We start from the raw sequence: 128,003 nt of genomic DNA on the forward strand, positions 1-128,003 counted from the left end.
AGAGCAACTTCCAGACTTTATGATTAAAGGTAAAGAAGAAAATGTGTATAAATTGAAAAAGGCTTCGTATGGCCTTAAACAAGCTCCAAGAGCTTGGTACAGTCGGTTGGATTTATATTTCCATAAAAATAATTTTAAAAAAAATAAAAGGTAACCCACTTTATACACCAAGGTAACAAGATCAAATATTCTTCTTGTGTGTATATGTTGATGATATTATTTATACTAGCTCATACAATATTCTTAAAAAGTAGTTCAAAAGTAAAATTGATGCAAGAATTTGAGATGACTGATTTGGGACTATTTTACTATTTTCTTGGTCTTCAAGTAAGGCAAACTAATGATGAAATTTTTGTATCACAAAAAAAGTATGCAATAGACCTGCTTAAGAAGTTCAACATAACAAATTCCAAATGATGCTCAACTCCCATGAATGCCTAGGAGAAATTGACAATGAATGATGGAACTATGAAGGAAAATGTGACTTATTTCAGAAGTATGATTGATAGATTGATGTATTTGACACATATCAGACCAGATATTATGTTCCCTGTGAGTTTGACATCTAGATTCATGCAACACCCAACCGTGCATCATTTGGGAGCAGCAAAATAAATACTTTGTTACATTAAAATCACATCTGATTATGGAATTTGGTTCAAACCCATTACTAACTTTAAATTGCTTGATTTTACTGATAGTGATTGGGCAGGTTCGGTGGATGATTGAAAAAGCACAAGCGGATTTGTGTTTAGACTTAGATCGGGAGTAGTATCATAGAGTTCAAAAAAATAAAGCTCCACAGCCTTATCTTCAGTCGAAGATGAATGCATTGTAGTATCTGCAACAACTTGTCAAGCTATTTGGATGAGGCGCATCCTTGAAGATTTGCGTCATGGCCAAGATCAAGCAACAAATTTTTTTTGTGATAACAAAGCCACTATTTCAATGACAAAAAATCCAGTATACCATGGCATAACAAAGCATATTGAACTCAAGCATCATTTCATTAAAGAGGTTGTGATACAACAAACAAGTGCTCAAACATTGTCCCACAAATGATCAAGTTGCAGATGGATTCACAAAAGCTCTTGTTCAAAAGTTTGTTAAGTTTAGGTTCTCATTAGGCGTGTTTGGGTTTTCACATCAATGGGGGAAATTGTAAGAGTGACGTAAAAATTGTGAATAGTAGTTTCAAAAGTAGTGGCTAAATTTTAGGAAGTGAAAGTATGATAGAAGTTAGAAAATGTGGTTTCCTTGTTTTATGGAAATAGGGTAGTGCTAGAAGTTATTAGACGTGGAGTTAGTGGTTCGGTTATTTCCTTTCTTATCTTTATAAATAGAGCAATGTATTTATTTTACGGTGTGAGAAATAAAAGGTTGTTACTTTTTTCAGTTTCAAAACTACAGTAGTATACGTGATATCAACTATGGTAATTAGTTGATTTTACTAACAATATGGCCATATCTTCAAATAAATTGCATAGACCACTAACTTTTATTGTCAGCATTTTGGGAAGGACCAAGACTTTTGTTTTTGCATATCACATGTGCCAGCCCTTGCATGCTCATGCGATTGGACATAAATTTGCTCATATGTTGATTTACTGTTTTACTATTAAACATTGTAACTCTTTTACAAATGCACAGAAGGGCTTCAACATCTAAACTTCCCTTCCTCCACAGAATGAAATCTTCTCATGAGTTTCCACTTATTCGACCCACGTACACCAGAAACCAGGCAGGAAACACGCAATGCTGCCTGTCAAACACTCCACAAATCCAAACAGGTATCCAATATTTTTTATGTCACCTAGCTTTGTTTGGGAGCCCCACCAACACTGCTAATGCTCCGCATGCTATTCTTTGCACCTGTCATGATGCTCGCATACTTCTCATTTGTGTTTGTTATGGACCTAGCTGGTGGTGCGGCCTTGCCCTTCTCAGCAGTTGGTGGCACAGCAGGAGGAGGAGCTGCCTTCCCATGCACTGCTGCTACTGTTGGTGTCACAGCAGGAGGTGCGGCTGCCTTCGCTTGAACTGCTGCCACTGTTGGTGGCACAGCAGGAGGTGCTGCCTTTCCTTTCTCTGTGGCCACTGTTGGCAGCACAATTGGTGGGGCTGGCCTTTGCTTTTCGGGTGCAGCCGGCACAGCAACATTGGCAGCAGGTGGGTTCACCTCCCTTGTGGTTGTCATTGTCGCAGATGGGAGGATGTGGATGCCCGCCTTCAGATGGTCATGTGGTCGCTCCTGCGTCGTCGCTGGCTCGGGAGGCTTGCTAGCCAACCTTTCCATCGCCGCGGCCGCAGCATTGGTTGCAGGAACTGTCTTATCTTGGTCACCTTTGGCGGTTGCAAAAGCCGAATCGGCTCTAGTTGGCAGAGCTTGTGTGTGGCCTTCTTCAGTAACAGGTGCATGGCTGCCAACAGTAAGGCGGGGACGACGGAAATGGAGGAAGGAAGGCCTGTTTACAAAAGCATTGTAGAGTTTCTCACACATGCCAAGAGGATGATGAGCTGTGGTGGCTTCTTTCTTCTCCATTGCAGCTCTCTTTCCCCTTGATTCTACTCAGGAGCTCAATGCTGTGGTTTTATATAGAGGTTCTACTTGGCGTTGTTTTTGAAGTTTCTTTTGCTTTGCTGGTGTGATAAATAAAGGGTTGCGTGGAAATGGAGCAAAAAGATCCCACCTTTTGACAGGGTAGTATATATATCCTGTCGATCTTAGCCGTCCAGCTCATGCATCTAGAAGGCTACAATCAGCCTACATGGTGAGAATGTGGATCAATGCTAGCCATTGATTGGACGACTAGGATCGAATGTAGGATGAAACCCATCCTATGTCAAATGATGCTCGAAAAAGCTATGCTACTTAGTTTTGTTTTATGGAAAGTGTTGGATCGTGCTTTGGTATCATATTCTCGTATATCTTTCTTTATGTACATGCGTTAACAAAACTTATTTTTGTTGAAACCACTTCTTATAATGTGAAAATGTATGGAATAAATTCTCATGAAAGTTATCTTTAACTTTTCTATTTTGAATTAGGGGATGTGTCCACCTATAGGTGCCATAAGCCACCGTCTTTCATGACAGTTCGGCATATTTATGAACATCAGATTGCATCAGTTCTATGTTTGACATACCAATTGTTGGATTACGCCAGATTCCCACCACTCTATATACATTTAATCTGGATTTACGAGCGTATCTAGGTCCAATTAGATTGTAGGTCTTATTTTCTAGGGGGGGTCCTAATCAGATTTGAGAAAGATCCAATTCAGTTTCATTGCTGCATATCAATTTAGATCCAATAAGCTAAGAAGAACCGGCTTGTCTTTGAGTATCTGATAACGCTTGATACATGCATATATGTTTCTTTCAAAAAAAAGAACAAAAAGATCCATGCATCTATATTGCACCAAGGCCCTAGGTTCAAACCAAGTAATTGTTTCTTAGCTCATCAGGGACGCCCATGGATGGACTCATGCCAACTAGGGGTTATAGGTAGTTTATAACAGTATACGCTCATTAAATATGTCACTGTTATATACATGCCTATAACGGCTACTTTAGATATAGGTGTGTTTATAATGCCGACATTATATGGCTGTTAATTATTATCATTAAAAAAACTTGTACGACAATATTTAATGGCCATATAATATCGCCGCTATTGATATATAACGGAGAGATATATGGTTGTTAATTATTGCTGTTAAAAAACCTTTACGGTAATATTTAACGGGCATATATTATCATCACTATTGATATATAACGGCGAGATAAAAAATGCCATTGTTATAGCCTTTCTCTATAACGGTGATATTTTTGTCTCCGTTATAGCCTAGTATTTTAAAAGGGCCCAACAAACCCTTTTTTTCTCTCTTCTTCTCTCTGTCTCTCTCTCTCTCTCTACGATCTCTCTAAATTCTCATCAAACCACCGCCTGTTGTCGTCGAAGTATAGGCTCATTCCTCTCTCTCTCTCTCTCTCTCTCTCTCTCTCTCTCTCTCTCTCTCTCTCTCTCTCTCTCTCTCTCTCTCTGCACTTTCGTCGGACCGCTATCGGAGTGCTTGCTTCCTCCTCCTTGTAAGGTACCTCTCTCTCTCTCTCTCAGCCTCCTCCTTCTCTTCTCTTCTCTTTCTTCTTCTTCTTCCTTCTCCTCTTTCCTCCTCTTCCCCTCGTTGCTTTTATCCTCTCATGCTTTGAAGGCCTCTATTTTCCCCTACTTTCATAACTTGAATTAGCCTTTGTTGATCCTCTCGGAGTTGTATTCTGGTTGGGCTTTGGAATTCATGACTGTCTATGGTGAAGAAAATCCATCTTCACCGGGTTGTTCTTCTTGAGGATTTTGAAGTTAATGGTGGCTTGATTATTGCCATGGGTGAATAGTTAAATTTAAAAACAAGTATTTTTGTTGTTGTGGAGGATGGATATTATATATAGTGCAGGATAACTACCTACACTTTGATTCATGCCGACCACAACCTATAGGGCTTTTGTAGGATTTTTTCATCTTTTTATTGAATCTTGTCGTACATATGCCTTCTATGTGATTGATTTTATAGGATTAGACTCTTGCATCGTTCAATTTTGACGCACAAGTAGGTTTTATGAGGTTTAAAATTTGATGGTGTGAAATTGTTACATATGTCATAAATATCTAAGTCTTAAAATTTTATATTTTTAATCAAAAAAACATGGTCCAAGTGATATTTTCTAGCAAATTGATCATGTCAAACGTATAGGAAGGGTTGAATTTGTGAAAAGCAACCTAGAAAGATCATGTTTGCTTGGTAGGTATGAAACGGAATAGGCAGCTACCCTCTACTATATATATTGAAAGAGTTATATAGAGAGAGAGAGGGAGAGAGAGAGAGATTTAAAGAGACAAATATCTCAAAGAATCAATCTTTCCTGTAGTTGTTGAATCTTTGTTTGATTGATCAATATGTGATCTTTGACATCATGATTTAAAGTGTGGACTATGATTGTTCCCTTGTGACTTACATTGTAAAGTTGTGTCTAGAGTCTATTTAGCTTTCGTTAAGTCTTATGTAAGCTGCCCAATTCAGGTTAATCAATACCCCGAAGGGGCAGCCCGTATACTTGAACTGTAAGAAGCCTATGAGCTAAATTGTGAATGAATTAAATGCATTGAGCTTTCTTTTGTTCACTCTCATTGTGATTGCTTCTTGTGATTGCAATTTTTCTCCCTACATTCTCTCTTTCTCTTTGATTACAAGCTTCCGTGACTGGCAAGCGAGCGATAACAAGACTTGTGGCGGTAAGGAAGGATCGTCGCATCGCGCTGGCCTATTGAAGAAAATAGGCCTGTGACAAGTGGTATCAAAGTCCATTCTTATGTTGGGGAAGGGACTCGATAGTCGGTATCGACAGACACGCCGATAGGCTATAATTTATGAGCAGGACATCGTGGTGCCCTATCAAAACTTGCGTAACACCAAAGGCAAGACAGTTGATGAAGCTGAGGAGATGGTTTCACCTCGGGGCTAAGAGCGGATGGCTGCAACTGTCAACAAGCTGATGAAAGATGTGACTTTGCACAAAGAAGTGATTTCACGCACAGTTGAATCATTCGGTGGACTGAATAATATAGTGGCAAGCCTGGAAGAGCTGATGATCTTACTGATGAAATAGGTCACTTCATTGATGACAACCGTGACTGACTTACAGACTGGAGTAGGGAAGTTTCAGTTAAAGAACCGCATATTGCAGTGGACAGTGACCCTAAATAGGGGAAATGGTGAGAGGTCATCAAGGATTGATGTGCCAAGACCAACAAAATTTAATGGTTCTCACGATAGCAAAGCCATTGTGAACTTCTTATTCTAAGTAGAAGACTACTTGAATATTTAGAATGTGACACTTGAAGATCTCAGGATCAAGGTTGTAGCAGCTCTACTGGATGGAGACGTTATCGCTTGGTGGAGGCAGAAGTGCAGTGACATGGAGAGAGGTCAATGTGTAATAGACACCTTTGACGACTTCAAAAAAGAGTTACACAACTACTTCATGCCGAGAAATGCATAAAGACAATCTTACAAGATGGTGTCAGATCTTAAACATACTGGTTTATTGCAAGACTATGTCAAAATATTTCATAAGCTTATTTTTGAGGTGCCTAACATGCCAAATGAGGACAAGCTCAACTGGTTCATTGTGGGACTTTAGCCATTGGCACAATCCAAAGTAGAAAAGAGCAACCCCAGTATTTTGAAAGATGCATACGTGACAGACGAGCGCTTAGCTAACACTAAACGCAAGCCCTTCACCCCATCAACCAAGGTAGGGAAGAAGCCTGACCATGGAGGCAAAAAGGATGAGCGACACGACAACAAAGGTGAGGCATCGATATCCCACCAATTTGATAAAAAAGAGAACTTTAAGAAGTTTAACAACAGCAATAAATGAGCAGTTGTTACTTGATGGTTTTATGACGATAGGCATATAGTCAGGCAGTGTCTAAAGTGTCTTATAAAGGACGATGGGTAAGCCAATGCAGTGATACTGAGACCATGCAACCAAGGATGGGGGTCATGTGATTGATTAACATAGTTAGAAGTTATGTAGCTAAAAACATGTAGGTCAGTAAGGAACTAATGTATCTAAAAATCATTACGAATGGAAAGTCTACTTCAACAATGGTAGACTCCAGGGCCACACACAATTTTGTCTCGCGGGAAGAGGCAAAGTGGTTGGGCTTAAAGCCCGAGCCAAAGTAGAGGACCATCAAAATGGTGAACTCTGAGGCCAAGTCCATCCTTGGTGAAGCAAGGGATATGGCTATCCAAATTGGGAATTAGGCCGGCGAGGCCAACTTCTCTGTAGTGCCCCTGGACGATTTGAAGATGATTTTGGGTATGGAGTTTTTGCGCAGCTAGAATATGATGATGCTGCCAAAGTTAAACTCATTAAAGATCATGGGGCTAAACCAGTCACATACAGTTCAGTGACTTACTCAGAAAGGCAAGACTTCAGTGCTATCGACATTAATGTAGTTGAAGAAAGGTGTCAAGCATGGAGAGCATACATTATTAGTTGCCATGCACGCAGAAGAAGGAATGGTGCAAGTAAAAATGTTGTTGATCCTAGCCCTAGTGTTGACAGAGTTTCGGAGGGTGGTTCCTCTGAAATTGCCAAAGCGTCTACCACCAAGATGCAAGGCCAACCATAAAATTGAGTTGACCCCGAGAGTGAAGCCTCTCGCAATGGTTTCATATCGTATGGGGCCAACTGCGCTGAAAGAGCTAGGCAGGCAACTAGACGAGATATTGGATGCAGGCATTGTTCATCCATCAAAGTCCTATTTCAGATGAAACATGATGGCTTCAAGCGGTTATGTGTGGACTACCATGCTCTAAACAAGGTCACGGTAAAAAACAAGTACATGCTGTCACTAATAGCGGACTTGTTCAATCAGTTGGGCAGTGGCCGAGTCTTTTCAAAGCTAGACTTGAAATCGGATTACTAGCATGTGAGAATTACAGATGGCGATGATCCAAAGACAACTTGTGTCACCCGCTATTGTGCTTACAAATTCTTAGTAATGTCATTCAGGTTGATGAATGCTACAGTCACGTTCATGACCCTAATGAATCAGATTTTCTACCCTTACTTAGACAAGTTCATAGTAGTATACTTGGACGACATCATGAACTATAGCAGCAATATGGAGGAATATGTCAGGTACTTACAAATAGTGTTTCAGGTGCTAAAGGTGAATGATCTTTGTGTTAAATGAGAGAAGTATTACTTCGGTCAGGAGGAGATCAGCTTCCTTGACCACGTTGTTGGGTGTGGGGTATTGCGCATGGATGGATAAAAGATAAGACCCATCCAAGAATGGGTTTTGTCAAGCAAAGTGCAAGAGTTGTAGTCATTCTTTAGTTTGGCGAATTACTATCGGCGATTCATTAAAGGTTACTCCCTCATTGTTGCGCCCCTCACTAACTTGTTAAAGAAGAATCGGGTATGACTCTGGACAGGAGCATGCCAAGATGCCTTCGGCAGCTTGAAAAAAGCCTTAGTGAGGGAGCCAATGTTGTGATTGCCTGATCACTCGAGACCCTTTGAGGTTCACGCAGATGCTTCAGACTTTGTCATTGGCAGAGTCATTATGCAAGATGGTCATCCAATCGCATATAAGAGTCGTAAGCTAAAGCACGTAGAGAGGCATTACATGATGCATGAACATGAGATGACAATCATCGTGTATTGCCTCAAGACTTGGCGGCACTACCTTTTGGGTGCCCAGTTCATCGTCAATACGGACAATGTTGCCACAAGCTATTTTCAGACACAGAAGAAGCTAACACCTAAGCAAGCTCGGTGGTTGATGTTTTTGGCTAAGTTTGACTTTGCCTCAGAGTACAAACTTGGGAACACCAATGTAGTTGCGGATGCCTTGGGCCGCGTGGGTGAACTGGCTATTGCACATGTAGAGCCTTTCAAAGGGTATTTGGAGGGCGCTTTGTTGAGCCACATCCGTGAAGGTACGCAGTAGGATCCAACGATGTAATACCTTATTTCTCTAGTGCAGGTAGGGAAGACTCAGAAATTTTGGCTACAGAATGGCCTCCTCATAATAAAAGAGAGACGCATCTTCGTGCCGCAGTGAGGAAGCCTCCGTCGAGAATTGCTTAAGGAGTGCCATGATATATTATGGGTCGGCCATCCTGGTCAGGAGTGGATCTTAGCACTCCTTGAGTGCCTCTACTATTGGCCGCATATGAGGGACGATGTGGAGGGTATGTGTGAACATGCCTCTTCTGCCAGTAAGATAAGGGGACCAATCAGAAGACTATCGGCCTCCTTGATCCTCTACCGATTCTAGAATGTCTTTAGGAAAGCATTTTCATGGACTTCATCATTAGTCTGCCGAAGGTAGATGGCATCAGCTCAATCCTAGTGGTGGTTGATCATTTCTCAAAGTATGATGCCTTCATCCCAGCTTCTAAGGAATGCCCTGCAGAGAAAACTACAGAGTTTTTTGTAAAGCATGTGGTGAAGCATTGGAGCATACCAAAGAGCATTATGAGTGATCACGATGCTTGCTTTATGGGCAAGTTCTGGTGTGAGGTATTTTGACTACTTGACTCTGATTTGTTGTTTTCAACAAGATTTCATCCGCAGACCAATGGATAGACATAGCGCATCAACAAGATACTTGAGCAGTACCTTAGACACTTTGTTAGTGCCAATCAGAAAAATTGGGTAAAGCTCTTTGACGTTGCACAATTCTGTTATAATCTAAAGAAGAGCGAGTCTTTAGGCCACAACCCGTTTAAAATAGCTACAGGGCAGTAGCCACTGACCCTGCACACTGTTGTCGCACAAGAAAAAAGAAGGTCATCCTTTGCCTATCAGTTTTTTTGAGACTGACACGAGTAGAATGAGTTGGCGAAGGCATTCCTACACAAGGTGGCAAAGAGAATAAAGAAGTGGATGGACAAGCAACATCAGCTCGCTGGGTTCCAAGTTGAGGACCAAGTGTTGGTGAAGCTTTATCCTGGTCGCACAGGCATCTTTCATAGGTGGCATTGTGGACTGATTAGAAAGTATGAAGGACCATTCACCATCACAAAGAAGGTTGGCAAACTGGAGTAAAAGCTGGAGTTGCCCCTAGATTTCAAGATGCACCTTGTGTTCCACGTGTGCATCCTCAAACAGTTTCATACAAATGACGAAGATTTGGAATGTAGAGTGCCACAATGCTCTCTCATCATATAGAGGGCCCCAGCAACACAACGGACGGAGAAGCACCTCAGTTAGATCCTTCGCCACAAGGTCAACTACTTGGGCAAAGCGAAGAAATACCTAGTGCAATGGGAGGAAATAGTGAAACCTACGTGGAAGCTAGCTTTTTGGATGAACAACCGCTACCTGGATGAAGTCAGGGCTTACCATGAAGCAGATGGTGCCGAGGACGGCACATGATTTGAAGGGGGGAGCATGTTCTTTTGTGACTTATATTGTAAAGTTTCATCTAGAGTCTATTTTGCTTTCGTTGAGTCTGATGTAAGCTGCTCAATTTAGGTTAATCAATATCCTGAAGGGGCAGTTCGTATACTTGAACTGTAAGAGGCCTACGTGCTAAATTGTGAATGCATTAAATGTGTTGAACTTTCTTTTGTTCACCCTCGTTGTGATTGCTTCATTGTGATTGCAATTTTTTCCCTCCATTCTTTCTTTCTCTCTTGCACTCTTATTATAAGCTTCTGCGACTGGCATGCGAGCGACAACAAGGCTTGCGGCGGTAAAGAATGATCATCGTGCCATGCTGGCCTATTGAAGGAAATAGGCCCGTGACACTGACCACTTAAGTCTCAACTCTAAACAATGATCAAATCAGTGAGGGTAGCACAATTTTGTTACTCCTATTAATTTACTACCTTTGCATTGACCGCTTGATGGTATATGTGTTAGTTAGCATGCACAAATGCTTTATTTGTTTACATGTGCTTTCCACTCAAGATGTTTGATAGTTGTCAGCATGTTTTCTTTTTGCTATTCTTTAGACCTCATTGAAACACTCAAAGCAAATTTTCTCATGCATACACGCATGAAAGCTAGTTCAGAATCATCCATTCATACATTACGCATTCATTCATTCACAATAAAATTTAAGGAAAAACACCATTCTTCATTTATTCAAGCATCCATGAGTCTTATCTAAAGAAAAATAGAACACGCATCATACATAAGTTGTAGGCAAACTTCCTTCCATAATATTAGATAATGCTTAGTAGCAACTGGATTCTTGCATCGAACAACGATGTCCATGTGCTCCCAAGATTCCATCACTATATCTAAGTCTGTTGCCCATAGATTTATCCCCACCATGGCCTCGTGAAAGCCCTCATCCAACAAATCATTGGAAGATAAACAACTTAATAATGTGGGTCGGCCAACCAAAGAGCATCACAATGAAGGTGGGCCTTGGTGAACACCTTCTCGTAGCATGAAGAACAGAAGTCCCATGTCATATCCTTTGACTCTATGTTCTTCAAGTAATGTCAACCAAACCATATGTTTCATTGGTTGTCGTTGCCAATGTACCCACTACAGTAAATTTGCATCCAATATTATGTGGAAAACTCTTCCTGACATCAAAAAAAAGATGTACACATAGAAACCAAATTTTAAGCAAAATTTTGCAACTCGAAAAGAGTGGGCATTGCCTATAAGCAAAAACACTCAATCCACAATATAAGCAAGCCAAAACTACCATGCTCAAAGAAAGATGTTTGCCTTAGTTGAACCACACTTTCAATAAATTCATATGTCTCAAGTCTATCGTCTTATTGCCATCTCCAAACAAAATCAAGAAAATTAATTTATCTATGTTCCTGCAATCTTTATGTTTCTGCAAATTTGAGACGCACTCAGCAACTGCGTTGAATGTGAGTCGTATCTAAGATAACACAGACAGATGATCTACATCTTGTGCAACAATGTTCAAGAAGCTACAATTTGACACGATCAAGAGTTCGCAAGTTGGTTTCTAAAGAATCACAAGGTTGCTTCTCCAGAATTTTGAATTTTCGTAAGAGGACCTAAGTGTGAATCACATTTATATCAAACTTGTGATGTGAATGGAATCAGATTTCATACACAATCTCACAGTGAAGACTGTAGTTCTTAGAATAGTTGGGTCATGGTTATGTGTGAAGGCAATGTAGAAGAGCCTGATATAGACTATCATGGTGTTTTAAAAGATATTATCGAATTTAAATATAAAAGACAAAATTGAGTGTATATGTTTAGATGTGGTTGATTTTATAATATGCACATACATGTGCCTGATGTTGACTATCACGGTGTTTTAAAAGATATTATCAATTTTAAATATAAAGGATAAAATTTGAGTGTATATGTTTAGATGTGATTGATTTTATAATAGGCACATACGCAAGGACGAATACTTTACATGTGTCAACATGTCTCACCCAACATACTAGGAAGATCCCTTTATTTTAACATCTCAAGTTATGCAAATATTTTATATTAGAGATCTTATAAAGAGCGAAATGCATATAGCACAGAAGATAATACCAAGAAATGTGTATAAGATTCTACCATCTTCATCTGAACAAAACAAAGAACATGATACTGAGGCGTATTAGGAGGAGGATTGAGAAAGGTTGCATTACCCGCCCTCCCAACACTATCAATCAAGAGCCTACATCGTTACACCAAGATGATTTGGAGGATGATTGATAAATATTTTGATGTATAATTTTGTGAAAGATAAAGGTTGCAACTGAATCCAATTATCATCACTACAATCATGATGGGTTTTATGTATCAGAAGCAAATCAAGCAATGAAATGATTCAGTAACTATCAAACCTAGTACGTCTTCATAGCTCAGAGATATCATACGTGGATAAGTTTCTTATTTTCTAATTTTATTTTATTTTATATAATATAGTGTTTATCATGATGTCTCTAATAAATTCATAATTTATTGTTTGCAGAATGAAATAGATGGACAAAAACCGATGGCGAGTGCATTCTATAAACTAGTCGATCATCTTCATATTTTCATAGCTATCATACGAGGGTAAGTTTCTTATTGTCTAACTTTTTTTATACAGTATAATGCTAAATATATTTAATCTAATAGATTCTTAATTTATTGTTTGCAGACTAAAATACATGGATAGAAATACTAGTATATGTTTATATTTGAATTGATGTTTGAATTGTATGCTTATATTTGAATGGATATATGTTTGAGGATCTTTGATGTGTATATTTGAATGGATGTATATATGTTTGATGATGTTTGGTCTTTATTAAATTTTACCATAATGATACATTGTAGTTGTGTGAAACTAATTATATATATATATATATAAACTAATTTTAAATACATATATTTATATATTTATTGAATTAAAGTTGATAGCATCTTGAATATGAAAATATATTTTGTTAATGTTATCTTTAAGCTTTTTCATATTTTCATGAAAGTGTAGAAAAAGGCGAAAGCATTATTGAAACCTCAATCATAATGTGATTAAAATATCTATAAACTATCAAACAGAATTCTCATACTGCTATCATCATTAATATTGTTATATATATATATATATTGTCAGGTTGTACTCATTCTTGAAGTGTGTTTGTTGCATGTTTGGTGAGGATGTAGGGGAGAGGGTTGGGGAAGATGTATGTTTATATTTGAATGTATGTTTGAAATTGAATATTTGGGGAGTTAGAGAGGATGAATGTTTGAGGAGGTTGGAGAAGTGCATGTTTATATTTGAATATATGTTTCAGGATTTATAAACACTAGTGTATGTTTATATTTGAATTGATAATGTTTATATTTGAATAGATGTATGTTTGAGGGAGTTGGAGATGATGGATGTTTAAAGAGGTTAGAGAATTATATGTTTATATTTGAATGCATGTTTTAGAATGTATAAATACTAGTGTATGTTTAGATTTGAATTGATGTTTGAAGTGTATGTATCTATTTGAATGGATGTATTTGATGGGGTTAGAGAGGATAAATGTTTGAGGAGGTTGGAGAAGTGTATGTTTATATTTGAATGTATGCTTAAGGATGTATAAACAATATTTTATATTTAAATGAATGTATGTTTGAAATGTATATTTTAATTGTATTTGTTGTTTTGTTTAATGTAATGTAAAAAAAAAAGAACTAAAAAACTATTTTTGTAGGTTTAAGGCCTATAATGGTGACATGCCTATGTTGTCGTTATCGATCATAACCCTACGTCACTATTACAACCTATAACGATGACTTAATTATCGTCGTCATAGCCTATAATGGAGACTTACTTCTCATAGTTATCGACTATACAACAAGTTAATTCTTTTCATTATAGGCTATAATGATGGCACATAAATGATGCCGTTATAGGGTGGGTCGCTGCTATTGGTGTTCTCAGTTTTGGTAAGATTCTTCGTCAATGTTGGGTAACACATTAACAGTGACCTATAAATATCGTCATTATTACTCAACTAAGGACAAAACTTGGCGATTGTTTTTTATTGCCGTTATAGACCTATAGCATCGATAAATAGGGCAATAGTAGCGAGAAAAGTAGCTGCTATTGACCCTCATCCTTGTAGTGAGAAGACCCAATTAAGACTCGAGTCCGGACTCAAAGGTCTGATTAATGGATGGATCTGGGTATAGTTTTTGAAATTTTATACCAAACTCGTGCCCGACCCGAGTTTTGATTAAGACCCACAATTTTTCAATGTAAAAATAATAAAAATTATTATTTTAGCGGATATGGACTGGGTCTAGCTCATGTAATTTTTATTGGGTTCGGGTATGGTTTATCTTATAGTAGACCCGATTAGACCCGGGTTTGAACCTTATACCATACTCAAAAATCTTGTCCAAGTCTGGTTCCACTTGGGTCCAAACCAAACCCGACCCGTTGACACCCCATATAGCTCCTTATGACCATAGAATGGAAGGTCAAGTCGAGATTGGGTAAGGAGGTTCAACTTTGGTGGACACCACTCATTTCACACACGACCTGTTTCTTTCGAAAAATGAAAGCCAAGAGTACTCGATGCCTAAGATATTAGAAAATAAGTTCCAAACATTTTTCATAAGGACTACAAATAGAGCTGGTACACCAGCCGAACCAACCGAACAGGACACCTTCGGGCTTGTCTTGTTTACCAGTTGACCAAGCTCATGACTCGGCTCATGCTTGTGTTTATTCATTACACTTTAAATTATATGTATTATGTCTTACGCAGAATAGTTCATATATTTTCCATGCATCTATATTACACATAAAACATACACATATTTTATTTATACAAGCTCACCCAAGCTGAGCCGAGCTAAATACCTTGTGTTCAGGTTTGACTTGTTTAAACTGAACGAGCTGCTTGTGGCTCTGCTCGGCAGTTATACGAACCGATCACAAATGTGTTTGTAGTGAGCCGAGCTGAGTCGCGAGCTGCTCAGTTCGTTCACCAGCCCTAACTACAAAGCATGTTTAGGACTTTTCCTTTTATATTGTTTAGAGGAACAAGTAAATTCATAAAACAACCAATCTTAACTATTTTTCATGAAAAGGTTCTAAGTTAGAGTTGATTTGCATGTACAACCAAATTTCCTTGTAAACCATCGCAACAATCCTATTAAAACAGGTTGGATAGGTAAAAACTCAGACACGGTTTTCATAACACCAGTCTTTTTCTATCTTTTCTATTCTAACAGAATGCCCTAAATAGAGACCTTAGTTTTCCTACATTCACACTACCACCTCTCCCATTCTCTCTATCACTCAGCTCTCCTCTTTTCTCTACTCCTCCCATGAATTTGCTCTCTCTCTCTCTCTCTCTCTCTCTCTCTCTCTCTCTCTCTCTCTCTCTCTCTCTCTCTCTCTCTCTCTCTCACACACACACACACACACATCCTCTACAAGATTCCTACTCCACTGTGCCCAGCTTATACAAGCTCTCTTCCTAGTGCTCTTCTTGTTGAGTTCAGATGCTTAATCGAGACTCCAGACTAGGATCTAATCCAAGCCGAGCCTATAGTCTAGTCTATAGTTGAACATAGGTCAACCTAACCATGTCAATAGGCTATTCAAAAGATGGTCCATGTCAAGCTGCTCAATTTCACCTAGTGCAGGGCGTGGACCGATGTTCGCAAGAAGGCAAAAGCTCGTTGTAATGTGTATTCATTGCACCAAAGACTTGATCATAAGTGGAATTATGGCCTGAAAGACAGCGTGCATAACGTGTGCTTCTGAGCACTGTTTCAAACTCAGTTGTCTTACCCATTGAGTGAATACTTTTCAACACCTGTGACATGGTTTAAACGTTTCAAGTAGCCGCTTGTTTCATTCTTTTTCTTCCTCTTCCTCAAGATAATATTACGAGAAAATTTTTGGTATCTTTCTTTTTCTCCAAGATAAACATAAGATGAGGTCAAATACGATAACAGCACTGGTTAGAGTTGGACAACCCTAACCGAAGGATCCAGGGTTCAATCCCATCGGAAGCTATCCCCCAGCTTGTCTATTTAAAAAACTAACAACCATATGAGAGAGAGTTTTTGTTCTTCTAATTCTTTAATTTAATTCTATATTTTTGGGTCCTAATGCCAACCTGGGCTAGCTAATGAATCAATGTCGTCTTACATTGCCTGATTTATGTTCGATATATTCCTCACTTCTATACATCGACATCCATCAAATATCTACTAATAGATGGAGTAAAATCAGCATTGTGGCTATGATGGAACAAGATTTCACACATTTTCAATTCTTCGGAAAGATGGTCATAGATTAAATTTGATAATACACTCCTAAAAGTTTTAAACAATACCCATCGATGGTGAAAGCGGAAAGCATTAGCATTTGCTATATTAAAATTTTATGGTAGAATAGTATTGTGATGAAAGGTCGTTACAATGAATTCTGATATTTTGAATTTAGCATTTATTAGTTCACAGTTCACGAATTAATGAACATGAACTCCTATCGGAAATTCATGCAGGCGAGCATGAACATGGCGAACGTGTAGTGTGTGCATCACGGCAACTGCATTGTCTTCATAGCTAACCCTGCTCTAGTGGTCCTCCTACGCTTGATCAACTCAACTGATCTCTCATTTAGGCTTGAAGCTTTGCGCATAGGACATCGAGGTTTCGAGCTCTTGGCAGACGCTTCTTTCTCATTTCCTCCCAACCTTGTTTGCCATGCTCTCTTGTCATCCTTCTCTTCAATCTTTGCTTCCATTACCTTGTCAGCGATCTCCGAGCTTGTGCCTTTCTCGCTCACACTATTGTGCAGGGTCAACCCGTTCCTAGTGGCCTCAGCTTGTGTCTGAATAACAGAAGGTGCTCCTGACTTTTCCAATTGCTTGGTTTGTGCATCTACCAGTCCTGAACTCAAGTCTGTGTCCCACCTTTCCTGAACTTCAATGCAAGAGCTGCTGATGACCTGATCTCTCGCATGTGGCTCAACTCTTTCCTCATTTTTGCTCTCCAAATCTTTGGTTGGTATTGCACCTGCCTCCCCTACATTCCCCTGCATGATATTGCCAGCAATCATGCCATCCTTACCACATGACCTCCCCTCTTTCACTTGAAGGGTCATAGAAGAAGCCTCCGCATGTAACACCAAGTATGGCTCATCTTCAATTTTAGAATGCAATTCGTTCTCAGACACCATATGTATCCCTTGTTCCACCATTATTTCATTCATGGGATCAGCATCACAAGCTGCAGCATTCTTGGTCAAACCCATTGCATTCCCTTCAAGACTTGGCAGGTCCAGAAAAGGATGCCGCAAGGATCTGAATGCCAAGTTATTGGAGAGAGCAATGAAGAACCTATGGCAAATGCCCAAAGGCTTGGAGTGATCATTCTTGCTTTCCATTTCTAGGGATAAAGGGTATGGGACAGACCTTTGCAATTTAGAATGAGAGACATTTAAGATGACACTGATTTACGATTCTTCCCCACAAGAGAAGTTAACATGGCAATCAAGAAAACAATGGAGCAAGAGACGAATGGCGTGAGGCCTAATTCCTTCTTTTATTGCCTTATAGGCTAAACAAACACCAAACCACGGTCAATGGCAACCTTCATATTCCTTGGCGTCGAACACATGCTTCCATGTGCACTTGGAGAACACCAAAAATGACAAAAAGTACCTAACTTCCATGCAAAGTATCAAATATATTATTAGATAACTAAAAAGTAAAAATATATATATACAAATGATAAGAACTTCCATGCAAAGTATCAAATATATTATTAGATAACTAAAAAGTAAAAAAAATATATACAAATGATAAGTTGAATGTAGCTGAGAGTAGAAAACCATTTAACATTTACAGAGGACAAAACTAGTCTACTTGAAAGTTTGACATGGAAGATCTGGACGACCAACTGTGCCTTGAGGGTCAATTTGTCACAGACCTCAATATTCAAGTTCTGGAACTGGAATCATGAGGCCATGTTGGGGGATGTCACTGAGGGTACTCACTTTACCACAAGTCTAGCAGTTTGCACAAAGAAATGATGTTGTTCCAGTGTATCTGCAACTTTCCAGATTCCCATGGTGAAAACTTTCACCTTCCATTTCATGATAGATGAATTCAGAAAGAAGTATCAACAGCATATGGCATCCTCATAAACCTATGAAAGAAAAGGGAAATTTACAACGATGTAAATCTGTACAACGAGCCCCTAAGTTGATAAATGGCCCATCTGAGACAACCACATGCTACAGCAGAGTGCAGGGATATTCGACCGGATTTGAAATATTCTCCACATTTGGCTTCAAGAGATTTGAACATTTTTTTGTCGCAAAAATTGTTCAATCCTTTCCCAAACATTGGTCCACTTTGGAAAGGATTATCTACCAAATTTTATTCTAAATCTAAATGCTTATTGAATATTATAGCAGAGAGTTAACATGTCCTTACTTTGATCACAACTCCAAACACAGGTCAGCTAAAACAGGGGCAGCTCGCCGCCTTGTTCTCTGGCTAACTTTCCACTTCTCAACTAGTACCTTCTTTATGTTGATGCAGCTGGAGACTACCGTAGCAACTCCTGCTGAGGTTATTGATGGACAGTAAACCATGTGACAGGACTCGAGCCCTGAACATCGCTTCACAAGGTAAGCTAAACCGATGTCAGTTACCCTTCTACAATGAGACAACACTATATCTTTGAGTAAGGGGCAGCCCTCGCCTAATGCAGCCAAAGCCATATCACCTACATTCTGCAATCGTAAACAATCAAATAAATTTTCCTTTTCCTTTTACAGTAAAATTGTTATGAGTAAAAAGATAAAACATGAATGCAGCACCTTCATGTCAATTGGATATATATATATATAGAGAGAGAGAGAGAGCATGCCTGGCATACGCTCACATCCAGGTACACCAGCTCAGGACAGCCCTTGGCAATTGCAGTAACTCCAACATCCCCAATTCGATGACATCCACTGACGTTTAAATACTGAAGTGAACATCCACGTCCAACAGCAATCAAAGCATCATCACCGATCCTGACAGAGAATATTACATTAAGGCAAAGCATATATTTCCCAGACAGAGATCCAAAATCACTTCACAAAAACCAGCAAAGCTTCAAAAGTTCATCCATAATAAGGAGTATATAGAAAACAGAAAACGGCACCATAAGGGGCACATACAGCAAAACTACTATATGCAGAAGTGACGGATCCTTTTTCACTATTCTGAAGCTCCAAACATGTCATACATGATCGATCTTAAACTTCTAGACAACAATATTAGAGTCACTTGATTGCAATCAACTTCCAATTCAGATCTAAAGGCAAAAAATGATCCCCCCTATACATGTAAGATAGGGAGAACTGCATGAATTGAGAAAACTATGAACCATTTTTTCTTAAACAATCTGCTACTTATACGGTATTTTCCTTTCCTTTAGCTTTCCTGTTTTCACAAATTTCTAAACATCCAACAGCTATGTAACATGGACACTTCTAAAAGGGTAATACACCTGTGTCAGTGCAACACTTGGACACGATTTTAGTAGTGTCGGATGAGGTCAATTGCATCACTGTCCATTTCTGTCCAAAACTGGACTCAGTTATGGCTAACCAAGTCCAGTTTCATATATATATATATATATATATATATATATATATATATATATATATATATATATATATATATATTAGAGACATAGAGTAATGTATAGGTTCCAAACCATTTATGTCCCAAAGCTCTTTAAAAAACCCACTTGCATGTGTTTTTTGCTTAATCCAAACCTATAGATGTGTTTATCATTACTTATTCACTAAGAACCATGCTTCAGATGAAATCAATTTAAAAAAAAAAATAGATAATAAAGTTTTTGGTATAATATAAACCGTTCATCTTTTTGTTGAGCTAAGAACACATTTAAAATGTATAAACTAATACATGTTTTCTACTAAATCAAGAATAGAGATCACATCTATAGGTTTAGATTCAGTAAAAACACGTGAATATGTTTTTTAAAGGAGTCTGGTCTGGAACTTACACATTACTCTCTCTCTCTCTCTCTCTCTCTCTCTCTCTCTCTCTCTCTCTCTCTCTATATATATATATATATATATATATATATATATATATATATATATATATATATATATATATATATAACTGAGCCTCAGAAAGGGGGGTCACAGGGGGAACCCAAGCCGAGTGAGGCCATTGCGAGCCCCGTAGGGCGAGTACAGGCAGCAAGCCAGGCATTCCCTCGTTCCTTCCCATTGGATCAGGTAAGAATCCAAGATCTATACCTATAACTATATGTCCACATGTAAAAAACAGGTGAAAACATTTTTGAGTGAGAGAAGATGAATTGAAAACATAAAAGAAGGCAGTAAGTAAAAAATAAGAGAGACAAAAGACGAGACACCTCCACAACCTCTCTCTCTCTCTCTCTCTCTCTCTCTCTCTCTCTCTCTCTCTCTCTCTCTCTCTCTCTCTCTCTCCTTTTTCTTATTCCACTGGCCCACTGCTGGAAGGGGCAACTGCTGACCTCAGTTAAAGCTAAGAAGGAAATAAAGAAGAAAACAAGGTGCTTTGGTCATCATCAGATTGGACCCCACCAGAAACCATACCATGCCATGTCAACATGGGTATGAGGGTTGTTGGACGTTCTCATGTGACATAGACGAACCCCTTGTACCGATGTCTTGCTTGCACTGGTACTTCGCTAACTTGGGAAGGAGTTTATCAGATTTCAAACTTGACAAAACCCTCTTTGTCCATTTTATGATCCAGTCAACGTAACACCAATACCAAGATCAAAACCAATGTTAACTATATATTTTTTATTAATTAATTTTTAGTTAATTGTGCATCTTTGACATGTTTTAGACTTTTTTTTGTATGGGTGGTACTCCCCGCTGGGCAGGGGGTACCTCCCAGCCAATGTGTGATCAGTGATGGGGGGGTTTTCTGTTGGACTATACAAAAAAAATTTGACAGTCTACAACTTGATATGTACAGCATTTACTCAAATTTATTATCACTGTGCATTTCTTTATGTGCATGTATATATATAGCCCTATGTCCATATCTGTTCTCTTAGAAGTTCCTACGTGGTACTCTATACCTCAGCTGTACTTACGTGACAGATAACAGGCACGCAATTGTCTGACTACACAGTCAGGTTGAAGAAAAGTTGCCATGATTTCAAGCTGCCACCTCCAAACTGTTGGTGCATAAACCTTTCTATTAACTCCTGCACTGACCCTTAACATTGTATGCCTATACCACAAGGACACTGCATTAATCCCATGACATATCCCCTAATAGGAAACTGCACAAGAACAAATTGCTCCACGTTCTCTTAGTCTTAACAAAAATAGTAATAATACTGCCTTTTGGGAAACCAACGCTCTTGCAGAAATGAAGAAAAAAAGGTAAGTTTTACACAATCCAGATGCAGCTCTCCAGACTAAGAAATTGAAAAAGTATTGACAAAAGAATAAAATTTCACCTGTCACAGAACCGGAGACTTAGATCTGTCAAAAGCTTGCAATTCTCACCAATTGCAATAATACCCTTGTCTCCTATCTGCATTAAAGAAAAGAAATGAAAAGAAAACTAGCATCAGAATTAACCCAAATTTTCCCAAGCGATGAAAGTAAAATAATCTCTTGCATACACATCATCAAGCCTCATTCCTATATGGTATTAAGTCATAAAAAAGACAACTGCTAAAATGATGCACCATCAGGTCCATTGCTCTCTTCTACAATTCCAGCTTCAGGGAGGCCGGAAACCAAGCAAAGGAGAAGGGAGTGTCTCATTTGCTACAAACTCAACATATTGAAGTGATCAGCAATATGCTAGTTTGCATTAAGAGTAGCATTAACCAAACCTGGGAAACTCATGCAGAACTTGCCTTCCGTAGCCCAAGGTTCCAATCAAAGGGCCACCTTGGCAATACATCCAAGGCATGCTGCACAATTTCCACCTTTTTCATAAGAAACCAAAGTTATCCAATTGAGTCTCCACAATTCTTAAAAAATAAAAACCTTATTTTAAACCCATGCTTATTTTCATAAACCCATTACTAATAATTGAGGGTAAAAAAAAGTAACTGCTGCCAGCTTCATCTATAAATTAAGGTGCCATTGAACTGCCATCACTTGTTCAAATAAAAGAACATTTTGAGGATAATGAAAATTAAAAAGACATCTAGGAAAATGATAGTCGGCTGCACATGTGGCTGCACCCTGTCAGGCGCCTTTGATGTAAGATGCAAAAAAACTTCAATGATCAGCTTCCTACTTGACATAATCAAGCCAGACCCTACAAGAGGAATGACTGACATACTGATTTTTGTTTTTTTTACACTTTGATCTTACCAACACATTCCTATCTCAACAAATCTCATATCCCCTATGCAACCCTAAAAATTCAAGCATTCCAATATTTTCCAGGGGAATTTTCTTAAAAGAACCAGAACACTTCAGATTTTCCCAAGTACGCTTTTTTTTACAAGGCTCTTAGAAGTGTTGAGTGGAGGCAAAGCACTACAGCCTCCATGATGGGAGGGGTAAGTATCAAAGTTTTGGATTGTAAGTATGATCAATGTTGTAAGTATCATACCGTATTGTACAATACGATACTATATGATACGTATTGTAACTATGGGCAAAATCGATATGATACACACTCGTATCGTGATACGAGTGTATCGTATCTGTATCAGGTGTATCGTATGATACAACCCTGTATCATATCATATCGTAAGATATACCTTCGACGCACTTTGAAAAGAGTCGAATCATATTTTTTATTTTTTGGGTTTTAAATACCTCTTGAGGGCCGACTTCCTCATTTGTGTAGAGGTCATTAGAGGGGTATCCTCGCACCCTAGGAGTTGTAGAGTTGTTTGAGGGCCAATCCGTTTGCAAGGGAGAGGGCTTTTGCGGTTTGCTCGAGTAAGAGTGCATTTCCACCATTTTTTCACTCAAGAAAGTGGGCTAAAATAAAGAATCTCTATTTTTTGCTTCTTATTGAGTTTCTTTTTTAAGATGGCATCAGACGATCCGGCTGGCAATGGGACACTCAAGTAGTGAGTGAAAACTGATTGAAAATCGAGTGCAACTATTGTTATGCTAGTGCAACTATTGTCATGCTATTGTTTCGGGAGAGTTGAAGCATCATTTAGTTGGGACACATTTCAATGTTGCAGCCTGCATGTCAAGGGATTTGACCGATGCCGTGAAATGGCAATGCCAGCAATTACTTATTGGTCTGAGATAAAAAAACACAAGAAAAAGAGATGTGTGAGGCAGGAATGGGATATGCGCAGTCCTAGGAGGATGTGTATAATGAAGACGAGCTCCCTACTTCTGATCCTATAGCATAGCATCAGAAATAAAAAGTTCTACAATGAAAGTGAAAGATGTGATTTGTACTAGTAGCATCGCAGGCACAAAAAAAAGGAAGAAAAAAAAAAGAGGAAGGAGTTCTTCGAGAGGAGGTAAAGCTAGAGGCTCTATGAGGAGTTTTTTCCCTCCTAGGACTGCCCCTAGGGCGCTACCCGACATTCATACTACTATGACTTCAAAATATTTAGTCGAGCAAGCGAATGTCGCAGTTGGTAGATGGTTCTATGATGTTTGTATTTCTTTCAATGCGGCAAATTATTTTTATTTTCAGGACATGACAGATACCATAACCAGTATCGGGCCTGGATATAAATGCCTTCATATCATGATTTGAGAGAAAAGTTTTAGATACTAATGTGAATAAAGTGAAGGCATATTGTGATGAGATGAGGCAGTCATAGAGAGAAACTGAGCATAGCATCATGACAGATCGGTAGACAGACAAAATGTCAAGGACCTTGATAAATTTTCTTACCTATTGCCCCAAAGGAACTATGTTTTTGAAGTCAATTGATCTGTCTAATATGCCCGAGACAGCAGATGTATCGGTCAGAGTATTTGATTAGGTTGTGGAAGAGGTTCAACATCAAAATATTATTCAATTTGTTACTGATAATGCAACAAATTATAAGGCAGCAGATAAAGAATTTATAGAAAATTATGAGTAACTCTTTTGGACCCCCGTAATAGAAAATTATGAGTAACTCTTTTGGACCCCCGTGTGCTACCCACTGCATAGACCTCATACTTGAGGACATCGGCAACATAGATGGGACAAAGTACATAGTTAATTACTGCTAAGAAATTACTAAATTTATTTATAATCATGCATGGATTTTGAACCTAATGAGAAAATACACTAGTAGTGTTGAGTTAATTCATAATGCAGTTACTGGATTTGCTCATAATTTTTTGACAGTGCAAAGTCTAGTAAAGAATAAAACTGCACTAAAAAAATGTTTTCATCATATGAGTGAAATGGATATCCCCATGCACAAAAAAGAAAGCCAAGAGAAATTATATATTATATATATTGTATTTAGAAGTGAATTTTGGGATTCATGTGTAAAGTTGTTGAGAATCACTATACCTTTGGTGAAGGTGCTTCGATTGGTTGACAGTGAAGACAAACCAGCTATAGGTTATCTCTATGAGGCCATGGATAAGAAAAAAGATATCATTAGAGATAATTTGCATGCCTATATGAAACATCTTCACGTTGCAACATATTTTTTAAATCTTGTATTTAGATACTCCCTTACCTTTAAAATGGACAGGAAAGTCAATAAGGGACTTTTGGATTGCATCAAAAGGTTAATCTCTAATTATGGCATTCAAGATCAAATTCATAAAAAAATGAAAATTCATGATAATACATTGAATGATATGGGGAGACATGTAGCAGTGCAAAACCGTGCCACGGTGCGTTCAAGTAATTTATTTTGTCTATTTCAATTTTAATTACATATTGTTATTTAGTTATGATGTTTTGCATAATTGCATCTGTTATTGTTTTATTGATTTTTTATTTTCTTGTTTTTTTTCAGTCATGTGGTAGAGGTGATAAGCAGGGAGTTAGTCATATCAAAGATATACTCAAAGCTAACTTTGATATGACAAATCTTGGTTTCTTATGGTATTTTCTTGGAATAGAAGTGGCTTACTCACCTCAAGGTTATTTGTTATCGCAGACTAATTATGCAGCAGAAATCATCGAACGGTCAAGACTCTCATATGAAAAACGAGTTGATACTCCAGAGATCATCAATGCAAAGATAAAGAAAGATGATGGAGAACCTTTGAAAGATCTAACTCCATATAGACAAATGATTAGAGCTTTGTCTTATCTCTCTATTACTCGTCCTGATATTTCTCATGTTATTTATTCTGCTAGTCAATTTCAGCATGCTCCCACTAAAGTACATATGAGTGTTGTAACAAGAATAATTAGATGTATTAAAATTTCTAATAATTATGGGTTATTTTTTTCATCATCTTCCTCGTTAGAAGTTATTGTATATTCTGATTCTGACTGGGGAGGAGATGTGAATGATAGACGCTCAACCACTAGTTCATGTGTTTTTGTAGGAAATTTTCTAATTTCATGGAGATACAAGAAGGGGCAGAAGGTGTCCCTTTCTTCCACTGAAGCAAAGTACCAAGACATGGTGACAACTACGTCTGAGTTAGTATGGTTGAGACCAGAGTTACCGAAAACGCCTAGCCTAATGGGGAAGTGTGCTTCCCCGAAGCGTGTTTCAAAAGCACGAAACGTGGCGCTTTCAGAATGCGTAGGAAAGCGCCAATTTTTTTGGGAAGTGTGCTTCCCATTTGTGAAGCACGCTTCCCATTTGTGAAGCACGCTTCCCATTTGTGAAGCACGCTTCCCCCTCGCTTCACCTGTGCTTCCCCCACGCTCCCCCCCCCCCCCCCCCCCCCGCCCCCCTTTTCATTTTTTCATTTTTATTTTAATTTTATTTATTTTTTTTCTCTTTTCTCGCTTCCGGTTTGCTTCCTAAGTCGCTTACGGTTTGCTTCTTAGGTCGCTTTCGAGACGATTCCTGATTCGCTTATAAGTCATCCCACGCTTCCTGATTCCTAAAATTTTGAAAGTGTCGTGTTTCCCGTATCGCTTCCCACTTCCTAGACTGGCAACCATGGTTGAGACAGCTATTAGAAGATTTGAGAGTTCGCATTGCAGAACCCTTGAGATTATGTTGTGACAACAAGAGCGCAGTATACATTGCAAGCAATCATACATTCCACGAAATGACCAAACACATTGAAATGGATTGTCACTACCCAAACTTAGGCCTCACAAATCCCTCCCTGGGGTTGGACCATGGGGGTGAGCAGGCCAAGAGTGTAACGCCCCAAAATTTCAACTTTCAAACCTTTCATAAAACAGGCAAGAGACTAAAAGAATCTCTTTATTTCAGAGTTGGTTTAAGAAATAAGCGGAAGCCCATCCTTTTGTTAATTTTAGAAAGGCAAGTTGACCACTTTGGGCACGTTAGCTGAAGAACCAAAACATACAACCCATGCTACTTGAAAAAGGCACTTTCATTAAAAGAAGGTTCCAAAAGTACAAAATTCGGATGTCCCAAGGAAAATCCATTACAAGACCCAAAAACATCAGGACGCGAGCTAAGAGCAGGAAGAAGAGAGTCTTGAAACCATCTTGCCATCGCGCCATCGCCCGTGAAGTGCCTATTCATCACCTGTACCCATAGACTGGGTTAGTTTCGCTAAAGAAACTAGTAGGTGCACAAGATAGACTACAAGGAAACTGAATTATGTACATTTCATTCAGTAGGTTACGCAGTTTAAAGTAGATAAGCAGTTAAACAGGTAAGCAATGCAAGCAGATAAATAGTGCAAACGCGTATGTAGTGCAAGCGAATCAGTAGTGCAAGCGAGTCAATAGTGCAAGCGAGTGCAAGCGAGTCCAAGTGAGTCAGTAGTGCAAGCGAGTGCAAGTGAGTCCAAGTGAGTCAGTAGTGCAAGCGAGTGCAAGTGAGTCTCACTACTCAACAACCAGTGTGAACAGACTTTATGTTTCGATATTACTGGCCCGCGGGTACGCGCAGGCAAAACGTAGAAACAACTGAGACTAGTTCGGGCGTCTGTTATTCTATGTATTTGAATAACCCGAAAAGCTAGTTGAGTCCGCTCCAGAGGGACGGCTTTAGCCGAGAGAGGATTCCCCGAAGGAGGCAGTGCCACGGATGCATCCAACTTCTGCAGAAGTTTTGAGCTAACTATTGTAGCCCCTTTCCCCTAACTCCAATGACTGGGGAGGCCGGATCATTGCCCGTAGGGTGGTTGTTAACAACCTGTCCATTGGAGTTTGTACCGTCCTGTCCTCTCCCTTGACAGACCACTTGAAACGAACAGGTACGTTAGGGGTTGCTTAACTAACGACCCACTCTATGCTGTAGTCTTTAAACCACTCAAGCATCTTGCCTGTGAAGGCGAATGTGAGGCCATTTATGTGATTTCAGCATTGTGCATTTCGCACTGTTCGTGGTCGCACGACCGTCTCATCCGATCATCGCAGTACTAGACGTGTCGTGCACGACTACAAGTACTCTAGGATGAAGGGGGTATAGCTCCTCAAAAGAAGCCTCAACAGGAGTGTTTCACAAGGATGTAAAGTTTATCAACTTTACTATATCCTTTGAAACAGCAGTACCTTGTGCCAACATTATGCCTGCGATTTTCTAGAACCTCATCCGCTATCGGGGTATCTACATGCCTCGCATGACTCGACACCGGCCTCGATAGACGGGATACATGTTTCTCAACAGAACCTCCAACTCGTCTGCAGGACTGCATACTTAAGGAGTCAGGATCCTTGCAAGGTATCCCCCTCCTTAGACGAGGATGTAACGCTAGCTCCCATCTCAACTCTCGTCGCAAGAGAGAGAGGTGAATGCCTGAGGATGCCTTTAAGGCATATGCAAAGAGCAAAAACCTGTGCGGCATCTGCAATAGCAAAGCAGTAATAATACATACAAAAACAAGAGCCTAGGCGCAAAGCGCGGCGACAAGGTAAAGGCGGTAAGCAGAAGTGCGACACTGAACCTCGCCACGATGCGTGACGGCACATACAAACCATAAGCAAGAATGCAACACGAGATCTCGACGTGATACACGATGGCAAGTATAGACTGACATAAGGTAAAGGGCAAGGATCGTGAAACCGCGTCCTTGAGTTAAGTGCATACTCGTATAAATATATATATATATATATATATATATATATATATATATATATTTATATATATATATATATTCATTTTATTGATCGTTTTTAGTTTAATTGAACTTAATTCAATTATCCAAGTCTTTCGTACAATCTTCCCCTACCTTGGAGGGTTACGAGCTTGCCGACGTCTGCGGACGTACACAATTGACGGCTCGGGTCGCGGAGCGCGAATGAGATCCGTCGTAGCTGCGAATATGCGATATTAACATGCAAGCCCAGACAAAGCAAAAGCAAGGCAAAGACTCAACTTCTCCAATACATAGAGTTGGGGCCAACGGTCCCAAATGACTCAAAACCAAAAAGGATGGGGCAGGGCCAAATGAGCCTTGCCGCCCAAAGAGGGATGTAGTCAATGTGAGCAGATGACTCACGTTCACTAGGAATTCCTCGCTGGAGATCAACAATTGTAATAATCTGTCCCCATTACGATGTAGCTTCCAAAGATTCCCCGGGTCTGTCGACCAAGGGTATAGGCTTGCGCACAAAAGGGGCAGGGGATCGGCCCCTACTGGCAAACAAAAAGGCAGGGGCCGATGGCCCCTGTTAGCAAACAGAAAGGCAGGGGCCAATGGCCCCTGCTGGCACACAAAAAGGCAAAGGCCGATGGCCCCTGCTGGCAAATGAAAGGCAGGGGCCTATGCCCCTGCTGACCAAAGAAAGGCAGGGGCCATAGGCCCCTGCTGGCAAACAAAAGGCAGGGGCCTATGCCCCTGCTGACGAAAGAAAGGCAGGGGCCATAGGCCCCTGCTGGCAAATGAAAGGCAGGGGCCTATGCCCCTGCTGACCAAAGAAAGGCAGGGGCCATAGGCCCCTGCTGGCAAACAAAAGGCAGGGGCCTATGCCCCTGCTGACGAAAGAAAGGCAGGGGCCATAGGCCCCTGCTGGCAAATGAAAGGCAGGGGCCGATGGCCCCCTGCTGGTGCAAAAGAAAGGCAGGGGCCATGGGCCCCTGCTGGCAAATGAAAGGCAGGGGCCGATGGCCCCTGCTGGCGCAACAAAAAGGGGCAGGGAGGAAGGGCTCGACCCCTCCCCTGCCGTAGCAGAGAGCAGGGAAGAGGGGCCCAGCCCCTCCCCTGCCGTACGGAAGTAGGGAGGGGGCTCCGCCCCTCGCCTGCCGTACGAAAGCAGGGAGGAGGCTCAGCCCTCCCCTCCCTGTGCAACGAAGAACCGAGGGGGGGGAGGAATGGGAGAGAGAGAGAGAGAGAGAGAGAGACGGAAAAAAAAAGGGAGAAGAAGAGGAGGGAGAACGTACCTGGTGGTCGGCGGCGGCGGCGGAGAGAGGTCGCAAATGGCGGCAGCAGACGAGCGAGGGAGAGTCGGGAGGCGGTGAGGGAGAAGAGACAGCGAGGGGGAGGGTTTCGTATTTGAAACCCCCCCTGCCTTATCTTTTTAAAGGCACGAGGGAGGCGGTGCCTCCATTGGGTCCGGGTCGGGTCCGGGTCCGGATCCGGATCCGACCCGAATCCTAACCATTTTTTTTTTTAACGGGTTGTTACAAAGAGTATGTGTGTGTGTGTGTGGAGAGAGTGTAATATCGGATGGCTTTCACGTCGAATGGCATTGGACGCACTGTGAAGCATTGGTTTTGCACAAAATCAACGCATTAGCGGCAGTCATGACCACCACTAATGCTTTGGGCAGAAAAAAGACTTTTAGTGGCTGTCATGGCTGCAGCTAAAAGTCCCTTTTACACAAAAAAGTGTCACTGCTAATCAATGCCCGATCATCAGAGGATAATGGTCTAATAACATTAGACGCTTTTATGTAGAATCATTATGTAGAACTTTTTAATTAAACATTTATTTTTTGGTATGCTAAACATTTTTTTTTGGTATTTTTAGAACGCCTGAACAATGGAGGATATGCTAAACCTATAATATCCTGAATATGTATTTTTGCCACAAATATGGATCTCAAATTGGATTTTTTCCCCGAATATGAATCTCAAATTGGATTTTTGCCCTGAATATGGATCTCTAATTGGATTTTGCCTCGAGTATGTATATTTTTACCCAAGCCACATTCGAATAATCGTAATAACTTGCTTTACTAAAAAATATTTTATAGCAACAAATAGAACACGAGAATTTGCATGGATTTTAAGTAATACGTCTGGTTGGATGTCAACAACAAAATCAGATACAAAAACTCCATAAGTAAATATCATTAGAATTACAAAGGCAACTTCAATTTGAGAACAGAAATAGAAACCAATAATGAATGCCTGTTTTTGTTTAACAACAGTATGAAACCTTCATCAGGTAGCACCCTCGGATCCATTTGCCTATAAAAAGTTTTAGGCCTTCACAAAGATTATACAAAAGTCATATGTTCATCAATGTAGAACGCAAATCACCAAAATCATGCAAAGATAGATAGTATATGGGTTTACAATATTTAACTGTCATGTAAGAATAGCGCAGTGATGATCTTTACTCGTGACTACCACCACGAAGAGCGAGCACAAGATGAAGAACAATATATATTGATAATTATATTTTTTTAAACCATGGTGTTTCAAAAAATTGATATTCTTCTTGATGGCATTAGTTTGTTCTTACCTCTTGTATTTCTTCCTGCTATGTCTCGTATCTAAGTGTTATTATATATAGACAAGAGATGTTTATTGATACTTTTGTGTGTTTGTTTATCCCATAAGTGGCATTGAGATTATACTCTTGTTCTAGTAGTTGATACACTTATTTTGAGTGTCATTATATGTAGACAAGATATGTTTATTCATACTTTTTAGTTGCATGATCAATGATATTTTAAAATTTGTTCCACGATTGATTGTCTTGCGTGTTTTTCATAAGTTTAATTAATGTTTTCTAAGCAATTGTTAATGAAGGATACATTATTTTTTTCTCGTGAGTTATTAGTGTGTATTTTCATTGTGTGTATTCTCATAGTCTAAGTCACACGGACTGGGCTAAAAGGTCGACGCACCCGCATCGACACGCCCCGACACGGGTGTGGCTTCGGACACGGGGCAGACACGATCAACTAAGTGTCAGACTCGGTCAACGCACTGGGGCTGAGTCCGTCCACATTTTGGACTCAGTCAACTTTAACCAAGTATATTTTTGTCTATTTATTAAAATTAATTTGGACTCGGGTCGGGTTCGGATGAGTATAAGTACTTTTTTTTTGTATTCAAAGTTTGAAGTTAGATACTAAGTTAGTCATATTTTGATGCAGTTGTGGACCATCCAAGTATTGGGATGTAAATCCAAAAGATTTTGACTTGGAAGGAGAACATGATTTGCATACTCTCAACATGGACTACCTCAATCATGTTTTTCCCTCTAATTCAGACGATGAAGCAGATTTATGATAAATTTTGTTGTTATCACACTCACAAGCTTCTTTGTGTTATATTTTGGTAAGTTTGTGTTGTTACTTCAATAGAATTATTTTTTTATTTTTGCTTTAAAATTTACAGTCTTATTATTGTTATATATATATATATAGTCGTGTCCCCGTGTCCAAAAAAATTGAAATTGCTCCGCACCCGTGTCGCACCTGTACTCGCACCCATGTGACATAGCTCATAGTCCATAAGTAACCACTATCATATTGATATCGCATTGTAGCCTTTGTGGCATTTCTTTGAGATATTGTGTTTCATTAGTTAGCTTTTTAAGAATGTGTTCTTGAAAGATTTTCATTGTTATCTCTTAAAATTGGTTCACAAGTAACCATTTTTAGTTGTATGTCTCATATTGCTTCTAAAATAAAATTGATCTATGTGTATTTGGCTTTTCTTAAATCGTTATTGAGTGATTGAAATCATTTTTTATCTTTTGCTGTGTAAAAATGATTTGTCATTTATACTCCCTTGCGAGTTATTTCTTCAGGGTATTAATAATGTTAAAAATCCATGTCTGTTATGCATTAATGTGCATTTTGTGATAGATATATGTGTGCATGATTTTCATGGATGATTAAAGTGATTAATGACTATCGTGTTTGAAATGAATGATTTTTCAAAATTAATGCTTACTTTAAATGATTTTGAAAAATATTAAAGTGACTTATTAAATATTCTCTATGTATTGTATGTTTGAGTGTTTGGCCATCCTCTCTCCATAATATATAACTAATATAGTTATCCTTTGAAATCTTCTTATGATATATATATTGTAGAGTTTGGATGTTTTGTTAGCTCTGTTTACAGGTTTTCATGAATTGATGATATTGAAGATCCTCTGGGTAATGGAACATATGATTGAATACCCTCTAAAGAAGCACCAAATGAAAGAACTTGATGAAGTCTATGGAGACATTTTATGTAATGGGTTTCTTCTTTTGTCAATTGCTCCTATCGAAAGACCAGATTCGAGCCATAGCACATGGTTTTATAAAATTCGTTCGTATATGGAAAAGGGGTAGTAGACCCCCGTCGATTTTTCATGCTTGAACCCTGATGGTGAGGTGGGGGTGCTAAGATGGATGTATTCTTTGGTGTGTGTATATATATATATATGTATGTATATACTATTATAATATACATCTTTATATATATATATATATTAGTCAACCTAGGTTGACTAAGGCTCCTCCTTCTCTCCTTTAAACTCTCTCTCTTCTCCCTTCTTGTGTCTATATATATGGATGGGTGGGTGGGTGCCTTTGTAAAGTGAGAGAGTGACGGGTAGTTTTTCGGGTTTTAAGTGTTTAAGTGTTTATAGTGAGGTTGTTTGTAATTTTACATTTTTTTATATTATTTGAATTTCATTTTTAATGAAATTATTTATTTTATAATTCTTGTGTTCCATTCTTACTTCTATGGTGAGTATGTATTCAAATACATTGTATTTTTTCTTCTTGGTATCCATTCTGGAGTGCATCGGGATTTATGCTATTTTCATGACAATATATACCTAAAATACAAAAAACATACAAACAAAGTACCGATAAGTATATCCAAGTATACCACGGTAAATACAACACAAAGATACATTTATCTTAACACCCCCCTCAAACTTACAGTGAGTAAGCGAAAGTTTACAAATACAAAAAGAAAAAACCCAAGTCTTCAAATGTCTTCGTTATCTGCCTTAATGGAAGGGCACATCAAAAACTTTCATAAAATCTTCAAGATTTCCGGCAATCATTTGCTCAAACTATCATCTCTTTAAGAACTTATAAATAGAGCAAGACAAATGCCCCAAACTATACAAAAGAATATATATCACAAAATATATTTTAAAAACAAAAAAAGATTTTAAAGTAAGAAAAATATTATAATAATAGTTAAATTTGTTTTTGACAACAAATAAATTAAAATAATGTGATCTATTGTGGAGAGAGGATGGTCTAGCACACCAGCAAAATAAGTATAGAAAATAAAGTGGGCACTATGTAGAAACAAACTAGACACATATTAAACATAATCAACAAAATATTTTAAAACAATTTTGGAAAAGTAGTAACTATTCAAGCAAGACATAATAGCTATTAACATAAATAAAAGGAGCATACCTCAAAGACAATTTTAAGAAATATAATTTAGACAATCATAATCACAAAATCAACATATTTTTCAAGAAAACATAAATAATGATCATAAGAAAATTTGACCACTAAAGTTCAAAAGACAAGCCCATGTTAGACATAAAATATCAAGAAGAGATAAACAATCATACATGAATAATATCCCAAAGGTTTAGATAAACACTTCAAATGAAGTTACATATCAATTATACTAAGCAAACACGACAACATGGATATAAAATGTAAAAACTCAAAAGAGCTCACAACAAAAGAATAATTAGTTAAATTCATTAAAAAATGCATACAACAATGTGTGCAAGATAACCAATATGAAACAAATCGAAATGCCCTCAATATATAAATTCAAAATGCAATTAAAGCATATTTAATGCACATAACAATATCAATATGAAATGTATACAAAGCATATTACAATGCATAATGTATGCTAATGAAATCTTGAAAAAATAACCATTTTCTATAAGAGGGCAGAAGAGCAGCGGAAAAGATTAGAAAATACATGAAGAGATTTTAGAAATATCACATATAACAATTTTTACCATTATAAGAAGAGACGACTTTTTGCAAGAAATCACCTCATTAACCTTCAACTCAACAACCTTGAAATTTGAGTCTATCATCACATAGGATGAGATCAAAACAAATATCAGCAATAACTATACCAGTGGCCATGCACCAGCAATACCGGTTATCTAAACTAACAATAAACACTAGCTACAATCACAAGAGGTGCACACACACCCACCTCACAAATGGTTGTAAAACTGTAAAACAAAACCATGAGCTACAACGGGTGCACATAACTCACCACACACATGGTTGTAAACTAATAAGATCCATTGCCCAAAGAAAAATCACTCAAATAAGATTGAAGAGTGGAAGAACAAGAGAGGTAAAAATATTGTAATGAAAACAAACTAGCAAAAAATAAGAAGATTTGAAAAACAATATTCAAATCAACGCAAGAGCAATAAATTTTGCAATATTATAAGATTTAATTCATAAGGACCGTCATGATTACAAGCAAATAACAGTTTAACCATCACGGATAAAGATCAAGGCAAGCATCCAATATAATAACAATAGTCAAATAAGCAAATGAGTGATACAACACATTCACAGATCCACAGATCAAACTGTCAGTTAGAGCCAAACCGAGTGCCAACACTACACTCATAAATAAATAAGCAATATGAACTAACAAAAAGAACGAGGTGCACACAACTCACTGCAACAAACATCTCTAGCTCCACAATACTGAAGTGCACATAACTCAGCTCGAAAAGGCCAATAGAAATGATGCAACAGGAAAAATACTATGATGGATTAAACCAAAACCAATAGGCAATAGAAAAACCTTGAAAATCTCTTTGCAAAGGATGAATCAAACAAGAATCGATTTGAAAATAAAAGTTTCAAATCAAGTCAAATAACAAGAGTTTGAATCCTCAAGGAACACAGTCCCAGAATGGGTGCAAGCACTAGAGTCACTAAGGGCCAACGAAAGAACACACAATTAAAAATAAGTATTTTTTAATAAAATTGAAAATGCACATAAAATGCATTCGGCTGGATACAATAGGCCATGCAAATACAAAAGAAACAAGATTTAAAATAAAATATTTTATTGATGTGAAATAAACACAAAAATATACAAGAAAATGTCAAAGAAATTTAGTAAATCCATGCAATAATTAGAGATGCAATCATATGACAAGATCATGACAGGTTAGAAGCATAATGATTAAATCCCCATGTGACCCAACAAACGATGTACAAACATGTAATATGATGTCCACCATAAAGGATGTAATGAAGTGAAGACCCAAGGAAGATCTGAGAGTACCAACACCACAAATCCAATGAGGGCAACATTCCACCAAATCAGCCACTATGGGCATAAACAAGAGGGCCACTATAGACACACACCAAGAGCATTCACAAGATAAAAATAATAGTTTATTGATGGCTGAAATGAACAAAGAATGCATCATAAATCTCATAGAAGAATTCAACACAGATTTCATAAAGATAAGTGCATAATTCTCATAAGAAACAAGTCATGCATGAAGAAAACATGCTTAAAAAACTCATGATATTATAAAGTCCACATGCATGAATAAACAAAATTGATGTGCATGCACAAACACAAATCTCATAAGATCATATGTTGGCAAATAAGGCCAATAAGGTACAATCATGTATACAAACCAATGTTGCGTCGTAGTGTATCATATCTATATCGGGTGTATCATACGATACACCCCTGTATCTTAGTGTATCATACGATACAGGGCATATCATAGGGTGTATCGTACGATACACTTCAAGCACACTTTAAAAGGGTCGAAACTTTTTTTTTACTTTGAGTTTTAAGGACTTTCCTAGGGCTAATTTCTCCATGTGTAGAGGCCATTAGAGGGAAACTCACGCACCCATAGGAGACTTAAGAGCATTTTGGGGTTCGATTCTTTCGCAAGGAAGAGGCATTTGTGGTTTTCTTCCGTAAAAGTGCATTTTCACTTAAAAGAAGTGAGATAAGGTAAAAATTCTCGTTTTTTGCTTCATTTATGTATGATTGAAGTTGAAGGAGGGTAAGTTCCTTTCTTTTTTTATGTTTTTAGAAGATATTACTTTAGTTTTAGTTTTTTACCTTTAATCTCATTTTTTGTGCCCTTAGAACTCAAAATTTGTCCCTAGGGTGTTATTGAGCATTGTTTTACATATTTGTAGTGATTAAATTTAGTAATACATGCTCTAGAAGGTTGATGGAGGGTGGAGGTCTTGGGAGGATGCCTCTCAAAGAATCCTACATTGAAATATTATATATCAATTGACTTAGAGATGTGTTTAAAAGGAATACTGAAGTGTAACTTTTGTGGTTTTGTAATGCATGGAGGATTGTATAGATTTAAATGTCATGTTGTGGGGCAAAGCAACTCCACCGTAAAATTATATACATTGCATTCCTATTGATATTCGTGTTGAGCTTTTTACTAGCATTATAAAAAATGATAAAAGAAAGGCATGAGTACGTGCAACATTTGAGAGAAAGAAATTATCAGAGGTGGTCCCTGATTCAGAAGATAAAGATGACCCAACATCATCTCAAGCCATTGAACAATGCAATAAAAGAAAGGACATCATTGAGCTAAAGTTCGATATTGAAGATGACTTTTATAAATAGATATGTTTTCGAACTCTAGCATGGCATTCTGTAACTTAAAAATGCAACTTTAACTTTTGTAATGAATTATGAAAACCTTTTAGCTTTTGAATGTATCGTTATTTTGTCTTAATCAATTGTATTTGTGGTGAATAGATGTGTTGTTGCACGACTAAATGTGTGGTTGTTAAATGTTTAATGAATATCTATGTTTAGTTAATCTTATTACATAAATATATTGTGTTCTTGCATTCTATGATTTTCTTGTTTTGGTTTTTCAATTTTTTTTAGATCTTTAAAGATTTTTTAGTGAAATTTATGATTTTTTACGATACACTACGATACTATAGGACATTATCTTATTTTGGGCCTGACCGATACGGGTTAACAATACACTACTCACAATCTTGATACAAACTCAATTTTTTAAGAAATACCAAAAGAAACAACCACATATAACCTCAATACTTCTCAAATACTCAAATAAAGCATCTAGATTTCTCACAAGAGCATATCAAGTAAAAGAGAGTTCAAACAAAAGTTAAGCAAGATCTCAAACAAGAAACATATACAAAAACAATTCCAAAGAGCTCAATCATGTGCTTATAATCAACCAAAATTTAAAGAAATTTTCAAAAAAGGTTAATAAATTTCTTAAAAACCCATAAACAAATGATTTCTCATAAAAAATGCATGAGATAGGAAACAAAAACAAAAACAAAAATAAAAATAAAAATAAATAAAGTTTTTAAAATACATACCGGATTAAGATTCCCTTGCCTCCAAGTCAAACCTTAATCAAAGATCCTACGTGAAGCACATACTCGACTAAGGATCCCGAATCCATCACTAAAAGCTAAATACCAAGATGATCATATCTTGGCACTTATACCATGTCACAAAGTGGCACATAATCCAAGAAGCAAGAAAATAAAATAAAAACTAAATCCTATGAAATCCCAAATGCCATAACAAAATGCATTTGGATACAAGCAACTAACAACTCATAAACAAGAGTAAGAACCAAGAAGTAAAAAATAAATATTTTTATTAATAAAAAATATACAAAGATAACATGCAGGCCTCACTACAAACACACTCAGACACACACCTAAACTACCCATTAATCTCTCACCTAAACACACACACACACACTCTTTATATAAGAGAGTGAGAGGGAGAAAGAGAGAGAGGACTAGCCTAATGGCTAGTTAGAGGGAGGTCCAACTGCTAGTTGGACCTCCTCCAACTAGCCGCATAGTCCTAACGGCTAGCTGGTCAAAACAGTTTGACCATAACAAAAATAAAAAACAAAATACAAAAAATAAATATTAGTCATTAAATAATGACTAAAAATAAAAACAAAAGTATAAATGACAATTCATATTCTACCCCTACAAGTATACTTTGAGTATACTTAATCTAAAGACTAAATACCTAATAGGTATACCAAAGATATACCTAAAGTACAAAAAGAATACAAAGAATAACAAATACAAAGGAAGTACCCATAAGTCTACCCAAGTATACCTTGGTAAATACAACACAAAGATACATTTATCTTAACAAGTTAGCCAAGAAGCGTTTGCTCGAAGAGAGAGAGAGAGAGACCTGATTCCAGTGGCTGTCCCACAGTCCTGCTGGCTGCTCAAAGATTAGCCGGTAACTTAGGGATAAGAGTAATCTTAGTCTCTTAGAAAAAGGAAAAAAGTGGCAGGGACAAACGGGCACCAATGCCCATCCCGCTTTTCTCTTTGTGCTTTTGTTTTAATAGTCAAATGAGGGGTTTGAGCACCCTCATTTGACTGCAACAGAAGCGCACACCTTGCATTGAAGGTGTGCACCACAGGTAGGGATGGCACTGGACCAGGGTGGGTGTGGGAGACATGGTCTCCATCCCCGCCCCGTCTCAAAATAGTGACCTCCATCCCTGGTCCATCCTCGAGACCGGGGAACTTTGGACCTCCACCCCCACCCCATCTCAAACTTACTGTCCCCATCTCCATCCATGTCCCGTCCCTATTTAGTATTAGGAATATATATATGAGTTATATGTATTTTATCAAATAACTAAGGGTATTTTAGACATTTTACTAATGGGGATCAGGGACAGGGACAGGGCAGGGCAGGGGAAAGTGTAAGTCCATCGCTGCACAGGTTTTTATTTTCACCTCCATCCCCGGTCTATTCTCCATTTCATGTCCTCCATCCCCACCCCAAACGGGGCAGGCGGGTTCAGACGGATCCCCGCTTTCCGCCCGTCCACTGCCACCTCTAACCTCAGGGCCAGGCATGCACTTCAGGGCCTGAGATGCATGGCTCAGAGGCCCCTACACTTCTTCCTTGTGCCTCAAGGCATGGGCCTAGACCCTAAGGCATACCCTTCACACCTTGAAGTGAAAGTACCTAACAATATTGTTTTTCCGTTAGTACAAAACTACTTACATAATACACAGTTTTTTGGTTGGCTATGTACATAGATGCTTTCTAATGAACAACCTACCCAGAGACCTTTTAATTTCTCGCTTTTTTCATGGATCTTTTGATATCATTCAGAAACTCAAATCAATAATTAAACTGCACCAGTGCACCAGAGATTTCAATACCTAGGGTTGATGGTGAACACCAAGTATAACTCCAATTTACTAGTTGATTCCCTTAACTTGAACTTACTTATCTAGATAATTATTGCATAAGCTGCATTTTTATGGCAGGGGAAACTCATGCCCTGATTGCTTTTTCTGCCGCTTTTTCTGCCACATTGGATGCACTTGTTTGAAAAGCCCTAGAGAAATGGAGTTCCCTGAAATCCACTGTTCCAGACAACTAGATCCATTAATAAGTTAGTTTTCCAATACAGATCAGAAGTTCCATATTCCATAACCACTTACAACTTAACTTTTTGCATCCTTTATCCTAGAAAAAGACTTAAACACGTATATATCTATGTTATTTTTTATCACTTACAGAAGTCAGTCTCTGCTCAAAAGCTATCAAACTTCAATGATTAATCCATCTCCCCATAGGGATCACATCTCTCAGAATGCTTCCTCCGCTCTGAAGAATGCGCACAATGTAGCCTCAAGTCTGTGTGTCCACCCAATCGGTTGATTTGTAGGCATACGCAAGAAATTTACAGATTAATACCTTCATAAGCTGAGTTGTGCCAACCAGTGAGGGTGTTAAAATGAGTTAATTGTGATTTTCATGTTGCACCCAAAGCATCCTTCAAATACAACTTAAGCTAAAATTATCAAGTCAATATGTATGCTAATTCATACTTCCAAAATACATCAAATCAACTTAACCAAGAAAATTCATAGATAAGTCTAATCAAGGCTAAAACAACAAATTCTACACATTCAAAACCAAAAATTAACGGCAATGATCAAAAGAGATGAAAACAAAGCAATGCAGCAAACACAACCTCATAACAACGTCGAACATGAAGTTTCTTCAAGTCCTTGCATCCCTGAGCAATATTGTATATTGCAGCATCCCCTATGCTTGAACAATCCACCAAATGTAGAGCTTGCAAGAGTGAACAGCCTCGCCCGACCTCAAGAAGTGCATCATCACCAATCCTTTGGCAGTACATTAGAACAAGTTCCGATAGTCCCCTACAATTTTATTACACAAACAATCAATGACAACCTGATTCTTACAAGCATTGAATATAGAGAAACATTTACTGGAGAATATAAGTCATTTCAAGTGAATTATATATGCACATGACTAGGGAACTATAATCTAGAAAAAAAATCTCGTTTATGATTTTCTTTAGTCAAGGTGAACAGTTTCGCTTAGGGGTTAAAACAGATTTGATACAGGCCAGTTCAAGCCCGACCTGGATCTAGTCCAAAATACACAAGTAGATCCAAACCGAATCTGGATCCAAACCAGATGCAATAAGTTAGGATTGAATTCAGATATGAAATATATATGGCAATTTAAAAACATGCCCATTACATGTAAAATTTGTAATTGGGTCAGATTTTGAACTGAAGCCAAATTAGATCTGACCGAAAGATCCGAATGCACTTCCGGATCTTACTTTAAGGATCTGAATCCAGAAATAACAAGTCAAATTCAGATCGAATATCTGACTATACCTGACCCATTTGCATACTAGTTTCGCTCCCACGTCATACATATCACAACTGCATTGCTTAGAAACCATCAACATTCAATTAAAGGTATTCATAGTGAAGGAATTAAGATGATTTTCAAATTTCAACCCTTCTTCACTAGTTTTGTTGTATGAAGGCCATGCTACAAAAAAACAAACCTTCAAATCACAATATACAGCAAACTCTACTTAGTCATGCTTGGTCAAAACCAAGGTTGCCAGACTAGGAAGCGGAAGCGGGAAAGGTTACGCGAAGCAGAAGCGAGAAGGGATGCATTTTAAAATGTATAGGAAGCGGGAAGTGAGGAATAAAAAAAGCAATACAAGAATTGCATAGGAATCGAAATGGAACACAAATAAAAACTAAAATAAAAGTGACTATTCTTAAATTTCATGATTTTTTAGTGTACAAATTAAATTTTCAACAAAATCTAAAAATGATGACTGTCAATTTAAAGAAAGCACAAGGAAGTGAGTGAGTGTGAGAGGAAGCACATAAAAAATATGAAAAGTAGAGTGAGAGAACATATAAGAAGAATATATGAAGTGTGTGAAAAGCATAGGAGAAGCGGTGAGAGAATCAAGATTCTCATCAAGTTTCGGAAGTGAGGAGTATCAGGCTTCCGAAGCGAGCTTCCCACCTATCTAAGAAGCTTCCGGTAACTCTGGTTAAAACACGACAATCTAGCTAGAAATCAAACTAAGAATTACATAGATATTGGTTGGGAAGTCAAATTAGGCCACCAACTCAGGATTGAACAATTGAAAATTCCAAAATGCATTGGAAATAGATGAAAGGCCGAAGTAGTATCAAATTTCCAACAGGCCTGATGATTCCAACATGGACAAAAAAATGAAATATTCCTAGAAAGGAAAAAATGGAAGACCAAGTCCAACAATGACAAAATCTATAGCTCAAAATCACATAATAAGAAACATCCAAGAAGAATAAGAAAAACAATATCAGTTCTTGTTCAAAAATTTCCCAAAGTGTGTGCAACTGTATAGTGCTAGAAGCTAAACCTTGTGAGAATATAAATGCCCCCCATATTTTATCAATGGAATTAAAAAAAAAAAAAAAGAGACAAAGAAAAGAACAAAATAATCTTGGCATATTTTATCATCTTTTTCTTTTTCAAAAAATTGCTAAGATTTTCTGAGAAAAACCAAAATTTTAAATTGCAACGAGAGATTACCTAACCCATAGTGTATACCCATGTACATATGTATAGGGTATGTGTGTTTGCATGCCCGAGCACGTGCATGCACTCAAGAGAGAGAGAGATACAATGAAACAAATGAGAGCAAGGGGCCAAATAATATCATGTCAGTGTTTTAACATCTCCATGCTAATGCCAGAGAACTACAACTGGTCGGAACAAAATAGATACCTGCAAGATCTACCAATAGCCTCAAGTCCAGAGGTTCCTATATTGTGGCAACCATTTACTTCAAGATGCGTAAGTTCTCTACATCCAGTGGCAATTGCAGCGAGACTTTTATCGCTCAAGAAATAGCAATCGCTCAAAGTGAGAACATTGAGTTTCTTACACCCACTCCCAATGGCAAAGAGGCTCCTGCAACATGCATGGTGTGGTAAATATCACTAAAGCATGATAAAGTACAACCCAGGATAGTGACAAACTATGCACATGCTTTATCAGCAAAGACCCATGAATAGCTTTTAGCCCAAGATGAACTAAAATATGTTAAACAGTCTTAGCATTACAAGCAGCAATTTGCAACCAACAGTAACCAAAGGATTTATTCAAGACAAGTAATCACAAATATCTCATAACAAACATAAATAGAACAAGAATCTGCAGAAAGGTGGCAGAGGGAAATGAGAGTAAAATTCAAAATGAAACTAGCTTGTTACAAAAGTGAGTTGAGAATGTGTGTAAGCTCGAACAACTAAAATGAAACACAAATGCCTAAAAAATGAAACATTCACTTAGACAACCTGATTATAATTGTGTGAAACTGCAATTTATAGTGAATCTCATTACACATGCTTTAATATGCAGAAAATTTTGAACAAACTGTTTTTATAACACAAATGACAGAATGATCTTTTCTCTGTTTTGATGATGGAGAACCTACCCCAGGGGATGCCATGGTCGGATGATCTGAATAAACCAATCTTAGTAGAATCCTGGTGTATTAATGTTTGCTAAAGTGATACCACTTATGTTATTAATGGTCCTGTGAAAAAGTATTTCAAGGAGGAGGAGTGATGATATTGCAAGGACAAGTAGTAGTAGCAGCAGGAGTAAAAGCAAGGTATTCTAGATGCAAAACCTTACTTGGTGGATCATTTGAGCTTCTGAGATGGCCACATAAATGAAGAAATAGTGTTCAGAAATAAGGTTATCACTATCCCTTCTAAGAGCAGATAGCGCTCAGAAACAGTGATCTATGCTTCCTCTAAAAATCAGCTGCAAGCAGGTGATCTATTAATCCAGCCATTCAAGTAGAACTATTTCAGAGAAAAAAGGGGGGATCTGCAAGAAGCGTAAAATAGCTAAATAGTCCACACACAATGACAAGGTGCCAACAGATGAAGTGCCATTTATTGATGATCCAGCTAACCATCCATGGAAATGTTTTGCTAAATCTGTAACCATGATGAAGAACATACGTGAATTAGGATACAGGCCATCTCAAGCAGTAGAGGCCTTAAGAAAATGACTGACAATATAAATAATGGGATCGAGGCAGGATCAAGGGAATTTAAAACCAGAGAGGATTTTACGATTGTTAAGCTTTCCCCGCTTTAATGGATGCAAAGAAATGCCAGAGCGATATATCACAAGGAATGTACCCTCAAAGCAGGCAAAAGAAATATTGAAGTGATCCTAGATCAGATGGTTTCCTGAAGTCAGGACCAGATGATCAGTCATCTGTACCAGAATTCCATCGCTCAATGGAAGATGAAAATAGGCTTCATAAGGGTGATGGAAAATCAATTTGGAGCCCCAGATCACAAAATTTCTGGCAACCACATTGAGAGGAAGTTGTTGCAGCAATTTGCCCTAAAGAGGGTAGTCTCAATCTTCAAGAACACAGGAAGTAAGAGAATATTAATACCTGTTAGCAATAGCAACTATAGGATGCTACAAGAGAAAAAGCACTTGGACTGTTTATCATACAGTAAGAGATGGTGCTCTCTCTCAAAAAAAAAAATTTGTTAGCAAAATTTATACCATAGTTACCAGAAGCACTCTTACTAAATGGGAATCGCAATTCCTAGGAAGTGGGAAGCAGGAAGCGGAAGCAGTCCAGAATCGTGCTTCCTGGCCATGGAAATCATGATTCCCAACGATGGGAATCCCGATTCCCATCTGATGGGGATCCTGATTCCCAGCCATGAGAATCGGGATTCCTATGTTTGGGAACTTTATTTTCTCTTATACATAGGAATTTTAATTCTTGGGTGCAGGATAAATCTTAAGTTGAGGGACTTACAATTCCTTATATGTAGTCTAATTCATAAAATTTAAGTAAACTATTTTGCATGTGCTAAATTCAAAAGTTTAAGGGCATAAGAAAGTAAACTTTTTCTAGGCATACACTTCTCTCGTGTAGATCATTTTAAAAGAAAGGATATTTATGTCTTTTTTCTGTCCTTTCAAAAGTAAGGATTTTCCATTTTAGATCGAAATTGGATATCATTTTATAGGTATGGAATTATATAACATTGTCTACCCTTAGCATACCTTTTTTATTAAGTATCATATAATGACTTGTCCCCAATTGTTTTGGGATGAAGGCGTAGTTGTTGTTGTTGTTGTATCATATAATGACTTATATTGTTAGACTTAGTTGAAGTTCCTTAGAATTGTAATATATGTGATTAGTTATGAATTAATTGCTGAACATATTTTTGTTGTTATTTCAATGTTTTGTATCCAAACTCCAAAACAAACTTATCAAGTTGTTTTTAAATGTCTTGTACTTCTATTGAATATATATTAGTGTGTTATTCTCTTAAATGATTTAGATATTTTTCTAATAAGATGGTGTAGTTGTTGATTGTAAACGCCATTCTCAATTATTTATTAATATACTTTTCTCCTCAAAAAAAATCATTTCTTAATGTTTTTTTTTCTTGCATCCATCATTGACGTAGGCTGGGTTTGACCGAAGCTCTATAAACCTTGTGTTGTGATTTGCTTGTTTTTTTTGCTTCCGCATCACTTTTCTTGATCTACTTATATCTGTCTATGTGAAAAGGGAAATAATTTTAAAACCCAATTCACCCCTCCCCCCCCCCCTCTTGTGTGTTTTTGCCATATCGGGACTCAACAATTGGTATCAAAACCTCACTTCTTCATTCAAGAAGTTTATTGTTCGAAGAAGTAGATCCATATGACAAACATTGTAGGAACTCCTCTTGGAGAAGGAGCTTCCTTTATCCAACTTCCTAGATTTGATGGAACGAATTACAACTATTGAAAATTAGAATGAGTATTTTCATTCAATCCATTGAGTATGAAGTATGGAAAGTGGTTGTGAAAGGTCATTTCATACCGAATGAAATTGATGAAAACAAATGAACATTAAAAAATTGACCTTAAACGCTAAAGCTATGAATTTGCTATTTTGTGCGCAACAAAATACTTCGATCTTTTCCAAAGTCTTGCAGTCCGAAGGTAACCACCATCGAAGAAGCTAAAGATCTCAACAAGCTATCCTTAGACGAATTGATAGGTTCACTCATTACTCATGAAATATCTTCAAAAAGAGAAAATAATGATGTAAAGTAAAGGAGAAAAAGACTTGCTTTAAAAGCAAAGTCATCAAATATGGATTCAAGTTCTAATGAAGAAAAAGCAAGTGAGAAAGAAGAGCTTACCATGATGACAAGGAATTTCAGAAACTTCTTTAGATATCAAAAGAGAGGTCAATCAAGTGGTAGGAGATTTTCAAAAAAATCATCTCCTCTAAAGGATCAACCAAAAGATAAAACCATTTGTTTTGAATGCAAGAAACCGAGGCACATTAGAATTGATTGCCCCTCATTGAAGAAGAATCTCCAAAGAAAGAGAAAAAAAAACAAGATTATGGTGGCAACTTGGAGTGATGAAGATGACTCTTCATCCGACAAAAGCGAACATGAAGTTGCAAATGTTTGTTACATGGCCAATCAAGATGACCACGATGAGGTATTTGATGGTGAACACTCTTCTTGTTCTTATAATGAACTTCTAGAGGTATTTGAAAAATTGTTAGATAATTTTGACAAAGTTCGAATTGAAAACAAAGGACTTGAGAAAAATATTAAGTATCTAACTAAAAGCATTGAATGTTTGCAAAGTGAAAAGGTTGTTTTACTAAATGAGAAAAATACTATTTGTATTAAAAATGAATGTTTGCAAAAGGAAATAAATGTTTTGATAAATCAGAAAAATGATGTTTATAGCAAGAATGATGTGCTTGAGAAAAAGAATGTTGATTTAAATAATTCCCTTGCTAAATTTGTTGGTAGTACCAAAATGCTAAATGTTATGCTTGGCTCACAAATAGGAGTTTTTAGAAAAGAAGGAATAGGATATCTTCCAAAAAACATTCCTTCCAAGATGCATTTTGTCAAAGCTAAATTATCAAGTACTTCATTTGCCACTTGCAATTTGTGTAGCAAGAAGGGTCATGTATACAATGCTTGTTGGTTTCAAAAGAATGGACAAAAGGTGAAAGCCAAGTAGATTCTCAAGGATCAACTAAGATTATGGAGTAACTCAAACGGACCCAAACAAATTTGGATACCAAAACTCTCTAAATGAACTTGTTCTTTTTGTAAGTATGTCTTAAAGCCAAGATTGATGATGATGTATGGATCTTGGATAGCAGATGCTCAAGACATATGACAAGAGACGAATCATATTTTCACTCTCATAATGCAAGATCGTGGATCGGTTGTCTATGAAGAGAATGGGAGAGGAAAGATCATTGGTATAGGCACCATTGGTAACAAAAGTTTTAAACTCATTGAAAATGTATGATGAATGGATGTTTTTCTTTTCATCTTATGCTTAAATGTTTCATATGAACTATATGATGGAATGTTATTGATGTCAGTATATCTTTTTCTTCCAAAAGATCAATTTTTTTTTGTATGCTTACATTATTTTAAATGATTGGATGAAATCCTTTTTTATGTTGTCAAAAAAGGAGGAGAAATGTATGTATATGGGGAAAAAATGAACATGTGTATATGTGAAGTGTAATGCAAAAATGTATGTATGGTGTATGCAAAAATATGCATTACAATGAATGAGAGAAACATATATACTTGTTGAGATTTGATAAAGTTCTGTTAAAAATATGGATGTTTGTTGAGATTTGATACAATTTTGTTAAAAATATGGATGTTATATGTATTATTATATACTTGAATGAAATATTGTTAACAATGTACTATATTTGAATTAAAGTGATGCAATATGAGCACAAATGTGAAAGTTAAAATTTGAAATGCCATATTTGAATCAAATTTGAACTCCGAAATGTTTGAACCATAAAAATTTGATTATGCATACTTTGTTTTTGCATTGATTTTGATATAGTTTTGTCATCATCAAAAAGGGAGAGATTGTTGAACTCCTACACTGATTTCGATGATAACAAAACTCTCTAAAGTACTAATGGTTAAACCTTAAGTGTGCAGGGATTTTAACTGACTTTAAGTGCAGGAAACATTCACATTTCAGTCCCAAAATTTTCTTCAAGAAGTGCCAAAAAGATCACACTTTGAAATGAGGTATTTAAGTAAAAATGCAAAGAGTTTACCGATTAAGTGTCGACCTCTGGAAAGCACATGTCAACCCGTGAAGAGCCCATAAACAAAGTTCAAAAGAGTGTCATATTGAAAGGCAAAATATGTCGACCCACATGAATGACATGTTGACTCTCGACAAACCGAATGTATGCCTGCTTGAACTGAGTTCAAAGCATCGACTCGTGAAGAAATCAAGAAGTATATACTCTCAGGATTGAAGTCTCGACATCCTTGAATGACTTGTCGACCTCTAGCAACCGAATGCTTGAATATCCATTAAGCAGAGGAGTGTCGACATTCGTGAAGCAAGTGTTGACCCCTTCAGTAATCAAAAGTGAAATGTCACCCCATAGATCTGAATGTCGACATTTGCTGAAGAAAAGAGCTTTGAACGAAGTTGAAAATATGAATGAAGTGTCGACCCGAATGATGACATGTTGACACTCGAGGAATATATGTTGACACATGAAGTGTCGACCCGAATGATGAATGTCAACATGTAAGAGCAACGGGCGATTCTAACGGTCATAAATCCGTTTAAAATTCTTGATTTGTGTGCCCAACGACTCTCCCAATGAATCGAGATCATTACCAAGTATTTATTGAAGAGGAAGAAGTAGAACTACTCCAACACTGTTTAATCTGTGGAAACAAATCAAATCATCAAGCTCTTCAAGATCAAAGCTCTCAAGTGTTCTAAAGCCTTCCAACATGTGATCTTCATCAATTTCTTAGCTTAGTGTTGAGATTATTTGGAGTTTTTCTGTATTGGGTTTCACTCACCCTTGCTTACAACTGTATTCACATTTGTATGGTGAAAAAGAATGATTATATTCAACCATTTGTATTTGTAATTATGGTGAGTCGGTAGAGCTCACGGTTGGGTTTCACAAGCAGTGTGAAACCGTTGTTATTGGTTTCTAGCACCATGAAGCTAAGGGATTTGGTTCCTAGCACCGTGAAGCTACGGGTATAGTGGATTGGGCAAGAGTTCAGGACGTAGGTTGGGTTTAGCCGAATCTCTATAAACCTTGTGTTGTGGTTTGCCTATTTCTTTTGCTTCCGCATCGCTTTCCTTGATTTACTTATATCCATCTATGTGAAAAGCAAAATAATTCCAAAAAATGTGAGTATATATGTCACATAAATACAAATAAATTCAAAATAAACTGAATATAATCTAATTATATATGTTATATCTAAAATATATATTATATACTGAAAATATAAAGTTATAAACTGAAAATATAAGTATAAATTATAAATTTAATAAAACTTGTATGTACGGAGGGTAAAATGGTGTGTCCGGGTGTCGGCGCGTGTCGACATGGGGATACGCATGTCGACACGGGTACGAAGGGCAAATGGAGTGTTCGATTACCATAGGTTGGATACGATTTGGCCATGCTTGACCCATTGTGTTAAACTCTTGAAGAGTGAGCCCAATTCTGGATCCAGATCCAACCTGATCTCATAGTGGACCCCTGGATACTGGATCTGCCAAAATTGGTTTAAGGTGTATAGATTTTGCATGTGGAAAAGTAAAAATGGGTTAGCCTAGACCTGTGCCCATCCATATTTGTTCTCAGTCTTCTGACAACAACCTGAATTCAGATATGTATTACTTGGATATGAGAATATTGGGTTGGATCTGGTTTGGACCTGGGTGGGAACTCCAACCAATTTGCATCACTACCTATTTGTGTGTGCTTATGGTCACAACCATTGTCTGGCACCTTAAAAATTAAAATGAAGACAAACAACAGACACTTCAAACACTACCATTGCCATGTACCTGTCAGTGAATTTTTGGAAGCTGTACAAAGCCAACAACTGCAATGATGAACAGCAGGCACCAACAGCTTGCAAGGTCTTGTCTGTAACATTTACACATTGGAGCCTCAAAGATTTCAAGGACGCACATCCTTGGGCTACGGCAACTACACCTTGGTCTCTGATATTTTCTGAATCCAAAGACAGGCTCTCAAGATTGGTGCAGTGGGAACCAATAGTTTCCAGTGAAATATCTGTTATTTTTGCACAAGTTGCCACACCGAGAACCTTCAATGACTTTCCAACACCAACAGCTAACTCAATCAAACCTTTATCAGTCAAACCCTCACAAAAGCGCAAGTTTAGATCTTCAAGTTTCTTACAGCATTGGCCTACAGCTGCAAGACCATGATCTCCTACATAGCAACCCTGAACATACAGAAGTGAGGAAGGTATAAGGAAAAACTTGCAAAAAACCTTGCAACTTTAGAAAGAAAATATAGACTAAGTCAAAGTTTTAGTCAATCTTTTGCTGAAAGGCAGCATAATGGCTTCTAGAAACTTTACCCATAAGATGAAACAATCATAAGTTGCCATGGATGTTAACCAATCAATTGCCCAGCATAAACTAAATATTTGAAGTATGTTATTTGAAGTTTCAGACACTACAACATAACAAAGCTTGGCAGTACTTTATGAATGCATCATCAACATAAAATGGTCACTGGAATAAAAAAATAACTTTCCAATCATTGTCACCAATATCGTCGATATTTTGAAAATATCACAATATTATCGCCATTTCAGCTAGCCCAATAATATTGGCAAAATATCACAATATTTTCAAAATATCGCAAAATGTAAGTATCGTGATATTATTATGATATTTTTTTAAGTTTTCTTGTTTTTATATATTTTAAGATCAGTTTTTCTATTTTTGGTTTCTTATGTATTTTAAAAACTTTTAAAACTTGTTTTTTTATATTTTTTGCAATAAAAATAACAGAAAACCTATTATTTTACTACCATTTTATTATTATTTATATTTTTTAATTTTTAAATCTTTCAAGATTTACCCATGAAAAATCACTTTTTGAAAATATTTCCGAGAAATTACCTTGAACGATACAGATGTATCCAATATAATATCCCAATGTTGTACGTATTGTATCATACCGTGCAGCACGATAAGTATCATTACTTTTGGGCAATATACACTTGTATTGCGATATGAGTGTGTATCGTACCCGTATTGGGTATATCATACGATACTACGATAAATCTTTGGCACACTTTAAAAAGGTCGAAAGTTATTTTTTCATTTTGGGTTTTAAATACCTTTTGAACGCCAACTTCTCTATTTGTCTAGAGGACATTAGAAGTGCATTTACACTGTTTTCACCCAAATAAATGGGTTAAGGTAAAAAAGTACATTTCCATCATTTTTTCACTATCGTGGTATAAAACTCATGAGTCATACTATGAAACTTTGGGAGAGGGTGATTGAGTTTAGGTTGAGGAAGGTTGTCATGATATCGGAGAATCAATTTGGTTTTATGCCTGGAAGATCAACTATGGAAGCTATACATCTTAGACAACTTATTGAGAGAAATAGAGAAAGAAACAAAGATTTACATATGGTTTTTATTGATTTGGAGAAGGCATATGATAGAGTACTTAGTGACGTTATCTGGTGGACAATGATGAAGAAAGGTGTTTCTCTCAAGTACATTAGTATAATTAAAGATATGTATGAAGGAGTAGTAACCAATGTCCGCACTTGTAGAGGGGTGACAACCAATTTTCCTATAACGGTTGGGTTACATCAAGGATATGCTTTAAGCCCTTTCCTATTTGCTATAGTGATGGATGAGCTTACGAGATCAATTCAAGAAAATGTGCCGTGGTGTATGCTGTTTGTTGATGATATTGTTTTGATTGATGAGTCTAGAGCTGGGGTTAATGCTAAGTTAGAATTATGGAGACAAACATTGGAAGCAAGAGGTTTTAAGTTGAGTAAGAGTAAGACAGAATACATGGAATGTCGGTTTAGTAAGCAACGAAGTAGTGATGGGAGTGTAGTGAAGCTTGGTGAGCAAGAAATATTGGTGGATGATTGTTTCAAATATTTGGGATCTATCATTTAAAAGTATGGAGATGTAAATCATAGGATAAAGGTTGGGTGGATGAAATGGAAGAGTGCAACTGCAGTGTTGTGCGATCGTAGAATGCCATTGTGGTTGAAGGGAAAGTTTTATAGGACAACTATTAGGCCCGCTTTACTATATGGTACGGAATGTTGGGTTGCCAAGAGACATCATATTCAAAAAATGAGTGTAGCTGAGATGCGTATGCTGAGATGGATGTGTGGAAATACAATAAAAGATAAGATTCGGAATGAGGAGATACGTAAGAAGGTAGGCATTGCACCCATTGAAAATAAGATGAGAGAGAATCGTTTACGGTGGTTTGGACATATTCGGCGAAGGCCTAATGATGCTCCAGTTAGAAGGATGGAGAAATGGGAAAATATATTAGTTAAAAGAGGTCGGGGTAGGCCTAGGAAGACATGGATGGAGGTGATAGGAAAGGATATGAATGCTTTAAACCTCACCGAGGACATGGCATTGGATAGAAATGATTGGAGGAGAAGGATTCATGTGGAAGACCCAGAATGATTTTCTTTTTTGGTTTATATCGCCGACCCCAATTGTTTTGGGATGAAAGCGTAGTTGTTGTTGTTGTTGTTGTTGTTGTGAGTAAAATTACAAAGCTACTCTCCAAAAAAAAATTGCCTCGGGGGCCGCTACTCCCTACAACCCCCGCCAACTTACCGTGAAGTTGGATCCACGAAAATTAAAGATTTATAAAAAGGTAGAAATCAAGCTCTACACTCCAACAAAGATGGCATAAGATTATCCAACATGGCAATGAGGCACTCAAGTAATGAGTGAAAACGAATTGAAAATCGAGTGCAACTATTACCATAATATTTTTGTTTATGTAATATTAAAGTACGAGTCTAGTGGTATGTTCTTAATTGCAAGATATTTAATATTTTGCCTTAAGACATAAATACTTCATATGCAATTTTATGGTTGTATTTTGTGCAATTCATCATTGTTTCATGTGATGTGATTTTTTTAGATTTTTTGCTAATTTTTCTATTTGTTTTTATTTTTTTATTTTTTTGAAATTTTTTATCAAAAATTTACTATACAATACGGTGTTACTTTGGGTCCGATCGATAAAGGTGATGATCCAGTATTTACAACCTTGTAATAGCCTACATACACACATTAGGTAATCTAGATTCCACATGGAAGAAATCCAAAAATTCAATAGTAAAAATAATGAGTTTAATCTATCAAAATTGATTGCATGATATACTTTTCAGAGAAAATGGTGTGCACATTAAGCAAGCTTCCAAATATGCCTAGCTATGTCCAACCGTAAAAAGCACAAATTTTGTGCACCATCATAGTAAATCTGCAATAATTCACTCAAAGAAACTAGGTTCTCAAATTGATTGTTGGAAGCTATGTCACAGGGACTCGGCAAAACAGATGCCGCACCCGCGTCGACGCAACGCGACGCGGGATCGCGTGCGGGTGCGGCACCGGGTGCGGTCAACACGACCCTGGGTGCGGTCAACGCACCCAAGGTCATTTTTGTCCACATTTTTGGGCGAAAAAAAAAAATTTCCCCCGATGAAAAGGAGGAGGATTAGGGCAAAAAAAAATTTGCCCTAATATCTCCTCTCTCTCCCCCTGAGCTCGAGCTCTCCCATCGCCGCCCCAGCTCTGCCGCCCCCAGCTCCGCCTCCCAGACTCCTCCTCTCGGCTCGCAGGTATGTCTCTCACTTTCTTGGGTCGGCTGGGGAGGGGCCGAGCACCCCCCCCCCCCTCTCTCTCGGTCTCTTGTTGGGTCGGCAGGGGAGGGGCTGAGCCTCCCCTGCTCCCTCGTTTTTCGGCACAGGAGGGGCCGAGCCCCTCTCCCATGTACCTCTTTTTTTTGGGTCGATTGGGTCAACAGGGGAGGGGCCGAGCCCCTCCCTTTTATGTTTTTCTTTTTTGGGTCGACAGGGGAGGGGCCGAGCCCCTCCCCCATCTGTTTTTTTTTTTTTTTGGGTCGACAGGGGAGGGGCCGGGCCCCTCCCCCATATTTTTTTTTCTTTGGGTCGACAGGGGAGGGGTCGAGCCCCTCCCCCATCTGTTTTTTTTTTGGGGGGGTCGACAGGGGAGGGGCCGAGCCCCTCCCCCATATGTTTTTTTCTTTGGGTCGACAAGGGAGGGGCCGAGCCCCTCCCCCATCTGTTTTTTTCTTTGGGTCGGCAGGAGAGGGGCCGAGCCCCTCCCCCATCTGTTTTTTTTTTTGAGTCGACAGGGGAGGGGCCGAGCCCCCCTCGCTCTCGCTCTCTTGTTGGGTTGGCAAGGGAGGGGCTGAGCCCCCCCTTCTCCCTGTGTTTTCGAATTGATTTGAAAATTGTAATATATTTTTTTTGTGTTTTCAGGATAAAAATGACGGATAAAGGGAAAGGACTTGCGTCATCCTCATCCCAACATGTGAGTTCTGCTGCTAGTTTTGCTGATAGTTGCAGTGGGATTGATGATGTGGGGCCACTATGGATACATGTAGATAAACTTGCAAAATCTGGAGAAGGAGGTGGTGGAAACAAAAGATTTCGATGCAAACTCTGCGAAAAAGATTTTGTTGAGTCTTACACAAGAGTGAAGGCTCATTTGTTGAAGATACCAGGACATGGCATTTCAGCTTGCAGAAAAGTTGATGAGGCAATGCGAAGGCAATACAAGAAGAATATGAGAAGAGAAAGGCAATGGCCGATTCTTCTGCACTCAGTGTGCCATTTGCAAGCCACCAAGAAGATGCTGAAAAAAAAAAGAAAAGCCAATCTAGGAGGTAGAGGAACGATACAAGCAGCATTCAATACATATGGAAGAGAAGAATTGGATAGAAAAGTTGGGAGGTATTTTTATTCTAGTTCACTCCCATTTAATGCGGCTAGAAATCCTTATTGGAAGGATTTAGTAACATCCTTGGCAAATTGTAATTTGAGTGGTTATGTGCCTCCAAGTTCAGAAAAAATACGAACCACACTTCTTGCAGAAGAGAGGGCAAACGTGGAGAGGTTGCTAGAAATTAAAAAATATTCATGGGAGCAAAATGGAGTTTCCATTGTGTCTGATGGATGGACAGATATTCAAAGGCGTCCATTAATCAATTTCATTGTTTGTTCGCTTAGTGGCCCAATATTCTTAAAAGCAGTTGATGCATCTGGGGAATATAAAAATGCAAAGTATTTGAAGGGATTGTTTATAGAAGTGATAAAAGAAGTGGGTGATCAGAAAGTGGTACAAATCATTACAGACAACGCTCCGGTTTGTAAAAGTGCAGCGTTGAGTTTGGAGAGTGAGTACCCTCATATTTTTTGGACTCCATGTGTAGCAACAGCTTAAATCTAACCCTAAAGAGCATATGCAACCCCAAAGAAGAAGAAAAATCACAAGCATATGCTTTATGTTCATGAATTGAAGATTTAGAAAGAAATGTCAAAAGCATTAGGAATTTTGTTGTTAACCACCATCGTGCTAATGCTATATTTAATAGGCATTCTGATTTGAAATTGTTGAAGGTCGCTGAAACACGTTTTGCGTCCATCATTGTGATGATGAAGAGGATTAAAAGAGTGAAGAATGCTTTGATTAACATGGTGACTGATGAAAATTGGACATTCTATCGTGTTGATGATGATATGAAGGCTCAAGAAATTAAGAAATTCATTCTTGATAATGAGTTTTGGGACAGAGTGGTATACTTCCTTCAATTTACGCAACCTATTTGGGAAATGTTAAGAGAAGTTGATAAGGATGAGCCCATGCTTCACAGAGTTTATGAAATGTGGGATAATATGATTGAAAAAATACAAGCTATAGTTTTCATGCATGAAGAAAAAAATCCTGCAATGGATGATTCAGATTTTTTTAATCATATTCATTCAATTTTAGTCAGAAGATGGGATAAGAGCAACACTCCTTTGCATTGCATGGCACATTCTCTTAATCCAAAATATTATGCAAATAAGTGGCGGGCTTGTGGTATTGGTCGTGTCCCTCCAAATTTAGACCCAGAGCTATCAAGACATAGAAATATGTGTATGACAAGACTTTTTCCAGAAGCATATCTTCTACATCAAGTCACACAAGAGTTTGGAAAATTTTCATCTTCGAGATTATATGCACTGGCATTATTCGCGAGAGAAGAAGATAATATAGATCCTATCACATGGTGGTCAACATTTGGATCAGAAACACCTCTTCTGCAACGTCTTGCATTAAGATTGCTATCGCAGCCTGCTACTTCATCTTGTTGTGAAAGAAATTGGAGCACATATTCTCAAATCCACAACATGAAGAGAAATAAACTCACCAGCAAGCGTGCAGAGGATTTAGTATATGTTCATTCAAATCTTCGATTACTTTCGCGAAGCAATGATGAATACAGGTACTAATTTGCTCTCTTAGTTATTTGATTATTTCTTAGTTTTCATTTAAATATACTTGTATTGTATTTATCATTTTCAAATTGGGTTTATAATGCAGACAAGGAACATCCAAATTTTGGGATATAAACCCAGAAGAGTGTGACTTCGAGGGAGAACATGAATTCAACGTAACAAACATGGATTTAGCTGAGCCCAGTATTCCTTCTAATGATGCATTTGATGATGAAGAAGAAAATTATTAGCATCCATTACTTCATCAGGATATACTTTGGTATGTAATTTAGTTCTTTTATGCAATACTTATTTGATTGATATTTAGGTCGATTTATGTAATTGCTTTACTTATTTGATTGATAATTTGATATTTAGGTTGATATACTGCATGCATGATGAATCATATTATGAGTTTATGATAATGTTTATTGTTAAATGTTAAACTGTTAAAACTTCAAAATTATATATATATATATATATATTTTTTTTTTTACATTTTTGTCCCTGCCGCACCCCCGCACCCGGGTTTTTTGGAAGTGCCGAATCCCCGCACCCGCACCCGCTCCCGCTCCCGCACCCGCACCCATGTGACATAGGTTGGAAGATACTCATGAAAAGAAAAATAGTGTGATCAAACATGATCCAGAGTTCAAATACCAAATCCATCCTCAATTTAATGCTCCTTACTACACATGAGAATAATCACATTTCACAGAATAGCTAGAAGATATTGCAATATTCCTTGCATATCTACCCACCCGATTTTCCTCTGAATTTGGGGGCAATTTTGTTAATTTTACCCTTTCGCTAAAACATTGTTCTAGCGAAACTCCACTTTCGCCAATGAAACTAAGAGCCTATACATTGAAATAGCAAAACTCAATTTAGTTGCAACAGAACTAATGAATCTTAGTTGTGAGACTTTTTTTTTTCTTTACAACTACTTTTCTTCCACTCCACCCCCATCATCACCACCACTTCTCCATTATCACCATCACCACCACCACCATTTTCATCGCCACCATTATCATCACCACCACCACCATCAATCACCATTTTCATCGCCACCACTACCACTGTCATTGCCATCATCACCGTTACCATTGCCACCATCACCATCACCATTGCCACCAAGGCCATCATCACCATTGGCATCATCTCCATCCACCATCACCATCATCCTCACCACTGCCGCTAGGTTTTGCTAGTCTTATAGCAACTAGGTTTCACAATTGAGTTTCACTAATCTATCGCAATTGAGTTTCATTATTCTATTGCAATTGAGTTTTGCTAAAACTGAATAAGTGAATCTCAATTTTGCTAAAATTGTTTAGCCTTTACAAGTTTTAGCAAAACTTCACTTTCGCTAGTAAAACTGAGATTCGCCTATACAGTTTTAGCAAAATTCAATTACAGTAAAATAGCAAACTCAATTATAAAATCTAGTTGTTATAGGACTAGTGAAACCTAGTGTGGTGATGTTGATGGTGGTGATGGTGATGGTAGATGAAGATGGTGGTGGTAACGATAATGGTGGATGGAGGTAGTGGTAATGGTGATAATGGTGATGGTGATGGTAATGGTAATGGCAATAGTGATGGTGGTGATGGTGGTGGTGGTAATGGTAATGACAATGGTAGTGGGTAGTGGTAATGGTGGTGATGAAAATGGTGATAGATGGATGGTAGTGGTGGTATTAGTGGTGATGGATGGTAGTGGTGGTATTAGTGGTGATGGCAATGGTGAAGAAGTGGTGGTAGTGATGATAGTAGTGGTGGTGATGGGGATGATGGGAGTGGAGTGGAAGAAAATTAGTTGAAAGAAAAAAGGTCTCACAACTAAGATTCATTAGTTATCTTGCAACTAAATAGAGTTCTGTTATTTCAATGCATAGGCAAATCTCTATTTCACGGGCAAAAGTGGAGTTTTGCTAGAACAGTGTTTTAGCAGAAGGAAAAAATCATCAAAAATGCCCCCAAATTCACGGTAAATCGAGTGGGTGGGTATGCGAGGAATATTGTAATATCTTCTAGCTATTCTATGAAGTATGATTATTCTCAAGAGTAATACCATCATTTTCCATTTATATTATTTAGACCTTAAGCAATCACTAATTTATTGAGGCACCAAATAAAACTTGGATTGCAAAACCAAATGGTTTGTGAAGGAAATATTAATCTAGAAGGCTTAACAACTATGTCACACTGGTGCGAGTGAGGGTGTGGCACTTTAAAAAAACTTGGGTTTGTGGTTGCAGGGAGGATATATATATTTCACTAAAGAGAAAGAATGAGAGTTTGGGTCTAGATCAAGTGTGGATCTATATTAGGATCCACACTTGATCCAGATTCACCTTTTTTAATAAAAAGGTGGGACACAAGCCTCTCTCTCTCTCTCTCTCTCTCTCTCTCTCTCTCTCTCTCTCTCTCTCTCTCTCTCTCTCTCTCTCTCTCTCCGTAATCCTCGCCCACCACCTCTCTCTCCTTCTTTCTCTCTTCATAACCCCCACCCTACATATCTCTCTCTCTTTTCATAACCCTCACCCATCGTCCCTATCTCCCTCTCCCATCGTAACCCTCACCCTACCTCACCCACCGCCTCTCTCCCTCTCTCTCTCTCTCTTCATAAACCTCACCCACACCGCCCCTCTCCCCCTCTTTTCTCTCTCTCTCTTCGTAGCCCCCACCTCTCCCCCTTTGTAACCCCACCATTCTCTCTCTCTCTCTCTCTCTCTCTCTCTCTCTCTCTCTCTCTCTCTCTCTCTCTTTGTGGGTAAGAGAAGAAGAAGAAGGTAAAGGTGGTACATGTACCTCTCTCTTTATCACTCTTCGTTACTCCTCTTTTTCTTACTTCTCTCTATCTCTCACTTCTTCTTCTACTACTTTTTTTAAGACATTGACCAAAATGGACTCGGTCAAAGTTGACTGAATCCATTTTGGACAAATATAAACTTGGATGTGGGTTGACCGTACCCGGTGCAGCATATTTTTGTATTAGCCGCACCGGGTGCCGCACCTGCACCAGTGTCGTGTAGCATCAACGCAGGTGCGGCGACCCTTTTGAAGAGTCTGTGTGACAGCTTAACAAGAATATCAAAAGGCTTTCGAACTCAACAGCATGCGGAAGACAAATGGATGAAGCACATCTGCAATTTCTCAAAAAAGGATGAATACTACAATTAATTTGTTAAACGTAACTAGAATTCCTTTGGTCCAAAAGGTGTTGTAGAACAGTAGAAGCTAACCTAATTGCTTCCGAATATAATAATCCACAGCTTATATCAACCTGCTAATTTTGGCTGCTGGTGGCAAGATATGGGAAAACTGCATTTACTAAATTTTATTATTGATATTGGTTATTTCAGATTGCTCAAATCAGCAACTTTATTATGAATTATTTTAAGTCGTATCCTATAAAAACTCTACAAACATCAACACATGTCACAGGTTGCTGTAAGTTTATGAAAAGTGAACAATCAGTCAGGTGAAAGCCAAAATATTTAATATTCTAATTTTCCTGAAATACAAACATATACTAAAATGTTTTGCATTACATGCAAACATTATCGAGCTTAAGTCATATTAATGGATATGGATAAATTTTGCAATATTTGTATTTTGGTCACCATAGTGTCGAACCAAAAATAGTAATTGCCAGAATGTGAAATTCTGTTTACAGACTCGCAAATGAAATTTCATCTTTGAAGCTTAGCCTCAAGGGAGACTATAACGTAAAGAAGATGAGAATATCCTTCAAGGCTGCTAAAGTTATCATACCATATGAAGCATGAACTGCAAACATGAAACCAAGCAAATAGGACATGGTTTTCTCTTGGTAGCTGGATTCGTGCAAGTAGGGTAAATTCCTACATCCAATCTATAATACAAGGTTTAGGAACAAATTCCCACCTGAGTGCATCTAAGCCTCTCTTCAAGAGCCTCGACTCTGAGGTGTGTTGCAGTTTCGTCAGTGCTCTCATGTTCTATGTTGTTTGGGAGATTGGTGTTTGCCAAAACACTGCATCACAAGAGCATGTTTTGGCAACTCCATCCTCAACACCACATTTTAGCAAAACCATATGTTGGCAACACATGGAAATGGTTTCCCATCCCAATGCAAGGCTCCCAAATAGGCCTAGATACAATGACATTGCAAGCTTGTGCATTTCACCTCGCAAAAAGAATGGACTATAAAAGATAACATGAAAAATATCTCTTTTGAGAGGTAAAATCACTAATCAAGTGCAAGAATGTGCAACAAAAGTAAAATAATATGGAAACAGATAGAGGAAATAAAAATATGCATGCTGCACAGTTATGACATGGGTAAAGATCACCAGGTATGTCCCCAATACCCTGGAAAATATCATGATATACAGATACTTTTAAGTTATATTATTAATATCAACAGCTTTTAGCGGTTTCTGATGTTATAGTGAATTTTTTTCAAGTTTAAATGAAATCCCGTTTCCTAATTCCTTATATTTCCAAATTCTTGACATTTCTCTGTTTGTTCTAATATATTACCTGCTCCTATTAACAGCTTCCTTTCTTTCTGAAACAGATGAAAGCTTGCCAAGATTTTCCAAAAAGCTACTTTTAGATTCTCCCAAAAAATTTGCTTTGCTAAGAAAATTGTTGACAGAGATATTGGTGACCATGGGTGTAACCAGTTCTTGCATAACTTACTGATATAAGCTTGACTGTGTTTGCAAAACACTCATTAATAAGCCCATGCATTTTTCTAAACTTTTAGAAGAGTTGACATTTTGAACACTATATAACCTAGTAACAAAAATTAAAACACATTAGTCTCTCGTATTGGAATTTCTTACAAGATTTCCTTCTTTTTATCTTCAGGTTTCATTAGAAAAGTTCCAGGAGTAGGAAGTAATAGGTAAAGAAATAGGAAACTGCAGTTTAACATTAGATACTACCTGAGTTCAGATTAAAAATAAAATATTGCAGTAATCAATAGGTAGGCCTGATGTTTGTCAACTATGTTCCAAAAGTGTAATATAATAGAATTAAGAAGGTATGGTATTAGGAATGCTCATCAATTAATGAAACCTCCAATTTGTCAACAAACTGATCTCGATCTATCAGCAATATAACATTGTACTTCACACATTAAGCAGATAACAAGCTAAGCAACAGAATTGTAGGCAGAAAATTTTTACTATGAAAGATAAATATCCTCAAGGGCATCTACATTGCAAAGAAATGCAACAATATTCTGGAAATGAGTGATATATGAAACATGTAATAACAAAGGATTTCTCAAGACCATAAAAGGAACAGAAATTTCAAGTGGTAAGAGGAAAGAACCTGCAAATCCAAAGCTTTTAGGTCTCTACAGTTCTCTGATATTGATTTCAGACCAGCACTTGTCACTGCAGAGCACCATATTAAACTTAGCTTTTCAAGATTTGGGCAACCTTTCCCAAGAGCTGCCAAGCCTGCATCAGATAAACTGCAAAGTTCAAGCTCGGACTCAGACCCACTGTTCTCTGCTGCATAACGAAGTTTTGAAGTGCGTACTTTGTTAGTGTTGCCTCGACCAATTTTCTGCACATGAAAGTCTATGTCATGCAACAATATAATGCAAAATAGAACTGAAAATAGTGTGATCAGTAAGAGAGCCTTACTCTCAAAGTTATGGTGATATTTGTGCTATAAATTTATGATCTACCATTATGAAGAATTTCTCATGGTATTAATCAATATATTGGAAATTTGAATACTCACAAAATTATAGCAACATTTTCACAAGAAATTCAATTTTTCAGCTTTCCAGCTTTTTCCTCTGTTCCTTCAAAAAATAGCCAGGACTTTCGTGGTTTCTTCCCAAGAAAAACAATCAGCAAAATCCTAATATATGTGTGTGCGTGCATGGGGGCATGCGTGAATACATGCTCTGTGTGTATGAGCACAAACATGTGTGCTATCAAAACCACAATTTGGTTTAACATTGTTTCACTGAAGCTCTAACTCTCAAAAAAGCACATTTAATCATATAAACACACTCTTCAGATTGAGGACCCATATTGCTCGATTCTTCTCATTTTGGAACCATGATTACAGGATGTCAGTTCTAACGTCATAGGCTATGACCAAAGAAGTGAATCTGCAACTACAAGCGCCCAATCCACCCATCATGAGAAACCCATGAATTGGTCATACTGCAACAAATTTGTTCAATTGACGCTCCAGCATTTTAAAATGCATATCACTCAATTCTTGATTCATAGAACAATGACTCCCCGGAAGCTGGGTTAGAGTCTTAATTCTCGGCCAAAGAAGAGAATCTGCACCCACTTAGCAAATCTCCAAGTCCCAAATCCACCATAACCCAAAATTCAAGAAATGGTCTAACTGAAACTTGTTCAATCAACGTGCAGATTACCGCACTGATCTTCTGAAAGTGTGTAAAACCTACGTTTTTTATCCCATATTCAGAGGCAATCTAATCAAATAAATGTTTAAAACATAAGTTCTCATACTACACATAATGTAATGCTTTTCAATTAACGTCATAAATCACTAAAGAACGTGCAGCAATACCATAAATATTGAAGTTTCCGGGTCCATTCATTTCCATCCAAACCAATAGTTTAATGAAAAAATATCGACAACTGATAATTGGTGAATACTCAATTCCATTGGATTTTCGTCACACAAAAAAGTAACCACATCATTGATTAAATCAAAATTTCCTTCACTATTGCTCCTAATTACGTTTTCGCAAATGAAATGTGATCCGAAAGGACAAAAGGAGAGGTTAAAAGCACCCAAATCGCAAGGAATCCAGGCCGAGAATTACAGATTTAAAATGACGGCCTCCGCCACGGACGCGGTGGCTCCGGAGGGGGAATCCTGTCTGAAACTGGAGGGAAACCGGCAGCCTCTCATCAATGTACACATTTCTCAGATCAACGAACCGCTTCACCAGGACGGACGTGCAGGTGTCGGGGCTCCCGGACGCGCCTATCCGAATCGTGACACGCGTCTCGTTCTCGAGCCTGTGCCACCGCTTGCAGACGAGCGAGCAAGCGTCGCGGTGGGATTTCTGGCCGTCGAGGTGCCGGAAGATCTCGACGATAAGCTCGTCGGGGATGATGGTGTTTATCAGATCGTGACCCCTCATTCTCCTCCAATTCCCACACTCACAGAGAGAGAGGGAGAGAGAGCACGTCAATTCTTGATCTTCTTGGATTTCTGCTAAATAGGGCGCGAAATTTGGGAGGGAGAGGAAGAGGGCCTCGGCGATGAAAGGAGAGAGAGAGAGAGAGAGGAAGACTTCTATTTTATTGTGTGAAGCAAATCATGTCGTTTTTTTTTTTTATGTACACGATGACGCCCAAGTGAGTGTTTGTTGTTGTGCCTGTATTCCGCTGCCAACGCGTCGGGCACCCGACCCATCAGGGTATACCCGAACCCGCCCAAACAATTTGTCGGGTTCGGATTTTGCTAGGTCACCAAAATGAAATCTCAAACCCGGATTTTTACAATTTCATAAATTTATTATTAATAAAATTACATGTAATATGGCAATGGACCGAGGCGGGTGCAGGGGCAAGGTCTCCATCCCTGCCCCGTCTCAAAATATTGCCCTCCACCCACAATCCATCCTCATAGCAGGAAAAACTTTGGACCTCCACTCCGGCCCGATCTCGTTTTTGCCCTAGGTAGTTTAATAAACATTGAAATTTTGAACTTATTTCAAAACATATATATATATGAATAAAAGATTGAATATTTTATATATTAAGTTGGTTGAACATTGAAATTTTGAAACATAATATATATATATATATATATATATATATATATATATATATATATATATATATATATATATTAGTCATTTTATTAACGGAGATCGGGGCAGGGCAGGAAAAACCATAAGTCCATCCCCACACAGGTTTTGACTTTCACCTGCATCCCTAGTCCATTTCACGTTCCATAACCTCCATTTCTACTCCCAAATGGGACGGGTTGGGACGTATACCCATTTCTTCCTAGGTCCACTACCATCCCTTACACTCAGGTCAGGTACCCCAAAAAAAAAGTGGGGTTGGGTCAGGTATCCAGCAAAACTCATAACCTAAACCCCATCAGCATATTGCTCCGGTCAGCACTTTTATGCTCATACCTAAGAATTCGGGTTCAGGTCAGGTCGGGTACCTGATACAAAGCTAACCCATTGACAGCCCCTATCGAGACTCTGTATGGCCCGGTATCTAACTAGTCAGGTCCAGTAGAACTTGAGTTAGGTTTTGATGCATAGTGTCTAATTAGTAAAACTGGTCAAGGTTGGATGACTCGACTAGCATATTGAATCGGATCTGATAGATAATCCAAATCCGAATACATATGAAATGTATCCAAGCTAGTCGGATCCAGATACCATTTTACCTTTTCCATCTGACTTGTCATCTAAATCCAAATCCAATTAGACAATATTCTATCAGGCCGAATTCAATGATGCCTACATCCGAACCGACTCCAGTCCATTTACATACCTACTTCTAGATTGATTAGCTGAACGGTAGCATTGAAGCAATGTGACAAATATCATGACATTTTGGAATGCAAAATGACAGCAGCCAAAATCCCAGGAGAAGTTGAGCATTTTTTATACTTCTTGCTTTTTTATCAAAAAAAATAAAGGAAAAATATATTTGTAAGAAGAAATAACAATAGAACATATTAAAAATAAATTCACCCATTAGTTTTTTATAAAAAAAAATCGTTAAAAATGTAAATATCATGATAAAATTATGACATTCACATTTTTAATGATATTGTAAAAATATCATATATAGTACGTTGGACTGCATCATGTTTTTATGATATGTACAAAATATCTATGATATTTGTCACGCTGCTCTAGAATACCTTATCAATGGACACCTAATAATATATTTTTTTAGATAGTCCAAGGGAAGTTTTGGGATGAAGGCGTAGTAGTTGTTGTTGTTGTAGATAGTCCAAGGGAAAAAAAAAATCACCCACCGCGCACATTGGTTGATCTCCGGTTGGTAAAACCCTTGAGGTCCCCCCTGCCCACCAGCGAGTACACCTAGCTTCGACCTTTCGGCAAAAGACGCCACCCGTGGGTTTTGAACTTGTGGCGTCCCATCAACAAAGTCTTTGTGGGCTACATTTTATTGTAAGATATTTGAATTATATTTTAACACTTTTTTTATGCCCTTGACGAGAAATGAGTCACTTAATGATATTGTAAAAATTAGTGTCTAAATGTAGTTTTGAAAAGAGATCTGGCTAATATTAGGAGTGTAAACAGTCCAGATTCGGGTTGGATGTGACCAATATCAGATCCGATTAATCGTGTTTTGTTTAAATGAATTCGGATTCAAACTCAAACTCGGATGGTGAAAGCTCATACCAAATCTACTTTTTTACATATAATTGGATTCGAATATCTATCAGATATGGATATCTGTCAGAATCGGTAGCAAAAAATCAAAACCATATCCACATCCGATTATAATTGGACATAATTTCAGCTTACCAAATCTGACTGAATGAAGTCATATTTGATCAGATATTGGATAAAATTCGATCTGATTGGCATTCCTAATAGATATTTTACGTTGTCTGGATCTTGTTATCTAAACCCAGATCTGGACCTAAAACTGCTTAAAGACTGGAACCGGGTACCAGCAAGTCAAAGTCCAATCTGTGTCTGCGTCACTGGATCTGATGTAAATCCAAATCATTGAGACCCCCAATCTTGTCTAATGTGACTAATTTCACAATATATCTGAAAATATGGATTTTTCTCAGCTGTTTTAAACGGTCAAAATACCAAGATATTTTCAATTTCATTTTAAAAATTTGTGTGATTTTATCGCGATGCATACGTCCTTATCAGCAATCCCTCGGGAATGGTATTTTTCATTTGTATGTTTTTGTTCTTTGTGTTTTGCAGTTTCTCATTATTTACATTCTTATCAGCAATATCTCGGAATAAAAATGGCTCTTATATTTTTGGCATATTTTTCCCTTGTTTGCCGGCATTTCTTATTTTTTCAAAATATGTTCATTTTGATGATAAAAATGCAATATTTTTGCTTAATTTCTCATGAGAGATTAACTGCTGTTTAGTTGTCATTTCATTCAACACTAAAGCCTTGCCATTATTCATTCAAATCTATAAAAGCTTTTGAATTTATTTCTTAAAATCAAGGATAGTATCACAATAGGGCTGGTACTTGAAGTGTTCAAGCTAGGCCCATTCTTTTGGTGAGCCAAGCCTAGTTCAAATTGGCTTGTTTATAAAAATGTATATGTAAAACATATTTGAAATATATTTCTTACAAAAAATGAGTGTCCTTTATAGCAAATTTGATGCATTTTTTCAAATGCCCCACTAATTTTGAAATTCGCCTCATGTCCAATTTTATGGGTTCCTAACTTTTTAAAGACCTTTTTACCCTTTGCATGTGCAAACCTCACGAATTTTGCATCCTAAATACATGAATTTTTTTATACATCTGCAGAACAACCTTTGTTCTTAGATCTATATCTCAATCATTCGATATTGAAAACCCACATTTTTATAGCCGTCGAAAAGTTGAGACGCATATCTCAAACTTTTCTATTTTGTGTCAAAAACGAAAATCCCTCTAAGTTTCTTGTTTCTAAGATCCAAAATCGGAACAGAAAATTGTTTTGCAGACTATTACAGTTGAACAGTCTGTATTCTAGGAAGTGTTTCTCCCCAATCGTTTATCAAATCGATGTGATATCGATGGCATTGAAAAGCTAACGTCTTGATTTTTTTCTATTATTTTTTTGGATTCTAGGCATAGGTAGATGAAAAATAGCATAGAATCACTGAGATAGGTGAAGTTATGCATGTTCATTACCTATTTTATAAACGTTCTCGGGGTTATATCTCAATACTCGTATGTTATTTTTTAGTGAATAAAATATCGTTGGAAAGATATTTTTGTCAAGAATCTTTGTTTTTTTTATATTTTTCTGTATTCCTTCATTTTTTAGGTAAAAAATGAGTGACAAGATGAAGCACCATTGACGATGTGTGTTTCGCCAAAAATAGTTGTCGAAAAGTTTTTCAATAGATAAAGAGATTTGGGGACCATAAGAAACCCTAGGTTATGTGAAAATATCTTTGGGTTGCGCAAAAAAAGATTTTAAGAAATAAAACATTGCATTTAGTGTCATGATTTTCATACTATAGTACCACGATTTTCATAAGTAGTGTTGCAGTTTTTTAAAATTTTGCAATCAACAAAGCAAAACTCATGACAAAATTTGAAGGTAGTGTCACGATTTTTGTACTATAATACCATGATTTTTGCAAGTAGTGTCTTGATTTTCAAAAAATTTGTAGCCAACAATGTGAAACCCTTGACGAAATTTGCAGGTAGTGTTATAATTTTCATACTATATTACTATGATTTTCGCATATGAAAAGGAATTCTACATCTATAGTACAAAAACTGTGACACTACTTGCAAATTTTGTCAAGAGTTTTGTGTTGATGGTTGCAAAATTCCTAAAAAGTTTGCGAAATTTATGAATTTTAGCATGCAGCGATGCAAAATTCCTTTTTAGATGCAAAAATCATGGTAGTATAGTACAAAAATCATGACATTGCTTGCAAATTTCATCAAGAGTTTTGTGCTATTGGTTGCCAAATTCTTGAAAAGTTTAAAGAATTCCTTAAAGGTTTGTGGAATTCATGAAGCTTCGCATGCGATAATCCGAAATTCCTTTTCAAATGGGAAAATCAAGATACTATTGTACAAAAATTGTGACACTACTTGCAAATTTTGTCAAGAGTTTCACATTGTTAGTTGTGAAATTCTTGAAAATCATGATACTACTTATGAAAATCATAGTACTATATTACAAAAATCACGACACTAAATGTGACATTTTGTTTTTTAAGACCTTTTCTCTGAAGCTGATGGTTATTTTCGCATAACCTAGAGTTTCTTATAGTCCCAAAATCTCTTCCTTCCCTAGCCAAATTTTTGATGAAGCACACGTTGGCTGCACTTAATCGACAACACTTCATCGGTGACACTTCATTTGCCATTGATTTTTGACATAAAAATGAAGGAATAAAGAAAAACTGAAATTTTAGACAAAAATATTTTTCCAATGATATTTTATTTATTGAAAAATGACAAATGGGCGCTGAGATATAACTCCGAGAATGTTCCTAAACAAGAGATGAACAGGCACAGTAACGACTGTCCTGATAATTCTATTCTATTTTCTAGCCACCTTATCCAAAAATATGGGAAAACGGAAAAAATAGACGTTAAAATCTGATGAATGGTTGGGAAGAAACGCTTTATGAAACATATATTGTTCGGTTATAACAATGTAGAATAGTTTTCTGTTATTGGATCTTAGAAACGAGAATCTTAGAGGGGTTTTCGGTTTTAACTCAAAACATGAAAGTTCGAAATTTGTGTCTCAGCTTTCCAACGATTATGAAAATGTGGGTTTTTTATGTCGGATGGATAAGATATAGATCTAAGAACATAGGTTGTTCGGCATATTTATGAGGAAATTTATGTATTTGGGGATGTGAAATTCGTGAGGTTCGCACATGCAAAGGGTAAAAAGGTCCAAAAAAATTTAAGAACCTGTGAAATTAGATATCGAGCATATTTCAAAATTTGTGAAGCATTTTTTAAAACATGTACTACAATACGATCATTTTTTGTATTTCTTATTACCTAATGAGCATATACAAGTCGAGTTGAGCTGAGCCAAGCCGAGAGTAGCGATTCTTCATATTTAGCTTGTCGAGTCTATTTTGCGAGTTTAAATGAGTTACAAGCCAAGTTGCTCGCTTGTTTCTCAGTCCTATTCACATAATATGAGTTATCAACAAAGAGCAAAAAATTGATTATTTACTACAAGCATGCAGATATTTGGAATGCATTAGCAAAAGAAAGCAATTAGATATGGTGAAAAAGTTTGAGTAGATTTTTTTCATCATTTCCTTTTACCTGTTTTGCATATTATGCAGCATTGCCAATAGGTCGGATTTGTGATGGATGGTGGTTTATCCAAACCAGCACAAATAACAGTCAACCGGGTTTGGATATATAAAATATTTGATCAGTCGGGTTGTATGGAATGTTAGATCCTAAAGCCAACTCACGTGTTATAACCCCAAAGGGGTTTGGCGTAGTGGGAGGGGACCTAAGCCACTGGGCAGGTGGTCTAGATTCAATTCTCATGGGCGTCACCCCTTGGGCAACTTATATTTGTTAGAATGATTGCAGTTAGATGTATCACATAGCAACTTATATTTGTTAGAATGATTGCAGTTAGATGTATCACATATATTGCAAAAGTGGTTTGATGGCATGTTCTATTATAAAGTAACTCTGTCATAGCTTAAATCACTTGACCTTCCTCCTCTTTTTTTTCTTTCATTAAGGTCCAAAGGGATATTGGGGACTTGGTTGATGTTAGGTATAGTTGTGCAATATCAGTGAGAAGAGCAAGAGTTAGGTTCATCTTCTGATTGTGAAAGCAACTTATCTTTTAGTTGTTAATAGAACTTCTCTTTTTGTTCAGCATGTACTTGCAGTTCTTTTGTAATATGAACAACTTGGCTTTCATTTGGGTGTGATCCCCTGACCTGCTTTTGCATGTATGACTGTTACTATTATTTGTCTCCATCTTACCTAATTGTTAAAGACGCTTCTTGGATGATATGCCACTAGGAATATCTGATATTTTCAATTTCATGGTAGAGAGAAGGATCTATCTTTGATCTTATATTAGACACTCTTAATGGGTAATCATGATTTTTAAGTGCTGAGATTTATCAACAAGCCATCAACTATATGCTAGGCAAATGCCAAATGTGTAGGTAAGGTTATTAAAAAGAAACCTAGGCATTGAGATTGGATGTTGCAATTTTTTTTCTTAAAAATGTATAATCGTTATTTGTTTCTTTAATTTTTAATTTTCATTTTTGCACATCTTTTAGAACTTTTTGTTGACAATTAAGCATTAATTTGAGTTTTAAGGTGACGTGATTGATTAAAAGTTGGATGGGAACTCCCCACCACAGTCTTACTTTATATGTGTATTGGTGTATATGCAAGTACTTATTGGATTACTATATATTATCTTTGTGTTTTTTTATCTTTCTACACTTGAATATTTATTATGTAATATTTTATAATTACATATTTTATTATTTTCTTTTTCCTAATTTTGTAATTTTATTTTGTTATTAGATACAAAGACGTGGGGACATGAAGATCTTTTTTGGATAGCATCATCCCTTTTAAATGCCACCTAGAAATGGAGTGTCTCTCACCTCACGTTCTAGCATCCATTAGAGATAAAGCTAATGAGGTGATTAGTGCACTAATTGCCCCAGATTATGAAGAAGAACAAGGAAATAATAAAGGTCTACCGACATAAGTGACACAAGAACAACAATTGCCGAAAGATGGCATACACATAGGACCATGAAGAATTAATTGTCCTGAATATTGAGGACCAAAACGAATTAATTGTCCCAAGATAAAGAGGAAGTAATTGTCATAGATTGTGAAGAAGAAGAAGAATAAGAAAATAATGAAGGTCGACCAGCACAAGCGGCTTGAAAAGATGATAGGTAGTGAGGTAAACAGACAGAGATTTAGATAATAGCTATGAAAAAATTGTATTAGTAATCTAGCATTAGTTACTAGTTTTAGGTTTAGGGTGATGATGCCATGAATTCATAGATGAACTTTATATATTTAAATAAAAGTTGTGTACTTTATTTTTTATCTTTTTGTTCATGACGACTAGATGTAAATTTGCACTTTTTTATTCTATTGAAATAAAATTTTACGATGCTATACAAATTCAATATGTGATACAAAATTATCACATCAATTCTCGCCAGTGATATACATTCTTGTCTGCATCTCTAAGATGTTGTGCATAGTTAAAGTCAACACATGTTTACTACTACCTCAAATGATACTACCTACAATTGCTTAGACTTACAACTCACTATCATACTTTAATTATTTTTAATATTTTCAAAAAAATTATGAATACATTTGATGGCAAACATGAGTTGGATTAATAAAAGAAGGTATTGTCTTTGATCAGTAAAATATTATAATAATAATTGTGCTTATATTAAAGAAACTTAACAAACTGATACATATTTTTTCTTTCATAGGTCAAGCTTATGAGATTATATACAAACAATATATGATTTTATTCAATTTGCATAGAGTAAGAACATGATAGACAATAGGAAGATCAGACTCACATGCATAAGTGTAATAATTACTTGTATCAAACTGTAAAAGATGCTATAGATTACATGATATGTGATGGATTCTCCTCAAATTGCACTCATTCGTATTATCATGAAGAGCCTATGTAAGGGACATGTGCCTCAAACATGTCTTTATCTTTAAATGCTTGATATGTTTTCTTTAAGTTTGAGTTTGGGTTGCTTTATCAGACTTTAGCGAGTCTGACTCTGTTTTATGGGGGACAAGTAGTGCAGGTAAAGTATGATGAGTAGTTGGAGTGAAGGACTAGTCGTGCTACATCATCGAGGGTCCACTCTTACCTTACGATCTTGGTAGACATGATCTTTTTGTTTTAAGTATTTGATCATGTAGAGACTGAACTATTGTTTTTATACTCTGATTTGAAATAAAATGAAAACTCTTCATATTTCAGTCTTATATTGTACGTGGTTTGAAATATGTGTATTCCGTACATTTTGATTTGATTGTTATCTTTAGTGTAACCCCGCCCAAAGTCTTAACTGTTTTTTAAAATCATTTTTGCATTATAAGATATGATTTACTTATACTTATAAAAAAAAATTTGTCTCAAAATTTTAATATTTGAACAATAATTAAGATTAAAATTTTCGGGGCGTTACAGGGCATGAGACAGGGGGCACCACCTATGTCTCAGTCGTTGGCGACCAGAAGGGTCGCCTATACTGCCGTCGTGGGAAGAGAGCAGACATGGAGATATGGTGACACTCCTACCACTATCGTTTATAATCAGGTGGTTGTCGGCATTGTTTGGCTTAAAGGAGAGAGAAGACAGAGGAATGCATCCCTCTATCACGGGTTGTAACACGGACCCAGACCAACTCGGTTCGGTTTGGGTCATGACCAACTCGGTTTGGGTCGGAGTGTGACCCAGACTAGGTCTCGTGGGTCTGCACTAGACCAACTCGATATGGGTGTGGCCCAGATTGAATATGTCAGGGAAAAGAAAAACTGAGACAGGATCATCTAGGTTTTCCTATCATGAACCAAACCTAGATAGAATGGGTCTGGGTCCAGTTATCTTGAGAGATCCCAGGTCTAGTTGGATTTGGGTCCAAAAACAAAATCCAGGCTGGATTGGGTTTGGATTTTGTTGGTACCAAAACAAGGACTTTGCCGGTTGGGTTAGGTTGTAGCATATGGGGACCGAATTGGCTCTGATCTGGTTTGTATTAAACTGGATCTGGATCTAGTTTGCTAGAAAAGGGTTTTGTAACTGAATCCTTTTAGGATCAGTATAGACCAAACACAGACCAAGTTGGGTCTAGATAAGATTCAATAAATTAGAGAATGAGTAAGAATGAGCAAAAAATGGGTTAGACCCACTTGGGCTGGGTCAAGCTCTATTCACATATATATATTAGATGAGTGAGCCTTGGGACAACCAAACTTGGGTTTAATCAGTCAAGTATGGACTGAGCTTAGGCTGAGACCTGTTTTGACATTGATTGGGTTAGGTTAGTAAAAGACCAAATTACCCTTGTGGTATATGGTCAATATGCAATTGGTAAAAGTCATAACTTCGCACCCCAAACTCGAAATCGGGCAAGGTTTGGTGTGTTGGATTCAGGATGCAGAGATGTATCTGTATGTCATATTTTCATGACCAAGCACACAATAAAAAAATATGAGTATCGACATACCATTATTGGGGATAGTTTGGTAATTTTATAAAAATATGAGAAATGTTTGTTCAACAATTATGTGAGTCTTTATGTACTGAATAGATCTTAATACTAATACGAGAGACTCGACTGTAAGTTAGAGTACAACACTTGCATTCGAGGTAACAAATATTATAAGCATGTTTAGTTAATAATACATAATCTGTTTGTTATTTATACGAGTTAGCTTACATGAAATCATGTATATTTTTTAACATAGTTGTACCTTGTATATGATGTAGTTGCATATAGAATGAATACATGTGAGTTAGCTGTAATGCCAAGAATAATTTCATGTATTTATGAGTTTTAATATAATTTACATGTTAAAGAGATATTGTATTTTAGACAAAAATACATACAAAGAATGTAAAACTACATGCATGAGAATAAAATTGGGTATTTGAGTAAAGTTCTTCGAGTCTCTTCTTACAGTTAGGTTACTGAAAGTTTAAGTTATCTTAGCATGCTAGACTTAACCCCATAAATTCTGGAAGAGGCAACAGATATAAAGGGTTACCTGATGGCCATCCGAGTGAGAGACATCATAAGCATGGACCACCAATGATTTATTGATGTAGAGACACTAAATCAATATAGAGACACTGTCGGCATACTTAAATTTATTGTGAATATCAAAACCCTAGGAAGAACTTAAGAAACTCAGTTAAGTTATAGAGAAAATAATGAACTTGAGGTAGTTCATGTGAGAAAGTAATGTGTTACATAGAGCATCCTAGAGATTATGTTTCATACAACGATTGTGACTCTATGTAGATCGGGATGTAGCATGAACCACGAACCTTGGAGAGTAGATATAGCTTTCTAGTCTGACTCTCTAGCTAGCTATCATCGATTCCTTTTTCACTGTAGTACCTTATAATTCTCGTTGTAGAATTTGGGTATTTACATGGGTTTCTACACCCATAGTAGGCTATTACCAGTATAGTCAGTCTAGAGAAAATAATCAATATTGAGTAAGTGCTAACTTATGGGTATTGAGAGAATTAATGAGAAAATTACAAGAGACAAACATAGGTGTTGTGTGATGTAAAACTAAACTATGAATAGGGGCTTAGAGCCCACTACAATTGTAAGACAATGTCCTTAGCTGCTTATAAATATTTTTACTAAGTTATAGACTCACTCCCTTTTAATAAATACAACTGTAAGTTCCAGGTGATCGACTAGACCCGTTGTTTTAGCAGGTGTCCATAGATGACTAGATAGAGATGGGACTTTTTATTTATGTTTTTATTTTATTGAACTCTTGATATGTATGATTGATGTAGCCTATGAGGGTTTTTTTATTATGAAACTATGATATTGTTTTAAGAAAAAAAATTATGCCATGGTTCCACTATAGTTACTTTAAATTCTTCTTTCTAAGAAATAATATCTACAAACCTAGACTTAGAGGTCTAGGATCAGGTTGTTACAAATTGGTATCAAAGCCTTGGCATAAAAGCTACATCATTCATAAGAGTTTAATAAAATACTAAGACTCTATTAGATATGAAACCTATTGACTAGGCTTATTCTATTGTTAGGAATGAAAAATCAAAACAAAAGTAATGTGCCTAACCAACTGGACAGTATTGCCACTCTGGTGATGACAATAGCGCTGGCTATAATGGATGTCATGATCAGTTGGAATTCACCGAAACTACCTTCCACAGAGAGAGGGCAATCTCATCCCAATATTCTTGGAGTTCAACATTATCATCGTCAAGGTCCGCAAGCGATCTAAGGCGGAGCAGTCAGAGACGAGATGCCAACTTAGAGAAGAGGAGCATGTAGAACACATGCTCGTTCTATAGTTCCACCAAGCGGTAGAAGATCCATGGTCAATGCACGAGGACACTATATGTCTCGTACAAGTTACAGAACTGCCATGGAGGTACCAAGTCGAGTTGGGTCAGCAACTTCCAATAGAGAAGGTGGTCTTGTAATGTCTAGGGTGTCGACATACCAGAGGAGCTCATGAGGCTATCAAGGAGATAAAGAACCTTCCTACACTCCAAGATCACCCTCCTACACTGCTAAAAATAAATAAGTATAGTTGGTTCATGGAGTAGGCTTCTAGGTATGAGTTCTGGGACAAAAGAACAAAGAAAAAGCCAAGATCGAGCAACCAAAGCATGCTTGAGACCTCTTAAAGAAAGTCTCAATATGGTGGTTGTTACCATCAAAAGTACAATTTGATATACTTCATGACAAATATGCCACATTTGGTACCTCTTCGTTGCCTTGGTCGTGCTTGACCATTGGATCAATTCTAAATGGCATGTCAGGTGGAATGCTGACATATACTTCGAGGATGAAAACATCTATGTTTTCTTCAATGATGATGATGGCATCTTCTATGTAAACTTTGATGATGATGGTCATATATTGTATCTAAGTTAAACCATTGGTCATGATGTATTGTAACTGTAAAGCGATGGAGTATCTAAGCCAAACTATCTGTGGTTTCTTTCATGATGATGTTTTAACTTCTATGATGATGGTCATGTATTGTATCTAAGCCAAACCATTGGTCACAATGTATCTATGAAATGTTTGTGTTTATAAATCGCACAGATGAACTACGATATTTGTTGCAACATCTATATCTCACAACTAGCTTTGATCAATACATGCTACTTGGATCTGCAAGCACAAGTTGGCATGTTACATAATGACTTTAAAGTACAAGTCAGAAACGAGTTGTCCTATTGTGATTTACGCAATGACTGATAAAAGGTGAAAAAGAGAAAGAAAAAACAAATCGACACGATGTTTATTGGTAAAGTACAAATTGAGCTAACTTGATAAATACAAATCAACTTACAACCGCATCGATTTAAGTTGTATACTATAACAATATTTTAGTAACAAAGGCAAATTGTTGTGGCAGACATAAACATTATTGCGTAAATCACGATATTTGTTGTGACATCTATATCACACAAACATATCGATATCGTTGTCGTGGTAACTTCATAAATACAAATCGACGTCCTAATAATTATTTGTTGATATTCTATAATTCTTTGTTGTAATTCTATAATTCTTTTCTGTAGCGTGACATTCTGTAAGTGTATAAATCTATTTTATAAGTATAGCACACAAATGCCACTGAACAAATTATTGTGTACTATGAAAATTACGAGGTCTTCCTATCATGATTTACACAATGATTGATAAACGACTGAAATGATTTGCACAAACATTGATAAAAGGATGAAATAATTTATACGTATAAGGACTATGTGCTATCGCGATTTGCTTGATACCGATTGGCTTGCAACCATTACTATAAGACATTGCGATTTGTTTTTTTATAGAAGGCATTCTATCACGATCGAACCAAATCCGTTTGAATATCCTATTACGATTTCGTCATTATGAACGATATGTCCTATAGTGATTTGCTTTTACAAACTGTGTCTATGTGAACGATATGTCCTATAGCGATTTACACAATGACTAATTCATAAAAGGCAGAAAAGAAAAATAATAAACAAATCGATATGACATTTTTTAATTTATTTTCTATAGCGATTTGCAAATGAAATGACATTTTTTAATTAATGCGCAATGTAATTTATTTGTTTATACAATTATATACTTTGCGCACAATTTTTGAAAAGGAGCAGTATGTGAAACAATGTTTCCTTTATAAATGAATACAATTATATACTTTGCGCGCAATTTTTTAAAAGGAGCAGTATGTGAAATGATGTTTCCTTTATAAATGAATGCAATTATATACTTTGCGCATGATTTTTGAAAAGGAGTAGTATGTGAAACGATGTTTCCTTTATAAATGAATGACACGTCGCACAAGTTCAGGAGGTTGTTGCTTCGCTTTGCTTCGTAAGTAAGGAACGAATGAACCAATGTTTCCTTTATAAACGACGTGTTCATGGGTTGAACATATAATCTGCATCGCTACATGAACAACGATGGCGAGGAAGGAGACTTCGACAACTACATGGCCAGTGACGGTGAATTAGGCGTATATTTTCTAAACTGCATTACAAGTTTCTTCAAAATTTGTCTCTTTTCATCATCGATATGTTTCTACAAGCAGAGAAGATGGAATCGCACGATTATAGCATATTTGTCATTGTTATATTATGCATAAACTTTGATATACTTCACGACAAATATGACACAGTCGTGGTCCCCTTATTTGTTTTAGATTGAGCACATATATGGCTTCACATGTGTTCATGCCTGCGGGCTAGTGCAAAAAGCTTCGAGGCAGAGCTGACAAAGCTGCATAAGGTATGGATCCCAGTAGGCAGAGAAGATGGAGCCCGCACGACTATAGCATATTTCTCATCGGTGATGGACAACTTGGATAATGTATTATTTTTTTAAAAAGCTTTAAACACTAGTGCCATTGAACAAATCGTTGTAATGTCTGACCTTCGTAAATGAAAACCGTAAAAGCGATTAGCGTTGTGCATTGTAGAAATCATAATTTGCTTTTACGGTCTTGCTATTGCGATTTACATAATAATTGATAAAAGGTTGAAACAATTTGTACGTATAAAGGCTACGTGCTATCACAATTTGATTTTACGGGCTATGTATATGTCAACAATATTTCCTATCGCGATTTACAAAATGACTGCTTCAATGGTACAAATTGACGTCCCATTTAGAATTAGTAAAGTACAAATTGATGTAACACTAATGCCTGGACAATGTATTCTTTTTTTTTAAAAGATTAGGGTTTTAGTCCTGGACAATGTATTATTTTTTTAATAAGTGTAAAACACTAGTGCCACTAAACAAATCATTGTAATGTTTGGCCTTTGTAAATGAAAATCGAAAAAGCGATTAGCGTTGTACACAGTGGAAATCATAATTTGCTTTTACAGTTTTCCTATCGCAATTTACACAATGATTGATTAAAGGTTGAAATGATTTGTACGTATGAAGGCTATGTGCTATTGTGATTTGCTTGACACAGATTGACTTGCAACCAATTATAATTCATTATGTCACGTAACATTCTATGATTATGTAATTCTTTCTATAACAGTTCGCGAATTGTTTTTCATAGAGGAGTAAATGTGGTTGTAAATAATGTCGATTTATATTTAAGAAGCTACCGCGTCAACGATATATCTTTGTTTGTCATTGTGAACGATATCGATATATAATATCGCGATTTACTTATACCGATTTGCAACTGTTACTAAAATATTATTTATGTGCAAAACGTAAATCGGTATCATGCTGTAAATCAAGTCAAATTTACCTCAATTTTTTTCGTTGAATTTCATGTCGATTTGTATTTATGGGTTTAGGTGGGGGAGTGATTGGATTAGGTTTTACAACGATGTGTATATTTGAAGGCTAGATGAGACAACGATTTGTCCGTGTACTTTTATCGCGATTTATACTCATGCACATTGAGATTTTCATCCAGTTGTGACCGACATAGACGTCATTGTGTATATCACAATAGGAAACTACATGGTATAATGATTTATATACCAAATAAATCACCGTAGAGGCGATTCACTAATGGTATAATAATTAAGCTATAACGATTTAACAACGATCATGCACATAAAGTAAATGTAACAACTTTTTGCTTTTACAGAACAACTTTTTGCCCAATGATTCAACTACAGTATATGTATAACGATTTGTATATGTTAAGGCTAGATGAGACAACAATTTTTACTAATTGTATACGCACTTAACAACGATGATTTACCTACGGTATCAAAATTGTAGCTCTATAGGCTAGATGAGATAACGATTTATACATGTGAAGGATACATATTACAACGATTTATACATGTGAAGGATACATTATTAATCAGAATTCACACGTGATTCATGTGTTTTATAGCTCACTTTTGAATTGATATGATCATGTCATGAAACAAAACAATACAAGACATTACATTAAGTTTCACAAGAAATACAAGCATTCTCCCAACATTGATTACATACCAAAAGACTTGTAAAACTGAAGCTATCGTTCCAGAAAAACTGATCGGGAGGATTGAAGGTTATAATGTTGCAGTGCACGCCTGTAGGGTATTGTTGCATGTTGAAAATTACACAAGTTAGATATTGATAAGTTGCACGTAATGCAATTTACATGAGAAGCAATATAATGTATTACATACATGTTCATGCAAATGACTTGATTCCTTTTACTTAGAGGTTGGTTGTTTCTTAGACCTTTTCTTGCCAACCAATTCTAGTGCACCCTTTGTCCTCCGATGACTACGATTAGAGGCAGGTTTCCTTTTGATACCCTTCGCTAGGTGAATTTTTTCTTCATAATCTACAACATTGACTCCTGACTTGTTGAAGATGATGTTTATGCTTCAACACAACTTCTCATGCGGGTCAAGAGAAGAATGATTTTCACCTCCATTGTTTGCTCCCATTTTCTTGGATTGGTCTTCATGAGCTATAACAGACTAATTGTGAATTAACTGCACATTTTCAAGTAACTCCCTTGACACTTTTCTCATGCATACATAGGCTTTTTCATTTTTCGATACAAAATCTGCAACATGCATAAGTGACTTACATAGTTGTTGGTAACGGGAGGCTATGTAGCACTTCTCATCAACACCAGATTAACTGATATTATCTGTATCCAGCAGTTCAATCTTTACTTGTCCCATTCATCTTTGCATTAAATATGACTCAGGTATTTCTTGTATCTTCTCTTGATTAAGTGCCTTTAATGCATGATGACATAAAATACCTTTGAATTCATACATTTTGCACGTACATTCAACTGTTTTGTTATCAACATTGTACCTAACATGTGCTTCTTGCATTTTCGGATGCTCTTTGCCCTCCCATACAATATGGTATTTGTGCATATTCTAGATTTGCATGTGTCCTTCTATGTTGCAATTCATGACCTGTATAACATCATTCTTAATCCATTCAAATACAGTTAGTGTATACAGATTTGCATGTCACATTAATATTTTCATGCCCAAAGTTACAGACCGTGTATTGAAGTATTTCACATATTGTTCAAGCTCATTCTGTCTAAGACCGTCTAAAAATAATTCATATTGTTCCATGAAGCCAAACATTGTTAAATGAATACATGGTTTTCTTCAGTGTGACATGCATAGATTCAACTATTTGTGTACTTATCATACCTGCACAAAAATATTGTCTTCCATATGCCAATGCCCACTTCTCTTTGTCTGCATATAAATTTTCTAACCACACACAGTCTTCAAGGTCGTACATCTGAATCATTTCCTCCCAATTAGACATAAAGGTGACCTCGTCTACGCTCTCAAGTACGCACCTTATAAACTTTTTGTCAAACTATGTCTTCTGATTAAATGTGTTTTATGTTCTTTATTGCATTTTGAAAGATATGCCACAAACATAGGCGATTATGTGCATCTAGCCATATATGAGACATTGCAGCCGCAATTGCGTGATCACCATCTGTAAGTACAACTTCAGGTTGCTTTCCATTCATTGCCTGTGTAAATACTCTGAACAACCAGTCAAAACTTTCCTTGGTCTGGTCATACAAAAAAACACTGCCTAATATACAACTCTGTGAGTGATGGTTCACTCCAATAAACTGCGTAAATGGCTATTGTTCAATATTAATCTTCATTATCATATAAAAAATAAACACATCATTGAAGCATTCATAATCTACTCTTAACTTTGAATCTGCCCAAAACATATTCACAGCATATCCATCTTCATCCAGTTGCATTACACTAAAGAAACCAAGGTCAATACTTGATTTCTTCTGTAAGTAATCAACCAAAGAACATATTTCTCCATTCTTTATGTTATATGTTCTCTTCCTTCTCAAGTGATTTCTTAGATCCATAGGTGTGAATGACACATTCTCGCGATCACCATCTATGCGTGCACATAAATTGTATGTCTTCCTTGGTGCAATGCCGACGCTATCAACTATTTCAGCAATTGCAGCATGCAATTTAGTTATTTTATGATGTGACCTTAACATAGGAGTCATTAATAAAACTGCTAAATCATGGTTATGATCACTGATTAAAGTACGAACTACATATTTTTCATTCGGAAGTTTTCTTAACACCATTCTTGCTGGACATCTTGAATCTGGCTTACTCCTTGTTGGATTTTCACTTAACTTCTTTCAACCTTCCTTAGAACAAACATATGTCTTTCTTACCACGACACTTTGTACATTTTTTTACCAGGAATACCTTCTAACACTGAAGCCAAGTTTTATGGCATAATCATTATAAAATTTATATGCAGCTTTCTCATTATTAAACTGCATTCCTTCTACGAGAACATAGTCAAGTATACTATCATGTACATTCCTAGTGCCTGCACATTTATCAAGTGTACTGTCATGATCGTCTACCTCATTATCGAATTGCATTTCTTCTACTGAAACATTCAAGTCAAGAGTGAATTCAATGCCTGCACCCTTCTTATCATGTGCATCATTAGTGCACATATTCACTTTTTCTGGTGCGTCATTAGTACATATGTTCACTTCTCCATAACTTTTCAATGATTGAGATAGATCATCTTCACTGCAACCAGATGATAAGCTCACTACTGTCATAAGCAAGATATCAATTTGCATTAGCTAGCGCATACATTTACTACGATTTAATCAAGATGAAACGATTAAATGAATCACAATATAAAAGCAACAATGATTTGTTATTTGCTTATACTATGCATCGAGTTGTTATTTTCCATGCCAATAAAAGAAATGATTTGTCGTATATGTGTGTTAACGATAGCGATTCACGTGACAACGATTTAATTATATCTACGACGCTATGAAGCGATTTTAATAGAAATCGCTAAATGAGCAGTGATTTGAATACGAAAATTGCTACCGCAAGAGCGCAATAATGTATTTCTGCACGCACATGTTTTAAAACTCTGTACAAATATCTTACAAATCGATACAAGAAAACACATGATATCTTACAAATCGATATATATATTGCATAATATATTATAAATCGATACGACAATTCAGCATAATAGCTTACAAATCGACACTATAAAATATATAATATCTTACAAATCGATATACATATCGTAAAATATATTACAAATCGATACAAAAATTCAGTATAATAGCTTACAAATCGATATTAACAAACAAAACAATATCTCACAAATCAGTAGTATGTTATTACAACTGCGATTTGCGATACATTAAATATACTGAGTGAATGAATGATACCGGATGGGGTAGAGGCCCTTCCTCGCATATGTAAACAAGCATTTTTGTCAACAGGTCTCAGCGCCTTACAAATATCTTTAATTTTTCAATCGTCGAAAAGACAAGATCCACCTACAATAACAAAACAACGCCTTAATGGCACTCACGACGATATACGTTCTTCAATAATAGCATAATGACATGAAAAGGTACTCACGATGCCTTAATGACATTTGTTGGAATGTTTGTGCGTCATTGCTTTTTTTCATACTGCCTAACAAAAATGAAGAAAAAGAGAAGACTGTAAAAAGAGATGGCCGATAAATGCCCCTATGACGCCCACCAATGATCGAACCAGTCGATTGATTTATAGTTATCTCCACGAAGTAGGAACGAACCCGAAAATGTTTTGTAACACAAGACAAGAACGAGAAGGCGACAATGTGTTGTAACACAAGCTAAAAACCAAGGCAAGAACCTGAACTCGAGACGCGACAAAGGATGCTCCAACAACAACAGATGATGATAAAAAGCGCATCGGCAAAGGAAGCTCCTGTTACAACAGATGATGCAAACAGAATGTTTAGATTTTGAAAATTTAACATCATCATCGACTTTTTGGATGAAAGATATTTTTATCCTACTCTTGAACCGTTGTTTTTCTTTTTTGATAAAGGATATTTTTGTTCTTTTCTGGTACCATCATTTTATCGCAAAAATGCCGGGAAAAAGTACTTTGAGTCTTTGCAACTGCACCAGACTCTAATGCTAAGTAATGCCGTACGTGGCCCTCGTTAGGACCCGAACACGCACTGTAGCAAACAGAGCTTCTTCGGGGAGAACACGCAACACCCTCCCGGGCTGTCTATATCCAGGGACGTGCAGATGATTATTGACAATCCGAAGGGCAGAAAGTGTCATTTTCGGTGGCGTTATATACACGAGTCTGTAGGTTGCAACCGTAGAGAAGAAAAATGGAAGTCATGTAGAGAGAGAGAGAGAGAGAGAGAGAGAGAGAGACGATGTCGTTCTCGTTCTTCAAGCCGTCGAGGCCCAAATCGCCGTCAGAGCTCGTGAGATCGATCAGAGAAACCCTCGTCGCACTCGATGCCAAGACCGTCGCGGACGTCCGAGCCCTCGAAAAGGTCCCTTCTTTGTATCGTTTACCCCCTGCAAAATGGAAATTGTTTTCTTCCGTTTCTTTTGATGTTGGTACCCGTAATTCCGTGCCAAATCGATCTTTTTGATCCATGGGGGCTCACTTAGATTAAAGGATTGATGTTGGTATATTGATTCCTTCCCATTTGGGCATGTATAATGAAGATTTTTCTTTTTCATATTGCCTTTTTTAATGTTTATATTGGGCAGTTGGAGCAATCTTGTTCTGTGTAGTGTATCTTTGAATTGGTCCTTGAACAATATGCGCTAGTGTAGTTTAGTTGAACTTCTTGTTGATGAGTTGATGTTCTATTCGACAAACCGATTTGCATTTTGTGCATTGCCGTGTTCTTATGCGTTATTGCAAAACTTTTTTTCCAATTTTAATCGATGTTTTATGAAATTTGTAAAATGCTTGTTCTGAGAGGCATGTTTTTGTACTAATTTATATCGAATAACTTTGTGTCGATTGCTTCGTTTGTTCGTGTATAGTTTTATCTCCATACAGATCTATATGGATCCCTCTGTTGATGAAATTGAGCCGCGCTAACGTTAAATGAGTTGGTACTGTTAATATTTGTGAACTTGACTGTTGTTACATGCATTTTGTGCTATCCAAGGGTGCTGCATTCAGCTGTCCATGAGTGACACAAATGCATTTTGTGACAACTGCAGACAAATTTTCCATTAGTTGATCTTCATTATTTTGCCTTCTGTTTTTGTTTGATCGGGAGATGAATCAAATCCAAGTTGCCTATCTTAACAAGTCGAGTTGTTACAGCATAAGTTATTTGCTGTTTTTTAACAATTTATTTGGATTCTCACTTATTCATAATCAATTTCTATATTGGCTTCTGCATCTTTTCATTGGCAAGTTTTTAATAAGGTTAGTTACATGAAGTCTATTATCTTACTAGAGCACGAATTCACTGGAATAAGGGGTTAGGACATTCTCTGTTTTGTTTTTCGTTCAGCTGTTTTGATCAGCAAGACAGTCAAAATTTTACCCTTAACGCAAAAGGGTAAGTACCTATGTTTTATTTTTATTCATAGAAAGGGTGGTTCATTTGAATGTATGCATAATTTTTTTTTGGCAACTTATAAAAAGGTTAGTTATCTATTTTCCTTTTAACAATGCTTTCAGTAGATTTGGATCAATTACATGAGCTGTTATTCTGTAATGGTGTAGCAGTGCAATTCAATAACTTGGCACTGTTATTGGCCATGAAGATTTTAATATCCTGCTGCAACTCATTTCAACAGGTTCTCGAAGATGTTGAAAAGAACCTTGTTGCGATGAGACAAATGCTTTTGGGGGATGGAGAAGTTGAACCAAATACTGATCAGGTTTCCCAACTAGCTAATGAAATATGCAGTGAGGGTGTTCTTGATCTTTTTGTGCACAAGTTGCCTATTCTTGGGTGGGAAGTACGTTCCTTATTTTCCTTTCTACTAGATATATATAGTTATCCTCCTGCTTGTATTTGGGACATAAAAAGGATCACTCTGCCTCTACAATAGGCAAGAAAGGATTTGGTGCATTGCTGGGGCATTTTGCTTAAGCAAACGATTGGATCTAGCTGTTGCTGTGTGACATATATTGAGAATCATCCAGAGCTTCTAGACTCCCTTGTGGTGTGGTATGTCTTCGTTCTGCCTCGCTAGATAGTATTTTTGGTTGTTTTGCTCAATATGTTCTAGTTGAATTTCAAGATCATTGAGGATGTTCTCCTATGTCTACCTTCAATTCATTGACTTATTTTTGCCATTACATGGAATTTTTTCTTGTCATTTATCTAGGTGCAGAAATTAATTTACTAGATACTTTACCAATGTAGGAGTTTTACATGAGAAACCATGTAATTTGGGTGCTCAATTATTATATCTCCTTTATGGTCTAGATTTTACTCTTAATCATTATCAAATGTAGCTGTGGATCCCGTGTCACACAAGCTATCATGTGTTCTCAAATTGGAATACACTAGCTTATGGAACTTCTAAGAATTTCATGCATCTTTTCATAGTGAAACATTAGGGAGATGTTTGTATTGGAGGGTACCACTCCCGGTGCATAAAAAAGCATGCAATAATCTCCAGGTAGTACCTTCTGATGCAACTTTTCTTGAAGGTATTTTTAAGAGAGTTTTTTCGATAAAAACTATCAGTGCAAACCGTGCATCAAATCTTACATTAACCGGTTCACACTAGTGGTGAAGTCCGGGTCAAACTCAGGGAATGGGTTTAGAACTTTGTACTCCACACAGAATAATTTTTATTGCCTTAAACAAAATATAAACAAAACGTACTACCTTATTATAATTGTTCGAGCAGAAATAAAATTATTACAACTCAATTAATAAATGGTCTGAGGTCCTAAAAAAATAAAAATAAAAATAAGCCTCTGTTCTCTCGCGATCTAGCTTCCGTTATCCACACGCGCACGACCCTCGTTGTCGCATTCCAATCAACAAGCTTGTACCCACCTACAAAACTCAAAATCAAAACAAACGAAACAACTAGACTACCTAATCTAGTTAAAGTTAGTTACATGAAATAACAATTAAATCTAAATATATCTAATTCTAAAGAAAGGCAAACTCTAGACTAAAGAATTGTTTTCACACACGGGTTGTTGACGCATGAGTTCCAAAACCTTTTTTCTTTTTGTATTTCAATATATAGCAAACCGTGGGCTACTTTGCCAAACAAAAATTCATTGAAGCACTAATCTAAAAAAAAAAAAACTAACTAAAGGAAAAGAGTTAGCACACAGAAATCAAATTGAGCCATGCCTTTTTTTTCAAATCCGATCAGCAGATCGGTCATATAAACAAAAGGCTCAAGTTGGACTAGGCAGTCGGCAGACAAGGGTCATGTTGGCCTGGTCTGGTGACTGATCGGTGTGGGCTACTGCTCGGCTAGCAGATCAGACGTGATCAGGGCAGGATCAACTTGCTGTCCCGCTGGCTGACAGCAGGTTGGATGCCGATCAGATCTGCAGATAGATCTGATATGGCCTGTGCTGGCCGACCAGATCGTTAAATATGGTTGGTGAACGATGGCAGACCTGTCAAGTTCAACAAGGTCAATTGGCCCAGATCTTGCCTGGTATTATAAAGAGATTTTTGCAGATCGGGGCCTGGTCAGCCGTGCTGACAGGCTTGATCAGGGTTTGATCAGGCGTTTTGGCTGAATTAGAGCTAGCAGTCGACCACTAATCTGCTGCAGATCGACTTTAAAAATATAAATCCAGGCTGGGCTGCGGCTGACAGCAAATCTGCCTGGTCGGTATGGGGCTAGCCGAGTCTGACCAGATCTTGATCTGGTCAGATTATGCTGGCCGAAAGTAGGCTGATCTAATCAGAAATAATCAGAAATAGATTTTTTGTATTTTCTTTTTCAATAAGTGAAAAAAAACTTAACTTTCAAGCAGAAAATAATTTAATTGAAAAGAAACTAACTTATGCAGCAACCTACGCTAAATAAAAATTTAAAGAGAAGGGGGAGAAGAAGCTTATCTCGGATTTGCCTCCGACGGATTGGGGAGAACAAAGCGGACTTCCCTCCTCGATCGCACACGTCACACACCTCCAAATGCAATAAAGAAAAAAGAAGAAGAAGAAGAAGAAGAGGAAGAAGAAGAAAGGAGAAGAAAGGAGAAGAAAGAGGAGAGAGAGAGAGAGGCTAGAGGGGGGCGTGCGTTTCTATGAGGGAAATACCCCCCCCCCCCCTCTAACTCTAAAACTCTTTTTTATAAAGTTAAGTTAGGGTTAAGAGGCTGTTTTAGAATTTTTTCTAAAAGAGTGTTTTAATTTTCAAGAATTTCACAAAACCTCCTCTTTTAAAAAGTAATTTCTGAAAACCTGTTAAAGAAAACTAAAAAAAAAACACAAGGGTACAAACTTGTTTATTTTTTTCTTTAATTGAGATCAAATGCAACCCTGCAGGACAATGCACAAACATCAGCTAAACACAGTCTGTTAATGCTAATTTTGCACAATATCATGCATACAAACTGTATAAAATCATGAATAAATTATGCATGATCACCCTCCATCAGACTTTGTTTCCGCTGAATAAAGGAGTGAAACATGGAAAACAAGTAGTGGGTGAAGTCTTTTCATCAGGAAGAGGAGTTCTTTTGTTTGTTTGCACCACAAATCCATGTTGTGGGCCCACAGAAAATGATCTCTTTACCATGGTAAAGTGCCTTTTTCTGTGACACAAACAGGCCCTAGGCCTATGTCCATCTGTGTGTGTTTTCACTATTCTGCATGCATGCACACATCAATTGCTATATTTGTGATGCTATAGATTTTATAAGTGATGTGCTGAATACTATTGATGAATTCCTTTATTTTCTTTATCTTTCCTGATAGTTATGGCAACAAAGAGATCTCCTTGAATTGTGGGAATATGTTAAGGGAGTGCATCAAATATCCAACACTTGCTAAGTGAGTTTAGCAAACTATTTTTTGTGTTTCTTCATAATAATTTCCAAGGGATGGCACTTTCTGTTTGCTTGAGGGTCCTTTTCCAGATGCAGTTTGCTCCCCTTTCTTCAGGTTTATCATTTTTTCTAGCATTTGAGTGTGTGAATATGTAGTGTATTTACAGATATTTATTGGAGACAACAAGCTTTGAGTTGTTTTTCAAATATGTGGAGCTCCCAAACTTTGACATAGCATCAGATGCTTTTGCAACCTTTAAGGTTTGTTCTATCATGCCTATAGTATTAGTCCTCATGCATAAAGATCTTAATTAGCTTTTTTAATAGCCATTTTAATGGAGTTTGTCATCTCACAACTTCTTATTTCTATAATCTCTATATCATGAAAGATACGTTTTGGCAGGATCTGCTTACCAAGCATGAACTCGTGGCCTCTACATATCTAAGTTCCCATTACGAACAGGTTAGATAAATATTCCCTTTTTGTACATATGGATTATTCTGCTTCTGTCTTGTGTGCTTGTGCATTAGTTGGGAACTGCAATAATCTCCAGGTAGTATACACTTTTCATAGGTATGGTTCATATTGTGTTAATAGATACGTCAATAACGTTCTAATTAAAGGTGATATTTTTCTAGTTCTTTGAGCTCTATGAAAAACTTTTGACATCAACAAATTATGTGACACGAAGGCAGTCATTGAAGGTTGGTATCTACATTCTCTTTGTAAGCTCCTTCCATTTTGTTATTTGCTTTTGAAGATCATTTCTTGTTGGTATAAATTTTAGGTTTCATCTAATAAGAGCATCAATTATTTGTAGCTTCTTTCGGAATTTCTTCTGGAGGCCCCAAATTCACAAATCATGGTGCAATATATTTCAGAAGTTAAAAATTTAAAGATCATGATGAATCTCCTGAAGGTGGCATACGTTTTGTTTCATATTATGATTTAAGTGCCCTGTTAATTATCTGAGTGCTGAACATACCTAATCATAGACATGTTTTATGGCCACAATATTTGTCAAAAATTGTTTCTTCTAAGTGTTTTTGTTTTCTTTGTTTCACACAGTAACTTGTGCATAATATCATCATACTGAAACTTATAACTTGTGCAGGATACTAGCAAAAACATCCGGATATCGGCTTTCCACATTTTTAAGGTGTGATCCTTTAAATATATATTTTAGTGCATTCAAGTGTTCGTGCATTGTTATGTTTGGATCTCCTTCACAAGTTTGTATCTAGGAATCAGGAATGTATAATCATAATAACACACTCTATGAGTCTATACACACTGCTTTGACATTTGTGATGTACAGTTTTGCTCTTGCAACAACTTCTCTTCAGTGTTCCAATGATTTTTTTGCTGCTAAATATAATTCCTGCAGTTTAAGCTCGAAGTTCCTACCCCAAACTTCCAAACTTTGTTTTTGTTTTTGTTTTTGTCATCTTAAAAGCATCTGTCCATGCGAAGTTTTAACATGTAATGTACTGAAATGTGGATGGAGCTAGATCTCATATTTTAACAGGATATGAATGATGGACTTTTTTGTTCCTGCTCTTATCTGAAATATTCTACTACATTTGACATATCTACTCCATCTTTTTCATTATGTATTTAAAACTTTGATACGATTGTCAGTTTTCATGCTGCCCAAAGATTGTTAATAACTGAAGGATGAAGTCAAAATCATGAGAGGATGGACAAGAGCCAGATGATCTGACCCTGGGCCCTTTTATCATCTCTGCATGAGTGATATATCCATCAAACTGGATCTGCTGCCCTCTGCTACTGTTGTTCTTTATTCCTTGTGCATATTCTTCCTAGTAATTGTTAACAGGTTATGTTTGCTTTGCGTTTCAGGTTTTTGTTGCCAATCCAAATAAACCAGCGGATATAGTTGCAGTTCTTGTGAAAAACCATGAAGGATTGGTAATGCTACTTCGCAATCTTCCGTTCAGCAAAGGTTCTGCTCTCCCTCTTCTATTATCATTAGGTGTCTTAATTGGGGGTCAAATGAGATCAGTGTGTGGTTAGGTACTTAGGTTGAATACCATAAGCAGGGGGTTATTGGGTTATAATACCAGGTGTCTTCATTTGATTCAAGAATTTGATAATATCCCATTTCAATTAGCTAGTTTCAGTTAGGAAAACAAAATCCAGCACCAAATTGTCACATGTAAGCTAGTGGAAATCCGTGTGTGGTTAGGTCGCGAATACCATAAGCAGGTAGTTATTGGGTTCTAATACCAGGTGTCTTCATTTGATTCAAGAATTTGATAATATCCCATTTCAATTAGCTAGTTTCAGTTAGGAAAACAAAATCCAGCACCAAATTGTCACATGTAAGCTAGTGTGGTTCTCATGCCAAAGTCTGCTGAATTTTGATTCACACTTAACCACTTTTCTCTCTTCTATCTCATTCTGAATTTCAGTTTTGCTTCCACAATTTCTTGGAATGCAGATGATGAAGAGTTTGAAGAGGAGAAAGATATCCTCATTAAGGAAATTGAAGGACTTGTATCCCTTGCAGGAGCTTGTTAGTTAGTGGGCCCGTGCATGTTTTACCTTGGCTTCTCTAAATCAATTGCAGTTGTAATTTCAAAAACTATATATAGAGATGGTAATTATAATTCTTGGAACTTGTGAGGTTCATAACCTTTTATATTTTTTTCGATAGGAAAAGCTAGGATTGGCTCCCTACCTTTATTCACCAAAAAATAGGATATACAGGATATGCAGCATTACAAACTTACAGAAACACAAACTCTAAACTCAAAATGAGCCACACTCAGATTCAATGTCCCATGGCTCTTGCCTTGGTCCCCAAGTTCTTGCTCCTTACCCCTGAATCTTTGACAGGAGGATCTCACCTGTTTCCAGAGCTGGGTCTGCTTCCCTAAAGGTGATCCTCCCGGACTGGTTGCAACCACTCCTCCCCCGACCTCAATCTGTGCCTTCCCTCTGACAGCCCCCTCTAGTAGTTGCGCCATCTAGCGTTGTTTGTAGTGAAAATCGGCTTACAAGCCATCCTCCTCCGTGACTCAGCAAGAGTTCAGAATGGTAATCACCCGGTGGTCCTACTCTCCTCTGGTGTAACCTACTCCTGCACCTTTGAAGGCCCCTTACTCCTAATGCAGTAGGCTTATCTCTGTTTAGAACCCCACAATAGCCTCTGCAATCTGCAACTCTATTTCGCCCGTACTAAGGTGTCACCACGGTTCAGCACTAATACCCGGTCCTTGTCCAAGGCTTGATCTGGTCCGTCAGCCCTGGCAATTTAAGGAATTTCTCTGCACATGACCAGACCTCTCTGCGCATTGATTGAAGCGCCATGATTTCATCCTTATGGCACTTTCTGTTCCTCATAAGCAAAATCGTCATAATAACAATATGAAAAACTTGCTTCTAGTAGGTAGTAAGCCACGGCTGGGAACACTGACGAGAGAACCACCAAGTTAGCTCCTCTGCATGGGTATCTTCTCTTCAGGAACATATTAACAATATATATCCAAATGTTGGCACCAACTTTTTTTTTAAAGGCAAGCTGGGGTTAGAGGGACCCCTACCAGTTATACAACTATACCATTGGGTTTTGAACCTGCAACCTCCCAACACAAGGTGACTTGCACTGGCTGCTCTTACCAGACAAGCGGAGCCCGCCTCCACCTCTCCTCCCCCCCCCCCCCCCCCCCCCTAAATGTTGGCAGCTCTGCATGGGTATCTTCTCTTCAGGAACATATTAACAATATATATCCAAATGTTGGCACCAACTTTTTTTTTAAAGGCAAGCTGGGGTTAGAGGGACCCCTACCAGTTATACAACTATACCATTGGGTTTTGAACCTGCAACCTCCCAACACAAGGTGACTTGCACTGGCTGCTCTTACCAGACAAGCGGAGCCCGCCTCCACCTCTCCTCCCCCCCCCCCCCCCTAAATGTTGGCAGCTCTGTGACAATTATTGTTAGATTTATAAAAAAACTCGCCTATATATCATGAGAAATTGCTAGAAAGTTTAAAACAGTAATTTCTGGCGAGATTTTCAAACCGGGACAAATATAGCGATATTTATATTTTTAAAAGATTTATTGTGAAAACCCCCAAGATTTTTATTTTTAAATTGACATTTTTAACTTTGGTCTGATAGCCTCCAATTCATTTATGAGAGAACACCTTTTTGGATATTTCCGAATGATGATTTGTATCATTGTCTCAATCTAGATCAAACTTCATCGAGCATGTTGACCACATTTTCCATAGGGCATCCTACAACTTTCATGCTCCACCCTTATTGGATGATTCTAGAGCATTCCTCATGGGGTAGCCCACATCTGATAGAATAAAAAAGGTTTTGGTCCTGAAGTGTTAGAACCTCCCCTGTTGGCCTGAAAAAGGATGGGATTATGATCTGAACTTGTGCGAGTCACTATCTGCAGTGAGTTGCTACTTCTCCAGACTTGAACCCAACTTCGATTGACAAAGCATCTATCAATGTGGCTTTGGACATTGTCCTGTAGATTCCACTGGTTGTTGTACGTGAAACTCTTATGGGGGTCTGAGATTTCCTCCAGACTACATCTGGCTACAAAAGCATTTAAGACAATATTAGACTGGATCAAAGGGGACATACCTGTCTTCTCTGTAGGGAGTCGGACTGCATTGAAGTCTCCCAAGACCACTATCGGTGTATAAAGTGGCAATAAGACAACCGTTAGTCGGGTTGTACCCTCCCAAGATAATCAAATTACAGAAAATTACAGAAAGAAAGCACACCAAACATATTTGGTTCAAGGGCTGTAGAGTGGCTCTAAGACAACAATTACGAGGGCCGCGCCAACGGTTGGGCCAACAGGGATTAACACAAAGATAATATTCATTAAAGATCAAGATAATCAAATTACATAAAGCACACCAAACATGTTTGGTTCAAGGGTTGTGGCCCTTGGGTTGAAAGGGCACTTCTCCATTAGACATGTCCCAATCTAACCTCCTTTCAGGTACAAGAAGCTTATTAAGATCCAGATTTGGAACACATGCAACTATGCAAGTGCATAGATTCACTGTGAATTCCGAAATACAGAAAATTCAAGGATAAAAGCACAAGGCTGTGATCAAAGAATCTATTTGTGGCAATTTTCTGAAACGCACCCCACAAACCCCGGCTCCTCCCTTCTACAAGTGCACATCTGATCTAACAATTATATAAAGATGGTAGCCTACTCACATGGTTAAGACGATGAGTGGTTTTCCGTCCTCTTGTAAACATTTGATGATCTGTGTTAGCTCCTATGGTAAGCCAAAAGGAGCACTTTCTAGTGGGCAATGGGCTAGTACCTGGGATTTTGTTGAAGAACAAGGGGCCGCGGATACAAATCCACTTGGAACGGTCTCACCACTTAGCAGGTTTCCCTGAAAAACGAACAAGTTTGAGATATAATACTTCTACAGTTGTGAATTCAGTGGTCAAACCATGGTTACCAAGAAGCGTGGGAAGCGCTGCGTGAAGTGTAAGAATGGATGTGATTGTTAAAAGAGTAGCATGAAGCGTGAATAGGAATTTGGAAGCTACTGTGGAACCATGTGAAAAGCAAAAAAAAAAAAAAAGTGAAGGAAATGAGAGAGCTAAAAAAATTAAATAATAACATGAAAAGACACAAAAAGTAAGGGAAACCAAGTGGGAAGTGAGGAAGATGTCGACATGAACCCGAATGTAAAAAACAAGAACACTTACCAGTAACCGTCATAGTGAAAATACACGAAAGGAGCGTTGACACGGGTGCTCGGCATTCTCTTCAGCCTATCGATGCTCACAATGAGCCTAGGGTGTCAAGTCAATGATGAGCAGGACCCTGAACCCAATAAGAAAAAGAGAGCACCTTGGTTGCAATCATCAAGCAACCCTTCACATTCACTTAACCTCCTCCCCACTAATGCCTTCATTAAGAGTGCTTTGTGTCAAATCGGGTTACTCATGGTTAGACCCGATCTAAAATGTAACATTCTCTCACTTGAACTATTGACACAGAAAGACACATAATCAAGGTTCTTTACCGTCATCTCGATTCAATTTTCATGTGGGTCCTCATGCTATCTGATATCACAAGAATGAAATCATATGAGTCATGAAGATTAACATCTCTATATGAAATGTCATATTTTTATGCACTACAATATTATTCATTTACAGTGCTTTAGCATGTTAAGATTACTTTTATAAATAAGTTGGTCTCTAACCCATTCTATTGGTCATTTAATATTGTTATTCTGTTATTCTCTCTACCCAAATGAAAGATTTTTTATACAAAATCAACAATACATAAAATCATAGAGAATCAATTTAGCTTCACGGATGTGATCATATATAACCATGATGTATTGTCATACATCAAAAGAAAACAAACAGACTCATCCCTTTTATATATTAAAAATATAATCTCGGTGTTAGCCATTTAGTAAGGGGATCTATAATCATTTTTTTCGTACCGATTGTATCAATACACACTAAATGATTCTCAGTCCTTTCTTTAACAACAAAGTATTTTAACTTCATGTGTCGATATGAGGTTGAACTCTTGTTGTTATTCGATGACACAACAATTTCATTATCATAAAATCTTTAGTAATCTCTTAATAAAGTCCACAATCCCAAGATCCATAATAAAGTTTCTTATCCAAATGACCTGAGATAAAGTCTCGTATAAAGCAATAAATTTTGTCTTCATGGTATGAGTTGCAGTTGTAGGCTATTTTTCGCTTCTCTATGAGATGACACCACCTGTCAGTAGGAAGATATATCCAGTAGTAGACTTTCTACTATCGAGACATCCTCCTAAGTTCACATCAGAGTACCCAATAACCTCTAAGTGGTCAACCTTTCTCTATGTCAACATATAGACATTCGTTCCTTACAAAGTGCATGACCTTCTTTGTTGCCTTCCAGTGCGCAATGTCTAGATTAGACTGATATCTACCAAGCATTTTCATAGCAAATGCAATATCTGGTTGTATGCAAGATTGCGCATATTGCAAACTTCCAATCGTCAAAGCATACAAGACAATTTCTATCTCAGCCTTTTCATTATCATTCTGAGGACAGTCCATTAAGTACAATTTATCTCCTTTCACTATAGGTGCTGATCCAGGAGAACAATTCTCCATCTCATATCTTTTAAAAACCTTAATGATATATGACTTCTGAGAGAGGCCAAGGACACCCTTAGTTCTATCACAACGAATCTCAATCTCAAGGACATATGCAGCCTCATTCATGTCCTTCATGTCAAAATGAGAGAAAAAATTTCTTTTGTCTTATGTAGCATACTTAAATCGTTAGTTGTAAGAAGAATATCATCAACATATAAAACCAGAATTATGAACTTACTCCCACTAGCTTTAAGGTATACGCATTGATCAACAATATTTTCAATGAATTCAAAGTTCAAAATCACATGATTAAACTTTTTATACCACTGGCAGAAGGCTTGTTTAAGTCTATAGATTGATTTCTTTAATTTATAAACTAAATTATTCGAGTTATTTACATTGAAACTAGGAGGTTGTTGCATATGTACCTCATCTTCCAGATCTTCATTCAGAAAAGTCATTTTCACATATATTTGATGTAACTCTGAATCAAAATGAGCCACAAGGGTCATGATTATCCTCAATGATTTCTTAGTTGATATAGGAGAAAAAATCTCATTATAATCAATGCCCTCCATTTTTTTAAAACCCATTGCAATGAGCCTAGCCTTGCATCTCTACACTTGTCCTTTGGAGTTTGTCTTGGTCTTAAAGATTCACTTGCAACCAATAAGTCTTACTCCATCAGGTAGAGGTACAAGATCTTACACTTAGTTCTTTGCCATAAAGTCAAGTTTTTCCTTCATGACATTGATTCAATGTGCCAATTTTTCACTTTTAATGGTTTCTATAAAAGGTAAAAAATTCATTATCAATGTCTATGAAATCATCGAGCTCTTGCAAATATACCACATAATCTGGATGGATAACAGATTTCCTGGTCCTCATAGACCTTCACACAGGTACTAATGGCGGTTCAAAATGAACCTCTGCCTTATGTTGTTGTTTTATATCCTCATCAAGAACTTGTTTTACTTGGGATTGATATTCATTGATCGAATTTTCTCTAGCATTATCCAAAGGTATAATGATAAAAAACACTGAGCTATTATCCTTCGTAGGTATGAAACCTGAATCCTGCAATTTCTCAAATTCAAAACTTTAAGATGCATATATCCAAATAAAAGTATTTTCAAGAAATCTTGCTTTATATGTTTTACTATCTGTGGTATATGTGATAAACAATAAAACCTAAAGCTCTTTGATCTTTCTACACAACTAATAAAAAAATCACTAGCCATCTTAAGATCACAAGCTTTTATATATAGGTTATACAATTAGTTTCAGTTAGACATCCCCATATGCACATATATGACAGAAAATGTTCTACTAGTCCATAGCTCATAAGGATTCTTTTGGACAACCTTCGTAGGAATCTTATTCAATATGTACATTGTTGTCTTAAGAGCTCCACCCCACAAGGTCAAGGAAAGGTTTGAGTGATTCAACATCGCTCGAATCATTTTCTTAAGTGTACGGTTTCTTCTTTCAACTACACCATTCTGGTAAGTACTATAAGACATGGTGTATTGAGGTACAATATCTTTTACTTTTAGAAACTATGCTAATGACCTTTTATTTTGTCTTATCTCAATGAAATAACCATAATATTCACCACCTCTATCAGACCTAACAATTTTAATAACTTCACCGGTCTATTTCTTTACTTTCTTCTTGAAGTCCATAAAAACCTGAAAGACTTTAGATTTTTAAATAATAAGTAGATATACATATACTGTGAGTAATCATCTATAAAGGTGACAATATTTTTTACCCATATAATACTGAGAAAAATGCCCGCAAACATCCGTATGCACAGTCTCCAATTTTTCATCACTTCGTTTTGACATCTTTCTTATATGTGTTGGACTGCTTAACCTATATGCAGTTAACATATGGTTTAGTATCTGTGAAATTAATGGATACAAGAATTTCTTCTTTCACAAGTTTTTGGATTCTCTCTGTCGAGATATGTTCTAACCTTCGATGACAAAGTAAATAGGATTGATCATCCTTTACGCCACATTTATTGACAATCATTGTGTTCTCAATGGAGTACAAATTTTGAATTTAGAATTTGATTTTCAAACGGTACAAATCATCACACACATGCAAAACCTACAAGAATAAAAATTTTAACAACAATAAACTTGAAGTTTTCAAATTTAAAAACAAGACCAAACTTATCAAGTTTTGAAATAAAAATGAGGCTTCGACTATAGGATGAAACATAAAATGTATCAACCAAATCCAAAATAAATCATGACTCCAACACAACTCTGCAGGTCCCAACATTCTTGGCATGCAAACACATCTTATTTTCTAAGAAGATGCTTCTTTCATGCTCTTTTGGTTTTCTTTTGTTCAGAAATGTCTGCAAAGAGTTGATAATGTGTACTGTGATACCAGAATCAATTCACAAACTATGCAATGAAATATGAATTAAATTGCACTCATGATAAACAAATGACTAATTAGCTCTATTCTCAAATCATTTTTTATGCATCAAGCAGTCCACCTTTTTATGTCCCTTCTTCTTGCAGAAGAAATACTTTATAGAAGGATCTTCTGCCTGGGATTTGGCTTTCGTCTGAGAGTTGAAACTCTCCTTAAAGGTTTTCTTCGTATTCTTCTTCTTGAATAAACCATTCTTTGCCCTCGGCCTGCATGTGTGTGCTCGACACCTTCTCATCCTTCAATCTTTCTTCATCTTCAACACACTTGGTCAAGAGGTCATTGAAAGATCACTTATCATTATATATGTCGTAAGAGTTTTTGAAATGTTTGTATTCAATAGGCAACGAGGTAAAAATCAGATGGACTAGAAAGGAGTTTGAAATGACAAAATTCATGTCATTCAATTAAGATGCAATGTTTTTCATTTTCAAGATGTGTGATTGGGTGTAACTATCATGAGAATATTTCATAAACATCAACTTGGACATCAATATACTACCACTAGCTTTATTAGAACTGACGAATTGAGCCTCAATGGCTCCAAGAAATTCCTTCACTGTCTTATAGTGAGAGATGATGCCTTGAATGTTCTTAGACATTATTAAATGCAAAAGCAATATGCTAAGTCTATTCGAGCACTTTCACTTCTCAGAGGTAGCATTTTTTTTGTTGTACTCTGCCCTATAAGAGAAGAAGGTTAATCAATTCTAAGAGCCAAATCTAAGTCCATGTAACCCAAAGTGAATAACACTATTTCTTTTCAATCAAAAAAATTGGATTCATTTAATATGGGGATGTTACTAGAACCGCCAATAATCAAATAACCTGGTACTGCAAGAAACGAAATGAAAAGACCTTATAATTGCTTAAACGATACTCATGTTGAAAAGGTAAAAACAAAAACCCTTTATTATTCACATTTTCTGAGACAAACATAATTGAGTTATTATCATTCTACTTTGGTGGAAACGATAATACTCATAGTTGCTTTGTCTCCTCAATTCATAAGAAATTGACTTTAATTAGTGAAACTAGTAGATCATATAACCAGAGGCAATACAACATTGTACCTTTGGGTATGAACATGCTTCATGGGTTGGTATACACATCTACTATTACACTATGTGTGAATTTAAAATACAATGACTTACCTTTATGTAGAATCATTGTTTTGTAAAGTCACACAATCATAATATCAAATCATAACATGGTCCAAAGAATCCTCAATCAACCTAAGTTAGATCACTTTGGTAATTGCATGAGTCAGTTAATTGAGATCTTTTACTACAAACATATTCGTATTATATAGCACACCCATGCACACATGATAATGCATGTATATTCATGACAAAATATGTACTATATCATCAAAAACATAAATTCATGCTTAAACTTATATACATAAATAAAATTTTGATAAAAACACATCATATATGTCATGAATTTAGTCATAATTCATGTTTAAATATCATGCATAACTTAAATAACATAAAATGCATGCATGAGACATGAAAAGTCATGCTTCCATGATAATAAACATCTGTAAAGCATGAGAAAATGATAAAATCATGCTCTTACAGGTAATACCCAGGGTCCCCATGTTGGAACCAGTCAAAAAGTATTTTGAACCGGCCTAAAATGGTCCCAAACCAGTGAACCATGGCCTAGAACTGGTCTCAGAATAGTTGAACTAGTCTGAAACATATACAAAAGCCTATAAACCCCTAAAACCAAATGAGAAAATCCTTGTTCCTTTATAGATTTATGAAAACATGGTTAGGGATCGCAGTGGGGCGGGGCGGGGCGGGGCGGGGGACAAGGTCTCCACCCCGCCCCGCCTCAAGATTTTATCCTCCTCCCCCGCCTCCATCCCCGGCGGGGAATGGATTTTATCCTCCATCCCCGCCTTCATCCCCGTTTCATGTCCTCCATCCCTGGTTCAAACGGGGAAGAGGCGGGGCGGGGCGGGGTGAAAAAAAGTGCACGTCCATCCCCGCCTCCACCCCCGGACGAGGATGGATTTTAACCTTCGTCCCTGCCTCCATCCCCGTTTCATGCCCTTCATCCCTGGTCCAAACGGGGCGAGGCGGGGCCCCGCTTTCCCCCAGTCCACTGCCATCCCTAAACATGGTCTCTATATTTAGGAACCATTGAAAAACCAATAGGAATCAGTCAAAAAGGACCCTGAACTGGTCATAAAACACCCCGTATTGATCACAGAACTGGTTCAGTCATCCTTTAAAGGGTTTAAATAGTACATGGATCCTATTTTGGACCTGATCTAATCCAGTCTGAATACAAATCTTGTTTCAATGGATCCTAGGTCGGATCCCACAGTCTGGATCTAGACCTGGTCATAAAATGGGCCCCAGGTTGGATCCCACGATCCAGACCCAGTTCGGATAAAAAACTAGATCACGAGTTGGATCTTATGATCCAAACTTGATCTGGATCCAAACCCAATCCAAATAGGATTTGAATTGGATCCAAATCCTTGACCCGATCGAGATCCAGACTCGATCTAAAAAGGATCCGGGTCGAATCTGGATCCTGAGTTAGATCAAGATCGGGTCAGACCCAGACTTGGAACCCCAAACGGGTCTAGGTTTGAATCGGGTCTCTCAGATCGGGTTCAAACGCAATCCACCCGATTCTTAATGGATTCGGGTCTCGATCGAGTTCACTTAAAGATGGGCGCAGACCCAATCCACCAAGAACCGAGGATCTGGGTTCGGATCAAGCTAGCCCTTGGGTCGAGCGCAGACCCAATCCACCTAAAAATGAGGATCAAGGTTCAGATGGAGCCAGCCCCCGGGTAGGGTTCCACTGTAGATTGCTATAGTGGAACCCGATGACATTTAATTTTCTGGGAAACCGAACTTTGATTTCTCAAACCTTGCCCCCTCTCCTATTTCGTCTTCCATATGCGATCACTGGTCGTCGTCGTCAGCTACAGTGGCAACCCAATGTTGATGTAAACTGAAATGTAAAAGACAAAAACACATACCGATAATGAGTTGTGGAGCCTGATTCAGAGTTTTTACCCTTGCAGTAAGGGGGGGGGGTCCGGGGGCTCCCCCCCTGACGCGGGTCCCACTGGACATGGGTCCCCCGATTTGTTTAGGTTTAGGGCTATCGCCCATGCCTTGTATAAATTCTTTCTTTTCTTTCTCCCTTGTATCTATCGAGAAACAACAATAAATTTTTTTTCTCTGTGTGGACATGGTTTTTTACTCCCTCGCAGATTTGAGGGGAGGTTTTTCCACGTAAATCTGTGTGTTTTTGTTGTGTTTTGTTTCCTTCGGTTGTTTCTTTCTCATGCTTTTTGTAATATCTGGTATCAAAGCGAGGTTCAAATTTCTTTTCTTATAAGAAACACTCGTCGACAGTAGAGCATGATTTTTTATCGTTCTGTGGCTTTTATTCGAAGTGGTTTGTGAGTATGTGAATATTGACCATACTGCAATCTCACAAAAATAGAGAGAAATTCATCAAAGCAAGAATGGAAGAGGAAAAGATAAAGATCGATCGGTTCAACGACAAAGATTTCAGTTTCTGAAAGATATAGATCGAGGATTTGCTGTATTAGCCTCTATCGGGAAAGAAACCCGAAACAATGAGGAAAGATGAATGAGAGTTGTTGGATCGGCAAGCCCTAGCTGTGATTCACCTCACACTGTCTCACAATATTGCGTTTAACATTGCAAATGAGAGAACGACGACAGGTTTGATGGCAACCCTATCAAACATGTACGAGAAACCATCTACCTCTAACAAAGTGTATTTGATGCGGCGACTGTTCAATATGAAGATGACTGAGGGTGATTCTATGACCGATCATATCAATGAGTTCAACACCATCACGAGCCAGTTGAGTTCGGTGAGCATCAATTTTGATGATGAGGTAAAAGCCCTCATTCTACTCTCCTCTTTACCCAAGAGTTGGGGTGCGACGGTAACTGGGATAAGCAGTTCATCTGGCCAGAAGAAGTTGAAACTTTTGGAAATCTGAGATATGATTCTCAGTGAGGATATTCAAAGAAAGGAGTCGGAAGAATCCTCAGGCGCTGCTTTGAGTTTCGAAGGAAGATGGAGGAACTTCCAACGGGGCCAGAGTTCAAACCGTGGCAAGTCAAGGTCGAAGGAGAGTAGTAAGTTGAGACCTCATGGTGACCTTGTATGTTGAAACTGCGATAAGACGGGTCATCTAAAGCGGGATTGCAAAGCCCCTAAGAAGAAGAAGAACCAGGACAACGATCAGTCCGTGAATGCGATGGTTGAAGAAACTACATGTTTTGAAGACGCTCTGGTCTTCAACGTGGACAGTCTGATTGAGTCATGGATCCTAAACTCAGATGCCTCTTTCCACTCCAATATGTGCAAAGAGTTTATGCACAATTTTGTGGCCGAAAAGCTCAGTAAGGTTTATCTAGCCGATGATGAGCAGTTAGATATCATGAGGAGGGGGTGACATACATATTAGGATTGCTAGTGGGTCCAAATGAACATTGCATAATGTTCGTTATATACCCTGCCTAAAGAGAAATCTGATTTCAATAGGTTAGTTAGATAGTGTCGGGTATAAAACGGTATTTGAACATGGTTCCTGAAAAATTGTGAAAGGAATCTTGGTTAATACACAAGGAAGAAAATTGGGGACCCTGTACATGACTGATAACAACTAAGATATTGTTGCTTCGGTAAGATTGGAAGCATATGCTAAGTTATGACATTGTAGACTCGGGCACATGAGTGAGAAAGGGATGAAGGTGTTAGCATCAAAGTGACTACTGTCATATTTGAAGTCAGTACACACTGGTTTCTGTAAGGATTGCGTGTTAGGCAAATAAAAATAGTTCAGTTTCTCGAAGATCGGAAGAGAACCGAAGGCAGCGAAATTGGAGTTGGTGCACACTGATGTTTGGGAACCAGGCCCTGTTTGTTCCCTTGAAGGCTCATGATACTATGTGACCTTCATTGATGATTCTACCAGAAAGATATGGGTTTATTTTTTGAAGAATAAATATGATGTTTTTGCCACTTTTAAGAAGTAGAAAATAGAGGTAGAAAATGAGATCGGGCTGAAAGTGAAGGGCCTATAGTCTGACAATGGAGGGGAGTATGACAGTGCAAAGTTTAAAGCATTTTGTGCGAAGAACAGAATTATAACGAGTCGTATTGTTCTGAATTGACCACAACAGAATAGAGTTGTTGAGAGGATAAATAGAACTCTCAACGAGCATGCAAGGAGCATGAGACTGCACGCGGGTTTGCCCTAGGCATTCTGGGCAGATGCTATCAATACTACAACCTACCTGATCAACCGAGGTCCCTCAGTCCCGTTGGATCTGAAACAGCCAAAAGAAGAATGGATGGAGAAGAAGGTAAATCTATCTCATTTAAGAATTTTCGGTTGTGTTTCTTATGTACACATTGATTCTGAGAATAGGGATAAGCTAGATGCTAAGACTCGAAAATGTTATTTCATTGAATATGGTTCTAATTACTTTGGTTATCATTTCTAGGATGAACAAAACTGAAAAGTAATAAGAACTAATGATGTAACCTTTAATGAGAATGTGTTTTACAAAGATAGGTCCAGTGTAGAATCAGAGGGGACATGAAAACATGGAGATATGATGAGAGAGATTGACTTAAAGAAAATCTCAATAAATACCACTATTGAGAATTCTGAGATAGTCGAGGTAGACTCTAACACAAAACCAGCCACTCCTGCACCTGAGTTGAGGAGATCTGTTAGAGTACCTAAACCTTTGATTCAGTATTCTTCATCTTTACACTATTTACTATTGACTGACTCTGGAAAGTCAGAATATTTTTCTGAGGCAATGCAGGTGAAAGATTTGGTCAAGTGGGAGTTAGCAATGCAAGATGAAATGAAGTCTGTGCAAAAGAATGAGACTTGGGTGCTAACCAAATTATCGAAGAAGAAGAAAACATTGCTAAACAAATGTGTGTACAGAGTGAAAGATGAGCCTGATAGCAGCAAGATGTACATTGAAAGATTGGTAGTCAAGAGATTCTTACAATAGGAGGGGATTGACTACACTTAGATATTCTCTCACGTGGTTAACTTGACTACCATCAGGACAATTCTTGGTATTGTGGTTGCAGAAAACTTGTACCTAGCGCAGTTGGATGTGAAAACTACTTTTTCTCTATGAGGACTTGGAGGAGGAAATCTATATGGTGCAACCGGAAGGGTTTAAGGCTCTGAAGAAAAAAGACTTGGTGTGCAAACTAAAGAAGAGTTTATATGGCCTAAAACAAGCCCCTAGGCAATGGTATAAGAAGTTTGACACCTTCATGTGTAACTATGGGTTCACCAGATCCGAGTTGGACCATTGTTGTTACTACAAGAACTTTGGTGAGTCTTACATTATTTTGCTTTTGTATATAGATGTTGTGCTTGTTGCAGGTTATAGCATGCAGAAAATAAACATACTTAAGCGACAATTGTCAAAAGCATTTGAGATGAAGGACTTGAGCCGAACAAACCAGATTCTTAGGATACAGATCACTCGAGATAGAGAGAAGGAAACTCTAAACCTATCACAGAAAATATATTAAAAAGGTGTTGGAAAGGTTTAGAGTTCAAGATGCAAAGCCTAGAAGCACCCCGCTGGGAAGTCACTTCAAACTCTCGAAGAAGCAGTCACCAAAGACAGACGAGGAGCGAGAGAAAATTGCTAAGGTCCCATATGCCTCAGTCGTTGGCAGTCTCATGTATGTCATGGTGTGTACCAGACCAGACATTGCTCATGCAGTGGGAGTTGTGAGCCGTTATATGGTGGATCCCAGACCAGAGCATTAGAGACCAGAGCATTGGGAAGTTGTGAAGTAGCTATTGAGATATTTGAAGGGAACATTAGGTATGACACTTTGTTTCAGTGGAAAAAGTGCAAACTTGCAAGGTTTTGTAGATGCAGACCTTAGTGGAGACATGGACTGACAGAATAGCACTTCTGGATATGTGTTTACGTTTGGTAACACCACGATCAACTGGATGTCAAGACTTTAGAAATGTGTTGCCCTCTCAACCACAGAAGCTGAATATATTGTTATTTTCGAGGTCGGAAAAGAGATGGTGTGGTTGAAGAATTTTTTGAAGGGGATTGACAAAGAACAAGACATAAGTGTTCTCTTCAGTGACAGTCAGAGTGCTTTGTGCCTTGCAAAGAATCCAATATTTCATTCAAGGACAAAGCACATTCAATTAAAGTATCATTACATTTGAGAGATGATAAATGATGGGACATTGTCATTAGAGAAGATCCTTGGTGCCAAGAATCCAACAGACATGTTGACAAAGGGTGTGACCACTAAGAAACTGAGGTTGTGTATTGCCTTAGTTGGACTCCTTCATTGAGCATGAGGGAGGGTTGTCGTTCCAGAGATGCATAGAAGAGTTAGGGAAGACAAGATAGATGTATGAACCTTTTTTTGTATCAGTCTCCAAGTGGGAGATTGATGAGTTGTGGAGTCTGATTCAGAGTTTTTGTCCTTGAAATAAGAGGGGGGGGGGGTCCCTCCCGACGCAGATCTCCCAAATTTTTTTTTTGGGCTTATGTTTGAGATCCAGTGTCTTATGGATCATACCCGATTTGTTTAAGTTTAGGGTTGTCGCCCTTGCCTTGTATAAATTCTTTCTTTTCTTTCTCACTTGTATCTGTCGAGAAAGAGTAATAAAGTTTTTTCCTTTGGGCGACCATGTTTTTTTACTCCCTCTCGAATTTGAGGGAAGGTTTTTTCACATAAATCTGTGTTTTCTTGCCGTGTTTTGTTTCCTTCGGTTGTTTCTTGCTCGCGGTTTTCGTAACAACAACCGGTAGTCGTTATAGTGCAAATGGGCAAAATGAGTGTTGACGCGGGTGCTCAATATCCTCCTCAGCCTATCGACGCTCATGATGAGCCTAGGCCGTCAAGTGGATGGTGAGCATGACCCTGAACCTAATGAGAAAAAGAGAGCACCTTGGTTGCATTCATCAAGCAATTATGCTTCAATTTATAGTGGGAGAAGAGTGGGGAGTTGCATGCATTCATGTATGTGAACCCTTCACATGCCATATTGAAGGTAAACCCTTCACATTCATGTAACCCCTAACCAAGTCACTCATGGTTGGACCTGATCCGAAATGTTCAACAACAGAAATAAGTGCAAAACTAAAGGGATCCAAGAGAGAAGCAATATGAGAAGCTAGTTGGGCTGGCCTCATTTTTCCATTTTTTTTCTTTTTCTTTTGAGTTTTGTCACCCAAACACCTTATAATCCAGGTTTCTGGCAAACCATGTTTTGCCAAAAACCTGGTTCTGAGCTGGTTTTGCTTCCGGTCATCCAAACAGGTCCTTACTGTGAAATGTACGTCAGCATATTTATATTTTTATGTTTGTGAAAAGATTAACTAACGCCTATGTTATTTGTCCCTAAAATGGTAGGCTTGGGCTTCATAATTTATAAGAATTTGGTGATTTAATGTTGATGGCAATAACCCTTAAATCAACAGTATTATTAAATGTTGGAAGTTCCATCAGTGCAGTCAAATAATGAAGCATCCCCTACCTATCGGCAGCATATATTGGGTATCCTTGTGAGAATTTAAAAGTGCGGTAGCCGCTCCAATATAATGACAAAAAGATACCATGCCCCATGTTTTAATCTACCATAGAAGTCATAGTCAGACTCATGTTCTTTAAACATGAAATCCCAAAGCAGTGGACTTGTTTGGATAGGCACAAACCCAACTAGTAGAGCACAGTTGATTCAGAATCGAGTTGGGCTTGGTCTGGGAGTGTGGCATATCCAAACCCGTTTAGAGTATCTCATATTGGATGTAAATTTATTTTTGTTCTGAATGAAGTTTTCTATATGGGATTCAGATATTCTCGAGCTTCAATTACATTTGCACAAGAAACTAGTAACTAGACCATGCCACTTAACTACATGGCTCTAGTTGGGTCTGCCAAATGGCCTCAGACCCAGCAAATGATCCACATGGACTGGATTCTTGCTCCAAACAAGAAAAAACAAAAACCGATGTTGGATTTTCTCTGACAGGAAAAATCTTGTGATAAATTAGAAATTCTGTTTTGTAAATAAGTTTGGTAGGATAAATGCATAGTATTATGGCTTGGTCAATAGACGTATATCGACTTGGGATCAAAACCATCTAAGTGCCAAAAAGGTCAAAGCCTAGCCAAACTAAACTAAACTGAATGGAGCTAAATCGGGTTCGAGTTTGGGTCTAGGTTCGAATATAAATTTGAATTTGAATTTGAATATGAAACTACAAACTGCAAACTCAAACCCAAATCCAAATATAAATATATATTGTTTGTGATCTAAGATCAAAGGTTTGTTCAAGTCCAAAATGTAATGTTATTGAGGGCCATGCCCTCTAAGGCACCACCTACTTATATAAGGACAAATAAAGTTCCTACAACTTTCAATATGGGACTAAACTTTTATAGGAAACCCTACACCCACATACATAGAAAATATTTAAAAAATATAATGCAAACTTAGGTAGTTTTGAGCCAAAATTCAACAATCTACCACGTGGATCAAAACTATGAGAAAAAGACTTAAGAGGTTGTTCACGAAGATTTAGTGCATAGGCGAAGATATATTTTGGTTTTGAACCCCTATGTTAGTGTTACTTAGTCTTGGTCAGTCTGGGACCTCAATAATGTTAGCTTCGAATTGATAATCCTAATTGACCTTCCAGACACTCTAACACACACTTTCATTTCAGGTTGTTATAGTGTTTATACCAATATATCGAAGCTGCATATTAAGGGTCATATGTTGTACCCTAATTTCATAAGTGCCTTAAAGATAAAGTTCAAGTCCCATAGAAGGCGACCCCTACCATCACACTCACATAGGTAAGTTCGTCAAGGGTGTAAACCTATTTGAAATACCACAGCTATAAAGCCTATAGATCTTATTTAGAGTTCAATTTAAACTCAACCTCCATACACAGGTTTCAAACACTTCACATCATGAATAAAAAAATTTATTAAGTGTTAAATCCAATTACTCAGAGACTTGTTTTTTTTATTGAACTACTAAACATGGTTTGACTCTTATCATGTGGTTAGGTTTCCATCAACGATGATTGTTTTTATAGACTTTAACTTCATTCCCCTTGATGTCTTAAATATGATATTTCAAGAATGTCCCTTTGTCAACGGATCCACTAAGTTTTGACAAGATTTCACATATTCAATTAAGATTACTCCTTGCTTGAGTAAACTATTTACATAATTGTGCTTGAGACTGGTATGTTTAGATTTTTCACCACAAAATTATTTTATGCATTGTATATAGATGCTTGACTATCGCAACGCATAGCTATCAGAGGTACTGGCTTAGCTCTTAATAGTATCTCTATTAAAAGATTATTTAGCCACCAAGCTTTCATACTGGCTCATGCTAGTGCTATCAACTCTTCTTTCATTGTAGAATGAGTTATCACAGTTTGCTTCTTGGATCCTCAAGCAATTGCTTTAAATCTAAGGGTAAATATTGAACCACTTGTGGATAATGACTCTTTGAAATCGGAATTCTAGTTTGCATTATTGTACCCTTTAAGTACATCGGATTCTCTTTCATAGAATTTTTTATATTCTAAAGTTCCTCTCAAGTACTTCAGGACTCTATATATTGCATCATAATGCTCTTGTCCTGGATTATTCGTATATTGACTCAACTTGCTCATGCTGAAAGTTATGTCTGGTTTAGCTTCATTTATAGTATACATGAGACTACTAATAATACTTGTATACTCTAATTGAGATATACTTCTTCTAGTTTTAATTAATAGCTTAACACTATGCTCAATCAGAGTATCAATGGGCTTACAATCGTAATGATTATATTTTCTTAATATTTTTGCAATATAGTGGGACTGAGTTAATGCATAACCACATTCATGTCTAATTAGTTCAATACCAAATATAACATCAACTAAGCCCATGTTTTTCATATCAAATTTAAATAAAAAAAACTTTTGATATTATTTATGCATTCTACATTATTACTCATGATTAGCATATCATCTACATATAGACAAATAATTATAATATGGCTATCTTATACTTTGCTATATATGCATTTATTAAAGTCAAGAATTATAAAACCATATAAAATGATTACTTCATCAAAATTCTCATGATATTGTTTAGGTGATTGTTTTAAACTATACAATGACCTTAACAATTTTCAAACTTTCTTTTATTAACCTGGTGTGATATAACCTTCAGATTATTTTATATTTTTTTTCTAAGACATCATTCAAAAATGCAATTTTGACATCCATTTGATGAATTTCAAAATTATAAATTAATGTCAAAGCAACCATAGTTTTAATAGATGCAATCATACTTACGGGAGCATATGTGTCAAAATAATCAAATCCAAGCTTTTATTTGAAACCTCTAGCTACTAGTCTAGTTTTAAATTTTTTAATAGAGTCAACAGTTCAAATTTTCCTTTTAAAAATCTATTTGCATCCCAAAGGTTTAAAAATCAAGGGTTAAATAAACTAAAACCTAAGTTTTATTTCCTATAATAGAATCTAATTCACTCTCTATATCTTCTTTCCAAGAAGGAGCATCAGGAGATGTCATAGCTTTCGAAAAAGAAACAAAATCTCTATCTAACATATAGAGATGAAAATCAGGACAAAAATCTTTTGGTTTTCTTGATCTTTTACTTTTTTAAATTTTATGGTTTTCAAACTCATAAATTCTTTTTCGTGGATTATTTTCAACAACTTTTAGAACTTCAAGTGATTTCAAAGTTAAATTTTTTCTTAATTTGGCTTGGATAGATTATAAAATCACTTTGGTTTCAATATCCATAAATCTATATGTCTTACTATTTTGAGAATATCTAATGAAGACACATGTTCTGATTTTTTGATATAGTTTGGTTAATTTTGGTTCAGTAAGCTTTACATAAGCAATACAACCTCAAACTTTTAAATAATTTAATTTGATTTCTTCTATTTTCAAAGTTCATAAGGTGTAGTGTTTGACTTATAATATAAAACTCTATTACAGATATTAAATAAACTAAGCAATGCATCACCCCACAATTTATAATCTATACCCTAACTCATAAGCATTGAATTAACCATGTCACTTGAAGTCTTATTTTTATGTTCAACTATACCATTATATTGAGAAATATATAAACCAAATTTTTGTCTATATATTTTATGAATTTCGCAAAATTCAATGAACTTAGTTATAAGATATTCACCACCTCTATTAGATATAAAAGACTCTATTTTGCAATTATGAAAGTTTTCAACCTCTGCTTTGAAAATCTTAAAATTTTCAAATGATTTATCTTTTGTTTTTATTAGATAGACATAAGTATATTTTGTAAAATCATCAATAAAGGTTATAAAACAATTGTTACCCCCACGTGTTTGAGTAATTTTCAAGTCACACACATCGTTGTGTATTAAATATAATAATTTAAAAGTTCTTTTAACACTCTAAAATAACTTTTTCGTAAACCTTGTTTTAATATAAACATCATATTTTCTAAGATATTTAGTTTTGCATTTAAAAGTCAGACCTAAGTTTACTCATGCTTTTCAAATATTTATAATTTACATATCCTAATCTTGCATGTCATAAATCATATGAATCAAGCATATAAACAGAAGAAGAATCAAGTTTATTACTCAATATGAGCTTGAACAACTCATTGGTGGTGTAGCCTTTGCCTACAAACTTGTGGTTCTTTGATAATATAATACTGTCAGATTCTATTACAACTTTAAAACCATGAGTTGTAAGCAGATAGATAGATACAAGAATTTTCGTGATAGTAGGTACGCGATACACATTTTGAAAGGTTAAACATTTCTCAGAGGTGAAGTAAAGTTTCATACTCCCTTTTTTATGAACTTTTGCTTCATGTTTATTTCTCATATATATTATATGATCTTCTCCCACGGTTTCATATGTTTTGAACATATTTCTATCATTACATGAGTGAATCTTTGATCTAGAATCCACGTACCACCCTTTATCTGAATTAATCATGAATACCTCACTAACTACAATCACCAGGTTGTCATCGGGTTTACTAGTTTTATTGTCTTGAAATTTTTTCTTGTATCAACATTCTCTCGCATAGTGACCTAGTTTTCCACAATTATAGCAAAAAACAATCTCTCTTTTTATCATCAAAATTAAAATTATTGTTTTTGTTCTTAATTACATTCAACTATGTTTACCTTAGCTTGAACTTTTTTCATATCATCTTTCTTATCTCGAGATCGAGCTTCCTCCTCGATTCTAAGATATTGAAAAGTTGTTTTAAGGTAAACTTATCATTCTTATGTTTCAATTTATTTCGATAATCTTTCTAAGATGGGGGCAATCTCCTAATGATTGCAATCACCTAGAATGATTAATCAAGATTCATACCCTGACTTAATCTGATTAGCCAATATTTGCACCTCATGGACTTGAGGTAGTAGTGGTTTATCATCAAAGAATTTAAAATCAATATACTTATTAACAAAAAACTTATGATTTTCTGTATCCTCTCTTTTGTACTTGCTTTCAAGGGCTTCCCACAGTTTCTTTATTGTGCTGACTTCTAAGTAAAGGTCAAACAGGGTGCCAGAGAGTGTATTCAATATGTATCCATGATACACAATCATCATGTTTTCACTTTAGTCTCCTACAATTTTCAATAATGGTTTCATCCTCTTGTTGTTCTGGATAGTCATCTGTGAGCACGTATGTCAATTTTGTAATTGTGAGGAAGATAAGCACCTTGTGTTGCCATTATTTGAAATTGCTTCAATCGAATTGAGACAACTTAGGCAGCTCATAGTTTTCTACTCTCACAGTCACCATTTACAGAACTATCGCTTAAAAATATTAAAAATTATACCTTAGTGGGTCGGGCAACTGATATTGAACTAGTGAGCTCAGAGGCATGCATAAATGCATCGTCTTTCAAATAGTCACCCCACTTAGGATCAAACCCTTGGTGCAATGGGTATTCATGCAAATACACTCACAGGATACAACTGAGCTTTTGCCTTTCTGCGAATGATCAGACCACACCCTATACTGAGTGAGCCCAATAACCTCAACACAGACCACCTTAAACAATGTTTTGACAAGGGTTGAATCAGGTATGGATCTGGATTCTAACAGTAACTGGGTTAAGATCCAAACTATAATTGGATATGGGTCTGATCAGCAACCGAATTTGAATCCTAGATACGAATCCATATTAGATTTAGATCCTGGATAGAGATCCAAACTATAACCAAATATGGATCCTAGATAGAGATCCAAACTATTACAAATCAGGATCTTAGGATTGGATTTAGAACCAGATCTGGATCTGAATCACAACTAGATCTGGATCCAGACAATAACTGAATCTGAATCTGAATCAGGGCTAGATCTGTGCTAAACTAGGTCTGAATCTCTACCTGAATTTGGGTCTAACCTAGGAGAGAGTGAATCACCAAAATTAGATAGAAAGAAAAATTTTCAACTCGAGAGAGAGGAGAGAGTAGAGAGTAGTGAGGGATGAAAAATGAGGAGGAGGAGTTGAGTTTATATAGGCTTCCAGCCCCATTAAAGGGTCATGAACTGGACCAAATGGTCCACCATAAATGGTAAAATAGTCCAGTAGATAAGGTTAAAAAACCTGGATAAAAAGGGTATAGGTTGGGTCCAAATTGACCCTTTCAGACCCTTAACCATCCTTAGATCGGACAAAGACAATGGTTAATAGGTCCAGAGATAAGGGCGACAGATCTTAGAACATTTGGGTCTTTAAAGACCATGCAATCAGTTTGGTAGGATAAATGCATAGTACTATGGCTTGGTCAATGAACATATATAGACTTAGGATCAAACCATCCAAGTGCCAAAAAGGTCCTAGCCACACCAAACCAAACTGGCTCCGGGTTTAGGTCTGGGTCTAAGTGCAAGTCCAAAACCATAAACCCAAACCAAAATCTAAATCTAAATATAAATATAAATATAAATAAATATTATTTGTAATCCAAATTCCAAGGTTTGTTCAAGCCCGAAATCTAATACCCTTTAGGGCCATGCCCTCTAAGGCATTGCCCTCCTATACAAGGACAAAGAAAATTCCTACACTTTCAATATGAGACTAAACTTTTGTAGGGAATCCTACACCCACATATATAGGAAAAATTGAAAACATAAAATGTAAACTTAGGTAGTTTTGAGCCAAAATCCAGCAGAGGATCATTTAACTAAAGAAGGATCTAAAATCAACAATGATCAAATGGCCATACTTTCCCATTTATTAAGTGCTTCATGGATAAGATCTTACATATTCGATGTTTGCAGTTTGTTTAATAAAGAACATGTTTTAAAATATAATATTTAGATATTTAGATATGTTTATAATAACATTAAAAATCCATTAACTTACAATGCATTTATAGTTTTAGAAAAAAATGGGCTTTTGTGTTGAAATAACTCGATCCAAAGCATGTTTTGTGCTTAAAAAGTTATAATAAACACATCCAAAATTTTTTGTTAAGTAAATAACATCTAAATATAATTGTTAGTTATAAAGTTTATACCTTCCTTGGTTGGATACTCCCCTTTACTAATATAAGGAAAATTCATTAAATTTGTGATAAAAATGATGATATATTAATATGGTAATCCGAATTTGTTGCGACTTATCAAGATTTTATCTTTTTATGCATAATTGCCAAAAACATGTATGGGTATGTGGTACTCGTACAGGTACATGAGGGATTAAAAAGTTTCAAGTGCTTTTTTATTTTACACAAACATTGAAATGGTTTAAAAAAATATCGATACGAGTTTCTAATATACACTGATACGGTTTCTAAAAAAAATGGTAGAGTTTCTAAAAAGTTGATACAAAGTATATATTTTATAAAGATAGAAATTAAAATGGTTAAACATTATATGTAGATAAGTCAATATTGTAAAAGCATTTTTCACAAATTATAATATTTATTATAATTGATAAAAAGTGTCTTTATAAAATCAAATTGCTATTTTTATGCAAAAATGCTAATAGAAACGAACTTGATACTCATCTATAATGCAATGTAATAAAAATGTGTTTCTCAAGTAATTTAAATGAGTTTCTTAAACATTCGGTGCTTCAATCGACTTATGATTTCATAAACAAGTTTGTAGTAGTATCTAATAAGGTGTATCGAGTACCAATGTAACTATGGTTTTATGTATTTATCATGATAAGACTACAATAAATTTGGAACCCCACCAATATTTGTGACATTGCTTCAAACTTTTGCTATATTGCAAATAAGGAACTTTATTGCATCTTGACTATGAACCTTGAGCTTAGGGATGTCAATGGGTCGAATATAATCCAATATTCTACCCAAATCCAATTTTAATTAGTCAGATTTGGTAGCCATTACTATATTTAATCAATCATTACTATATTACAATTCCTCATAGGTCATAACATTTAAAAGTCTCAATGAAAGTAGTTTTTATAGTTACAACATGGTTTTTAGTATAGAAAATGATCATACTATATGAGTAATTTGACACATTTTTTAAAATAACCAATATTTTTTTATATTTTTTTCATGTCCAAAATCATAAATATCTGGATCTAAAAAAGACCTTTTTATCCTTTATGCATGCAAACTTTCTCTCAAATATATGACTATTTTTTATAGAATAGTCTTTCTTCTCAGATCTGTATGTCTTCAATCCAACGTCAAAAACTTGCATTTTTATAGTCGATGAAAAGCTAAGACAAAAACACTATAACTTTCATGTTTTGAGTTAGAACTAAAAACCCTTTTAGGGTTTCCGTTTCTGAGTTCCAAAACTATAATAAAAAACATACTCTAGAGACTGAAACAACCAATCTATCTTTAGAGGATGTTTTGACCTATAAAATGAATCATTATAAAAAAATACAAAAGTAGAAAAAAACTAGACAGAAATATCTTTCCATTAACACCTTATTCGCTGAAAAATGATGAACATACATTAAGATACAACCCCAACATTGTTCCTAAAGCACGATATGAACAAGCATGGCTGCACTTTTTCTGTTTGTTCTATGATATTTTCTAATTATGTGCACCAAAAATCTTTAAAATAGCAAAAATAAAAAAAAATAGATCAGGATGTTAGCTTTCTAATGCCACCAAGATCACCTTGATCTTATAAGCGGTCGGTGATAAACGTCTTATAAAAGATAAATTGTCAATATAGGCAAGGATGAGGACGTTCACATAAAATATATGCAAGGATGAGGAAGTCTGCATAAACTATATGCAAGAATGAGGAAGTCTGCGTAAAATGAGAAAGTCTTCACAAAAAATATGCATAAAATAAGGAAGTCCACATAAAATGAGAAAGTTTTCAAAAAAATAAGTGTGAACGTCTTGTTAAACTCAAATCTCAAAACTTTGCAAATATTTGACTAAGTTCACATATACCTTAGAAGTTCGCATAAAAATAAGTGTAAACATCATGTTAAACTTAGAAATTTGTATGTATTTAAGAGAAAATTACATGTTTAGGAGAAAAATTACATATATAAGAGAAACTCTGCATATATTTAAAAGAAAATCACATGTATAGAAGAAAATTTGCATATATTTAGGAGGAAATCACATATTTAGAAAAAAATCACATGTTTAAGAGAAACTCAACATATATATGAAGAAAATCACATAACGAACTCCGCATATGTATAGGAGAAAAAACACATATATAGGAGAAAAATTACATATATAGGAGAAAATTCACATATATTTAAGAGAAAAATCACGTATATATTTTCTGCAGAACAATCTCTATTTTAAGATTTATATCTCTCTGATCGAATGTTGAAAACTTAAATTTTTTTCTGTTTTGAGTCAAAGCCAAAAACCCATCTAGGATTCTTATTTTTGAATTCTAAAACTGGAATAGAAACATGTTCTGTAGACTAGAATAACCAAACATGCTATCTTTCAAAGAGTGTTTCTCACAAACCGCTCGTCATATCAAGGTAATTTTAGTGGCATTGGAAAAATAATGTCTTAATCTCTCTATCTCTTTTTTATGTTTTTTTATTTATTTTTAATATAGGTAGCCAAAAAAAAGCATAGAACAAACATAAAAGGTGTAGCCTCACCTGTTCTAGTTTACAGAGCATGCTTCTATTCTGGTTTTAGAACTCAGAAACATGAACCCTATAGGTGTTTTTAGTTTTGACTCAAAACAAGATAGTTACAGGCCTGTGTCTGAACTTTTCAATGATTATAAAAATAGATCTGAGAATAGAGATTGTTTTTCAGAAAATAGTCACATATTTGAGAGAAAATTTCATATATTTAAGAACTTTGCATGTGCGGAAGGTAAAAAGGTATTTTTAAAACCGAATATTTATGATTTTGGACTTGGAGAGAATAACAAAAATTGTGAGGCATTTCAAAGAATATGTCATTTTAGTCATACAATGCAATCATTTTCTATTTTTGTATGCAGAGATGTTAACAAAAGGAGTTTCTCAAATGATTGAGATAATCTCATATAAACACTTGATCCTTTTATTTATAGTTTTCAAAATGAGTTTGATTATACTAGTAGGATGGGAGTACCAATGCAACTATGATCATCACTATAGTACGAGCCAATTGATTGCCATGTTCTTTTGTTTTTAAGGGGTTTGATGTCTAGATTGAGGGGGCTCTCTGCAAGGCACATAAGCATCTTGCTTTGTGTAATTGCCTCACCATCCATGGTCATCAAGAAAGTAGATGTTAGAATTGCTAGTTTTAGAGCGGGTTCTAAATTGTCCAAATGCATATCAAGACGACGCTTCCCTACTTTATTATATCGTCAGTCACCCATTGGTTGTCTTTTAAAATCCTCTCATGCTTAGGATAGCACTATTTATGTCCTTCAATAGGGTGGGAAAACGAGATGATTAGCTTGTCGTTAGGCTTGGCTCAAAAATTGAGCTTGACGAGACAAGTTTCCAGCCAGCTCATTTAAGTAAATGAGCCAAGCATGAACATGGCAAGCTCAGATTGGCTCACCTTATATTGGCTTATTTTAAATATTATATATTTAGATAATATATATTATATCCATAAAAAATATATTATATATATTGTATACATATATATAGGCACGTGCCCACTCTAACATAAATGTGCTTTTGCCCTTGATTATACATATATTATATGCATTTTTTTATAGAGAAAGTTGGGGTTAAGCATACTGCTACCGGTTGTACAATCATATACCAAGTTGAAAATTTTAGGATCAAGTCCTTAGTGCAATTGGTACTCGTGTAACTATGCTCCTAGGATACAACCGAGCTTTTGCCTTCTCGCGAATAATCAGACTATGCCCTGCACTGTGTGAGCCCAACAATATCAATATGGACCACCTTGAATATCCTCTTGATCAGAGTTGAATCAGGTATGGATATGAGTATGGATCTAGATCCCAACTTGGATATAGATTCTACTAAGATCTGGGATAACCAATTGGATTTGGGCTAAACGGATCGAGACCAAATGAGTTTGGGCTAATTGGATCAAAGCCAAACAAGTCTCGGCTAAGTAAATATGAGTTAACCAAATTAGGAAAGGAACTGGACCTGGATCCAAATAGTAACTGGAACCAGACTTTGAACTTGGAGAACCAAAAGTGGAGAGAAAAAGTAGAGCTCATGGAGAGAGCAAAGAGCACTCATGAGAGAGAGATTGTAACAACCCCAACTCATACCCACGGAAAAATGGCAATGTTTTTTTTAAACAAGTGCAAAAACAATCCCAGAGACCCGCGGCCTTTACAGTTACACCCAACCACCACCAAAAGGGATCTTATACTCATCTTTCATACCAAACCAAATCAAACTTTATTTATTCAAATGCATAAGGTCTGAGACATAAGCAAACAACATATAAATAAAGCAAAAAGAAGAGTCACATTGTCTAAAAAAATTTGCTCAGCAATCATGTAGTCCCCTCGTAGCTCCTCTCAAAAGCAAGTCGCTCTACTAGGCATCTGAGGGTACGAAAAACACAAAGAGTAGGGTGTCAAAATACAAGAAATTCTGTGTATGAATCTCTCTAATAAAACAAATAAGCATAAAGAATACATATAAGATTCATGCAATAATTTATAGGAATGCATTTATGATAAATTCATAATTCAATTAATCATTTATGCAATAGGGAACAATTGTTAAGCATGATGAAAAATTTAATAATCCACAGGGACCGCAAGTTAAGCAATATAAACATTAAGCATGTAGTAGGGAAGAAACATCATGCATTCATCAATATATCATAATTAAAGAAACAAGTAAATATGCATGATCTATTGTATAGCAGGAATATGCATATGCATGAATAAATTATTATCTTTTACCAGAGTACTCTTTTCATATGCATATCCCTATTAGATGCACTCAACTTAAGTTCCTCTTTTTATTATTACTGTTGCCTGCGAATACACCAAACGGGTAAAATCCCTGAGGTCAAGTTAGGTTTCCAGGGTAGCTGAGCACACAATTTGTATTTTATTACTGGGTTCTAAACTTAGCCCTCGACCAAAACAACATTCAAAATATTAGACCACCCATCTAATGTCGGGGACACTAGGGACCGCCAAACTACAAGTGTCACTTTTCTTGGTATACCAAAACAATAGTTCTGTCTACACACTACCCCAGGCAAACTGACGGATTCTCCCTAAAACCATGGTCAGGAGAAGAACCTCAATATCGGGTTAAGAGGCAATAACAACGCACATGGAGTTTTAGTATCTTCACGGTCTCTAAACCGCTAAGTCCAAGATTACCTTTCCGCAAAAGGAACATCAAGGGATAGTAGATTACATTGTTCTATTTATTTATCTTGTTATTAATATCAATTTCCATTATTTATAATTTATTATGCAAAATTAATAACATAATCTCACATATCCACATGCGCAGCTCTTCACGGTCTTCCACCCGTGGCAACAATAGAACAATATAACTCAAACAATAATATCACATTTGATTTTTACAATTCATAGAACAACTAAAATAAAGCGCAACACATGCTCAAGGCTCACACAGCCCAGGATGATCCATTTTAATCATTGGTGCATTTATATGCAAAAATCATGAATCACATGCCACTATACATTATTTTCACATGTTTTTCAATGCACACTCATACATGCAAATTCGAAGGTATGCATGAAACGATAATATTCATATGCATGTGCATGGGTTCATGCCTTAATGTTAAGTGCATGCTTTCATCCAATACATGTATTCATGTCAAATGCATGCTTTCATTCATAATTCTTTTTAATTTAAAACATGTGGATGCCCATGCACGCAGGTTCATGCAATAACACCTCACTTTCATATATGCTCATGCACACGAAAACAATTATGTAATGATATCATGATCAAACATAATATATCTAGTAGAACATGAGGAAATTTTCATTCTTAACAGGCATAGAAGAAAATCCATTAGCATGAGTAAAGCTATAATTTAGCACACTGAAAATTTTCCCAGATTCTACATATGCAACAACTAAAGATACTAGTTTGAATTTCAACTATGCATAACTGTTCATGCAAAACACATAGAAAATTTAGACTTTTTTTTTTACTACTGTAACTCCAAAGCAGGCCCCAATTTAGTCCAGACGACTCACTGAGTCGGCTGGGGGCCAATTAAAAGAAAATTCTTTAATTTATATATGTATCTTAAAATATATATTTTTATTTTTTTTTACAGGCATCTGGCCCAACAGACCCAGTCGGTTGGGTCTATGCCCTGCTAAAACTCACCCAGCCAACACAATCGGCTGGGTCCAGGCAAAAGAACATATCCAGATCTTTGTTTGAAAGAAAAAGACCATGGGTATAACAGGAACAAAGAAAATACAAAACTAAGTAAAACTTTCAACGACGCAGAATATGCAACACAAAACATGTGGATTGACTTAGAACAGGTGGAGTCCAAAGGGAAGAAATGTTGTACTCTAGCTCATGTATAGTTTCAAAAAGACACAAAAACTTTTCACAACCTTGAAATGATTACACACATTTTGTTCTTATTCAATTTTGCAGTTCACATAAAATAGATTCCTCAACCAACAAAATCTGATGACAAGAAACAAGACTAGGTCAGGGAAATGTTAACTTAAAACAAAAGGATAAAAAAAGAAAATGCTGATGAGAAAATTTGTAAGATGAATGCAACATCCAACTATAGATTGATGAAGTTGTCTTGTTTGCCAACAATCATGTCAATATGGAGACCACAGGTTATTACTGAACGTGCCTCAAATTTGAACCACAGAAGAGCTCAACATATATGTACATGACCAAGCTGCAACACACCCAGCAACCTGTATGTATTTCAATATTTTTTTTTCAATTCACCTTTTTAAATACCATGCCCAGCCAACGAATGACTGGGCTTAAAATGAAATGCCACGGCCTGACAGGCTGCCAACTGGCCCACAACAAAGTATATTTATATATACCCATTCACAACCATATGCAGATTTATATGATGATACTCATGAAACAATAATTTACCATGGAATAAACATGTATATCATGATCAAAATCAAGTATGCATTGGTTATTGACATGCTCATGCAAACTTCTATGAAAATATACATGCTTACACAGATTTTTCTTTTTCACACCACCATACATGCATCCAATGTCCCATTCGATGGAAAATTCATGGGAATCCAAACAATCACAGAACACCCACTCAACATGCTACTTTTATCAAGCAATAAAATTCTGTTTTGACATGTACATAATTTTATTTCATTGGAAAGATATAAAGAACCAAGAATACATCCATAGAAATCAATATCCATAAAAAAATAACCTCTAAATAAACACTTTTACCACCAATAAAAATTTTGTTTTGACATGTAAAGAGTTTTATTTCTTTGTAAAGATGAAAAGAATCAAGAATATACACATGGAGAAAGATCCATAGATCATCTTCCATGTATCTTTGAGAAAACATGTATAAAAACACTTTTTTCATAGATTTCCATCAAAATATTGTATGGACATCCAATCTACATCAATTTCTCACTTGATTCAAGAGAGAAAAAACATACCATGAATAAAAAATTGAAGAAAAATGATGGTGAAAGTTGAAAAACGTGGGTAGATGGTTGGAGAAGTTCAAACTCCTCTTTTTCCTCTTTTTTCCTTCTCTTTCTCTTTTCTCTCTCTCTGTTTTATAGTCTTTTTATACGCCCCATAGGGGAGGTCACCCCTCCTCCAACCCCTTCTAGATGGGCTGGAGAGGGGTCTCTACTTCATTTGAGACTCTTCTCTCCCTTGGTTTTCCGAAAATCTTGGACTCTATAGTTGACTTTTCAAAAAAAAAAAACTTTTCCAAGAGGACTCTAAGTCTCTCAAACCTTCTCAGAGTCTTCATAACTTCAATAAAGACTCTATCTAGGAGTCCTAAACAAACATAAAAATTTAATTTTAGAATTAATAAAAATTAATTAATTAATTAATTATTTATTTAATAATTAACTAAATATTTCCAAATTTTCAAAGATAAATTAATCACTTTAGGAGTCTTCTTAACTCTAGCTAATTTTTAATTTGAAACTTTAAATTGAATTTAAAGCTAGATTTTTATTGGGCATGGATTTGGGTCTAGATCTGAATCTAAAATCCTAATCCATATCCAAAACAAAATTGGATCATGATCTGGATTAAATCCATATTAAAATGAGGCTTGAATACGATCCAAATCTATAATAGATTGGGTCATATGCAATGGATCCAATCAGATTCAGTTCGACAAACTGCTCAATTTTTGAAAAAATGTGATTTTTGGGCCAACCGAAACTCGAATTCAGAAAAGTAAAATGTCGTTGCACTCAGAATTCTGAGACGCATTCAACGACATACTACATGAATATCAAATTCTGAATTTTTTCTGAAAATAACTCAAATTTCGCTCAAATTTTTCTTGAATTTAAAAGTCAAAATTAAACTTTTTCTCATGTTTTAAGTGACTCATTTAGACCTAGTTGATGAGACCTGGGCCAAGCCCAAACTCAAAAGCATCAGTCTAATATCGAGGTTTAAATGATTTTTCTCCCAGACTTAGCCAAAATTTTGAAAAAATCTGAAAATGACTAAGTTTGAAAATATGTGATATTGTAGAGATATAGGAGAGGAGAGTAGTGAGGGATGAGAGAAATTGGAGAAGGTTGGGATTTATATAGGCCCCTGTCCACCATCCACCATAATGGTCATTAAGGGAGTCCAAACAAAAAGCCATAACGGACTTGGGCTGGTCAAATGGCCAACCATAAGGGCTCAAACGACTAGCCAAGGGGTACCCAAAAAGGACCAAAAGGATACGAATAGGGTCTGAAATGACCCTGGCAAAGTCGAGACCATCCAAGACAAGATCAGAAGTCAACAATCAACATGGCTCAACGATCAACATGGCTAGTTGGCTATGTACCTTTTAAACTATTAAAACCCCATGCAAAACATTAAGGCCAGGTTTAAATGGATCTGGATAAGATCCAAAAAGGTTTTAATGCAAAGTCAAAGTCCATTTAATGGTTGGTCAAAGGTAAAAAAAATACTTGAGGATTAAAACCATCCCAAGTACTAAAAAAAGTCAAAGACCAAACCAAATCAAATCAAATTGGACCGGACCGAGCCGAGACAAATCAAGTCGGGTCGAACTTGAACTTGAATCCGAAATCGCAAACCACAAACCTAAACCCAAAACAAAAAACAAATCCAAACATAAATAAATAAATAAATATATATATATATATATAAATTTTTTAATCCAAGATCTAAGGTTTGCCCAAAATCTAATGCCCTTGAGAGTCATGCCCTCTAAGGCACCATCCTTATATATAAGGATAATGAAGGTTCCTACAACTTTCAATATGGAACTAAACTTTTTGTAAAAAACTCAAAAACTCATAACTTAGGCAAATGAAAAAATTAAGGTAGGAAACTTAGGTAGTTTTGAGACATAATCTCAATAATCTCCTACGTGGATCAAAACTATAAGAGGTCTCAATAGGCTATTTGCAAATATTCAATGCATAAGTGAAGGTATCTTTTGGGTTTGAACCCTCACATTAGTGTTACTTAGTTTTAGTCAGTTTGGTATCTCAATAGCATTAGCTTTGAATTGAGAATCCTAATTGACCTTCCAGACACCATAACACACACTTTCACTTCAGGTGATCATAGTGTATCTACGACTATACAAAAGCCGTACATTAAGGGTCTTATGTTGTATCTCAGTTTGATGAGCGCTCTAAAGACAAAGTCTCAGTTGCATAGAAGGCGACCACCACCTTCAGACTCACATAAGTAAGTTCAGCAAGAGTGTAAACATGTTTGAAACACCCCAGCCATAAGTTCTATGGATCTTATTTAGAGTTTAATTTGAACTCAGCCTTCGTATATAGGTTTCAAAAATTTGACATCAAGAATAAAAAAATTAATAGTGCTCAATCCAATCACTCTAAAACTTATTTTTCTCATTGAACCATTTGACATTATTTAACCCTTCTCATGTGGTTGAGTTTCTATCAACGATGATTGCTTTTATAGACTTTGACCTCATTCTCCTTGATGTCTTAAATAAGATATCTCGAAAAAGTCTTTTTATCAATGAATCCATTAAGTTTTGTCAAGATTTTATATATTCAATTGAGTCTTTGCTTGAGTAAATTATTCACATAATTATGCTTTAAACTAGTATGTCTATATTTTCCACCATAAATATTACTTTCTGCTTTGTATATAACTGCTTGATTATCACAACGCATAGCTATCGGGGGTATTGGTTTATCTCTTAATGGTATCTTCATTAAGAAATTCTTTAGCCACTCAGTTTTCATACTAGCTGATGCTAGTGCTATTAACTGTTTTTCTATTATAGAATGGGTTATCAAAGTTTGTTACTTGGATCTCCAAAAAATTGCTCCAGATCTAAGGGTATATATCCAACCACTTGTGGATAACGACTCATTGAAATCAAAATTTCAGTTTGCATCGTTGCACTTTTCATGTACAGCGGGTTTTCTTTCATATAATATTTTATATTCTAGAGTTTTTCTCAAGTACTTCAAGACTCAATATATTGCATCACAATGCTCTTGTCCTGAATTAATAGTATATTGACTCAACTTGCTTATGTTGAAAGTTATGTCTGGTCTATTTCATTCATATCATGCATGAGACTACCAATAATACTTGCATACTCCAATTGAGATATGTTTCTTCTAGTGTTAGTCGACAGCCTAAAAATAGGATCAATCAGAGTAACAACTGGCTTATAAACATAATGATTATATTTTCTCAATATAATGGGATTGAGTCAATGCATAATCATTCTCATGTCTAATTAGTTTAATATCAAGTATGACATGAGTTAAACCCATGTCTTTCATGTCAAATTTAGATAAAAGGTAATCTTTGATATTATTTATGCATTATACATTATTACTCATGATTAGCATATCATCCACATAGAGATAAATAATTATAACATGATTATTTTTTCATTGGCTATATATGCATTTATCAAAGTCATGAATTCTAAAATTATATAAAATGATTACTTTATCAAATTTTCCATGCCATTGTTTAGGTGATTGTTTTAAATCATACAATGACCTGAGCAGTTTGCAAACTTTTTTTTCTTGTCCTAGTGTGATATAACCTCATGTTGCTCCATATAAATTTCTTCTTCTAAAATATCATTCAAAAAAATAGTTTTGACATCCATTTGATGAATTTCAAAATTATAAATTGATGCTAAAGCAATCATAGTTCTAATATATACAATCCTACTTATAGGCATATAAATTTCTTCTTCTAAAATATCATTCAAAAAAATAGTTTTGACATCCATTTGATGAATTTCAAAATTATAAATTGATGCTAAAGCAATCATAGTTCTAATATATACAATCCTACTTATAGGGGCATAGGTATCAAAATAATAAAATATAGGTTTTTGTTTAAAAATTTTAATTACAAGTCTAACTTTAAACTTTTCAATAGAGTCAACAGTACAAAGTTTCTTTTCAAAAATCTACTTGCATCCCAAGTGTTTAAAACTATGGGTAAATAAACTAAAATTCAGGTTTTAGTTTTTATTATAGAATATAATTCACTCACTGTAGCTTATTTTCAAGGAGCATCAAGAGAGGTTATAGCTTTTGAAAAATAAACAAGATCTCTATCTATCATATAGAAATGAAAATCAGGACCAAAATCTTTTGGTTTTTTTAATTTTTCGAATTTCAGGATTTTCATACTCATAAATTATTTTCCTTGAATTATTTTCAATAACTTTTGAAACTTCAAGTGATTTTAAAGTTAAATCTTCTCTTAATTCAGCTTAGATAGATTCTAAAATCACTTTGATTTCAACATCTATAAATCTATATGCCTTACTATTTTGAGAATATCCAATGAAGACATATGTTCTAGTTTTTTGACTTAGTTGGTCAATTTGGTTTAGTAAGTTTCACATACACAATACAATCTCAAACTTTTAAATAATTTAAATTTGGTTTTCGATATTTTTAAAGTTCATAAGGTGTAATGTTTGACTTAGAATATGAAACTCTATTTAGAATATGACATGAACTAAGTAATGCATCACCCCATAAATTATAATTTATATAAGAACTAATAAGCATTGAATTAATTATTTCAATTAGAATCATATTTTTTACATTCAGCTACACTATTATGTTGATGAGTATATGGACCAGTATTTTGTCTATATATTTCATGAATTTCACAAAATTAAATTAACTCATTTGAAAGATATTCACCACTTTGAGCAACCTCTTGACTGAAATTGAATTGGGTATAGATCTTGGGTATGGATACACATATAGATCTGGATCGCACCTTGGATATAGATTCTAACTAAATCTAGGCTAATCAAATTAGGACCAGACGAGTTTGGGTTAGCTGGATTTGGGTTAACTAGATCGAGACCAAACAAATTTGAGCTAACTAGATTTAGGTTAAATGAATCAAGATAGTGACTAAATTTGGATTTGAATAGTAACTGAATTTGTACTTCAAACTTAACAAACCAAAATATGAGAGAGAAAGTAGAGCTCATTCAGATAGCGGAGAGCAATCGTGAGAAAGAGATAGGAGAGGAAAGTATTAAGAGATAAGGGTTGAGCCTACCAACCACCATAATGGGCACTAAGAGAGTCCAAACTGCTAGCCATAGCAGGCTTGAGCTGACCGTGAGTTTATTATCAACACAGCTTCACAGGAACTCATGCATCGTACAACTTTATTGACGAGTTGAAGGGTTCAATTGATAATTAAAAGTATATTTATAAGAATGGCAATCATCCATCATCACCATATACCTTGTCCCATTCTGTTAGTATAAAAGTAAGCCTTATGTGTCTTCTTCGTACTCTTGCTTATACCTATCAACTTACGTGCCTAGCTTGCCAGGTAGAGCCGCAAGCTAAGCCATTTTTCCCAAGCAACTTAGCTATTCAGAAACCAATATTTTGAGATGCAGTTGGAAAGACCGAAATTACTAAACTTAGGTATCTTTCATGTGGAAACCTGCTTTTATCCATAATTCCAAAGACAGGCTTCTCTTTCTAAAATTTCCTACACATACTTAAGTTTCTTTGGTAATTGCCAGATAAGGACTTACCCTGATCCATCACTACCCTCAACCACAACCCCTAAATTTTTTTTAATTAATGGAAATACCCAATGTTGTCAGGATCAAATTTTGAATCGAATATTTTTCCCATAAAAAAGCTCAAATCAGATTTGAATTAAACCGGTTTAAGTTGACCTATTAAAAAAACAAGTTTTTTAAAAAATTTGAAGAACATAAAATTCAAAAAGTTTATATTTATAAGCAGATTCTGGCTTAATCGAGCTGACTTGGTCCAATTCGGATGAATCGGGCTTAAATTGACTGATTTTATAGGGGGTTTGAATTTGAATCGGCCGATTCGATTTGATTGTGTAACATTCGAAATGCCCATTACTTCTCTTTCTTTTTTTTGATAGGCAAGCTAGGGTTTGGCTGACCCTTATGAGCTTAATGTACACTACATCTACAATTCAAAAAATCAAATATTTGGACCCTTATCATGGGGTGGTCTTTCCAAGACATTCCCAGCTCTAGTCATATTTGCTAGTTGTTTGGCCAAATGGTTAGCTTATGCTATAGTAGGGGTGGCAATTTCTGACACGACCGGCCAACCCGACCCGCCAACCCGCCTCTTAGGCGGGTTCGGGTTGGGGTTGGGCTTAAGCCAACCCGCGTAACCCATTTATTAAACAGGTCGGGTTCGGGTTGGGGGTATGCCAACCCGCCAACCCGACTGACCCGTTTAATAAACGGGTTAGGCGGGTGGGTCAACCTGTCAACCCGCCAACCCGACCCGCCAACCTGCATACCTGCCAACCCGATCCGTCAACCCGCCAACCTGACCCGCGAACCTGAAAACCCGTTTACCCGACCCAACCCATTTATTAAATGGGTTGGCGGGTCGTGTCGGGTTACCCGTTTATTAAACGGGTCGGGTTCATGTTTGCCACAGCCGACCCGTTTAATAAATGGGTCGGGTTCGGGTTGAGGTATGCTGACACGCCAACCCGACCCGATTGCCACCCCTATGCTATAGCCCTAATGGAAGCTTCTTGTCACACGGGAAAGCCTACTTTCCCCTATCCTTGCTTTAGAAACAAAAAACTCCTCACTTTCCCGAAAGGAGGGGAAGCTTTGAAAAACTTGCTTCTAAAATATGACACTCAATTTTTTTTAGTGGCAAGCTGATTGATTCCCTTTGGCTTTCATAAAGTTTCTCTCTCATTTGTTATCACTTCTTTTTCACTTCTTATATTTTTCATACTAAAAAATTATATTTTTTATAACAAACTTGCATGTTGGTTTTATATAGTATTCTATTTATGCTCAATAGGGGTGGCAATTTCTCACACGACCCGCCAACCCGCCTCTTAGGCGGGTTCGGGTTGGGCTTAAGCCAACCCGTTTAATAAACGGGTCGACCCGCATAACCCATTTATTAAACAGGTCGGGTTCGGGTTGGGGGTATGCCAACCCGCCAACCCGGCTGACCCGTTTAATAAACGGGTTAGGCGAGTGGGTCAACCCGCCAACCCGTCTGCCGACCCGCCAACCCGACCCGTCAACCTGATCCGTCAACCCGCCAACCTGAAAACCCGTTTACCCGACCCAACCCATTTATTAAATGGGTTGGCGGGTCGTGTCGGGTTACCCGTTTATTAAACGGGTCGGGTTCGTGTTTGCCACAGCCGACCCGTTTAATAAACGGGTCGGGTTCGGGTTGAGGTATGCTGACACG

General features: G+C 36.6%; 2 protein-coding genes across 4 annotated transcripts; one reads left to right on the forward strand and one right to left on the reverse strand.

Moving 5' to 3' along the window:
* Positions 1 to 17,776: 17,776 nt before the first annotated feature.
* On the reverse strand, positions 17,777 to 63,417 carry LOC149851333 (uncharacterized). Of its 2 annotated transcripts, XM_090000207.1 has the most exons (9): positions 62,926 to 63,417; positions 61,431 to 61,670; positions 49,609 to 50,015; positions 42,424 to 42,609; positions 40,331 to 40,523; positions 21,541 to 21,617; positions 18,916 to 19,066; positions 18,477 to 18,778; positions 17,777 to 18,186 (listed from the first exon to the last, which is right to left on the reverse strand). In XM_090000207.1, exons 1-8 carry the CDS (start codon positions 63,247 to 63,249, stop codon positions 18,482 to 18,484), a joined length of 1,875 nt encoding a protein of 624 aa, XP_089856333.1. In that variant the 5' UTR covers positions 63,250 to 63,417; the 3' UTR covers positions 17,777 to 18,186; positions 18,477 to 18,481. The 2 variants fall into 2 exon arrangements, with proteins under 2 accessions (XP_089856333.1, XP_089856324.1); XM_090000198.1 differs by having other exon boundaries at positions 17,777 to 18,778.
* Positions 63,418 to 83,273: 19,856 nt separating this feature from the next.
* Positions 83,274 to 90,566, forward strand: LOC149851334 (uncharacterized). Of its 2 annotated transcripts, XM_090000178.1 has the most exons (11): positions 83,274 to 83,457; positions 84,734 to 84,898; positions 84,992 to 85,110; positions 87,850 to 87,924; positions 88,088 to 88,181; positions 88,324 to 88,383; positions 88,560 to 88,625; positions 88,742 to 88,840; positions 89,036 to 89,080; positions 89,785 to 89,887; positions 90,386 to 90,566. In XM_090000178.1, the coding sequence occupies exons 1-11, from the start codon at positions 83,335 to 83,337 to the stop codon at positions 90,463 to 90,465; spliced, it is 1,029 nt and encodes a 342-aa protein (XP_089856304.1). In that variant the 5' UTR covers positions 83,274 to 83,334; the 3' UTR covers positions 90,466 to 90,566. The 2 variants fall into 2 exon arrangements, with proteins under 2 accessions (XP_089856304.1, XP_089856313.1); XM_090000187.1 differs by lacking the exon at positions 88,742 to 88,840 and having other exon boundaries at positions 83,276 to 83,457.
* The last annotated feature ends 37,437 nt before the right edge of the window (positions 90,567 to 128,003 follow it).

Source organism: Nuphar pumila, chromosome 1 (genome assembly GCF_984573655.1).
Source record: "Nuphar pumila chromosome 1, dmNupPumi1.hap1.1, whole genome shotgun sequence".
Classification (NCBI taxonomy): Eukaryota; Viridiplantae; Streptophyta; class Magnoliopsida; order Nymphaeales; family Nymphaeaceae; genus Nuphar; species Nuphar pumila.

What these genes read in the sequence shown, in the direction of transcription:
- LOC149851334 (XM_090000178.1), top strand. Translation starts at nt 83,335, where the DNA reads ATGTCGTTCTCGTTCTTCAAGCCGTCGAGGCCCAAATCGCCGTCAGAG. An exon ending in CTAGACTCCCTTGTGGTGTG is followed by an intron (nt 85,111 to 87,849) that starts GTATGTCTTCGT and finishes CTTTCCTGATAG; the next exon opens with TTATGGCAACAAAGAGATCT. An exon ending in ATGCTTTTGCAACCTTTAAG is followed by an intron (nt 88,182 to 88,323) that starts GTTTGTTCTATC and finishes ACGTTTTGGCAG; the next exon opens with GATCTGCTTACCAAGCATGA.
- LOC149851333 (XM_090000207.1), bottom strand. Translation starts at nt 63,249, where the DNA reads ATGAGGGGTCACGATCTGATAAACACCATCATCCCCGACGAGCTTATC. An exon ending in GCTATTGGTAGATCTTGCAG is followed by an intron (nt 40,524 to 42,423) that starts GTATCTATTTTG and finishes ATAAAATTGTAG; the next exon opens with GGGACTATCGGAACTTGTTC. An exon ending in TGGATGTGAGCGTATGCCAG is followed by an intron (nt 18,779 to 18,915) that starts GCATGCTCTCTC and finishes TTACGATTGCAG; the next exon opens with AATGTAGGTGATATGGCTTT.